This window comes from Eubalaena glacialis, chromosome 1 (assembly GCF_028564815.1).
Source record: "Eubalaena glacialis isolate mEubGla1 chromosome 1, mEubGla1.1.hap2.+ XY, whole genome shotgun sequence".
Taxonomy (NCBI): domain Eukaryota; kingdom Metazoa; phylum Chordata; class Mammalia; order Artiodactyla; family Balaenidae; genus Eubalaena; species Eubalaena glacialis.
Genome location: NC_083716.1, coordinates 120666690 through 120810868, shown reverse-complemented (window position 1 = coordinate 120810868; position 144179 = coordinate 120666690). Strand labels below are relative to the sequence as shown.

Genomic DNA, 144179 nt, shown 5'->3' with positions numbered 1-144179 from the left:
ATTTAATCACTGAACAGAAGTAAATACTGCCAGTATTTTGATACATAACCCTCCAATGTTTTGTATACATACTTTTTAATTTTTTTTATCAAAGGTGTAGTAAGTCATCCTTACCCACTATTTGTAACCATCTTGTTTCATAACATTATTTTCCTGTGTCATTAAATAATTACATCAACTTTGTATCTCATTTATTACTACGCTTTAACCTTGCCTGGTCTGCCTGGATTTGAGTTGGCTGGGAGTCCTATGTGAAATTGTGCTGGCAGGCTGGTCCAGCCTCAGGACATCCAGACAACCACACTTGACCAACCTGGCCAGGATTCACATGTGAGGGAGCAGTCACTAGAATCAGATACGAGGGCAGGGCAGCACCATCTGCAAGGCTCGTTTGCGCAGAGAGAAGGCCCCGTTAGGTTCCTGTGCTAAGAACACAGCTGCTGGTGGCATGTGTGCGGCCACTGACTTGACAAATGGGATTAAGTGGCGTCAGCCAGGAAGGCCAGGCAGCGTGGACTTGAAGCCAAGCAGATCACTGCCAGCAAGTAGAGACCTTTGGGTCCTCTGGGCTGCACGTGTGTCACTGCTATTTCTAAATTCATTTTGGTCTTAGCTGCCCAGGTTAAAGCTGAATTTGGGATATCCAAAAAAGGATCTTGTTTATTCAAAAATACACAGTGGTGGGACTTCCCTGCTGGCGCAGTGGTTAAGAGTCCGCCTGCCGATGCAGGGGACATGGGTTCGAGCCCTGGGCCGGGAAGATCCCACATGCCGCAGAGCAACTAAGCCCGTGCTCCACAACTACTGAGCCCGCGCGCCTAGAGCCCACGAGCCACAACTACTGAGCCCGAGTGCCATAAGTACTGAAACCCACACACCTAGAGCCCGTGCTCCACAACAAGAGAAGCCACCGCAGTGAGAAGCCCACGCACCACAAAGAAGAGTAGACCCCGCCTGCCGCAACTAGAGAAAGTCTGGGTGCAGCAACGAAGACCCAACGCAGCCAAAAATTTATATTAAGAAAAAAAAAAATCGTAGTGGTTAAAACTGAGTGCTCTGGAACCAGAATGCCTGGGTTCAAATTCCAGCTCTGCCTCTTTTCTGGGCCTGTTAAATGAGCAGAACAAAGAAAGTAATAAAACCTACTTTGTAAGGTGGTAAGAATTGAATGCACTAACATGTAAGATGCTAGGACAGTACGAAGTACCTGTTAGCGGTCTTTATGAATACCTAAATCCTACGCCAAAGGCCTGCTGCCCAGCGGAATCGGGCACAAGGACTCACTGAGAAGCCAGAGCTATCTTGGGCCTTCTGGAGAACAGGCCAAGGATTTCTGACAGCCCAGGTCCCCTGGAATTCTGATCAGACCCAGGTTTTGGGAAGTGCTCCAATCCTGGAGTACCTTAAGGCAACTGTCAAGGTGATTCACGCAGTTTTTAAGGCTGATTTGTATCAGGTGTTTGGTGGAGGGAACAATGACTTTGGATAATGCTAAATGTTCATGAATCAAGAGCCTGCCAGGTGCCAGGAATTGCAGAGGACACAGATGCATGTGGCTGAGCTCCTCTTAGGAGCCTGGTAGGTCTAGAGAATATAGATGTCGTAAGCAATTGTAATATTGTTTTCCAAGTCATGTGACATGCAGATATACAGAGAAATGTCCCAGCTATTTCTAAGCCTGGAAATTCTGCATCCTTGGGTTCGGGTGGACTTCAGCTGATAAAGAGCTGTTGGAACCTTCTCTACCTATGGAAGACAGGCTTCTGTTCTGGGAAGTGGGTTCCCAAATGCCACACAAGAAATGTGCCACACAAGAAACCCCGAGATTTTTTTTTTTTAAGATTTTTCTTGCCCCATGCCCAGGAGATTGTCCATATAGGCCTTTAGCAGGGCAGAGGAATCTGGATGATTCTCAGCACAGCTAGGTGTGGGAACATCCAGTCTAGAGTACAAACACAGTCTCTTGCTAAACCTTGTAATGTTCTCATCCTGTAAAGTAAAATTGCCAGACACAGGAAATGGCGTTAGTGTGTTTAGCCAACCACAAGGCAGGGTGGCCAGAGGAGACACCTAAGACTCAGGCTTTCCAGCAAGAAACAGCTGTGCCTTTGTCTGAATGCCTTACGTGGGAAAGCACAGTGCAGGACAACACAACAACCTTGGCCCCCATTCCTGCCCCAGCCAGCCAAAGCCCTGAGATCCCCCAACAGTGCTCCGTTCAACTGGGATCCAGTTGGTGTTAGCACAGGAGATGTCATTAAGAAAGCCATTCTCCCCTCTAGGACTCAGCAGCTCATCTGTAATTTAAGGCAGGGGGAGGGGAGGGGATGCAAACAAATTTTAACTAGATGACCTCTGTAGTGTACATTTTTGGTTTGTGGGGCTGCCCAGCATCTCATCTCCTTCCTGGGTTCAGAGACCGAGGCATGTTAAGTCCTGGTGTGTGGGCAGGATCACTTCTCACTGGAAAGCAGAAAGCCTCCCCTGTAGTCAGGAGGGCTGTGACCTAGGTGTAACCTGAAGGTATCAGAATGCTGAATCAGGTACTAAAAAAGGAGCAGACGCAAGCGGCGGGTTCCTCCTCCATCTTCCAGAGGCGGCTGCGTCAGGAGCAGAGGTGGCTCCAGCTGTGGCGTGCAGGCAGCAGCAGGACTTAACGCCAGATTGACTGTGGGACGTGACTTTGGCTGTGGTCCTGCCCATTATCGACCTGCCGCTATTTCTGCCTCTTCTCCAAGCCGGGGTCTCCAGCCATCCACTGTCATTTCAATTAATTCCTTTCAGTTTAAATCATTGAGTGGCTCTTCGTTGCTTATAAGAAAGAACCTAAAGAAATAACCTCTAAGGCCCCTCTAACACTCAAGTGACTCTCAGATTTGGTTTCTCTCTCTCCCTCTGTTGGGGGAGGGTAGAAAGTCCAGGTTGCTTCCCACCATCCAGGCTCTCCCCGCGCAGACTCCTGCCTCCTACACAGGGAATATGGCTGATGTGGAGCAAAGCCAGGACTTGAAACATGCAAACATCCTTGAGGCAAGGATGCATCAAAGGAGGAACAAGCGGCAAGTTCACCACCTCCAGGGAAAGATCATGGAGTACTGCTCTGGATCTGGAGGCCTGCGGGGCGGGAGAACGTGGGGCCTTCGCATTTCTCAGAGCCTCGTGTGGAGCATTGGCGCTGGGAACGGACGGGGCTGCCCTCATCGAACCTTCCAGGGCCGCAGCTTCTGGAGTCACAACCTGTGTGAATCCCGATCCCACCACTGACCGTGAGGCTTTGAACAGCGACTTCCCTCTCTGTGCCTCAGTTTCCTCATCCACAGAAAGGGAGGAAGTCACGGCATCCGCAGGATTAAACGCAGTAGAGCAAGGGAAAACTCGAGCAGCGAATGGAGCCGAGTCAGCCCTTGGAAATGACAGCTATTGAAGCTACTACCGAGAACATCAGAAAAGGGATAGGGTGGGTCAGAAACAAAACAATGCTTCCTCGGACTTACCTGCTTTCTCACACCCTCTCCCCACCATCAAAACGTCATGGTTTCGGACGTAGGCCAATAAAGCCCGGGAGGTGTCGTACGCTTTCTGTGATTCCGCATCTCGCCAGCAGGGGGCGCGGCAGCCGAGCGGGAGCGACCGGCGTCTGCGGCTGCGTCTGCGCCCCCGCGGCCCCTCTGCGCAGAATCCTCGGGTTGATTGGTCTTCCTTTTGTTGGCAGAGGAGGGCCCTAGGGGGCTCCTTCCCCCGGCCCCAGGCTAGAGGAAAGGGGGCGGGGCGAGTAGTGGGAGAGCAGGGGTGTCCGCTCGCCAGGCTCCATCCTGCTCAGGGCTGGCGCGGGTGTCCCCAGATGCAGACGGGACACAGAGCCGCTGAGCCCTGACAGAGCGGGCGATGCTGGCCGAGGGCTCAGGAGGCGTGCCCCGTAGCCCTGATGCTCCGGTCAATAGGGCTACCAGGGCGGCTGTGATAGAGGAAAAATTTTAAAGGTCAGAAACCACGTGAGCACTGGGCCTCAACTTTGTTCAGGTAACGTGTGTTTGAGCATCTACTAAGGGTAGAACCCCAGGAGTGTAGGGGCGGTTCTGATTCCATTGTAGAAGCTTACTGTGAGAGGGATATGACATAAATACAGGGACAATGTACTATACAGAGAGAATAACCGTCTCCAAGGGTTAAATGATAGAGAGCAGCTTTGGGAAGGTGTGACGTCAGAGCGGAGTCTTGCAGGAGGCTTTACCTGGAGCAAAGGGGGTGACGGAAGGGAGGAACCAGGTGTCCAGGCAACGATGCGAACAGCCTGAGCAAAGGCAAAAATGAAGCAGCTTGGGTAAAACAAGAACGGCACTGCCTACCTCACTGGCCTGCTGTAAGGCGTCTATGAACCAATACAAGCACTTCAGATATACTGGCTGCTCTTAGCCAAGCAGGACGTGTACTTTAGGAGGCAGTGAGAGATGGGACTAGGAACCGAGGTGGAACTCAGAGAAAGGAGGCTAGAAAGCCAAGCCATGAAGCTTGGACTTTAATTTGGTTCGCAGTGGAAAGAAAGCGGGTGCAATGTCAGGTTGTGCATTAGGATTCACGCTGGCTGATGTTTAGGGTGGAGAGGACCAGGGTGAAACTGGAGGTGGGGAAAGCTGGGAATTAGAGAAGGAAACAAGAGCAGATATGAGACACTGTGATGCTGCAGTCCTCCAGACACGACACTGATGGTTTCGGGGGTGACACTGGGGTGGCTCGAAGAAGACAGTGTGCTGACCACAAAGACGGGGGGGGGGGGTGCGGAGAGGAATGTGGTGCCATTAGCAAATACAAAGAAGCTGAGGTGTCGCCTTGAGCATGTAACCTTAACTCATTAACTCACTTTCCTCCTCTGACTAATGGAAAACCATCCCTGCCTCGCAGGATTGTCGTGAGAATGAAATGAATCAACAAATGCAAAGCAGCTTCTGCATAGCAAGGACTGAACAAGTTTTAACCCCCTCGTCTCCCATCATGAAAATGCTGTCTTGTGTTGCCTTTTAATTATTTCATGTGACAAAGCTTTAGATTCTTGGCCAGTTCATCAGTGTACATACAAGTATTTTCCAAGTCTCCAATTTAATTTTCTTACAGATCATTTTTGTGCTTTGTGCTTACATCTACCTCATTTGGAAATTTTTCTCTCTCTGTTTCTTGATGTCTCTGCATCTAGACCAGTGGTTCTCAACGGAGGTCAGTTTTGTCTCACAGGGGACATTTGACAATGTCTGCAGATGTTTTTGGTCATCATGATTGGGAGGCGGATGCTGCCAGCACTTACCGGGTAGAGGCCAGAGATGCTGCTAAACAATCTTCAGTGCACAGGACAGGCCCTCACAACAGAGAATGATCCAGCCCCAAATGTCAGTGGCATCAAGAATGGAAAACCCTGATCTAGACCCTCCTTGAGGGCATGGCTCTGGGTCTTATTTATCTTTGTACCCCTTGTGTCTAGCACACAGAGTTAAGAGTTTAATAAATAGGGATTGAACAGAAAAGAAATCAGGAAGAGGTGCTGATTTCTGGGGAAGAAGAGGGACTTTGGAGCAAGTCAATGTTGAGAATTCAGCAGGATCTCCAAGGGAAGAGGCAAGGAGGACCAGAAGTCATAAGAGAACTTGCAGCAGGACATGTGGAGTCATTCCGTCACCCATGAGAACTGTACTGAGTAACTACTTTGTATGAGGCGCTGTGCTAGACGCTGCAGCAGCAGAGGGAAGCAACTCCATCCCTACTCATTAGGAACTCGTGGTCCACGGGAGGAGGAGACACTCGGAAGTAAATCCATCATGAGCAGAGCCTCGTGTGAGCCCTGAGGATGGGCCGCTAATGCTGCCTGGGGATTTATGGATGACGCGAGCATTGACCAGAGACAGGAGGGCCCGGGAGAGATCTCTTGGGTAAAGAAGAAGAGCAAGGACTGGAAGATATTCCGGGTGGTGGGAACTGCTCGTGCCAAGCGAAAATGGTGGAAACGCCGGGGGCAGGGCTGTGTGAGAGGATGGTGAGGAGTGATGTGTGGTGGGGAATAGCAGGTGAGCCAGGGCTCTGTATTTGGAGAAGGGTAGGAAGCATTTGCAGGTGGACACAAAGACAGAGGGCGGCGAAGAGTCCTGTACAGCAGCTACACGGTGTCCTGTGTAATGAGCACTGATTTCCTGTTAAATAAAAGGGTTCTTGAACTGCCACCTTGCCTAGGTCAAGAGCCGCTGTAGTGTCCTGGGAAGGTAATGCTGTTTGCTTTTTTAGGATAGAAGAGACTTAAACATATCCTTGGGCAAAGGAGCGAGAAGTTGAAGATGGAAAAGAGAAAGTCACGGTAGTCGAAGAAGCAAAGCCTCAGAGAAGGCCGGCAGGTGAGTAATTGATTTAAATAGGATACTTTCCTGTTTGATGTCTTCCCCACTCTAAGTAAAACTTAAGAAGTGTCTGTTTCCTAATAGCATCCCTGAGCATCCTTGGCTTTGACATTCTAGCTCCCCTGGCACCAGAGCCTGGAGGTTTTCAGCTCAATAGGAACCCAGGTGAAAAGACCAGGTTCTGGTTAGAGCAGGAGTACCTCGGATATGTTGGGATCTGTGGCAGCCAAAATAATGCCCCCCCCAATAATGCCCATGTCCTAATCCCCAGAAACCATGAATACACTACCTTACGTGACAAAAGGGACTTTGTGGATGTGATTAAGTGATAATCTTGAGATGGAAGGATATCTTCGATTGCCCAAATGGGCTCACTGTTATCACAGGGGTCCTTATAAGAGAAAGGCAAGAGGGTCAGACTCAAAGAAGGTGATGTGACAACAGGAGCAGAGATCAGAGAGTCAGGGAGAGATTTGAAGATACTACCTGGCCAGCTTTGAAGACAGAGGAAGGGCTGTGAGTCAAGGAATGCAGGCAGATGCTAGAAGCTGGAAAAGCAAGGAAACATTCTCCTTGGAGCCTCCAAAGCCTCTGCTGACACTTTGACTTTAGTTCAGGGAGGCCCACTTTGGACTTCCGATTATTGTAAGATAATAAATTTGTGTTGCTTTACACCACTAAGTGTGTGGTAATTCATTACAGCAGCCGTAGGAAACTAATATAGCGCCTTTCCCCCATTTCGAGTTGAAAGACTTCTTTGTACCTGTGCACATTTCCCGGGATCCTTGGCAACCATTTGGAAGACACAGGCTGTAAAACACTGGACTTCTGCATTCAGCCTTGGAACAACTTTCACAGCTGTGGAAACTGGAGTTTAAATCTTAATAGAACTCCACAGGAATTTAAGACGCTTTAAAACAAGCTATCTTTTGACCCCAAATTAGACATCTGGCAGTCTCATTACAGACTCTTCTGCGAACCCCAGTGTGGCAAGGAATTAAATTCACCAACATTCTCTGCTTCAGAGAAGTGTCCCCTGCGAACGCCAGCTGGATTGAACCCTTCCGCATCTGTGATGGACAGAGTGCCACAATGTACTCAATACCTACATGTTTGTTTCCCTTAACTCTTTCAGGTGCCTTTGGGGAATAAGCGGTGCTGGAATGGTTGGAGTACTCAGTTTTTTAGTCCACCTTCATTTCCCTCAACTCTAAGTAACAGCTTTACATGCCGGAATAGGTTACCATAGCAATATTTTCTAAGCAATAGATGATGGGCTGAATTGCACTATTGAAGAAGCTCAAGAGAAAATATGAGTAACAACCTGGGGAAGTCCAGCGTGCTACAGAGCCTCGAGGCTGTTAAAACAAGGGGCTCAGTGGATTCCCTAGTGATCGATCAGAAAGGTGCGACCCCCAGGTCATATAGAATGCAGTGTTGGCAGCTATGGATCACCCTCAGAGCGCCCACCTCCTCATCTCCAAGTGACCCATCCATGAAGCTCAAATGACAAAAGACAAATTAAACAGGTTGGGGGGAGGAATCTTTGAAATTCATATCAAAAAGGGGTACTTGACAAAGCTCTCCTACAGGGCTCCTAGGAAGATGGTGGTCACCCTGACGGAATAAGTTTTTGATTTTTCTGAATCCCCACATAAAAACAGAGCAGCCAGAGAGCAAAACAAAAAAGCCACAGACAATAATTACAACAAAAAGTAGGTTACAGAGTGTCCCGTTGAATCCCAAAACACAGGTGGGTGGGACAAAGCAGCAAACAGCCACAGACCTGCTGGTTATTGGCAAAGTGCAGGAGGAAACAGTGGGAAATAATGCAGCAGCTGATGGATCTAAGAACAGGAGAAGCCCAAAAAGAACAAACAGGGGGCCAATTTGAGACCAGCAGCTGAAACTGGAGGTTTTCCCACTCTATCGTGAGTGAGGGCAAGGTTGGAACGGCTGGAGGAGTCCAATCCCTTTGAACCCTTTTTTGGTAGCTCTAATGAGATATATTATTATACCATTCATGTACCATACAATTCACCCACTGAAAGTTTTTTTCACATATTCAGGGAGTTGTGCAACCATCACCACAATCAATTTTAGAACATTTCCACCGCCTCGAAAAGAAAGCCTGTACCCATTAGCAGCCCCTACCCCCTGCCTCCAGCCACTGGCAGCCGCTAATCTACGCTCTGTTTTTATAAATATGCCTATTCTGTATCTTTCACATAAATGGAATCATACAATATGAAGCCTTTTGTGCCTGGCTTCTTTCACTTAGCATGTTTTCAAGATTTATCCATGCTGTCACGTGAACTAGTACTTCATCCCTTTTTATGGCCAAATAATAATCCATTGTATGAATATACCACATTTTATTTAAACATTTGTCCATTGACAGGCATTTGGATTATTTCTGTTTGGGGGTGTTATAAACAATGCTACTATGAACATTTGTGTACAAGTTTTTGTGCGGACACATATTTTCACTTCGCTTGGGAACATACCTAGGAGTGGAATTGTTGGGCCAAATAGTAACTCATGTTTAATTTTTTTGAGGAACTGCCAGGCTGTTTTCCAAAGTGTCTGCACCATTTACATTTTTAACAGCAGTGTATGAAGGTTCTAATTTCTCACATCCTCAGTGACACTGGTTATTGTCTGACTGTGGCTTGTAGCCATCCTAGTAAGTGTGAAGTGATATCTCACTGTGGTTTTGATTTTCATTTCTCTGATAACTAATGATGTCATGAAGACTTTCCTCCATGTTGTCTTCTAAGAATTTTACAGTTGCAGCTCTTACATTTTGGTCTTTGATCTATTTTAGTTAATTTCTGTATATGGTGTGAGGTAAGGGTCTAACATAATTTCTTTACGTGTGGATATCCAGTTGTCCCAGCACCATTTTTTAAAGAGGATTTTCTTTCCCACATTGAATGGTCCTGGCATCAATGTCAAAATCAACTGGCCATGAATATATGGGGTTATTTTTGGACTCTCTATTCCAGAGGTCTATTGTGTCTGTCTTTATGCCGGCACCACACTATTTTGATTACTGTGACTTTGTAGTAACTTTTGAATTTGGGAATTATGAGTCCTACAACTTTGCTCTTCTTTTACACAACTGTTTTGGCTATTGGGGGTCCCTTGAGACTCTGTATAAATTTTAGGATCAGGTTTTTTATTCTGCAAGAAGGCCATTGTGATTTTGATAGGGATTACATTGAATCTATAGATCACGTTGGGGAGTATTTCAGTCTTAACAATATTGTCTTCCAATGCATGAACATAGGATGTCTTCCTGTTTCTTGAAGTCTTTTAAAATTTCTTTCAGCAATATTTTGTAGTTTTAATTTACAAGTCCTGAACCTCTTTGGTTGATTTTATTCCTAAGTATTTTATTCTTTTTACTGATATTGTAAATGAAATTGTTTTTAATTGCCTTTTTGGGTTAGTCACTGCTTGTGTATGGAAATATTCATTTTTGCATTTTGATCTTATAGCCTGCAACTTTGATGAATTTGTTTATTAGCTCTAGCAGTTTTTTGTGGAATCTTTAGGGTTTTCTTCATATAACATCATGTCACCTGTGACATGTCTTAGTACCTTCTTTCCAATTTGGATGCCTTTTATTTCTTTTCTTGCCTAATTGCTGTGGCTATAAACATGGTGAACAGAAGTGATGAAAGTGGGTATCCTTGTCTTGTTCTTAATCTTAGCTTTCAGACTTTCACTACTGAACATGATATTAGCTATAGGTTTTTCATTTATATCCTTTATTATGTTGAGAAAGTTCCCTTCTACTCCGAGTTTATCTAGTGCTTTATCTTCAAAGGGTGAAAGATTCCGCAAATGCTTTTTCACATGCAGGCATAATTTTTAAAGATTTGGAAACAATACCCAAAGATTACCTTATACTTTTCCTCTATTTCATGTTCAAAACATATAAGGAAAAGAAAGAAAAGAGAGTTTTATTTTCCTTTGTGATTGACTGCCATTAGCCCTTCTCAAAGTCATTAATGAAAATAATGGCTAGTATTTGGCTGGGGAAGTTTTTAAAGAAAGACATTCTGAGGATTTCAGAATTTGTCATGAAGTCAATCATGGCAGGGTAAGGGGTGGGTCTGGTTGTAGCTACTTCCATAGTCCTGTATCATTTCACCCTCAATAAAGAACACTCTGATACTGGGAGTTTCATATCTTGCCAACAGAATATAAATGTTACTCAAAAGAGACAGCAAGGACTATCAGCTCTTTTGACTAGATGAGTTCAACTGTCAAATTGCTCAGGAAACAGAAGAATCTCCACTGGACCGTACAGGCATAACACTAGAGACTTGACAAAGAAAAACAGAGAAAGAAAATCCTCCAGGACAAGATCATCTAGGAAGTGAAAAGCAATTTGAATGGAGAGCTTTGTAACACAAAATGTGAGCTCTTTTAAGGCAGCTTAAGTCCAGTGTATCTATTTCTAAAAGGCTTACAATAAAAATCAATATAGAGCTAGGTTATTAAAATTGTTGCAAAGTAAGAAAAAAGAAATATGCAAAAATAATTTCTACAATTAAGAATGAAATATGAACCACAATGATATACCACTTCACATCTACTAGGATGTCTATAGTTTTAAAAATGGAAAATAACAAGTGTTGGTGAGGCCGTAGAGAAATTGTAACTCTCACACATTGCTGGTAGAATGTAAAATGGTGCAGCTGCTGTGGAAAACAGTGGGGTGGCTCCCCAGTAAGTTAAACATAGAGTTACCATGTGACCCAGCAATTCCACTCCTAGGTACATACCCAAAGGAATCAAAAACATGGACTCAGTTACTTGCATGCCTATGTTCGTCACAGCATTATTCACAATAGCCAAAAGGTAGAAACAACCCAAGTGCCCATCAACAGGTACATGGTTAAACAAAATGTGGTTTGTACACTTCAGTCCAATATTATTCAGCCATAAAAAGGAATGAGATGTTGATACATGCTACACATTGTTCCTGCCCAGATGCCAAGCTCCCTTCACACGCCACTTGCATCAGTGGAATTTTCACCCACCTGCTTTCCTTCCTCCAATTTAGTCTCAATGCTAACCCGTCATAAAAACTGCTGACAAAATATCAATAATACTCCTAAACACACAAACCCAGGAGGGGGAAATCGTGGCAGTACACGCCCTGGTACCTCTCTCAAACTCCCTACATTATGTGCCAACATCCCAGGAGGGGGAAAGTGTAATTGCAATGGAACAGTCAAAGGTTGATAAAACAGCTACACATGTAGTGAAATTTGGATCCAGGTTGTCATTTACAACCAAGTAAAAAATAGTGGATTTTTGTTAAAATAAGTAAAATTAGGAGTGATTTTCAATAACTGGCATCAAGTATTACTATGAAATCTCTGCCCACCTGGCCCTAACAATGAATCAGTGTCACCAATACCCAGATAAGCTTCCTCGTGTCCTCATCTGCTCCAATATGCCTAGTTGCTCCTCACCGCTGTGGGTATTGGATGTCACAGCCTGGCTGTCAAAGTTCTTCCAAATCTAATATTTAACCACAATCTAGCGTACCCTATATCTAGCTCCCTCCCACCCCCCAGCAAATAGCGTCTGCTTTGCCTTCCTAAAACTCCTGTTTCACAAACTAGGGATGTTCAGTCTCAAATTGCTTGAGTGATTCCCTCTGTCAAAAGCATCCTGTGTTGTTCTTTCTTCTTTTCAGATCCTACCCATCAAGAAGTCCCAACACTTACAACACCTCCTCCAGGAAGCCCCCCTCACTATTTTCACCCCATTGAAGTTTTCCTGTGAATGTGTTTTTTGAATGGTAACTTAACGACACTTCGTTAGGCATCATCTTGTATTGCTCTCAAACTATTTAATGTGCACTTCCTCATCCATCAAATTGTGTCTTCGGTATCCTACCTCATCACAGCTGTTGCAGGTGGAATTCCCTAGGACACAGATGCTGGGATGGAGATTAGTGTGCAGGAAGTTTATTGGGGTGTGGCTCAGGGGAAAACATCACCTTCAGGGGCTGAGGGAGAAGCTGAGCTGGGACACAGTCACCAAAAATTCACAGCTAAGCCCACTGGGGGCTCTGAAGCTGAGATGATCCTTCTGAGTCTCAAGTTCGAAAGGGGCGCTGAGACTTTATACTCTGTGTTGGTCATGGCTGAGCGGTCCTGGGAGGGGCTGCGACCTGGGCCAGGGACTCCCTTCAGCAGAGGCAATTCCAGAATAAGCCGGGGGTGGAGGGCTCTCTGTGGCAGCTCCCCCAGCTGCCAGGGGATCAAGTCCTTTGATCCTAAAGGGGGAGCTGGTTGTCAACTCTGAGGGCTTAAAAGGAAGTGAGGAAAGAAAGGGGGAGATGGAAAAGAGGGAAGAAGGGGAGGGGTCCATCATGTTACCCTGGGTCTTGTTTGGAGCGGGATGTGACAAGGTAGTCACTCCCTTATTAGGGCAACAAGCTGCAAGGAGACAAGGGGACGGCCATGCAGAGCAGTGGTGTCCTGACCAAGGGGCTCTGCTGACCGCTGGTTGAGCTGGGATTTGCACCCACGCGTGTCAGGCTCCAGGGTCCCCCTTCATTGACCTCTCAGTTGGCAAACTGAGCCTCTGGTCACGTCATTGTTTGGGAAGTATCTGGAGATGTTGAAGGAAAAGTGGGCTCAAAACCAAGGAAGAGAATTTTGAAAGTCCTCTGCTTTCTCTGTAATCCTTAGAGACTGAAAGAAAAATTTCATAGAAGGAAAATAATTCCGTGCACAATAAAGCTATTTTTTTTTTAAGGTAAAAGTTAAGTTTGCCTGAAGTAAAGAGTATCCAGAGACCAGACTTTCTGTAAAGCCCAAAAAGGAATTCAAACTTTTGGAGATAAAAGAGTGTGCCTGGAATGTGTTGGAATCTGAAATTATAACCGTCAAAGAAAGTCCACGGCACAGGCATGATAATGATTCCCTCTTACAACCCGCAGAAAATCAAATTCCAGGAAAGAGAAAGATCAAAACGACAGAGGCAGGGAGGAGAAGCGGAGGCAGAGGTGAGCCCAACTGGCATGACCTGGGCGACTTGAAGGTATTACTCCCGCTTCCAACTTCTGAAGCTCATTTAGCGGCCAGTTATCACAGCAGGGAAATAGGAACCACGGAGGCCTTTCCTGCAGCTCAAGAATCTGAATTCATCTCAGAACACCCTCCCTCCCCCCAGGAGGAATGAAAGTCCAAGGCTTCTAGAAATCATAATACCTTCTGCCCCCAAGGATCTTGGGCCAAACTGGGGTTTTCATCCAAGAGTGTGAGGCAGGACAGTGAGTGAGGAATTTTTCCTCGAATCCGTACTTAAATCCATGCCTTTTTCAAAATATTTAATGCTTTTCTCTAACACCTTATAGTTAAAATTCACCAACAAGCAACAGATTGGTAGGATATTTCTTTATGGCTCTCTGTATTCATCCTATAAATCTATACATTAAATATACCAAGTATCATCTGGTCTTGATCGATTTTTCTAATCTGTACTTCTCTCAGTGAGGTGTTTCCTAATTGACCTCTCCAAATTAAGAGACTTAGAGATCTTGGATTTATTCTGTTTTCTAAGCACTTCTCTCTTTTTCTCCTCTGGAGTTAGAAATTGCAACTATTGGTCATTCTAAGACTGATGTTTCAGTTACAGGATCTGGGGCTAAATCAACAGCTCAGATAGGGTTCAGGGTGCAAATTAGCCTGCAGGGGGAATGTGGATAATTCCAGATCTCATTACAGCCGTGCTTTCCAATTTTGCCTTCCTGTGAAGTGCTTAAAATGCGGAAAAAGTCCACTGAGACACCCCTTCTCTTCCATGCACCCCCTCGTCTTCTTTATTCTGTTTCTAACCCCTTCTGATGCTGGGAAGCAACATGTGGGAAGATGAGCCAGAGGTAATTAGACTGGCTAATTCCCTGACTGGTGGGAAGAGACCACTGAGCGTGGAAAACACTGAACTAGGCAGAGCCCTCAGTTCAATGGAGCTACCCTGGGATGTAACCTATTGATGCAGGGTCTTGGCGGCTCTTGGATAGGCTTTATTATCATCATTGACATTGGAGAACTTTCAGCTGTAGGCCAAGAGTCTTTGCTAGAGGTCTTTGCTTTAGTAAGAATGGAGGGATTTTCAAGGGTTGAGGTTTGAATGCATGGAAAAAAAATTACCTTTGGTCATGGAAAAGAAAGTAGCTGGGGAGAAAAATGGAACCCATCTGCTAATTCAAACTCCAAGAGTTGTAGGAGGAACAATTACTCTAAGGCACTATCTCTCCCACATTCCTGCAAACAAATTGGCCTCAACACCCACACCGTGGAAAACCAAACGCCAATCACGCCTGGATGTTTCCTTGAACGTGTTTTCTCTTCCCCGTCACCACCTGATCATTAACGTTACTTTGCTAGTGAGTTGCAGATGAGCTCGTTGCTTATCTGGAAAAATTATTTTTGCCCACTTTTATTCTAAAGCAAAGTCACAGGAGTGGGGAGGCTGGGACCAACACCACACCCAGATCAATTCCTTCCTGTGTGTGAGGTGAGAAAAAGACCACCTTCTTCCACTCCAGATAGAACACAAATCTCTGGGTGGCTGAGGACTAATTATAGTCATTCATAGCGTAGGAGAGGAATATGCTTTAATTGTTAAATTTCAATGTAAATCATAATTGAGGAAATGTGGCTAAAAATCGTTTTATAAAGGCAGATGACACTATGACATATGTTAATGTATAGAGGATGCGTTTCTAGATTTATTTCTAACTATAGATACAAAGGGGTACCTGCCTGAGGCTAGTCCTTGTGCTTTTTAAAACCTTGATAAAGACAAGCAGTGGGTGTGAGGAGGAGAGGTGGCTATTTTAAAGTCACAGGCAGCTATTGCTTTCTCTGGAGGTGGACACCTGAATTTCACCTTTGCCGGCAGGCAGTTCCTTTGAGCATTTTGGTTATGCCAAGGCAGGGGTGCAGTCCTTTCTGGAATAGAGATGCTCAGGAACCACAAGGAGGGAAACTGGTCCGCACAGCTCCATAAAAGGGCATGTTCACTGGGTGTGAAATACGGGTCACATTTCCTTTAGGGGAAAAAAATTCCTCCAAATGTGGATTTAGACCATACTGTCCTTAAAATTTCTTTGTTCTTGTGTGTGTGTGTGTGTGCGTGTGTGCACGTTCATGCAGAAGCATTCTTGTTCAGGAATTTAACCGTCTGTATTAGGAGCAAAAAGGAGCTGGGATGGTAGCCGGAAGGATGCAGTGACATGTCTTCATTTCACACTTGCTTTGTAAAGCTTCACACCAGGCGTCAATGCAGATTAAATAACTCTGCTGTCAGGGAAGGTACCTCTTTGGGTTTTGCTATTGTCTAGGTGAGGGGAGCGACTAAGGAAAGGCCTTAGGAGGAACATTTGTTTCTGATGGGACCTTCTAAGGGCCAGACACCCCAGAAATGGGCTGGGCTGTGAGGACTGAGGGGTTGAGGCTGGCACTCCAGACGAGTGAGAACTCCTCAGGGGCCCACCCTTGGAGGGACCTTATCACCTACAATATGGTGATTTGGAACAGCCATATCCAGCCCCCAGTGCTGTTGTCTGATTCCTGAGGAGCTAAGGCAGGGGCCATGCCAATGTGGAGGAACTTTCTCTGGGAAGCCGTAGGAAGGGAAACTAGTAGGACTAAGCCTTCTGCGGTCAAGCAGGACATTTGAGAGGGGAGAGGCCAGCCAGAGAGACATGTCTGAAATACCTAAGTCAGTGGTTCTCAACTTCAGGGGCTTTGACCCCCAGGAAACATCCAGCAGTTTCTGGAGACGTTTTTCGTTGTCACCCCTGGGGAGGTGCTGCTGGCATCTAGTGGGTGGAGTCAAAGATGCGGCTAAACATCCTACAGCAACAGACTTCTCCCACAGCAAGACTATCTAGCCCAAAATGTCAACAGTGCTTAGGTTGAGGAACTCTGACCTAGATGGACATAGTAAATGCGCTTAGATGTTCATATGCAAATATACTAAAAGTTCTGTCTCAAAGGTACTAGTAATGTTGGTTTTAAAAGAAAAGGTTGTCTGGCCAAAAACAAGACAACGAGATGTGTTTATTGAGGGTCTAGTGTGTGTTCGGTTTTGTTATGTGTTCTGGGGTCCCAGAAACCAACAGGACAAACATCTTGTCCTCATGGAATTTATATTCTAGTTGGGAGGGCAGGCCCCTAAGAATCGGATACACTTCAGATCATAATTATGCTATCAGCTCTTGTGAATTAACACATTGAATTCTCCCAACAACCCGTAGTGAAACATGTGCTACTATAATAACCTCATTTAAAAAGACACTGAGGCCTTAGACCGTAAGTACCTTGTCCAGGGTCCCACCACTGACAGCGAGTCCCAATCTTGACAGCATTTAAAATTGCTCTTACTGTCAAACAGACTTTAGAGCTTCACTAGCTATATGATTTTGGTACCATAATTTAATTTCTCTTGCTTCTTCCTTTATGTGTAGAATGGAGATAATAAAAGTATCACAGAAGGTTTTTGTGAAAATTAAGTGTGTCGAGTGATAGAAAGCGCTTGCACAGAGGGTTAATAAGTAGTGTAAGGAAAGTGGAAAGTAGAGAGAGAATAGCTGAAAACCTGCTTTAGACCAGTGGTCCTCAAAGTGTGGACCCAGAGCAGCTACATCTGGGAGCTCATTAGAAATGCAGACTCTTGGTCCCCAGCTCAGGCCTAACTCTGGGGCTGGGCCCCAGCCATCTGGGTTTAATACACTCTCTGGGTGACTCTGATGCACGTTGAGGTTTGAGAACTAATGCATGAGACCAGTCTGAGGCGGTGGTGTTTGGGCTGTGATACGGGGGTGCTTCTCCACTAGAGCCTAACTTCCTCCCCAACTACAAACTTTTTTTTTTTTCAGTTTTTTTTGAAACTCTGTATTTCCTCCCTTCTCTTTTGCTGTTTCTTTACTTTTGCTTGCCTTCGTGCTTAACCCATCCCTTCTCCTCACCTTCCACGACCAGATATCTTCCCTGATACCCTTCCACACCCTCAACTGCTCTCTACCTTCAGTTAGCTGGTTCTTGGCTCTCTTCATTCATTCATTCATTCACTCACTCACTCATTCATTCACTTATTCATTCACTCACTCATTCGCTCATTCATTCATTCACTCACTTATTTTTTCATTCATTCATTCATTCACTCATTCATTCATTCATGCATGCATGCTCGCTGAGCCACACCCGGCACTGTGTAGATGCTGGGAGGAAGGGCAGGGAGTGACCCAGCCATAACCTCAGGGATCCTGCTGCCTTCCATGGGAGAGGCAGAAACCTGCCCTGTCCCAGGACTGGCCTCAGGGCCCAGCCAGAGCAAGAGCACTGCTGAGGCTGGGGGTGGGGCAGAGGTGGGGACCAGGACCAGCTCCTCAAAGGAGGTGACACTTACACTTGGTCTGAGACGATGAACAAATAGGAAAAGAGCCCGATAAAATAACATTAAAAATCATCTGGGAGAACACAAGGGCAATAATATCAAAGAACAAATGCTTTTTCAATAACAGCAGAAGAAGGTAATAATGGGAGATGCATGGAAACACTAAAGAGAAATAGCGGGATCAGCTGACTAAAGATGATTGAAATGTTCTACCTCTGTTTTCTTTAAAAGCAAAACCTGACAAACCAGACGGCAATGAACTGCTGTTCAGTCAATGTCAGGCACTTCCTGATTATTCTCTGCCGGTGCCTTGGGTTTGTTGTTGTTTTTGTTCTTCTTTTGCCTCCAAACCTTTGCTCACCCTCTTCCCCCAGCCGGCTCTTCCTCCCTCCTCCTTCACCTCCGTCAGGGAAAGTCCTCCATCTTTTAATGTCCAGGTCAAAGGGCCTCCCCCTCTGCTCCTTCCCATGGGAGGTGACTCCTCTCCCCCAGCAAGATCAGACACCTTTGTTTCTACTTCTAATCAGCGGTTGGCACATTTTGCTGCATTCCGGTCACGCAACAGATGGATGAAAGGGCTTCGGGCCAGGACAGCATCTCACCTGCATCTGTACCACCTCAATGTCTTGCCCTCAACAGTCAGGGCTGGGCTTCGCTGCAGACGATCACACACGGCCTGGGGATGAGAAGGCCGATCACCATCTCCTGCTGCACCACACACAACGACTCCAGAGGAATCAAGGAGTTGAATTCCCAAATCCATCCATAAACTTGAGAAACAGAAATAAAGGGCAGCAAAGCAACTTACAATTGCAAAGTAAATTGCAGACATTGGTGGAGACAAGATCAATGAGTCCTATTATATAAAACAAATAAATTATTCAACAAAATGTAATACAATTATAAATGTGAACACAGGAATGGCACAAAAAAGTACGTGACAACAACACAGACGAAAATCTGCTCTATAATTACACTGAAATTGATCAATAGTCATAAGGTCGGTACCCAGATTCCTGTATAAAGTAGTTAAAAGGAGATGAACAGTTTCTACACAAGAATATATAGACAATAAATCACCATGTGGAAAAATCATGGCTTTTTTTAGCCATTGAAGAAATGCAAATTAAAACAATTAAAATAGGGCTTCCCTGGTGGCGCAGTGGTTGAGAATCTGCCTGCCGATGCAGGGGACATGGGTTCGAACCCTGGTCTGGGAAGATCCCACATGCCGCGGAGCAACTAGGCCCGTGAGCCACAATTACTGAGCCTGCGCGTCTGGAGCCTGTGTTCTGCAACAAGAGAGGCCGCGATAATGAGAGGCCCGCGCACCGCGATGAAGAGTGGCCCCCACTTGCCGCAACTAGAGAAAGCCCTCGCACAGAAACGAAGACCCAACACAGCCATAAAGAAAGAAAGAAAGAAAGAAATAAAATTAAAAAAAAAAAAAAACAATTAAAATAGATCATTATACACCAATTAAACTTTTTTTCTAATAAAAAAAATTGATTTTGTCAACGCTGTCAGTCTCTCTCTTGTTTCTCCAAAGCCAGGGCCAACACAACAGTGAATCCAATAAATCTCTCTAAGGTAAAGTTTGAAAATATGTAAAAAGAACAATCACACAGTTCCTACAATTCAACTCAGTTACTAGATTTGGGAGAAAATGTGTCAAGGAAATAATCTCAAAGGGGCGAAAGAATTTTGCTAATTGTAATTTAAAAATCAGCAAACCAAAAAGGCCTGGCAAGTACTGTGCAGGGCCTGGGAGTTTACCTGGCTTGCAAGCTAACAAGCTACCCTGTAACTGTTTCCTAGATGCTGTCAGAAGACAGGAGACCCCCAGGTCACAGACAGAGGACTTTATTCCTCTGGGGAAAAGCCGTAGCCAGAGCTCCAGGTTCATGTATGCCGGCTCCCCACGTTTCCCAAGTCCCATGGGGGTTACGGAAAGGGCCTGGGCTAGATCCTGCACAGGCAGGGGTCTCTATTACAGGAGAGGAACACTGAGTTTGGGAGGCTCACCACGGCTATAGTAATGGAAGCAAGCTTGCCTTTTGCCCAGGGGGAGAGGTTACTTCATCCTTTAAGGTGGCTTGCTGCACACACAACTCTGAGAAATGGCCTAGATAATGAGGAGTCAGGGCCTTGTAGCCTTGGCCTGCCCTACATGAATGTGCAGGGGGGGCTCGGGGCTCCTGGATCACCTCTCCCAATAGTGACTCATTTACTCATTCAACATATCCATTCAAATTTATTGTCACCTTCTATATGTCTTGCACTGAAATACAGTTGACCCTTGAACTGTGCAGGTCCACTTATACCCAGATTTTTTTCTTCTATAAATACCTACTACAGTACCGCGTGATCCGCAGTTGGTTGAATCAGCGGATGCGGAATCACAGATAGGAGGGGCTGACTGTAAAGTTATAGGTAGATTTTCCACAGCGCGGCACCCCTAATCCTCGGCATCGCTCGAGGGTCAACTGTAGAGGTTAAAGATACAGCGGTGAATAAATTTCCTGCCTGAGAAGAGCTTGTATAGTAGGGGAGGCAGGTATCCAAAAGGAATTAAATAACATGATGGCACTCTGTGAACTGTTGTGAAGACAAAGTGGAGGAGTGGGCTAGAGCTGTCTTTAGACAGAGCGATGGACTATAGATCCGATGGTCAGGGAAGGCCTGAGATGCTGACACTGGACCAGAGATCAGAAGGAAGTGAATAAGCCACACGCCTACCTGAGGGAAGAGCATCCCAGGCACACCCCAAAGCCCTGAGAATGGGACGTGCTTGTCACCTTCGAGGAACGGGAGGCCGCGCAGCTTAGGTGTGGTGAACAGGGGAGAGTGGTCTGAGATGAGAGTAGAAAAGCCCAAAACGACTTGTAATGGAGACAATATGATTTTCTAAAACGACAAACAGACTTTTTACATAAAACAATTTATACAGAAGAAGTCAATGAAAACCATCAGACTGAAGCCCCCGTCCAGTGAATGGAGGGCCACTTGGTGTCATGGACAAATGGCAGATGGGGGTCGGAAGAGCTAAGCCCCCCCCCCATCAGTCACCAGGCAACAAACCTCTCGTTGTTTCTCCATCTGCAAATAGGAAAAATGCCTAAAAAGCTTGCGGGTACGATCAAGTGAAATAAAATGTGTGAATGTATTTTGTAGTTACAAATATTTGAGAGAGTAAAACTGTAATAACTCGATCTGCATCAAACGTCACAAGAGAATGGAATCTAAGCTCTGAACTAGAAGTTAAAAATAGTAGCAATTGTCATCATTTATTGAACACTTAGTCAACTATGAAACCATACTTTTACAATAATCTCCTGACAGGTGTTAATTATCCTCATTTCTAAAATGAGGAAACTGAGTCTCAGAAAGCTTAAGTTGCTCAAAGTCTCTCACCTAATACATGGAACAATATAAAAAGTGTAACTATGAAGAGAGGATATAGCAACACGAAAAATGTTAAGAGAAATCTGGAAAATAAAAAATTGACTTTAGGCATGAAAAATGTATGTGGATAGAAGCAAAGACGGGAAAATACAAGCATGTCCTGCATCCGACTGGGGCAAGATGAATGCTTTTACATTTTTGATATTCTTTGCTCTCGTTACAATGTTTGCCCAATACAATAGGGAGAAAATTCTTGTGAAACTATTTCAAATGCTAGTCACCATTTCCTTCTAAAGGATGGTCTTTGTCATGTCAATTTTCATCCCAAATCCAGCTTTTTCCACCATCAAGTGCAAACCCTGCTCCTTGGCATTTGCACTCTGCATGTCCATCTCCTGGTGGCTCTGGCCCAGCCACTCACACTCTGGCCAGGTCCCACCCTCCATTCATCTCATCCAACATCTAAATGCCTTCCTGACAGTTCAGTAAACTAAGGGCTTCTCCGACCACAGCTCCCCCCATCTCTGTGATCCTTGAACAGCCCATCATTTCTGAGATTTTTTGTCAACCACTTGACACGCCTGCGAGTCCAAGTATTCTTATCTTGACTCCTTTGCCTGTTGCTCCTTATGCCCCAGGAGTGAGTCTGGGTGTGTAAGCAAGACCAGTCCCACACAGGATGCAGAAGGCAAGAGTCCCCACTCTGTGAATGGACGAGGAAGGGAGAGTAAGGAGGACATTCTCTGTGTCCCTCCTGCAGGGTCCAGATCCCCAAGGATTGCCCCAGATGCCAGGGGTGGGATGCTCAGAGGACCAGGGAAGAAACACTTCCCCCCGCTGCAGCCTAGGGAACCTTTCCAGAAAGAGCCTCTTCTGGGCGCCCTGCTCAGCCGGAGGCTGTTCCCGGGGTGTTAGTAAGAAGCCAGTGAATGACCGCCAGTCCGGCTGCCCTGACAAGAGAAGGGGCGGTTTGGGCTCTGTGTTCTTTAGGTTTCTAGTCTACTCCCAGGCACAGAAGTATTGCAGCTTTAGGCCGATTTAATTATGACTGAACTATTTTTTAAAGTGTAAGAGACTGAAAATGGGGGCTGGCCGGCGGGTTAGGGGAATTTCACTTCTCACTGGTTTCCACCTTTGCCCAGGGGTCCACAAAATATAAGCCGATCCTCACCCTGGATGTGAAAAACTGGAAAACATACACTCGGGTCAGGAACTTCCGCAAAGGGAGGGCGGGGTGGGAATGCGAGTAGGGATGTGATGGGACGGGTTAGCGATGGCGAGGAGGTGGCGAACCCTCCCGCGCAGAGCCGCTGCCAGACTGCCTAGAAGCCGCCTTCTTTCTGCACAGAGCCAGAGAGGGAACTTCTCAAGGCAGCCGGAAGCCTCGCCGGGCCGAGGTGCGGCAGGCAGGATGGAGCCGGGTTGAGGAGCTTCCCATTTGACATACCCAGCACCTGAGTCTCTTAGTTCACCTAGGATGGGGATCGAGGAAACCAGAATCTCTCGGTCCGGGAGAGGGCCGGTCCCTCTGTTTCCGGATGTCAAACTGTGCCCCAGGCTGGTCCCAGGGATCCGCGAAGGTGGCGGCCACGGGATTCCTCGGCGACTGTGAACCTTCTCCGCGGACTCCCGCGTTACGGTTCTCTCCGCGCGGCGGGGGCGGGGAGACTCGCGGGACGGCCTGAAGGCCCGGCTCCAGTCGGCGGGCTCTCCGGACCACCCGCCCCCGCGCACCCCGGGCGCAGTTCTGCTCCAGGGGCCGCCGGCTCGTGGGGGAGTCCACTCTCCAAGCCCGCCCTGCGCGCGGACACCGCGTGCTCTCGGATTCCCAGCCCTACGACAGCCCGCTGCCCCCGGGACGGCGAGGAGAGGCGGGAAGGACCGGCGCGCCCGGCGGAGCTGGACTCCTGAGGGGTCCCACTCTTTTTTTTTTTCCTCCACTGGAAAAGAGGTCCACGAGGGCTCCAAGCAGAGGCGCCAAAGGAGGGCTGCGGCACAATGAGGGACCGTGGTAGGACGAACTGGACCCCTCTCTGCCCTCCCGGGCACACGGGGCCCCCCTCCGACGCCCGCGCCCTCCCTGTCCACGCTGAGCGCCAGGGGCGCGTGCCTCCCCGCCGAGGAGCCGGGATCCCGCGCGCCGCGCGCCATGGAAGCAGCTAACCTCTTCGGTGGCCTCCACCGGGGTCGCCCTTCGCCTGGGACCCGAAGCCTAGAGCAGCAGCCCAAGCCCCGGCGGGGTCGTCCAGTTGACCCCAGGCGGCGCCGCCCTGCCTGGTCGAGAGCCGCCCTTCTCTGTCTTCACGGCGCTGGTGGTGACGCAGCTGGTGCTGCTGGTCGCGGCCACTTTCCTGTGGAACCTGCTGGTCTTGGTCACCATCCTGCGCGTCCGCGCCCTCCACCGTGTGCCGCATAACGTGGTGGCCTCGACGGCCGTGTCGGACGTGCTCGTGGCAGCGCTGGTGATGCCCCTGAGCCTAGTGAGCGAGCCGGGCCGGGCGACGGTGGCGGCTGGGCCGGAGCTTGTGCCACGTGTGGATCTCCTTCGACGTGCTGCGCTGCCCCGCCAGCATCTGGAACGTGGCGGCCATCGCCCTGGCCCGATACTGGACCATCACGCGCCACCTGCCGTACACGCCGCGCACCCGCCGCCGAGCCTCGGTGCTCCTGATCGCGCTCACCTGGGCCCTCTCCGCGCTCATCGCCCTCGCGCCGCTGCTCTTCGGCTGGGGCGAGGCGAACGACGCTCGGCTCCAGCGCTACTAGGTGAGCCAGGAACCCTCCTACGCCGTCTTCTCCACCTGTGGCGCCTTCTACCTGCCTCTGGGCGTGGTGCTATCTGTCTACTGGAAGATATACAAGGCGGCCAAGTTTCGCGTCGGTCGCCGCCGCAGGGCTGTGCTGCTGTTGCCCGCCACCGTGCAGGTGAGGCGCGGGTTGAGCAATGGAGATTTGGGGAAGCGGGTCGCTGCGGGAGGAGGAAGCTTGGCGAAAGGGAGAGCTGGCGGTGAAAGTTTGCGCACTTGGCGCACGCGCGGAAAGGTTGACCCCCAGCGCAGCCGGAGCGGCCGGGGAGTTTGCCATCTGCTCTCCTGCAGCGCACACCGAGGGGCGCATCACCTGCGCCTGGCGCGCACGCGAAGGGTCCGCCACCTGCGTAGCTGGTGCGCGCGGGAGAAGGGGTTCCAGCACGTGCACACTGGGGCTGGAGCTGGAGCCGGCACCGCTGCACCACGCGGCTGAAGGGGGCGACAGCGGCAGCGTTGCTCGGTAGCGGTGAGGGCACGTCTGATTTCGCTGCGCCCTCTGTTGCTTTTGCCCTGGAGCTATTGTGTCCGTGCGAGTCTTCCGCCGCCAACTTCCTAGTCCCGGCTAGACCAAGCGCGACTGCAGGGGGCTGGGAATACGTCCTGCAGATGAGCGAATTCCTGTGACCGTTCGCCCCTTATTTAATGTCTCCACTGCGCCCTCGTCCACACCCTGCTGTCCAGAGACGATTCCCCAACCCTATCGGCCAGCTCCCTGCCAAGGCGGAAGTGAGGATAAAAATGAATCCAAGTGTCACTTTGCTTTCACTGTCCCAACCTCAGCGCTATCTTTCAGTGACTTTGGAACGAGATAGAACCGTGGGTTGAAATCCCAGCTGGGGACATTGGGGCAGTTGCTTAGTCTCTGTGGGCTTTGTTTCCTCAACTTTGAATAAGTGAATTCCTACTTCATAGGGCTGTTGGTTTACGTGAGATGAAGCATGCGAGGCACCTAGCACAGTGCCTGGCAAACGGGGAATGGGGGGCAGAGCTGGCTGGAGGAAGGAGATCCACAGCGCGTTGCCTGGCAATCTACAATGGGCCCGCGCATAAGCCTGGAAAAGAATGAGATGGAGGAACCTGCATTTGGCAGAACTTCTCTCCATTGTATTTAGAGTCGAGGCTTTCTGCCTTTTGGCCAGACCCTAACAGATGACAGTTCCCTCGTCACCCTGGAAGCCCCAAACTCTCCTTTTGAGTGAATGGGGGTTTCAGGCTCTCAGTTCTAGAGAATAACAGGACTTATTGCCCCTTTCCTAATACAATATGTGGACCAGGGAAAGGGGGCATGAGGGGGGAAGGAAGGAGACGGGGTAAGTTCTTCTGTTGTTAGTTTTGTTCTACTTTTGAAAGTTAACTCCGATACTTAGGTTATTCAAACGTGTGTATTTTTAAAAGCAGGCGTCTCGCCAACCCGCACGCCCTTCATTAAATGGCAGAGGAGTTTTGTAGGATAAAATAGGAATGTCAACTGGAAAGTGTTGGTAGGGGAGAGCTTTATTCAGAATTAACGATGTCCTTTGAAAGGTCCCTTGGAAATCCTGGGGTGGTCATCGCTTTTCTCTCTGCTGGCCGAGGTAGGGCTGGCTTTTACTGGCTACATCAATCCAGTGCGCACCCAGAGAAATCATGGTGAAACGGATGCCAGAAAGGCTTGCCAAGCCTGAGTTGAGTGTTCATTTTTGACAGAACCCATTCAGGCAGGTGATACAAAGCAGATGTGCCTGGTCGGGAGCCTGGCCAATGGGGAGGCCACTGGCAGGGAGAAAGAGCTCTAGGAGGCGGGGCAGCATGGTGCCCTGATTTAGCCACCTGCTGGCGCCACCTGCTGGGGCGAGCCCCTTCCACACCTTGTGCTGCAGTCTCTGCTCTAGGACACAGCATTGGTCTAAGTCAGGCTAAGAGTCCTGACTCATATGATGCTGAGATACATCTACAGATGAGATGGGGTTCAAGAACACCCTGCTTCTTTAGGCTCCAGCAAGCTGTCACTCAAACTCCTGGGTAATGTTGCTGAGTCAGCATTTGCAAGCTTGCTGCCCACAGGACACCCAGACAGAAATTTAAAATAATGTGCCGGGAGTACTCTCTCCATGCGTTCCCCAACCTGCTTTTGTCTGCCCTCCGGGGAAATAAGTCAAGTTGCATTTAGGTCCTGCAAAGTGTCTTTACTGCTTTCTGTGGGTGATGGAAGCACTTAGGAAGGCAGAAGGCCTCTAGTCATGAGGCTATGCACACCCTTCATCTTTTTTCAGGATTCTGTGGCTAGGTCCCAACACTAAAATAGTATCAGAAAGGGATCTGCAACACTGCCTCGATTTTTTAAAGTAGAGAAGGAAAGCAATGCTGACTGAGTTCCCTCTTTCAGGCACTGTGCCACTTTACCTACATCCTCCTATTTAATCCTCAGGGTCCAGACAAATTGGCACTACAGTCTCTGTTCGTCAGGATAAGCTAAGATATGCTGCGTAACATAGAACCCTCAGACTAACGGTTTATCTCACTCTCACTCAAAGTTCAGTGTGGGTCTGCCGGCCCTCCTCCTGCTCAGCTCTCCTCCAGGCGGTAACTCATGGATCCAGGCCCCTTGTCATCCTTTAGCTATGCTGTCCTGAACACGTGGCTTCCAAGGTTGCTGTGGAAGGGGAAGCAAGACCTGGAGATACAGCAACTTTTACCTGCCTTACCCTGAAGTGGCCCTTCGGGTCACAGTCCGTTGGCCAGACACGGTGAAAACTTGGGGAGCCTCTGGCTATTTGGTGAACACTAACGGTCTTCGCCACACAGCTCTCATTTTACAGATGATCAAACTCAAGTGCCATAAAGTGAGTTCATCCACGACCACACAGTTATGGGGTGGAAAAGCTGAAGTTTGTCCCGGATCTAAAAGTCACTGTTCTTTTTCACCCCTTTTTCAGTATGCCATGCTCTCTCCAGGAACTTAACTTCTGAGCACTGTCACAAGCATCTCACAAGCATCTAGACCTGCATGGGAGAGAGGCAGTCATATCCCAGTCAAGGTGGGTCATGGGGATGTCAACTAAAAAAAAAAGCACAACCTAAAAGATGAGAATTATGTTTTATTCAGTGGACTTTCTGAGGACTTAAGCCCAAAGACAGCCTCTCAGGTCGCTCTGAGGGACGGCTCCGAAGAGGTAAGGAAGCAGCCAGGATATATAGAGAAAGCAAGTAGTCGGAACTTCAAAAGATTACTGTTAATTAAAGAAAACCTGATATCTTAAGTTTGTTTTTGTTTTTTTATAAATTTATTCATGTATGTATCCATCTTTGGCCATGTTGTGTCCTCGTTGCTGCGCACAGGCCTTCTCTAGTTGCGGCGAGCGGGGGCCACCTTTTGCCACGGTGCACAGGCTTCTCATTGTGGTGGCGGAGCACGGGCTCTAGGCGCATGGGCTTCAGCAGTTGTGGCACACAGGCTCAGTAGTTGTGGCTCGCGGGCTCTAGAGCGCAGGTCCTGCAGCTGTGGCGCATGGGCCTAGTTGCTCCGCGGCATGTGGGATCTTCCCGGACCAGGGTTCGAACCCGTGTCCCCTGCCTTGGCAGGCGATTCCTAACCACTGGGCCACCAGGGAAGCCCCAGATATCTTAAGTTAATGAATTTAGCGCTTGTCTATATATGGGAAGATGCAAGAGTCTGGGCTCATTGAAATCATCCCTTTGATTTGCACCTTAGCTATCTGGGGCCTGTATCCTGCTTTTCTTTATCCTGAATCCCCTCAGGGTGCACAGTTCCATGGCTGATGGCTTGAGGGCCGCAATATCCTCTGTTTACTGATATGGCAGGTGACATTTTTCATGCACAGGGAGCAGGATCTCAAAACTATGCCCGTGAATACCTTTCCAGGAGAGCTGAACACAGTTGAGCACAGAGGTACTGCCAGCTTCTCTTGGGAGACGGGATTAATTCCCACCTGCATCCTTTTTTTCAGCCTCATAGACTGCGCACGACACATAGAGTATATTCTGCCCTCACCACGCACCTCCCATGGGTTATGACTGTTTCCTTCTGCCCTGTGCCTTTTACTGCTTAGAAGAAGAAACAAACAAAGCCAATAGAGATGATTTGTTTGGCTTTTAAAATGCGACATCGAACATTTTGTTCTTTTTAATTATCTGATATCTGTGCACAAGTTGATACTGGGGCCATTTTATTCATTAGGCACGGTGAGTACACTACCGAGAGCCAGCATACTTATAGGGGCCTGTGGAAATAGTTTAATTTTAATTTCTTTTAGAGGAAAAAATGAATATAATTGTTAATGAATATGTAATAATGAGCCCAGGCTCGATTATATCAGTCTTTATAATAATATGGTCATAAAATATAATTTTTAATATTTTTTAATGGAGGAAGGACCCACAGAGGCAAGGATGCCTCGGGCTCGTGCAGGTTATAATGTGGCCCTGGTTGATACCCTTCACTCATTCACTCAATCAATAAACATGTGTTGGGAGACAGTGTACCCAGTGATTAAGAGCATGGGATTTAGAAGCAAGGAGACCTGGATTTCAATTCTTTTTGTGCCACTTATTAGCACTTCAGCCAAGTGAGTTCATCTCCATCTGCATTTCCCTGTAGGTAAAATGGAAATATTGCCATCTGCCTCTTAAAATTCTTGTGAAGAGTAGATGAGATAATAGTGTATATGGAGTAACTAAAATAGTAAACCCTAAATGATAGCTGCTGTACTATCTTCATTATTAGTTTTTGAAATTCTTCTTACAAATTATAAGTAATAAACTATTATTTTATACCTCTTACCATTATAGGTGGGTTTGTTATTTATTTCTTAACAATTAGTGCAAAGCTCAGTGTCTTAAGACAACAAACACATATGAACTCACAGTTTCCATGGGGCAGGCATTGGGAATGGCTTAGCTGGGCGGTTCTGGCACAAGGTCTCTTGTGGTTGTAGCTGTGGCTTGTTTGCATGTCTGTTAGCAGGACGTCTCCACAATGCTGCTTGAGTGTCATCACAACATGGCCGCTGGCTTCCCCTAGTCTGAGACAGTGAAGCAAGGAGGAGACTGCAGTCAGTGCCTTTTATGATCTGGTCTCAGAAGTTATATTCCATCACTTCCCTTATATTCTATTCCTTAGAAGTGAGTCACTAACTCCAGTCCATACTCAAAGGAGGGGGAATTAGGCTCCACCTTTGGGAAACGTGTCAATGAACCCGTGGACGTATTTTAAAACCCCTTCAAAAGGACACGCAGATGGGTTCAAGGTTACTTGGCTGACTTGTAGTGACCTATGCATCAGACAGTGTAGTAGCCTTTGAGGTTTCATAGAAGTGGTCTCTGCTCTCAAGGGATTAATTTTAGTAAGCCACAATTACAGAATTAATAATAAATTCTTATAGGTGCTTTTCTAGAAGTCTGTCCAGAGGGCAGTGATCCCAAAAGACTGATAGTGTACGGGAAAGCACTTTGGAACCTGTGAAGGTCAAAATAAATTTGTAGTATTGCGCTATAGCGTTTACGATGACTTGGATCTGAATTTTAGATAATGTTATATTACAAAATATTTGTCTCTCCAACCCAGCTCTCCACATTAGTAGATTTGTGTTGTGAGCATACAGTATATAAGCCCTAAGTGACCTGAAATCTGTACAGAGCCCTTGACGTTTTTCCCACTTTTCCAATGTTTAGTTGTCATCTGTTCCTCTCCAAAGACCAGCGGCTGCTGGGCTTGTGTACAGAACCACGTGTGGGACCTGGCTTCAGTCAGAGCTCAGATATGGGAAGAGGATGGTGGAAAATCATCACCCTTGTTCTGATTCCATCTATTAAAAGAAATATGACTGAAACACATTCCCATGCCAGACTGCAAGGTTATCTTAACTTTAGAAAAGTAAATGGTATTAATCAAATTGTATCAGTGGTAACAATACATCTGGCTTATGGTTTGATTCTTTTAAGATTGGCACTGAGAGTTTCCAGAACTACTTGGGTGGATGAAGGAGCGTTTTCTCTATAGTGTTAGAAACATCCCTGGCTTTCCCGTCTCTATAAACTTCTCCCTTGTTCTCTTACATCATTGTGCTCATTCTGTCTCTTTACATCTGCTTCCGTTTCTCTTTTCTCTGATTGGACTGTTGGGGAAGAGTGGAAAGGGCAGGGGAAACGAAGGGGGATGTAGATGGGCATGGTGCAGGGATCATGTGTTTTCACCAATGACCTTTAAATCCGTGTAGTTGTTGGAGAAGACTGAGCTTCTCAGTGGAAGAATGAGATCCAAGCTCCATGGTTATTAACCCTTTGGTAAGTCACAGAATTCGTTGAAGATTGAACAAACCTTTGGACTTGCTGTCCAGAAAGTCATGTAGGCACTTGCTTGCCCAGCGTGCCTAGGACACTCCCTGAAGCCCATCTCTGGCGAGTGACGCTCAGCCTTTCCTCCTACTGGCTCTCCCAAGGGATGGAACCCCCAGTGCAGCAGGAACTGGACCTCTGTGAGGCAGGGCCATGGTGGTCAGGGGAGCCATAGCCCCCTAAGAAGGCAGGTCAGAACACTGAGGCTGGACAATGCGTGGGCAAAAGGCAAAATCTCCCCTCTCTCCATTACACCCTCCTTCTGTGCAGAGACTCTCTGGTCTGGGAGTCTAGGCACCTCAGGGTAAGAGCTCTTGCCTCAACAGACAACCTTCCATTGGCCTCCACCCATAAAGGGGGGTGACTAGATCAGATGACATAAGAGCAGAAATAAATGTCATGTAACTTTAATTAACACACTTGATTACAATTTCCCCTTCTCAGCATTAACTCCAGTGGTGCCTTAGCCATTCCAGGGTGACTAACAGCCCCGCCAAATCCATGTTTTCCAAATATAAGAATGATAGTAATTGTACTTTATGTTATCATCATACCCAAAAGTTTAGCAAAACTGAACTCTGTGGTATATATAATTACACTCAAGGGAAAATTAATATTTTTCAAGCCCAGCAGTGCTCTGCTTTTATTTTTTTACAAGAAAATATCCTTAATTTATTTTCTGGCTTCTTTTGCACAAGAGAAGCAGCTGAGAAGATTTCCTGGTCTAGTTTGTCAGATAAGCTAGACAGCTCCTGTTTACTGTGAGGGGCTATTTTGGTTAGTTACCTCTTCAAGATGCCTTTAGAAATGCAGCTTGGAGCTTGGTTATCTCAGTACACCTTGGGCAGAGAGAATGGAGCTCTGGATATTCCAACTCCTGACCCTCAGAGCTCTGGTTAGAAATGGGGGATTCCAGTGACAATCCAGATTGCCTTCAACCAAAATCGGAAACGTCTCAGTGCCCTCTGCCTTCTGCCCTCTGCCCTCTCTCAGATGTTGCAGGGCTTGATTAGTCACTAGGGTTAGTGTGTCTCCTCACACCAGCCTTGTGAAGAGCCTCACTGTACTGGGTGCCTGACCATGCGTCACAATGCAAACTGGTTGGTCCCAGAAGTGATTAGTAACCTTCCTTCTTTCTGCTTTCCTTTTCTAGTTCTCATTAGGTTGTTCATCTGACAACATTAGAGGTTTACATATGTGGCAGCTGGAATTTTTGTTTTTTTAATTGGGGGGGAAGGGACAAGGGGACATGAAGCTGACATTTCTGAGGTCCTGCCATGTACTACTGTCTCACTGTCATCCTTCAGGAAGCCCACCATATAGATAAGGTTCTTCGTGGTTGGAGATGTGGAAATGGGGGCTCCGATTGGAGTCCTACCTAATCACTAACTTGCTCTGAGCCTTGGTTTCCTCATTCCTTCTTTACTGGCTGCTGTTATAACTGAGTAAAAGATGGTGTGTGGAACCACATGGCAAGTACTAAACGACTCTCAGGAACTGTGAAGGTCTGAGATTTTAGCCTGTTTGCAAGCAAACAAGTCGGCCTACCCTAGTTTACTGGACCCTGGCAGAAGGCAGGAGACCCCCAGATCAGAGTCAAAGGCCTTTATTACTCATGGTACACAGGGAGCACAGGCTTCATGTGTGCATCCGTTCCCCTTTCCTTCAAAGTTCCATGGGAGTCACATGGAGTGGCCCACTGGATTGGCATCACAAATAGTAGAGAAACTCCCAGATTAGGGAACTCAAGTCTGTATTGACCAGGGTTGGCCAATAAGTAAACCTGCCCTTTGCTCTTAGGAAACATGAATCTTTTATGATGGGTTGCAAGTAAACCTGCCTTCTTTTCTACTGGGAGACACTATCTCTATCTTCCAAGGCTGTTTGCTCTTCAAACATCCTTGACAAGCTAGTCCAAAACAAGGGCTGTCAGTGTCTTTGCTAGCAAAATGTGCAGAAATGCAAGAGACTTAGAGTTTTCTCCCCCAAATATCTATTTATTCAGTTAAGTGTTTATTGAGATTTTACTGTAGGGTATATATTACAAGGTGCTGGGGACTTTTCAGTGGACGGGACACACGAGGTCCCTGCCCTCCTGGAGTGTTGATCATGACACAATATTCAGAATGATGATTCAGAATCCATGCCCTGATATCAGAGTGCTTATGGGAATGGTGGGACAGAATATTTGAAATTGGGACTTGATGGGGAATTCCGGTATGTAGTCCCTATATCCACAGTAGGTGATTAATAAATCTCTGAGAATATATTGTCTGGCTGATTTGGTCCTTAATTAATTTTAGGTGGAAAAGCCTCAGACTCTATGGAGATGTTTAGGTGAACGCATCTTTTAGGTCATGTCCCCTTCCCCTCCCCTTCCCTTCCCTGGCAGAAAGAAACCATACAGGCCTGGAACCAAACAGACTGGGCAGGCACCTTGGTTCTGCTTTGCCCTGCTTGTGTGGCCTTGGCCATGACATCTGATGTCTCCAAATTTCTGTGTGTCCAGAGCACCTGTCCTTTTACAGCAGGACCAAAAAGTGTCAGGTGCTACTGGTTGTGTGCCTTCAGCAGTCCATATTTTTGCCTTCAGATTAGTGGATTCTAAGCCAGCGTCAGAGGCTTGTTAAACCTGAATGGTCAGTTTTCCCACAGGTGTACAGAGGAAAGTCAGGGCGAAGAGGCTGAGGAGACACCCAACCAAAGAGGAAAGACAGAGAAGCTCAGGGATGGCCCCAGAGCTGGTTGCTAGAGCCCCTAGACATTTCCTAGGAAGCCGTAGATGTCCATTCTGAAAGCATCCCAAGCACAAATGTGATCCTAAGATAGGGTCTGTGTTTTCTCAACTGTAAAATGGAGATAATCCCTCGAAGGATTGGTGTGAGGATGAATCAAAGTCATTCGTTACAAGTGTTTAGCATAGTCTCTGTTTTACAGTGGCTTTTCTGGGGTTGTTCTTAGTGTCTTTTGGTTTACTGTTGGATATTACATTTCAAATGAAAAAAGCCAACCTTGTCAGTCTCCTAGCAAACCAGGGGGACTGCCTGTTCTTCCTACTGCCTTTTCTGTTTCTCTTCCCCCAGGATCCCTTTGAACTGAACTGATCCCATGTCTTTACTTCTGTAGCATAACAAGGATTTGGAATTGCATTAACCCAGGGAGGAACTCAAGTGCCTCAGCGGAGAAATGACTGGGAAAGTGCCCATTGATGAGCTGAGTGGGAGAAAGACAAACATCACCTGACACTTCCTCTTGTGCTCTGATACTATTTTTCCCTCTGGAAAACGGACTGCTACGATTCACGGGGTGATTTCAGGGTGACACATTTTATCCCCCAGGCTTCCTTTGGTGGATGATGGTGGTCTACTATGAGGGAATTGGTCAGTGTTATCTCTTCTAAAGGGGAGAGGTGACCTGCAACTCCCACCTGTCTTGGGGGGACCGGAAACCTTGGGACGGCTCATTAAAGAAGGGGTGCCCGCTGGCCCCCAGAGGGTGTGTGTTTGCCAAGACAGGCCTTTGTAAGGGGCAGGGGGATGGAGAGGAGGGAAGTGCTGGTTGGTCTCCACCAGAGACCTTTTCCTTCTCTCTCTCCAAGTGGCGGCAGGAAGATGCTGGGTTTACACTAACAAAGGAAAGGACTCAACTTTGTCCATATTGCCATGATCTGTTTCAGGCTGACCTAGTGATTTTCTGAATAAATAGAGATGAGGGTGGGGGGAAGTAGCAGAGACCAAGAATTTGAAGGTAGAGCTGAGGATGAGGAGCCCCAGGTTTGCCAGGTCGGACCACGTGGTCGCCTTCTTGGCTCCCACCGTCCTGCCCCAGGCGAGAGGAGACAGGGCACTTCCCTCTGTGGACACTGTGAAGTGCCCCGTGGTTGGGTGGCTCTCCTGATGCCTGCTTCCAGTTGTGTCTGGGAGGGAAACTAGATGCAATCCTTGTCTGGGAGCCTCTTGCCTCTGAGTTTTCTCCAGCCTCATGACTGGCAGCATTCCGGGAAGGAAGAGAACTGCAGGTGCAGACCATGCTGTTGAAATGTCAACTTAGCAGCTGTTTCCTGGGCACCTGTCAGGTGCCAGGTGGTGTTGCCAGGCAGGTGCCATACAAGGAAGACCCAGGCCTGCCCTTGTTCAGCTTGGCCCAGAGGGGTGCCACATATAACACCCATGATCACACACATTGCTACAAAGGAGGGGAACATGATACCAAATCACAGGGAGATGTGATTGAGTTTAGAGGGGTGCTGACTGAAAAAAAAAAGCACAACATGGGAGTTGTGACTTAAGTTTTATTTGGGGCAAAATGAGGACTATAGCCCGGGAGACAGCATTTCAGATAGCTCTGAGAAACTGCTCCAAAGAGGCAGGGGGGAAGGGCAGTATATATGTGATTTTGGTGAAGGGGGAGTACATGCAATCAAGCACATATTTTTTTGCAGAAGGTTTCTGCTAGTCACGAGGAGCAGCTGTCACCATGAAGGATTTTGGTGCTTTTCTATAAATGAGGCAATGCAAGAATTGGGCTCATAAAATCCTCTCCTGAAAGTATCTAACTATCTGAAGACCTGTTCTGCCAGTTTTTCCCAGAGCAAAGAGGGCCTCATTCCTGCCCTCCACCCTGAACGCCTTTCAGGGGGTGTTGAAGGTCAGCCGCTGCAGCGGCTCATGATTTAATCCTTGTAGAGGTAGATGGCAAGTGCCAGTTTGTAGTTGATAGGGCCAGGCAGGCCGCTCTGAGAGGGCTGGTGGCCTTTAAGCTGAGACTCATCAAAGAATGGGGGTCCAATGGAATATTACTCAGCCATAAAAAGAAACGAAATTGAGTTATTTGTAGTGAGGTGGATGGACCTAGAGCCTGTCATACCGAGTGAAGTAAGTCAGAAAGAGAAAAACAAATACCGTATGCTAACACATATATATGGAATCTAAGAGAAAAAAAAAAAGGTCATGAAGAACCTAGGGGCAAGACGGGAATAAAGACACAGACCTACTAGAGAACGGACTTGAGGATATGGGGAGGGGGAAGGGTAAGCTGGGATGAAGTGAGAGAGTAGCATGGACATATATACACTACCAGATGTCAGATAGCTAGTGGGAAGCAGCCGCATAGCACAGGGAGATCAGCTCGGTGTTTTGTGACCACCTAGAAGGGTGGGATAGGGTGGGAGGGAGGGAGACACAAGAAGGAAGAGATATGGGGACATATGTATATGTATAACTGATTCACTTTGTTATGAAGCAGAAACTAACACACCATTGTAAAGCAATTATACTCCAATAAAGATGTTAAAAAAAAAAAAAAGAATGGGGGTGAGAGGGTGGAGAGTGTGCCTGAGGCTCCTTAAATGGTAGCTAATTATCACCACAAAGGCATTCACAGCTTGTTTATTTTAAGCTAAGCAATGCAAAATTATCTCCCAATTTAAAGTGAATCCCTTTAGCACAGGAGCATATAATTTCTTGCAGTACTGACGTTTACAGGCTGCCTCTCCCGGGAACTTTGTGAGGGAGGGACAGGCCTGGGTTTGTTCTCTCCGAGGCCCTAGTCCCAGCCCCGCCCGCCTCCACGAGTATTGAATGGTGAATGCTGTGCACCCAACGCGTTCCCAGTTCCCGACCATGGGGACTTGGTCGCCCAGCTTCCCAGGTCGGAGAATGCCTCGGCCAGCGGGGCTGGGGCTCAAGCCAGGGTGTGACACCAAGGCGCCAGCTCTTAACTGTCTCCCCGTCCCCTGCTTTTTAGATCATATTATTTGACATTGTAGGGACCACCACTCTCACTCCCTGAAGAGCCTTCAGAATTTATTTTAACCTATGGTTTCAAGGACTTTTTCGCCTAATATTTACTGATGGAGTATGGGATCAATGCATCTTGAGTGAGGCTGGAGGGGAGGGGTCGGCCAAGGTTGGAGTGGCCTCATGTCACTGTACCATCCAATGATACGTTTTATTTTTGAATTCCACGTTTCCTTTGTTCCCAGGTGAAGGAGGCCCCTCACGAGGCTGAGATGGTGTTCACGGGGGTGGCCTTTCAGATGAACAGAGCCTCGTGGCGGAAGCATGAGGAGAAGCGGGCAGCCGTGATGGTGGGCGTTCTCATCGGCGTGTTCGTGCTGTGCTGCAGCCCCTTCTTCCTGACGGAGTTCATCAGCCCCCTCTGTGCCTGCAGCCTGCCCCGCATCTGGAAAAGCGTATTCCTGTGGCTTGGCTACTCCAACTCTTTCTTCAATCCCCTGATTTACACGGCATTGAACAAGAACTACAACAATGCCTTCAGGAAACTTCTCACCAAGCAGAGATAAACCCAGGGCTTGGAGAGACACGCAGGTAGGGTCGTGGGGAGGGAACTGGGATCTCTCCCCTTCACCCGAGATCTGGGTGGGAGCCTTCCCCACAGCTGAGTATTAATGACGTTTGGGAACCACACCACTTGGGCCTGGACTATAGGAGCAGCAGTGCCAAAGGTTCTCCAGGAAAACAGCAAATGGGTGGCAAGCGTGCAGCTATGTCCTCTTGCCGTGTATGTGGCAGACATTGCTAATTGATCTCGGCACATCTCCCCACTGAGGAGGAACTTGGCCTCAGAATCCTCTTCAGACAGCACATCAGGCGGTTACTGCAAATTGGCTAGAATTCATACAAGAGTCAAAGCCGATTTGCCCTTCCTTTATCTAATTAGCATATTCCTCAGCACAGGGCCCCAGTGGCCTGTTTGGTGGCCCACTCAGGAGCCTGTCTTCTTTGTGAGACAGCCCTCCCCTCACCCTTATCCACCCAATTCAACTTATCTTTCCCAAATTCCAAGGCAGTGTATCCCAATTTGGGTGACAAGGATCATCTGAACTTTTGTTTTCTACAAAAATTGTCCAGTTCAACCCGTATCTACTGAATCAGACTTGTAAAGAAGAGGTCTGGTAATTTACATTTTATTAAGTTCTCTAGAGGATCTTTTTTTTTCATCAGTGAGAGACACTGCTGGATGCTTAGGCTGCTCTTTAGAGCAATTAAATTGGCATTTCTGGGGGGTAAGATCCAGGCAGTAGTGCTTTTTAAAGCTCCCTGGGTGATTCCACTGTGCAGCCAGCACTGGGAACCCCTGGTGAGGCCCTTCCTCTGCTTCTGTGCAAGGGAGAGCAGCTGTGAGAAATGTTTCCATTACTTCACCATTCTGACTTGTAGACGTAATAAAGTACTTCTGAAGCATTCATTTCTGGGTTCAGAATCATTCACATGTGATTGGTCACACACACAGATACATGTTCATATGTACATACACTCACGTGTACGTCACTGCGATGGGGAAAATGTCTGTTGTGAAACGAAAACTCAAACACCACCACCAACCCCTCCCCCCCAAAACTGCCACAGTGAATCTTGGCCTTCCTGAAAATATTAAATGTGGCCCAGGTATGGAGGAATCCAAGGGCCTTGATGAGGGGGGTGCCTGGACTAAGTCATCTTGGCCAGAGTCTACCTGATTTTGGAGGTGGCTGGCTGCCTATTGATTAGGTGTTTTAATTTACATGAAACAGTTCACCCCACCATTGGCTCACTTGATGTCTGAGGTATGCAGACCATCTTTCAACTTAGACTATAGAGTATCTGTACTTTGGAGTTTATCAGAATATAGGTCCACTGGGCCTTTTCCAAAATCTTTGGGATAGAATCTTTTTTTAAGTTTTAGAAATGCAATATGGTATGTAATCCATAGATTAATTAATACCCCTAGCTGGTCTGGGCCAGCAGCCTCTAATCAAACACATGGGTACTTCTGCAGTAAAATGCATGAATATTTACACTGTGAGAAAAGAACTAAAAATAACCTCACACTGGGTCAGATCAGATTTTATCATCAAATGAGTTAGAAACAGCCTTTGTTTCCTGAGCTTTCTGTGCTCTGCTATTGAGGACCCGTATAACCTCAAGCCATCTGAAGTCCCAAACTTGCTCAGCCCTGCTGAGAGGAGGGATTCTGCAGGGAGTCTGGGAAGAGTACGTGGTCCAACCATTCCTTTGTTGCTAGAGGACGGGACATCACACAGTGCTTAGCATGGCCCCTAGGACAGCCTTCTTGGAGTCGTGTTTTGGAAATATGTTCTTCTCTTTCATTGAAGGTGCTTCAAGAAGTAGTCTTATGAAACTTATCAATGCCTTTCACATAAAGCTGTAGTTGAAGTCATCTGATTACACTCTTTGTGAAGGCATGTTTTCTTATGATAATGGGAACTTTTAATTGACCATGTTTCCGTTTTTATTCTGATCAGGAGGCAGAACCAAATTTATGGCTTAACTTTGGAATCTATGTAGGAAGGGGTAACCTACTTGTGTTTGATGTTCCTAGCCAGTCTATAATCCCAATTCTTATTTAGGTTCTCCCTATTCTAGCGTTTTATGTCTTATTTATACTTTACCATCATATTCTGTGTATTTCCTACAGGCTGCCTCAAATCCTCTGTGAACTGAGACAGGGAAGAAAGGACCAGGAGATGACCGACAAGCTGGATGCAGTGGAAAAGGTGGGCACATCATTACTGATCAAATGGCGTCCTCAGACATCGTCACTGGTGGGTTTTAAGGGCTATAGCTCAAGCTTGGGGCTAGTGAGGATTTTCCCCTCTTGGGTGAAAGATGCTAGGTGGTGTTAATGGTCTTCTCCCCATCCCTCCCCTCATAAAACACACAACCAGGAATACATTTAACGGTACTCTTTATTGAGCACCCACCGCGTGCAGCTGCTATACTAGGTTTCATATACAAATACTCATTTAATCCTACGTCTATCCTACAAGGTAGGTACTGTCCTCATTTAATCATGTTCCAAGAGGGTGAGAAGCTTGCCTGTGGTCACACAGCACATGGTAGAACAGTACCCGGACTCAAGTCTGCCTGAATCCAAACACGGGAAAGTGAAGGGAACACAACAGAAATCTGACTGGACTCCATGTTTCAACGTTGGCTTGCATTTCGCAGCACGGGACCCACACCTGGTGTGGTGGCCCCGCTTGCATTGTTCTGGTTGGATTTCAGGCAGGAGCCTTAGAGGAAGAGTCTAGGTATGGTTGGGGGGTGGGGAGAGGAATGCATGTTTTTGGTTTACTCTCACTATTGGATAGGATGCTTTATCACTGTGTTCATTTGGCCTGGGCTTTGACTTAATGCAGGATCATTATGGAAGCATCCCAGGCAGAAGGAATCATTTATGTTGAGTTCTTCTTCAAAGGGAGTTGTTGGCCGGCTAACTTGATGGCAATTTCTGTTGGACCTTTCAGAGTTGAACTTTTTCTTCAGTTAGTGAGGCCTTCCCTGACTACTCGCTATAATTACAAAATGCTCAGTTTCTGAGACAGATCAGTTGATGATTAACTTTATGTAAGGATGTACTTGTAATTCCTTTCAATACAGAGTATCAGAAATAGAAATCTATAGACAAACTAATGGATTTACAATAAACATTGCAGGAACTCCCTTAAGCCTAATGTCTCTGTTCTGCCTCAAATCTCTCTGCCTGTAGGACATGAGGGAGAGAGGGTTGGGAGGCTGTTAAGAGGAATTAATCTCTTCCTTGCCAGAATTTATTTGCTGATTATCACTAAAGGGTCTTCATGTCCAAATCCAATTCCATAAAGTTCCAGGCCTGTAGGGTGGGTGTGGTTAACCTAATAGTTTCATTTTGTAAATTTAGTCCTGCATAAAGTATGCTACTTTTCTCCCCTTTATCGCAGCCTCCATGTTTCTTCAGGCGTACCTGAAGGGAATCTGGATTCTGCTCACGACCGCTGTCCTCTGTGAGCATCTCTTCCACATGTGGGTACCAGCCCCGGAAGCCCTCTCTTCTGGCCCCTGACCTTCTCCCTCCACACTGAAGCTGGATGATATAGAGAAGTGTCTTTTAAACTCCAGGTCACAACTTGTCATGAAATCAGTTGGTGATCGTCTCAGACAGCTACGTTCTCAGTGTCTGTACACCATCACTACAGAATCTGGGTGGCGCAGAACCACAAGCCCTCACTCCCTGCTAAGGTGTCTGTGAGTTGCTGGGATTTCACTGATCCAGGCTGGGCTCTTCTGGGCTCAGCTTCAAGCTGTGGGTTGGTCTCCATGTGTCTCTGCACCTTCTCGGGCCAGCAGGGTAAGTTCTTTTCCAGAGGGATGTGCGAGGGGACAAGCCCGGCGCACAGCACATGCTCAAACCTTTGCTCCTATCAAGGCTGCTAATAACCCACAGACCAGACCGAGCCCAAAGTCAAGGGTGGGGAAGCATATTCCATCTGCCAGGGTGCCATGACAAACGTGTCCGCTCTGGGGAGTGAAGAATGCAATCCAATAATTCAATGCTTAGCATTTTCCAAAAGTTACGTAGGACAGGAAAAACATCAGAGTGTAGTGTGGAAAGGGTAAGCACTGTCTCATAAAACCCCTTCCAGGCATGTTTCCGCTGGATTATCAGTCACTGCTTAGCCAGACTCCCCACTTCTGTCCTTGGCCCCCCTGCAGTCCATAGTCAGCACAGCCGCCAGAGGGGTCTCTACTGAAATCTCAAAACCCTCCAGTGGTTTCCCACGCAGGACCCCTTCCTGCTCCTCGGACTCACCTGCTGGGCCTGCTCCTACCTACACCTTGACACTTGCTACTCCCTCTGCCTGGAATTCTCTTCACACGGTATCTATCTACGTGATTCATCCCTTCACTAGTAGTGAGGTTTTGTTTATTAATATTTATTTAATGCTAAGAACACAGATATCCTAAAGAAGGGGCCGACAATTAAAGAACAGTCTTATTTTTTTTTCTAAATAGGATTTTCATAATTAAAACACTAGTGATTCAAACCTCTAAAACAGAAAAGCACACAAATCTAGAAAAATGCACAACATATTTTCCCTCTTACTGGAATTAATCTGACAACACCTAAATATTATCTTTAAGAAAGAGCAATATTAAAATTGTGCAAAGAGACAGTACCCATAGCTTTTAAACCATGAAACCAGTACCTGGCTTGTAATCAAATGAAAGCATGTAAAACAGTCTGCAGTTTATAGAATTCAAAGAAAATCAGGGTGACTAAAAAGTGAAAGAAAGGCAATTAGGCACAGGAGATACTCTGTACAGCAGGATGCTCCCATGAGCATCTACTTGTCTACTGCAAGCTTGGATGAAACCAGGAGGCTCTGAATGCCGAGAATCACTGGTCAGACGGATAAAATGTGGCATCTATGATAGGCAGCAAATTATCTGGCTGTCTGGTAAAATTTCCAGAATATAAACTGAGGTAGTTTTCAGTAAAGAATGCATAGTAGTATCCCCTGCCTACGCATTATAAAATTGCAGCCGTCACCACCAAACCACACACTTTGCTGGTTTGCTTAGTCAGCACACTGAAGCAAAATGCGATAGCGTACGTGTTACCTGTTTGTACACTTTCCCCTCAGGAGTGTACCTCTAGGAAAACAGGTTCCTTTGCCTGCTCGGGTCTATTTCCAGGGCCTGACCCAGAGCAGAAACTCAAATATTTGTTGGTTGAATGAATGAGTGAACAGGGATTTATCTTTTCTCATGGAATAAGAAATAAGGAGGCAAGCGGTCCCCACGTTGGTTCGGAAGCTCGTCGTGCCTTCAGGGAGCCAGGCTCTTTCCAGCCTTTCACTCAGGGTGCCGGCTGTCCTTTCTGATGGTCTGGAAATGGCGAAGGCTGCTCCAGCGCCCTGCTCTTCCCCAGCCACCTGCTGGAACAGAAGCTCTTCTCTGCATCTCGTGCTGATCAGCAGGAAGGAGGTCTCCTCCGTATTGGCCGTAACTGGGTTAGACACCCAATTATGTGCCTGTCTGTGGACCAATTCTTGGCAAACAGAAATAGAATTCTCATGACTCTTTTAGGACAGCTGTCGCGATTCCTCTCCTGGGGCTGGACACACTGCCGCCCAGAGCTGGACAAAATTGGTTCTGCTGGCCAGGAGAGGGATCACCCACACCAGGTTTCCACAGAGGACAGGCGCAACTCCCCCGGGCCATGACTCAGCGGTCCCATCTCCATCTTTTAAAGCCCGAAAGCCAGAGGAACACGGGTTGTGCTGTGATCCTCACGAGACGGAGGCAACCGTACAGCAGCCCTGGTCTGTTCCCGGGATGCAGCCACTTCACCGTCCCCCCGACCGCGTCCCCCTCACTGCCACCCAAACCCACTCACGTAATCAGAGCAGAGCCACTCTCACTGCTTCGTCTCCCCGGAGCTGTTCCTCCAGAAGAGGAGGGCGCCCGCTTCGCTTCTCTATTTCCCCCAAGACCCAAGACAAGGAGATTAACTACTTCGGGCTCAAGGACTTTCAATTCCTAAAGAAAGCAGATGTAGTGAACAAGAATCTGATGTCCTGTTTCTATTGTTTAGAATAGTAAACAAAGTTAAAATTTAAAAACTTTATTTTTTGAATAGATAATACATGTACATGGTACAAAATTCAAAAGGTACAAAAGGTACAGAGTGAAAAGTCCCCCCCCAGCCCTCTTCCCAGAGGCACCCAAGGCTGTCAGGTTCCCGTGGATCCCTTCAGAGGCACTCTATCTGTACACACACACGTACGGACATGCACAGTCACAGGCATTTTTCTCCATCCCCTTCCATTTTTTTTTTTTAGAAACAAACACTACTAAGCCAAGAGCCTCTTTTCCCCCACGTAACCATGCATTTTAGGGATCATTCCATGGCAGTATATACAGAGTGGCTTAATATTCCATTGTATGGATTTGCCACAATTTATTTAACCATTGCCCTATGTTGGTGGTAGTTTCCAACTTTTTACTATTACAAATAATGCTGCAATGAAAATCCTTGTATATAGGAAAAATCCTTAGAAGTAGCATAGCTGGCCCGAAAGATTTGTGCATTTGCACTTTTGATAGAAACTGTCAGACTACCCTCCATGGGGATGTACCGCTCATACTTCTGTATCCAGAATGCTGTATCCCGGGGCTGCTTCCCACTTCTTGGTTTCACGTGGCTCAGTCATTTCAACCAGACAAGTTACCTTTATGCATGGCTTACTTTGAGCCAAAACATACTCATGACCCTATCACTGACAGTAATGTGCTTCCTTTCTTCCCCCTTCCCCCCATCCACATGGGGAGAAGATACTTCTGTAAAACATAATTCCTTTGAAAGGCCTGAAACCTCTGACACCTTTCTCATCCCAACCATCAAGGTTAGAGTGTAACAAAGACTCTGGGATCCTCTAAAGCTGCTGAATAAAATTGCCTCCTTGTTCTCAAGCTAAGCATAAAATAGATGAAAGGTTCAATCTAAACTTTGCTAATACGGGGATGCATAGCTGCAATCTGGAGAAGCTGTTTTATCCAGCCAGAATTTCCTGATCATCCACTCTAGCCAGATGCCGAGGAGACCACGGGGAACAATACAGGCGAGGTGCCTGCATTTGCTGCTCTTAGACACCAGAGGGGAGGGCAGGCAACACACGTCACAAAAGACTACATAAGAGTCCAGCAGTGACGTGTGCCATCAAGACAGCACAGGGGAGAGGGCAGTGTGTGGTCAGGGCTGCAGGCTGACACTGAGGGGTCTGTATGAGCAGTGGGGGGTCTGGGAAAGCCCTTGCCCACGATCTGGGAGGGAGGGCGGTCCAGGCAGAGGCAAAGCAGGTGTGAGCCTGGCACTTTTGAGGAACTGACGTAAGGCTGACGCGGAGAACCCGTCGTGGTCCCCACGCTGTCAAAGAGGCTGCAGACCAGCCACCAAATCTCCCCTAATGTTTTTACACATTTATTGTGAGAACAGGGGAGACCATAACATTATTTTTTAGTAGCATTTTCAGCCTATCACCATGTGCTGTGAGAGGGAATGCTGTGGGCTGGCGGAAAAGGACCAAGAGAGGGCCTGGGGACTCTGAAGATGCATCACACAAGGCCCCTCTCCCGGCCAGTGCCCAGCCACCCGGACAGACAGCGGGCCCTCACCCTACGGGGGCTCTTCACCGTCCGGCTCTGCAGCAAGTCGTGCTTTCCTTGAGGCCAACGCTGGCCATGAGCGACTCATAAAGTACCTCCTTCCTCAGGGTGTGTTCTAAGCCAGGGATCCCCGACTCCTGGGGCGGTAGTGGCCCAAGGCCTGTTAGGAACAGGGCCGCACACAGGAGGTGAGCGGCGGGCGGGCGGGCGGAGCTTCCTCTACTGTTCCGCATCACTCCCCATAGCTCGCATCACAGCCTGAACCATCCTCCCGCCGCCTTCTGTGGAAAAACTGTCTTCCACGAAACCGGGCCCTGGTGCCAAAAAGGTTGGGGACCGCCCACTAACTGCAGCTCAGGCTCCGCCTAGTAACTGTCAGCACGTGCTGCTAAGAGGTCCACTTCCCTCTCACACTGGTCACCCGTCACCTGCAGAGAGGGCGACACAAGGCCGTGCCGAGGCGACAGAGATCAGGGTGGCACAGGTTTGCAGGCCACAGCTGACGACCCAAAGCGCCCTCAGGCAGGGCTGCTCTGGTCACTACAGACACGATCGGGGCTGTCAGCCTGACAGCCTGAGGCCTTCCCCATCCCCTGCGCCTGGTTTCAGGAGGCCCAGGAGCTGCGGGGTTCGTCAGGGAGCGGATCCTCAGCCTGGGAAAGGCCTCCTGTCTTCTGGCCCCGCTGCCGGCCCAGTGGACACTGGTAGGACCCGGCTCTCCACAGAACATGGGCAATGAACCCACACCCAATTAAAACTATACCCTGCAGACTCTAAGAGAGCTCAGGCCTGACGAGCTTGGGCTGTGCCCTCCCTGTTAAAAAGGGAGACAGGCCCCTGGCTTGTAATCTCAGCGCCTCCCTCGGGTGTGATTAGCTGAGCCCAGTGAGCCAGGAGCCGGAACCCAGGCCAAGGACAGCAACAAATACGTCCCCAGACGCCTCGTGATCGTCTGGCATGTCCTGCTCACAGCAGCTCTGATTTCCGTTTAAACCAAAGCAGCCCCGTGTACTCCCTGAGGTGCAAGTGGGATGGAGGGGAGCCCCAGCCCAGAGGCTCCCCGAGCATCCCAGGGCACCTGCCATCAGCAAGCTTACTGCTCTGAGCAGGGACAACGGACCGCTCCCTGGGGAATCCCTGTTCCTCCCGAAGCACAGGTTTCCTAAAAGTAACTTATTTTTTAGCTCGAGAAAAGCCTGTGGGCTTAGCAGAACAGCCAGCCATACTCTGCGGGCACACGGAAGGACACAATCCTGGGAGGGCCCCCGGAAGGGCTTCTGAAATGATAGGGCCTCGGGGCATCTCCTCAGCCTCTGAGGCCTAACTGTAAAGCACGTTTGATGTCCTCATTACTCACAAGGGCACCGTCCGCCCTGTGGCTTATCTGTGGCAAACAGAATTCTCAAGATGGGCTTCTGTAGTTTAATTCAAAATGTGCTCAAGGAACAGAAGTTGATTTATTATCTGTCTTAGGCCTTGTAGATTAAAAATGGGAAAAGATATCTAATGATACCTCCCTACACCAAAACCAAACCAAACGAAACTCTTTAGAAACAGCCCAAAGTAAACGCCCCTACTTTTAGAAGAATTACCGGTTGCTTTGGATTAGTCGTGCCCTACCTTCCCCGATCATCTAGAAGGAGGACCACCACAACCTCCGATATTACCTGTTCCTCCTCCCTACCACCTGTGGCTAATACACGAATAATCCAATTACTCAAAAGTTGTTAGTTAGGGAGTGGGCCTATGAGCTTCTCAACAAGATAACCAAGATGTTTCTCTGAACCCAAAACGGTTTCCAGTCAAACTGTCTCCTTCCCCTGCCCTCGGGGCACCACCTGCTCTTTGGCAGTCACTTGCTTCAACTTCATCGAGTCCTTTCAGAACCCACAAATGACCGGGCTCAGGGCACGTGAGAAGCGCACGGCCCAGGCACAGTGCCCTTATCACTGGGCACCGGGTGCAGCCTCCTCACGGGGTGGGCCTCGCTGCCAGGACACAGAAGCCAAGGGCTGCTAATCCAGCAAGAGGCTGTTTAAGTCTGTACGCATCAGCCCTGCTTAACGTATGCATCAGGGAACTAAAAATGAGCGCGGTGTCCCCGTGGCTGCACTGAGCGCCCTACTTGCATGTTTCAGCTTTTATGTTTTATGGCCCAAACCTGCTGACTGGGACGTGTGCAAGGCGCGTGTGGAATGACGTGCAAGCCTCGTGCTGGGTTCACTGACCCCAAGCTGCCAGATTCCCCAGGGCTGGGTCAGGAGGAGTTCTGTCTGGATGGACTGCTCCTTCCGGAGGAGAAACTTGAGCCCTCCACCTTCCCTTCAAGGCCCTGCAAAGGCGGGTCCCAGCCCACCTTTCCAGACTGGTCTCTAAAGCCTCCTGCAGAGACTGGCCGCTCACTCCTCTCCCCACAAGCATGGCTTGCACTCTCCCCACACCCTCTTCAGTTTTAATCACAGCCAAACTTTATCCAAAATGGCCTTCCCACCAATCTCTGCTATTACGTTGCCGTTTCCCCTTCAGATCCAGCCCAGCCCCAGCCGGCTCCATGAAGCCCTCGGGATCTCCGCCCACCTCGCTGCTCTTCCTGCTGGGACGCCCTCTGGCACCTGCTCACGGCTGGTCCCTCCACCACTTACACACTGGCCTGGACGGCAGTGCCTGGTGGGAGAGCCCATCTCCGGGCCCAGCCCTGACCTGTGCAAGCGGAGGGCATGTGATGTGCTCTTAGCGACAGGGAGGCACAGGACCATCCACAGGTAGGCTGGGACTCACAGGAGAAGAGGGCGAGGTGAGGTGTCATTCTTACTTACGTGTCCTCAAGCTGAGGCCCTTGTTTTCGATTTTTGGTGGGATGAACTTGAGCGGAGCGTGAGGGTGAAGCCAGGGCAGGTGCTGAGCTTTCTTTCTAGTTGCTACACCATTAAGCCTGCTGGCTGGCACCCGAGGGGACGGGAACAAAAGGCACCACGGGCAAGTGAATGGCCCAGGTGAGCAACACTCACCTGGGCTGGTCATTCAGCTAAAAGCCTTGTTTATTAGGGAAAAAAAATCCCGGAGGTCAAGCTCTGGGGCCACTCGCCGGGAGCCTGGCTGCAGGGTCTGTGCCACCCTGCTCTCTCCCTCAGTGCCTCCGTCTCAGCGGCTGCTCAATTAACAGTACTTTATTCAGAGTCCAGACAAACACGGTACCTTCATATGTGCAATGTCACTGGAGAAACAAGAGCTGGATCGACACAGAGAACAAATACTGCCCACACTTCCTCACCGGAGGACGGGCGTCATCCCGGCCACAACGGTTGCACCATCTAATTCCATCGACGACAATGGAAGCAAACAGGAGAAAGGAAATGTCCAGGGTGTCGAGATCATCACACCTGCATCTTTGCTGCAGCGTTCACAACCATTTCACCATCTTGTAGTTGACACACGGCATTTAGAAAAAGACATCAGTGACGTACGATGCCATCTGGGAATTTTCAGGAGGCCTTGGCTTTCACCTTGGACAGCAGCACCTCGTTCTTGCGGCCCTCCTGGAGGGGAAGCAGAGAGAGACAGAGCAGAGAGGTGGGGGCCGCGTCAGCACCCGCATGAGGCTCAGATGGCCTCGCCATCCTTTCCCATCCCGCAGGGAGCCCTGCGGACCATGGAGCGGCCTCCTTGCACGCTGCCACCGGCATGGCAGAGCTTCCTGGCCACACGCTGACCTTCAAGGCCCCAATGGCTACAAAGACGACTGGTTTCTGGCCTGTCAGACTGAGGATAGGAGAGGATTAGGCACCGTCGTTCCAAAAGACTTCAAGACGCCTCTAAGATCCCAAGGGACAGAAGCAGGAAGCAGACACTTAAGTGCCGATCTCGGACCCCTCCAGCGAGGAAGGGGGAAAGTCCTCGGAGACCACGGCCTAAGGAGGTATAAGAGGCAGCCCCAGTCCACACAGCAGGCAGAGCACGTAGAAAAGCTCCTACCCCAGCAAGAGTGAAGGTTAAGGATACCCTTGGCTTTACAAGAGAAACCCACAGAAGACAGAGGGAGAGAGACGCGTCAAGGGACACCTCCCCCTCAAAGTGAGCTGAAGGAAAGCCATCACTGTGTGTGCTGAGGGGTCACTGGGGCCCTCCCCCGCATGGGGAGTCTGGCGTCCAGGGTGCAAGGCCACCGCTGCATCGTTTTGTATCCCCTTCTTCCAAAGCTTATCACTGTGTGTCCTCCTTCCCCCTTGTTCGTGGTGGCCTTGACAGCTCAGGGTACCTCCATCTGCTAGCACACCATCTCCGCCCCTTCCCCCGGCCACGTCACAAGGAGCCCTGTTTAGAGTGAGAGGTGAATGCCGTAGGGGGAAGGGCCTGGAGGGGTCGAGCCCGAGGGTGCAGGCCTGGCCGTGTGGCTAGGCCTCCAGTTGCCATGTGATGGCCCCAAGTTAGCTCAGAGGATCTTGAAAAAAAAATTTAAGATTTGGGAATGCTAACCTGTGGTTGTTAATTTTAAATTTTTGCCAAGTAAAATGATAAAAAAAAAAAGGAATGCATACTGTCACTATCATTTTATAAGAGAGAACAATTTTAACATCAAAAAACAAGAGGACATGCAATTTTTTAAAAAGGTGAGTCCTTTAAGTGAAATACACTTAGCTATCTGAGGAACATATTACATTCCCCCTACCCCCTTTTTTCCAACTTGTTTTGGACTGAAGAACACTGAGGCCAGCACCTGGTCCAGTCTGGGGTCTTCTCGGGCTCTGAGGGCCCCACCCTCAGCCTCTGACTGAGAGTAACTGTGCCGAGGAGGCGGGAACGTGGAAACCTCAATCTTAACACATCTGAGGGAAACTTTCCTTCAGAGATCACCCCAAGCCTTCAGCCTGAGAGCCCGCAGTGCGACCATGAGCTTTTCTACTTCACTTGCATTTGCTCTGCTTCTGACGGCTTATACTTATCCTCCTCAACTCATCTGCTTTCTGCTCCTGCTGTCAAAGGGCAGTGCTGGCGTTCACGCAACACGTGAAATGTAATTCTCCTCTGGGCCTCTTCTCTTTGCGCGTTATTTGGGAAGAAAGAGCTCTGATGGGGAGCAGCGGGTCCCTATCTGTTCCCTGTCAGCTCCAACTCCTGCCGGCCACAGGGGCTCCCAGGCCCGGAGCACCTCGCCTGGCCACTCTGCCCAAGGCCAGGTCCTTCTCGTTGGAGAGAGGCCTTCCCTGACCACACCCTCTACATTAGTCCCCGCCAAGGCAATGGCTGGAAGTACTTCTTATTTGTTACTACTTGTTGATGAGGGTCTGTCTCCTAGCTTGCTATCTGTCTCCCCGACCACAACGCAAGCTCCCGGACACAGGGACCCAGTCTGTTTTACGACCTGATGTATCTATCCCAGGGCCGTGGCAGGAGCTGGAAGAACATTTGTTGAAAGGACGAGAGCACCTGAAATGCCTACGGTTGTGGTTCTCAAAAGTTAAGTTACAAAAAAGGGAAGGAGAAGTAGAGAAGAAAAAGACAAGGAAGGGAGAGGGAAGAGCCTTAAAACAGGTAAGGACCAAATTACTGGTATGGAAAGATTGTATTTTTTATTCCACTGACCACACCCCAGGATACAACTACCTTTAGCCGCCCCCTGTATTTTCAGCAATCTCTAAATTCACTAAAACCACATGCATTTACATTAGAAAGGGGGAAAAAATTCCTGAAAATAAAGCTGATGAGACAGATCTTGGCAAGCAACAGAATGAAGTGTCCTTTCTGGAAATTTTCTTAAGAAAAGGGCACGTTTCCTTCTGGAATGATGGAGAATAATCCTGCCCAAATGCAGGGAGAAAAGACAGGGGCAAACAAAATTCATCTGCGTGTGGGTGTGACAGGTGCCAGACACAGGCTAGATGCTTTCCTCTCTCGTCTGACCCAACAGGGATGAGGTCCCTCCCCACCTGCACAGCTGGCGAATGGCAGGATCTGAACGCAAGCCTGCCGCACTCAAATTCACTCTCCTCCCATGTGGCTTCTCAAGGTCCCTCCCCAGTCTAAGATTGGGAGGAGGGAAAATGCTAGACCTGAACCCATAACAAACACTGCTTCCAGGTGGGCTGATGATGCCATTTTACTTGTGAGTTTAATGTGGTTACTGAGTGTTAGGAAATTGAAGTGACGTTTCTTAGAATGTTCAGTTAGAGCCTCAAGATGGGCCACAGAACAACGCATTCGTGATGCACGCTTTACTGTCACATCCACTGCCAACTTGTTATCTCCCATTTCAGACCAGTGGAAAAACAAAGCAATGCTCTGGTTTGCAAAGGCTCATCTGGGGGTGAACACAAATCTCGCCCAGCCTTACATGCCAGCCCAGCCCTCCTCTTACCTCCTTGAACTCTTTCACAGTCTTAAAGTACAGCCTCTGTTTTTCTAACAGTTCCAAGTACTGGTCGTTCAACTGGTCTCTTCTCATTTTGTTCTCTTGCTTCTTCTTCTCCATCTGTTGAAACATTTTGGGAAACGGTGATAAAAGGCATGTTCTGACCAAGGGCGGCTGGCAACGTCCAAAAGGTAACGATTACTAACACTTTCATGGATTTCCTTCCAGTAGTTTCCTTCTATGCATCATTTTTGAGGTTGGTTTATTTATTTGCATAATATTGCACAGAGACTCTATAATTTTTCAGCAATTCTCCTATCACTGGGCATTAACTGTTTCACTTACAGTAAGTCCCCTATATACGAACCTTCAAGTTGTGAACTTTCAAAGATGAGAACGTGCATTTGCGTGTCCAATCACGTAAGTTAGTTCACGTGTCTGGCGTACGCTGTCATGTGTGTGCATCCTCTACAAGTGGTTGTGCTTTTGTGTACTTTACTGTACAGTACTGGATAGAGTACAGTAGTGCAGTATCTTTATTTCAAGTCCAGGATGTCCGGAAGCAAGTGTAAAAGCAGCGGAAATACAAACTTTTTTTGTGTTTGTTTTTTATATATTATTTGCGTGAAAAGCATTATAACCTACTACAGTACAGTACTGTATAACTGATTGTGTTAGTTGGGTACCTAGGCCAACTCTGTTGGACTTAAGAACAAATTGGACTTACGAATGCGCTCTCGGAACGGAATTCGTTTGTAGGGGACTTACTGTAATGAGTTTTTGTGTGTGTGAATGTAAACAATTTCACAAGAAACAGGCAGGCAGTTCCCTCTTTATTGAGTAACTCTTCCACGGACACCTAGTCTGTTACTCGCACTCACTGCTCGCCTGTTCCGTGTACACCCTGCACCTGACAGTTCCGGGGAAACCTGAGCTCTGGGGTACACACACCCCCCTGCCACCTCGATCTGAGCAGGACCCATCATGACACCCAGATACGGAGGGCTATGATTTTGTTTCTTTTAAATAAACACAACAAAAGACATCCATCCAAATGAGCACTGCTCTGCAGAGCAGACTTACTCCATTCAAGTGCCAGTCAATATTCAAACCCTACCTGGAACCCTTGTTGAGAACTGCTTTTGGAGTCAACAGAATGAACTCACTTAAAACAGACAGTTCTTGGGTGCCTGCTACAGGTCAGGTGCTGCTGTCAGCCACCAGCAGCACAGACACGAGAGGAGAGAGCCCTCCGTGCCCCAGGACCTGACCATCCTTCTGGTGCCCGGCCACCTCGCGGGCACACGGGCACAAGGGCTGCCTCCTTCGCTGGCCAGCACTGAGGTGCCTTCGCCATGAAGCCTGGGGGAGGACGGAGAGAATGAAGGGGTCGGGCCCATTTCTTTCCCCAGGAATGCATCAGATAGTAAACAAAGGGGAAAAACCCCCAGTAACTTCCGGTTGTTCTTTACTATGAACAAGAGCATCTCCCTGAGGACAAGCATGGCGGCTGGAAAGGCCCCCGCACTGAGGCTGGGTGGTTACAGGCCTGCGGTTGGCCAGGCTCTCTGCCCCCCACTTCCCTCGCACCCCAGATCACCAAGAAGGGACTCCACTCCCTCCTGCAAGAGAGCCTGTCCGCCCTGGGTAAGGGTCCACGCACGGGGACAGGTGCTGCCTCAACTTTGCCCTCATTTTTGACGTTGAATAGTCTTGTCACCAGTGACACATTTTTTCTTTTTTTTTTTTTTTTTTTGCTCTTTTGACATGATTTTATTGACGTCCTTAATAGGAAGATGAATATTTTGCTACAGGGAAAAGGATATGGCGAGCTTTTGCCCGCAGTTCATCTCTGGTGAGATGGGATTACAGGCAGCTTGAATGAGTGCATTTTTAGGACAGGTCCTACAGGCAATCCTTCATGTGTTTACACTCTGGTTGCCCTCATTGGACCACTTTGCCCCAGGATTGTGAGAGGAGATGCCCTAAGTCCCCAGAAGGTTTCACTGCCATGCCCGAGGACCAGGTGTGTGATACGTTTTAAAAACACGACCAAAAGCAAGAGACATTGGAAGCACTAGTTAGGATTTGTCTGGCTATGGTAGTGGGAGGCTGCGGCTGCGTGTCCAGCTTCCAGACCGTCAGCAAGTCTTCTTTCCTACTGACAGAGTGCGCCCGTGCAGAGCCACAGAGCGTGGAAATCCCCACGCTGCGCCCCGTCTGGATGATTCTCTGCAAAGCTATCTCTGGAGCACCCACACCCCTCTTCAGTTCCTCTTTTTTCTATTCTGACTTCTGAGGCTCAATATCCTCTCACTTTAGCAGAGTTCAGCAATTACTTGCACTTTTTACAGGGGGTTCCTGGAAACTAAAATGCTCTTAAGATGCTAAGGAATGAATCCCTAACGGTAGAATGTCAGGAACCAAAGATCCAGTGAGGATGTGATTCTGGGCAAGAGAGAAGGCCTGCTGGTGAAAGTCAGTTTCCTCATCTGTGCAATGGGGGGAACCCCACTCACTTAAGAGGGCTTTTAGGAGGATTAGCACTGTGCTTGGCACCTGGTAGGTGTTCAGTCCACAGAGCTGTTGCTAAGAGCAGCCCGTGAACAACCAGTGCAGGCAGCCCGTGGAGCTGGCCTGCCCACTGCAGGGTCAGAGGTCTGGTGGGACCCCTTGCAGAGACACTGAAGATGTGTCTTCAGAATTGAGAGCACGTTCCCAGGACAAACAGAAGAGGCCTGCTTTCCCCAGGGCCTTCTCCACCACCAGTGTGAAACCCTGGCTGCATTACAGAAAGGAAACCATCTGACCTTCATTCGATTTTGCTTAATTCCTTCTACGATCTGTTCCATCTGACGTAAAAACTGGTCCCGGGAAGCAGGGGAGGCCATGGCTCTGAAAGGAAGACCAGCAGAGGTATGACCAGCAAACAGGACTCTCAGAAAAGGGGAGGCGCCGAGGAGTCAGCCCTGTGCCCAGAAAATGCCCCAAGACGCAAGCAGGCCTTTGCAAGGCAGGATGGACCCGTGGGGCCCCCGAGATTCCAGGCAGCCAAAGATTCTAAGCTCCGAGGAAGGCATGAAAACTAGCCTGGTCTTGTAACTGAATAGTAATCTTCTTTTCCCACTCTCCCTATAGTTTTCTTACTAATACATATTTTCTTAAATAAAATAAAACGTGACTAAAATTAACAATTTTTTTTTTTAAATTTTGAATGATGGCAGGCTCTGCTTAAGAAATGAATTTCGCTTAGTTTTTAAAAATCTGCAGATTTAGAGGCACTGCTCAAGATTGAGAGACATCTTCTGAGGTTTTCCTAAAACCAGGCTGGGAAACCTGGTCCTGTTTCCAGGAATAGCAGCTAAAGCAGTGATGTCCTAAAACATGCCCCTTCACCTCCAGTTCTGCAGAGGAAATGACACCAGAAGGATCAGAGCACACAGATACAAGAATGAGAATTCTCCCAAAGGACAGGCTGAGAGGAAGCAGATTCGCCACAAAAACACTCAAACCTCAGCGTCTCTCAGTGATCAGGGGATAAAGACGCAGGCACCATTTTTAGAAAGGTCACAAGGTTGTTAAGTCGCTAACTGAATCTGAGTATTAAATGGGGCTGTGAGGATTTTTGTTTGTTTTTAGTTAGAAATGAAACTTAAAGTCTAGAGCTTGTTATCCATTAAGATCTTAGTTGCTGGTCACCTGCCAGGGGACAGCAGAGACCTGTGCTGGAAGGAGAGGAAGCCTGATGGACGGAGAGCCAGCCTGGGGCTGCCCGGATGGCGGGCAGGCCAATGGCCATGCTTGAGGGCTGGTATGATTTGGGTACAGAGGGGCCTTGCCATCCAACTTTTGGAGAACATATTTATACCTGAACAAAGTAGTTTAGAATATGCACATGACTTAAAAGCCAAAATCTACCACAAGATTTGAAAAGTATTTAAAAATATCATATAGATTATTTCATTATTTAAATTTTATTTTATCTTATTTTATTTTTTGGCTGCGCCACGCGGCTTGTGGGATCTTAGTTCCCCGACCAGGGACTGAAGCTGGGCCCTCGGCAGTGAAGGCGCAGAGTCCTAACCACTGGACCGCCAGGGAATTCCCTCGTTATCTAAATTTTAAAGCATCTCTATGTGCTCAAAAACAAATGTTATTAATCTAATCCTAGCAGGACAAAAGTAATCTATGAAGAAATCATAGTAGTTAGGCATACTCAAATTACTTGAAAGTTCACCTTTTCCCTAAGCTACTCCTTGGTGTTTTTAAAATTCACTGTATCATTAAGTTTTTGCAAGAACTCAAGCTCTGCGTAAACCAAGGCACATCCGCACGTAGCAGCAGGGGTGAAAGTGTAAGAATCCCACCCTGGGCACTGAGCCTTGCTCGATCAGGCAGAGGTGAGGCAACAAAAGCGCAGGGCACAGGAGCTACTGATGGGAGGAGGACCGAGAGCACTTACTGTGAGAAGTTCTCATGAACTGAGTTCAGCAGGCTAATCTGGGGAGGAAAGAAGAACAAAAACAACAAGCAAAGGCTGAAAGATGCCTGGGCTAACCCCAGCCACTGCAAGCTCGTCACGTGTCTCTGGAGGCTGATGCTGAGATGAACGCACCTTGTTCGCACAGATGAAAGTAACATGAAAAAAAAAGAGCAACGTGTTCTCACCTCCAGAGTTTCCCCGGAGCATCTAGCTTCCCACAGCCATGACCACAGGAATGACGGAACCCAAATCCCAGCTGGGAAGCCTAAGCCAACACTAGGGCTCTTAGGGCTGCACCACAGCCCTTTTAATCTCACCAAACACTGCCCTTTATTCTCAGGGCCATCAGCTTAGCAGAGGGTCAGTGGGCACGGAGGGTGACAACACTGTGCCCGTTCTACTCCTTCCCACAAAGTCTCTGCCAATGCGGCCAGCTGCCGGGCGGCTCTGGGAGCCTCCACGGGGGTGCGCCATTCAGGGCCCCTCTCCCCTGGAAATGCCATAGCCCGCACCTAGGACCCTCTATCTGTCCTGATCATCATCCAGGGCAGGCCTCTGAGTCTGGAGTCTAGAAACCTAGGTCCTCTTTCTGGCTCTGTCACTGACTCGGCTTGTGAGCTCAGGACTGGGCATTTACTATACTTGGACTCAGGTTCACACTCTGTAAAACGGAGATGATATTCTTGGCCTTGTGACTCCACAGGCATGTTGAAAGCTAAAATATCACAGGTATAAATAGACTTGAGATAAAACGTACAGTTTATCCAAATGCAAACTTCTAACTGCATTAGTATGGCCTGGAATTAAATAGCCCCACCCCCCTGCATATTCCTCGTTTTTACAAGAATGCAACAACTTTAAACACTGCTGATGAAGGAAGGTCAGTGGGGTTCGAGGTTTCCTCAGAAGGGGCTGCCCGTCTTCCCTCACCAGGCGGGAAGACCCCAAGGCTAGGGTGTGCAGCAGAGCTACCCCAGGGCTGACATAAATCCCCCCATCATCTATTCGAACGTTTATCAGATGCCTGTTCTGTGCCCATCACTGTGTACAGCCCTGGATACAGAGAAAACAGAACCCAACCCCCCCTCAAGGACTGCCTCTCAAAGGAGAGACATTGATCTGGTTTGACTGACAACAGGCAGTCAAAGACAGTACTCACTGATGCCTCCATTTAGGTCCAGGTAAAAGACACATCTGTAATATTGTTCTTAGTAAAGTGGTAATTAGTGCAGGTTGCAGGATGATGATAAAATAAAAATAGGTTCTGTCACCCTCAAGGGGAGGGGGAGGCAGGAGCTAATACGTATCACCACGTGCGAGGGACTTCACAGGCATTGCCTCGTTCTGTCTCCATCACTGCAGGAGTTCTCCCTGTTTTACAGGCGAGGAAGATAAGGCCGCACTAACACCCAAACCCGTGTGAGTCCAGAGTGCCTGCTGGAGCCACTACACTGCGCTGCCGCTGGGAAGACAGCGCTGCTTTTTCCTAGACACAGCTGCACACCTGCCCCAATCGTCTGCCTTCCATCGAGGGCCCTGACCACCAGCGGATCTGGCCTGAGTCACAGTAACATGGAGGGGCAGCCCCGGTCACCCCTTCCACTCCTGCTTTCGTTCTCACCATTCTTTTAGTTCACGCCTCTGTCTGCCGCTGATGATTCAACCGCCACCTCCCCCTGTCAACTCTGACAGCCCACCCTCCCCATTTCCTTTAGCTGGTTCTTTCCTTCCTCCAAAACTCAAACTACAGTTTCACCAACTCCAGGCCCTCCTCCGTATGCACCTCTCGAGCTTCCAGGATGTTTCTTTTTATGACGTCGTCCCTCACGAGGCACCATACAACTGCTGCCCACCCTGCGCAGTGGGAGCCCCGACGAACCCGCACTTTCTGACTCTGGACCCGGCACTGGGCACACGACAGGTGTTCCTCCCACTTCGGCCGAAGGCATCGCGACACCAGGTCCGTGTGAACTTCCCGGGCTGACAGCACGGGTAGCTGCTCATCTGATTATGCTGCTTCTTTCTATAAAGCCTCTTACCTCTTTTTCCAAGTAAACCTTTTTGTCATCCAGGGTATTATACAGAGTGAAGAACTGCTTGGTTTCTTTGTGCACTGCTGAAACTGCAAATGCAAAGAAATCAGCACGTGAGTGAGAAAACGTATCGAAACAATCCTGCGTACCCTCTCCCCGCGGAGGCACTGCAGGACTCGGACCTGCCAGCGCTGGCTCTCACTCGCCGCACACAGGCCGGTGTAGGGCTGCCGCAGGCTGACGGCACGCGCGTGGCAGCCACGACGGGCCCGCCAAGGCGAGGAGCCAGCGGAAGCTCCCTGTCAGCGTGCGGGGCGCGGGTTTCTCCGAAGCCCTCCCGGTGAGGGGTCCCGGGAGGAAGGCGGAGGGATGAAGCAGCCCCAAGCCAGCTCTTCCTGCCTGCGTGGCTCCCTCCCTTCCCAGGCTCCTCAGCAGCAGGAGCCACAGCCGGCTCACGTTCGTAAAGCCCGTGCTTAGGGAGAAAGATTTAACTTAAGGCAGGAACTATTTTCTGCTGAGAAACTGCCGTCGTTGACACCTGCCCCTGGTCATCTGAGTCAAATGTGAGGACCACATGAATCTTCAGGGTGCTGGGGTAAGACGCGAAAGGAAGCGTGCGTCTGGACGCATGTTCTGAGCAGGGACGGTGCTCCGGCTTGAAGCTGGAAGGATGGCTGAGACGCCAACATCTCAAGGGAAAATCTGGGGTATATTCTGAAAGAAGACTTGGAGTTTTCCAAGCGGGAACTGCAGGGCACTGGCCTCCTGGGCCTGGGACCAGCTCACAGGGGTGAGGGACACAGGGACTGGCAGGGGGGTCAGCTGGCCCAGACGAGGCAGGATTGAGGATTCTGAAGACTGTCCATCCAGTTATGGGGAGCTATTAAATATCAAGGCTTTTAAAGCAAGAGTGTAAAATGATCAAATTGTGTGTGAGAAAGATCCCTCAGGCAAGAGTGCAGACAAGGGGTTAGACTCTGGGCAGTGATGAGAAGGTGGCTACAGCAGAGAAGACAGGGGCTGTCTAAGTGGGCTTGACAGCGATCCCAGTGACCGAGGGGAAAGACGGGGAGGGAGGCAAATTCAGCCTTGTGTGTGTTGAGTTTGGGGTACCCGGGAGACAAGCAAGAGTGGGAGCCCAAGGAAGGGGTGATGGTCCAGGATCTGTTTACAGAGGATGTGAGCTGGGCCTCGAAGGATTTTGTCTAACAGAGTGAAGACGGGGTCCCAGGCGCAGGTTAACAGGAGTCAAGGCCTAGGATGTCAAAGTGCATGGTGTGTTCAGAGGCAGCGTGTGGACTGAGGAGGCCAGAGTGGGGACTGAGGGCAGGAATCGGGACCTTCAGGCAGGCCACTTAGACGGGGGAGGATCCTGGGCAGAATGAGGAGAGAGGCTTTCTTCAGCGGGTCTAGGAAGCGCCTGAGGATTTGCCACTGGAGAGAAGTGATGTGACTGGACGGGTGGATGACGGGCTCAGAAGGGGCTGCAGACCGGCTAATGCTCACTGGGCTGAGCTAGGATGCCAGGGAGGACAGATATGGCAGCAGCATGCGCTCACTGATTTAGGCCGAGGGAGACCCAGTCCTGCATCCCTGGATGAACATGATGCTGTTAAAGGCAAGGACCACACGAGCAAGAAGGTTTGCAGAGGAGAAGAACAATGAGAGATGCCGGGGTCACGAGGTTCCGTGTGACGTTGGAAAGTGGAGCCCGATGACTTGACAGGGATGAGGGTGGGCTAGAAGCATCGCTCTCAGAGCTCAATCAGCGTAAGTATCTGTCCAGGGAGAGGGCAGTCAGAGCTCCATGGTGTTTCTCCTGGGCTTCTGGGCTACATGAAATGAGTAGGCCTGACGATGAGCTGGGGGCCCTCCCAGGGGTGGCTTTCATGGACGGCACCACCACGCTGAAGTGGGACAGAGCCCCTCGCCTCCTGCCCCTCCCAGGGTCAGCCTCGGGAGCTTGTGTGTGGTCGATGCACCTACTCTGGCGGTAGAGTTCGATAAATCTCTTCTGATACTGTATTAGCTCGGCTCTGCTGGGCACTTCGTCAATCCTGCGATGCAAAATTGCTATTTCTCGGTTTCTTCGAGCCTAGATGCAAAAGGGAGGGGGAGACAACACTGTTTGGTGAAAGGCCTTACGTGCCCTCTGGGGAGCCAAAACACTGCCGCCACCCACCGTGTGCCCACACACCCGCCCTGGAATGCAGGCACCCGACGCGGCTGCGGCCTGAGGCGCGCGTCTCAGACCCTGACTCCCCCGGCAACACAGGGAGAAGGCGTCAAAATAATGGATCGGAGGGAGGATTCTGAACGGGAGGGCATGTGTGGATGGTGTGGCCAGCCAGCCCACCAGGCCCCCAAGGACTCCAGAGCAGCTGATTCCCAGTGTCAGGCAGGGACCAGGAAACAGAAGTGCTTCCCAGATGACAAGGGATGCTGCCCTGCTGCCTCCATGCAAATCCCAAATCCCTTAGCATGTTTGAAAAGCTCCTACAGTTTCCTCCTAAAGCAGCTTTCTGGCACTTTCCCCCTCCTGTGAAACGAACTGGGCTCTTCTAGCTGAACTGCCCCAGGTGCATCCGGGGAGGCAGGGCTCTGCGTGGCACAGGGGAGACCTCGGGCTCCGAGGCGGGCGGCTTCCCCGAGGGGCAGCGCTGAAGAGGGCCACCCAGCTCCCACCACAGGTTCACGGCCTCCCCGTCCTCCCCCTCTCCTGGCCCACTTTATCACAGTGGCAGACGGGGACCTCTAATTCATTAGGGTGCAAAAACCCCTCCAGGCGCAAAACCCACTATCAACTCTCGTGATCAAACCAAAATAGTGCCTGCTGCTCCGGCTAGAGTAGAGGGAAAGATGCACCTCTCCCCGTGGCCAAGGCTACACCTCCCACGGGTGCTCAGGCTCTGGCTCCTATACTTTCTCAGGAATCCAAAGATAAAATCATGCACTCTTTTCACTGTATCTTTAACCTCTCCTTTTCTACTGACTTCTTCTCATCGGCATTTAAACATGTTCAAGCCCCTCACCCTTAGAAAGGCTCTTCCTTAAACCCTGATCACCTTTCAGCTTCCATCTGTCTCCTCCCTTTAACAGCACAACTTCCCGAGAGCAACGTGCCCCACTGGCTCTGACCCCTCCACTCCCCTCGGTCACCCTTCAACCCACTGCCGCTGGCTGCTCCCAACACCCACTGCCACCGCTCTCGCCAAGGTCACCGCAGACCTTCTCTCTGCACCTATGGCAATTCTCAGCTTCCAGCTTTCCTGACTTCTGGCAACACTGACCCTTCTCTCCACTGGGCTCTCTGCTCAGCTGCCACGAGACCTCAGGCTCCCGTTTTCCCTGGGCCTCCGGCTGCCCGCTTGGTCTCAACCCTCATTGGTGGAGTCCTTCTTTCCCTCTTCTCAGCCTGTATTTTCACATCCTAGGTTATCACCTATACAGCGCTGACCCCCAGATCTCCAGCCCAGACTATTTCTACTTGGGTGAGTACCCCAACCTTTAAAAGCCCTAAACAGATCTCATTAACACTTCTATTCACACTCCCATCCCCTTCAGCCCTATCCTTTCTCCTTTAGGCTTTTTCTCAATGAATAACACAAGGATCCACGCTGGTGCCCAAGTCAGAAATTCCCCTACCATCCTCGACTCTACTTTTTCTCTAACCCATCCCAAGTTCCATGGATACAGCTGCTCAGCCTCTCACCTACCAGTTTATTTCTGTCCATTTTCACTGACCCAGCCCTGGCTCAGGCTTCAGCAGGCTTAGGTTCCTACTGCACCTTCCCTCTAGCCAGTATGTATGACTGACCCCCAGGTCTCCAGCCTGCAGTATGCAATTCGCATATAAATCCCCTTGTACTTTGATGTATATGGACATATCTTGGTTCTCAAACAGCTAGCCAGCTCCCAGAAGATAGAGCATCCCATTTACTATTCCTGGGATCTAATGCAACACTGAACACATAGTAAGCACACAGTCAAAAAGTTTCCAAGTATGCAGCTGTACTGTCCTGATTTTATTTAATTCTGTGTCTCTTTAAGATTGGTACAGTGTCTTTGTATCAGGACAAATTTGACTCCCCGGATTTTAGCCAAACAACTCAGCAAAATAAGCACGGGCCAGAGAAAGGAGAAAGAGGGTCCCATTGGCCCCTGCAGCCCCTTGGCCACTCCCCCCAGAACCTGGCCTTCCTTTCCCAGAGAACAGAGAGAAGGCCCGGGCCAAAGTGCAACACAAGTTAACTCCTGGCTTTTGAATGTGCATGAGCCAGACCCTGGCAATGTAAAAGATTCTATAATGTAATTTTGATCTATGTGAATTTAGAGCCAACTTTAAAACTCCCCATATTTGATGGCCTTCTCACAAACCCCTAAGGTTATCTATCAATTAAGACAGCTAAAGTGGGCACTTAATTTTAGGGGAAAGGTACTAGACAAGAACACAATATTTTTAAATCTACCTTATCCTCCCCCCGACTTTTTTTTAAACAGCTATGAGATATAATTCACAGGCCATACATTTCACCCAAAGTATACAATTCAATGGTTTTTAGTATACTCACAGAGTCGTACGACCATCACCGCTACCTAAAACTGCAGAACTTTTTCATCACCCCAAAAGAAACCCGTACCAATCAGCAGTCACTCCCATGTCTCCCGACCCCTTACCCCCACCATTAGGCAGCATTAATTTACTTTGTCTCTACAGATTTGCCTCTTCTGGACATTTAACAATTTTTTGTAGTTTGCAGAGTACAAGTTTTACAATTCTTTTGTTAAATATATTCCTAAGTGCTCTGTTCTACTGTAAATAAAATTTTCTTAATTAAAAAAAAAAAAGTACTGGACAAGAACATTAGACCTCTAATCTTGGCTCTGGCACCTTCCAGCTGCTTGTACTTCACAGATGTGAGTCAATTTCTTCATATAGAAAATGAGGCTAATAGCTACTTTCCACCCATCTCAAATCAAACGAGATGATGGTGAAATAACATACCAATGTGAGGTGTTACAACCAACATAATCCACTGAGCTGCACTCCAGATAGAAGAGCAAACAGCAGCTTTCCCGAGTCTCTCCAGCTCTTAGATGCTGAGACTTTCTACTTCTGCTATAGGCACACAAGCCTAGTTAAAGGCATTTATTGGCTCTTGTTTTCACTCACCTGTAGTAAACGGATCTTGTAAAGCTTCTCTTTCTCCATATTATACCGTCTGTCTAGGTCTTCCTGAAATTGGAAAAAAACACAATTGTCTGGGAATAGGAAATTTTCATTTTTTGATGAAATCTTTTGAAGTTGAACAGTTTTTATATATCTCCCTCATCCTGAGGCTCCAAATTTCTTTTTTCAAATGGCCAAGTTCAGGGTCGGGTCCTAAGTCCTGTGAGACCCTTGACACTCTTTCACATCACTTTATAACAACTCTTCCTTCTTCCGGGACCCAGGCTGCATCCAGGGTTCTTAAGTGAAGTATCCCCCAAGTCCACATGCCCTTTCCTCCCACACCAAAAAAAATCCATGAGGAGGAGGAGACAACCGTTATTTAAAAGCCTGTCGTTCTATGTCTCTGTGTTTGGAGATGATGATGGCTTGCTTCCTATGTTTGTTTAGACCTGCACCCTCCAATATGATAGCCACCAGCCACAAGCGGCTATTTAAATTTACATTAACTAAAACTTAAAAATATTCAGTTTCTCAACTTCCCTAGCCACGTTTCAAGTGCTCAGTAGCCACATGTAGCTAGTGGCTACCATATTGGACAGCATAGATAGAGAACATTTCCACCACTGCAGAAAGGCCCTTTGGACAGAGCTGAATTAAAAGAGAGAAACTAGCCCCTCACTGAACCCAATGGGGTAAAAGACATGGCTGGATGGTTTGCTGAACTGGGGAAAGCTACAATAGTGTCAGAGATGCCCCTTCCCCCCTGTGTGCGTGCACGCGCGCACACACACACACACACACACACACACACACCCCAGCTCCTCCATGGGGAGGAGCTGCAGGCAAACCTCAATAGCCTTCACCATGGGAGTCCCGAAGCTCACTCTCTAGGAGCCTCTGAGGGCACGAAGGGAAGAGAAACCCTAAAGGAGGAGAATGTGAGAGGCTTTCCTGTTTCTCTCTTCCTTCTCCTCTTCCTTTTCTATTCCTTTCTCCTAGAAGCACCTGTTTAACAGGGGTCCGCAAACTATAGCCCAGCAGCTAAATCCTACAGCCCTCGGGTCAAATTCGCCTCTGTGCCTAGTTTTGTAAATAAAGTTTTACTGGAATGTAGCCATGTCCTCTCTCTTATCTATAGACTACGACGACCACAGCGGAGCTGGCCCACAAAGCTGACAGTATTTACTACCCAGCCCTTTACAGGCTGCTGACCCTGGAACACAGTCCCCCCAGAGAGAGCTCTCTCCCTGTGCACTGCTCGCCCCTCGGAGCCTGGGCTGTGACGGGCACGTGTGGACCACACAGGCCTGTCCCCTTCCCGGCTCAGATGCCAGGGTGGGGACGGCATGCCTTGTGCCAGGTGCCCACCATCAGGGCCGTCCCCGGGAGGTCCTGCTCCACCCAAGGGGCGGATGCGTGAGATGGAGCCACGCCCCGAGAGCCGGAAGACAAGGAGGTGGCCGCAGACAGGATGAAAAGACGAGTGAGAAGCTGCCACACCTGCAGAGGACAGCGGTGGTCCTGAGAATGGGCAGGTACTTACGTTGTGCGTCATCGCAGGGGTTAGGGCACCATGCTGCTCTCCCCCGGAGAGGGTCTGCAATGAGGAAAAGTAAAAAAAAAAAAAAGAAAAAAAATGTTTCTGAGGAAAGGGATGGGACAGAAAAGCTGAGGGTCCAGATGTAGGAAGGGGGCGGGTGGGCAGACCACGTCTGAACAGGGCGCAGCCTGCACACGAGCCCCAGATTTTAAATTGTTCTTAAATGCCTCTCAGCCACACACTAACAAGCTAAACTCTGTCTTTGAATGTGAGTCAATCCCTCTAACAAGCTGTGACTGCTAAGAAGAGAAATGCCGTCCTGAAAGTCTGTGATTTGTGCAAACCCAGAGGCTGGCTGAGCTCATGTGAGCCTCCGAGCTCAAAGTCTTAGAAACAACTGGAAAGGCTGGATGTGGGTGGGTGGTCCCAGGACACCACCCACTGCACGGCCACACTCTGCTATCCCCGTGCCAGTCCTCACGGCTGTGGCTGGAGTGGCTCAACCCATCACGATAGGGAGGTGGCACCTCTGAGGCCCATTTCCCTGCTGAGCAGGGCAGAGTGCCACACAGCCCTGGTGGAAAGCATCTGGACTCATGCTGGCTGCTTGGACAAGTCCCCTCCCCTCTCTGAGCCCCAAATTCCCCATTTCCCCAAGAGAGAGGGCGCAGTCGATGGGGTCCAAAGCCACACCCAGCTCTCACATCTTAAGCACAGGGAGTCTCAGCAAATAAGCCTTGAAAGGAGTGTGAGAAGGGACAAACCACAGCGATCCCTACAATCTCATTTGGTGAGAGAAACAGACTTATTTTTCTGCCCTTGTCCACACTAGCTCCTTGGAAGATCAAGGCCTCTGTTCCGAGAGCCAGTGGGCCGTGTTCCTGAGCCCGGAATGCTCCCGTGCTGCCAGAGCCCTGACCTCACATCCCGTGCTGCTCTCTGCTGCCTTCCTGTGTCCCCGGGCAGGAGTGCAGGGTGAAATGAGCAAACTGGCACAGAATTTACAGGCAAATGGGACGAGTGGGAACAGAGCTCAGGGAGCTCCTGCAAACACCCTGTCCCTAACAGAGGGGGCAGCCGGGCTTGTGACCCGTTAATTCTTATCTGGAGTTGCTGCTGGCCACACCCATGGACGCTTTAACCCATAGAAGGAAGACAAAGGACAGGGACAAATATCTAAGAAAACTACTTGAGAAATGTGTGTTCAGAGGACCAGGCTGAGGAAAAGTCTGGTCTTTTTCCGCACCAGACTCTTCCCTGTTGAGTCCTCTAGAAATCCTTTCATGGTGGAAGTCACACAGTCCCCAGCAGACTGGAGCACTCCTCCACAGCCCGTACCTTTTCATCTCTTCCTGGAGCCCTCTCAGCCTTCAGGGTTTCAATTTCCTGCTGCAGCCGTGCCATCTCCTCCTTTAAAAGTAATATGAACATTTGTAAGATTTGGACAGGCTAGTAATCGGAGGTAATTATTTACCTTGATCTAGAGTCTTTTTTTCACATTTCGTGAGTTTATGTGGAGACAGGAAGTCCATTAGGCAGTAGCTCCCCAGACCCCTGATTTTCAGCCTGGGAAGGTTAACTCAGGAGGATACAGGCAGCTGTACCTCAGTCAGAAGGCACCTTTCTTCCTAAAGGGCAGGCGAGGCTCGCAGTAACCCCTGGGACACGGAATGAATGAGTGGCTTAGAGCCCGGTCCAAGCCTCCTTCTCGGTGCCAACCCTTCTCCACCTTTCCTGGGACCTTGCGGCCCGGAGCCCTGCCTCACCAAGGCACTCCTCCCCTGCCACCCGGCCCTGCGCAAGTCAGACCAGCTTCCGGATGCCTCTGGCGCCACGGCGGCCTCTCCCCCTGGACTCACACACGACTCAACTCCCTTTTCCTGCCTCCCACGTGGTCACCTGAGCACGTGCCCGCTACCGGACCACGAGGTCTCACGTGGCAGAACACGGAACACACAGACACGCCAGGTCTTCAGGGCGGCCCTGGTCTCCTAAGATGCTATGCCTTTCGCACTTTGTAAGACTTTTCTTTTCAGTACATTTGTAAATTAGGAAACATCGTTTGTTAGACTGTGCTCCCAGTCCGGGGGTTTGGCACACCTAAGTCATTTGCGGTGTCCTCGGAGGGCACCTACCGTAGTCCTCTACTCCTCTCACACACTGCCGCGTGCCCGCCTGGTGAGCCTGCTTTTCCGACCGCACCTGGACAGGACCCTCGGCAGCACAAGGGAGGGAAAGCAGGAGATTTTACAAGAATCTCGGTTAACGTCTGCCGACACCGAGCAACACTTACTCGACAATGTGCTTTAAACTCCTGTTCCTGACTTTTCAGATTTTCATTCATGGCTACAAGGGCTCTCAAGTTCTGCAGGATGCTGAAAAGAAAAGACCAAAAAATGACTGACTTGCAACAAACTATTATGATTTTATGAATCACAGGGAAAACCAAGACCCCAGATAAAAAGGGATTTCTTTCTTAATTTCCTTGTCTCTCCCAAGAGTGTCTAATGGGCTTCCCACAAATGGTTATGACTGCCCTTTAACTGACATTATTATTCATTTATAAGCCGAGCCCATCAGGCCACATCCAAACAAACACTAGAGAATTCAGCATTAAAATGTCAGCTGCAGAAACAACAAGGAGTTCCAAGATTACTGTATATTTTTAATGACACTAATTCCTTAACAGACTCAGAGCACAGACAGTATCGTAATTTTAATTCCCATTTTTCATTTCCCTTCTGAAAGGAAACGAGTTGCTTAAGGTCATTAAAAGCACTAATTTGAAATTTAAAATGTCAAGTATCTAATAGTACTTCGCTCCACATCATGAAAAGAGGGTTTCTAATCATAAAGCCAAGTAATCTGTAGGTATTTCATTGCTAAAAATATCCACCAAACCCAGAACTGCTCAATCTGTCCCTGAAGCATTTTATTATTTCATGATTTCACTCAAGTGAGTGACACTTGGGAGATTTCACCACCCAAACAGTTTGGTGCTAAAACGGTCAAATGTAAGTGATTATATTTAATTTAAATTGTCTAAATACAATTAATTGAAAAACAAAACAAAATACAAAAACCCAGCAGCTGTGTCTTGGTCAAAAAAGACTGTACCTTCACTCCGAAAGGACAGGGCTAAAATGTGTGCTGTTAAAACCTGGTAACAATGGTTGATTCTAAGGGAGGGGGGTAAGGGCGGGAGGAGACTTTTTGGCGCATGTCCTTTTGAACCTTGAATGTATTACTTAGTTTTTAAAACAGAAAAAACAAAGCAAAACGCAAAACGAGCTGCTCCTGACCCCAGGGGGAACTGGGGGTTAGAGGAGGCCAACTCAGCACCCCCTGGGCAACAGGCACGCCCCAGACCAGCGGAGAAGTAACTGAGCGGCACGGGGCCAGCAGCAGTGACCCCCGGCTCGTCAGCCCTGTGCTCAAACCACCAGATACCTTCACGGAGAAAATCAGCACATGCTGAAACCTCTTACCCTGGATCAGCTTTGGCTTCTACCTTCTCAAGGGCGGCCTGTTCTTTGTCCAGTTTCTCACCATAACTCTTGAGCTGCGAGAGACAAGGAGGCACGTTGGTGGGACAGGAGATGTCCCCTCCTTCCCGGCTCACACCTGCACCCCTTTCCTGACAGCCCACTGGATTTGGCTGTATGTTGAGAAAATAGGTGGACGAGAGGAAGAGGATGGGGGTGGAGGGACAGCATGGAGAGGTCAAAACCAGACCCTTCTTGACACATTCTGTTGGTAAATGAGACCTTAAAGGCAATACCTATAAATCACAGCAGCAAATGGGTGGAAAGCCAAAAGTAATGCTGACAGCAGGTGCCTTTCAGTAGGAAGAGGTAAATAATAACAGTGGCTGTGAGAGACAGACCTGGGTTTCAATTTCAGGATACCACTATCATGGCTGCTTGACAGGGGCAGGGTTAAATCTCCCATCTTGAAAAATTCCACTTTCTTTTTCTGAGTCAGACAGTTGGGGATTTTAAAAAAGAAATTTTAAAGAAACTCAGATTTTAATTTTTAAGGTGTGCAGATCTATCACACAATAGAATACTAAGCTGCTATTAAAAAAAGAAAGAATAAACAGCTCTTTTATGATGCTCTCTAACATCTACTGTTGGTTGAAGAAAACAACATATAAAACCATGATTCCAATGTGCTTGCAAAGTGTATAAAGGAATGTATACGTTGGATGTACACAGGTATAAAAGAACCTACATGTTATTTGTATATGCATGAAAATTTTCTGAAAAGAGTCACAAGAAACTGGTTATCCTCTGGAGAGAGTAGCTGAATGCTTGGGTTACAGGGGGACACCCTTCATACTTTTTGAATTTGGAACCATGTGAATGGGTTACCTATTAAAAAAAAACAAGTTAAAGAAGTTCTAAGAGCTCTAGCTGAAAATGGAAGACCAAACACAAGCTGCAGCAAGCTCCTCTTGCCTCAAGTCCTAAAAGTCCAGGCGATTCTGTTGGATACAGGAGTTGGGTACCTCGGGGACAAGGAAGATGGCAGCAGAGAGGAAGGGCCTGCGGAGGACTGCCGTGTGGGCCCAGAGGATGCAGGCAGGCCCGGGGTGCAGGGCTGGGGTCTGCATCACGACGAGCCAGCGGGCTACGCAGTGAAGCCTGGCTCCCTTAACCCAAGAGCTGGCGCATGGGTCCCAGAGGCAGGGCAGCCCCCAGAGAGCTGGCAACACTCGGCAGCAGAGACGGTGCCCCAGCCCCGAACATCAGGTACCACTGGCTGATCCCACCAAACAGTGGGACCCACCCTTCCAGAATAGTCACTGCATAAAATGGACACAGAACCCACACAATTGGTAACAGAAAATTTCAGAATCAACAGTAAGCACACCATGAAGAATTATCAAACATTTGAAGAAAGATATAATCATAAAAAATGTATCAATTCAACAAATGAATTCTGATCTGAAGGAATAGTTTATAGATCAAGAAAAACTTCAGACACAGTTACTGCCCTCAGAGAGGCAGGAGAGGATACTGCGTATTTAAAACAGAATGAACCTCTCACGTACAAAATCAAAGCTGTGATTGCTGAAATTGAAAGCGCACAGGCTAGAACCTGGGGGCCTCCGCTAACGCAGGGGCCTGCGGCAGCCCCCATCCCCCAGCCACACGTCAGGGCTCCCATCTGTCCTCTACCTTCCGTGCTCTGCTTCACTTTTCCTAAGTTTACTGGGAAGGCAGATCTTCCCTGTTTTCCAGTGCTACCAGGTTACCCTGCAAGGCAGGTTTTGCTGAAAAGGTAAAACCTGGGCACACTGGCAGGAAAGGGCTCAGCGTGCCCATTCCGCCCAGTCCTCGCCTTGAACAGATAAGAAGACTGAGGCCCAAAGGCAAAGTTCATTACTACTGATTCAGGTTCACAGTGTTCAGTATTCTGACCAAATCCGTCTTCTATATAAGTTGTTCAGCCCTAGGTTTTGGATAGCCTCCCATGTTTCTAGATGGGAATCAGTGTGACTGCCCTCCTAGACAGCAAGCTCGCTAAGAGGTCACTGGTGCCAGACTGTTAGCAGTGGAATCCGAACGGCCCCTCGGCTTTAGTTTCTCCAGCTGCAGAACAGGGATATCAACGGTGTGCTGCCAGGGCTGTTATGAAGATTCAATGACTAATACAAATGATGTGCCCAGAGCACACCCAGCACACTGTAATGTTAGCTGCTACTGGTATGTGAGGACAGGAAGACTATCTCCTATTATTGACTTAACTCATACCTTCCTCCTTTCTAGCACGTGTACGGGGCTCAAAAAATATTTGATTTAGTGTTTAATACCAAAAGTGACTTGATAGCCATTCTGGATTTATATCCTAAGACATGTAAGTGTTTTGGGAAATTGATATCAAGATGTTTTGCCTTTCATCTCTTCCAGATTGTTATAGAAAGATGGATCCACGACTTGGCAAACTTCAAGCTGGGGACTGTGTAGCATGAAAAGTAAGACAGCCGCAGGGATTCCACCCCAGGAGTCTGCCATCTAACCCAGAAGGAATGGAGTCACAGAATAGTGTAAAGAAAGCTGATGTGTCCAAATGCAACACAGGCATCTTTAGAAAGAATTTTTTGAAAAATTCCTCTAATTGTCATCCTTGCGTCTGCCCTTTTCAAACATTCTGACAATAATTGAAGCCACCAGTCCAGCTCAGAATTACAAAGCTTTGTCGGGTTTATAGCAAAGCAGTGAACTAAGTGCTGCATACTGCTAGAGAAGTGACAATTTTAAATGGGCAAATTTCATGTGAAATTAAAAAAAAAAAAATAGGGACTGCCTTGGCTTCAGAGATGCCTTTGAAGGCCAGTCCCGCTTCCACGTGGTCCAGAAGGCACTAGGTGGGGCCCTCGCGGCAAGGCCCTTGTGAAGTACAGCTGTAGCCCGAGCACCAAAATCACAGTGGGGAGCGCTCTTCAGACCTGGGTGAGGATTAGCTTTCCGTGGAAACAGGGACAGAAGTAAAAAGAACTAAACTCCTCGCGTGACAGAGCTGGTATCACCAGTTTGTTTTCCTCGCCTGGCTTCCGAGGCAGTCGCAAGCGGGAGGTAAGTATGCTGTGATGCTGACGGAGGACGGCACGGTTGCCATCTGGGTCAGGACACGGACCACGGGGTCAAACAGACCCACAGCCCCTCTTCCATTCCGCCTAGGAGATCACCGGCAATTGTGAACAACAAATTACACCCTCTGTAGTCGTGTCATCTCACAAAAAGAAACCTTCTCACTCTCAAGGAATCCAGTGTTCTGGAGCAGGGGCCCTTTACCGTGAATGACCCACCGTGTTCTTCAAAGAGGCCGCCCTGCCTGTCAGGCCCACTGTCCTCAGGAAGCTTCCCTGACCCTTGCAGCCCATGGCGATCTCTCCCGCCCAGACTCTGATGGCTTAGAACACGGCAGTGTGGATAAACTGATGGCTCGAGTCATGCACTACCGTGTGACTGTCCTTTGTCCCCAGATGGACCTGAGCCCTGAGGAGGGGATGGTGACCCCTCCACACGGAATGATGATGCAGGCATCCCATCAGCAGTGCAGGTCAAACGACTACCAGCAAGACCCATGGAGGAAGGAAACCTGCTCACCTCTGTCAGGGTTTTCTTTTTTTCCTCGTATCTGGCTTGTAGGTCGGAATGACTTGCCTGCAGCTGTAAATGAAAGATAAAAGACATCTGTTCTCATTTGATCTTCACAATGGCACAGATATGGGAGGTATCCGCATTTCACAGATGAGGAAAGGGAAGCCCAGAAAGATTTAAACTAAACAAATATGGACGTTTTTGACTCAATTAGCACCAACTACATGTCAGGTGATATACTAGGTTTTCTGCGTAAATCATAACAGTGAATCCTTACTAAATTCAATGGACGAAGACATTATCCTTATTTAACAGACGAGGAAATAAAGACTCAGAGGGGTTAAGTTACTTTACTAAAGTTTCGTAGCTGATAACTGATAAGGCCTGGGTTCAAATTCAGGTCTGACTTCTTTGTATGGCTACAATCACTTCAGTTAACAAACTTGCCCGTTCACAGGCTACAAACTGCATTGCTGCACTCGAGAATCTAGCATAGAATTTGACTGGATGGCAAACAATGCCAGATAGAAGAAAGGATTCAGGACTTCAACATGAAGAGAAACAAAATGAACTACCTTTACTGCTCCAAGTTATACAATTGTAAATTTATATCTCAAAAATGTCATTTCCCTTTTCCTTACAAAAAAGGTATATCTTTTTTTTTTTTTTAATTAATTAATTAATTAATTTAATTTTGGCTGTGTTGGGTCTTCGTTTCTGTGCGAGGCATTTCTCTAGTTGTGGCAAGCGGGGGCCACTCTTCATCGCGGTGCGCGGGCCTCTCACTATCGCGGCCTCTCTTGTTGCAGAGCACAGGCTCCAGACGCGCAGGCTCAGTAATTGTGGCTCACGGGCCTAGTTGCTCCGCGGCATGTGGGATCTTCCCGGACCAGGGCTCGAACCTGTGTCCCCTGCGTTGGCAGGCGGATTCTTAACCACTGTGCCACCAGGGAAGTCCCTGAATGAGTTAATTTTGAAAAGCACTTTGTAATTACTCTAAAAAAACCTCCTTAGTAGACATTACTATTACTGACAGAGAGATATCTGTGATAAAATAAGTGAAAAACAAACTCAATTTTTATAACCAGACAACCCCCTCTCCCCAGGTGAATGAGCATATATAAGAGCTTGCAAAGCCTAGGAAACAGTGGGTTGCTCTAGGGAACGGGACTGGGCGAGAGTACAAGGGGATTCCCATTTTTAACTTCACACAGTTCTATACTATTTTGTTTATTTACAGTGAGCTTGTATTATCCCTATAATTTAAATTTAATGAGCTGAAGCATTTAAATTTATAAAGACAGAAGAAAATGATGTATTTGTCTAGAGCATGTCTCCTCATCACTACCTTCAGACCCCTGAAAGCAGAGATCGTCACTTGTTCTTCTTTCACCACCACGGCCTCGTTCAGTGCCCAGCACAGCGGTGCTCAGCTAATCTTTGTGAATTGATAAACGCTCTTCTTGCCCTGTGATCTTCTTCTAGAACAGAGGTTGGCAAATATTCTCTGTAAAGGGCCAGACAGTCAATACTTTAGGCTCTGTAGGTCTCAGTTCCGCTACTGGAGCTTGAAAGCAGCCACAGAACATATGTAAACAAATGAGTGTGCATGTATTCCAATAAAACTATTTACAAAAACAGGTGGCGGCTGGACTGCCCGAGGGCCTGCGAGTGTCGACCCCTGTTCTGGAATCTCCTTTTGACCATTCTGACATGGAGATCTTAACTCCTTCCCCAGTTTCTCGCTTCTTGAAGAATGGTTTTATTTTACTTGAGCAAAATTATGAAAAGAAAACACTCACCTCTTCCAGTTGTTTGGTCTTCTGCAGAATCTGCTTGTTCAAGGAAATCACTTTATGACGATGTAGTTGGGAGGTTCCTAATTTTTCTGGACTTTCTTCAGCTGACAGCTCAGACTGCTGTGGGAAACAGACGGAAGCCCCAAAGGATTTAATGAGCCCGCCCCAGGGCATTGAGACAGCCCTGTCCCTGCTCAGTCCGGGCAGAACACTACCGGGCAGCCGGTCACAACCAAGCCAGCGGGGCCCCGGGGTCCAGTGCAAAACCCAATTCAGAGAAGAAGATTTTGACCCAGAGACCAAAAGCCCTATCAAGAGAGTCTACATTCCTGGCAGTGAACAGCATGTGCAGAAGCACAGGGATATATAACTGCGGTTAGGTTGATATCACATAAGCAATAGGTTCTCATCAAAGGGTCTCAAATAGAGGAATAACATGGTCATCTTAGTATCTTCATTAAGACCATTCTGCAGTTATCAAGAATGATGGGGGCTTCCCTGGTGGTGCAGTGGTTGAGAATCTGCCTGCCAATGCAGGGGACGCGGGTTCGAGCCCTGGTCTGGGAAGATCCCACATGCCGCGGAGCAACTAGGCCCGTGAGCCACAACTACTGAGCCTGTGCTCTGCAACAAGAGAGGCCGCGATAGTGAGAGGCCCGCGCACCGTGATGAAGAGTGGCCCCCGCTTGCCGCAACTAGAGAAAGCCCTCGCACAGAAACGAAGACCCAACACAGCCATAAATAAATAAATAAATAAATAAATTAAAAAAAAAAGAATGATGAATTGATTCACTTTCATCAAAGTATTATAAATATATGGTTAAAAAGTTTAACCATTTGGAAGCACTTACAATGAAAAGAAACAGTCTCTCTCTCACCTTATTCTCCCCATCCACGGGCCCATTTCTTATTTCTATTCCTCTGGTGTTCACAGAGGATAGATTTGAGAGGGGTGAGAGTTGCTGGGAGAGGCCAGGAGGAAGGTCCTGAAATTGTGTAAATGAGGAGGGGATGGAGAAGAAGGGCTGGACAGGACGTAGAGACTGTCAGGACGGGAGGTGAGGAAGGGAGAGATTTCTGGTTGGGGTGATGAGGTGAACGCAGCAACATTACCAACAAACCATGCAAAGAAGGGGGCAGCTCAGTGCAGATACTGAAAACAAACACTTGCCTCAAGACCCCAGAGAGGGAAGTCCCAGGAACAAGAAAAAAGAAGTTTGACCCTATTCCAATAGGCATCTTTAAAACACTTCTTGGGTGATCACAGAATAGACAGCTTCATTGACCAGCCAAGGAACACCCATTATACCCACATTGCCTTCTTTACTGGAAGTACCCCAATTCCAAGCTAATCACTGATTTTAAGCCCAAGCACAACGAAACTGTATGAATATCTGATTTTCCCTGCATGTTTTAACAGTGATCATGAGCTTCAAAGTTTTGGAAGATTTACCTCTGGTGGAAAGAAACAGAAAAGTGAGGAGAAGAAACTGGATGGTACAGTCACCACTTACCTTGGTTAAGGATTTCTCTGAATAAGTCAGAGGCACTATTAATAGAGGATAAGTTTTTTGCTGCTTAATGACTCTGGAGGTGGGAGTCAACCAGCAGGATATGGCTGCATAAAATGGCAGGAAACATCACTTTCTATCTTGTGAGCTGCTAGGCCATAAAGGAGAACTAGGCATTACAAAATAGCTAGGCTTGAGACCTGGGATCTTTGGAGAATGTCAACTAACACACTCCAGCTTATCTGAATTTCTTCAAATTGGAGTTAACTTTTAAAATGCAATTAACTTTGGGCACATCAAGATATTTACAACCTGTAGTCAAGGGAAGGAGAACTGTTCCTGAAAATTATTCGAGAGCATAAAAAAAGGGGGAAAAGGAAAGAGCACTCCCTCTTGATTTTCAAATCACTTGTCAGAAACATAATTATAATTAACTGATTATATCTCCTCCACTTTGACTACATCATCCTGAACTATGTTATCAATTTGGCCACTTTTGTCTGTTATATTTTAGTAGCTTTCTTCTTATAGTTCATTTCAGATTTGGGTTTTAACATCCAGCTTAGATTCCTTGATACTGATTTCCAAAATGTCACTGGCATATCCTCAGAGCGTTCTGCTTTACTAGCAGAATTACATAAACCTTCCATCTCATGATTTATTGATGTTTGAAATGGAATTAATTCCCCAATCATAGGAACTACCCCACGTGGTATGTCTCTATGTTTGATGTCAGGATTATCTTGAGTGCCCTGACCTCCTCTGGCTGTCTCTCTGGCTTTGGATCAGGTCAAGCTGTGGGCAAGCAGGCTCCAGGGGATCCACGTCTCGGTCACCTCCCGGTGAGACCTCCTCCGGTCTGTGGGGGTGAGGGGTAGGCACATACTCATTCAGTGCTGTCCTGCACCTTTGGCATGAGTTGGATGATGTCTCCAACTCTTGGCATGCCTTCCTGCTGAGAAACTGCTTTCACGGCCAAGGTCCCAAAAGAATGAAAACTGCATTTCCCACCCAGCTTCCACACCCTCTTATCAGTGTACCTGGCAACACGCACAGCTTTGTTTAAGACTATGACCTTTGACTTCACTTCCAAGAACCCTTCTTGCAGGAAAACCAGTAGCTAGCTTGCAACCTGGAAAGAGGACTTCCAGGCTAGCTGGCTATTCCTCCCCACTACCTCTGCCTCTCTCTCAATTTAAATTTTTAGCCACATGGTCCCTTAAGATCCTTTCAGGGGGTCTTTGAGGTCAAAATCTTTTTTGTAATGATACTAGGATATGATTTTCTTTCACTCATTCTCTCATGATTGTACGGTGAAATTTTCCAGCTGTTATATGACATGTGACGGTATCACTGCTCTGATGTTAATATGTAATGCATTTATCATTGTTATTTGTCAATGAACTAATATGTAAGTTTTTAGGACCTCCTCAGTAATTTTTAAGGGTTCTTATAGGGTCCTGAAACTAAAAATTTTAAGAACCATTACTTTAAGGGGCTGGCTCTCTTGGGAATCTACTCACTGACTGGGGCAGCCTCATTACCCTGACTCCAGCCAATGCAGTGGGCCCGCCCACGATACTGAGAGGGGAAGCGCTTTCTGATTCCACCCTCACTAGACAGCTGCTTCAACCAGCCAGAGAGAAAATACTTGTAGTGCACCGAAAGGATGCTCATGTCTCCATACAAACTTACTATTCCATCTCTGTTATGACAGTGTATGTCCCAAGCAAACATGGGGGCTTTCAAAATCCTTTCTCTTGCTGCTAGGTAGCAATTCTCATTGCTCTGTGCAGCCCCTTAAACTTGCATCTGCAAAGCACTAATGTACATGTCAGGCTATTAAGTGCCATTTCCACATCTGACATTTCTCCAGTGCAATTATAATGAATAATATGCACATGAACAGGCCCACAGTACATATAAATTTGTGAATTCCTCCATTTGCCTGAGTCTAGAGATGGTGCTATGCAAACTGCTTTATTTAATGGGAAGTTATTTTTGTAACAGAAAAAAATCATTTATTCCAGAGCTGAAACTGAAGAGAGTTCTTAACCTAGTCAACGGAAAACTGATTGCTCTATATTTCAAACACACTTTTTATTAAGTAACTGAAACTTTTCATTTCTTTCAAATACCCTCCTCAAAGCCAAAAGAACTAGACCGATGAAGGCAGAAACAGGTCTTTGAAACAGTATGGCTCATCTGACATTCTGTTCACTGACAGTCACAGTGGGAAGAAAACTAAAGATCACCAAGTTGGATCCTAAAGGATGAAACAAAGTTGGACAGATGGAGAAAGGAGAACGGGCTTTACAGTCAATCCTGGACAGAAAAAAATTAAGCCCCTGGGGTATATTAACTGATTTTTACTTGAAAAGCCCAACATCTCTCAAAGAATGCCAACCATCTATAAATATTCCTTTGTGTTTACATTAGAGCAGGGGCTAAAGTGCCAATCTAATTTTGTTCAACAATTTCAGATTAAGAACGTGCTTTCAAAACCACAGCGTGGATTAAGATGACTTCTAGTGCAGATTCAATGTTTTCTAATAACTGACAGATGTTTGCAATTTCTGTTCTTAGGGGAACCAGATATAAATGTCACTCGATAATATTAGTCCAGTTCAAAATAGTAAATTCCTAAGAGAAACAAAAAAATGATTACTTTAGCTAAAACTATATACTTTCATAATGAAAGAGACCCAAAAGGTTATCTACATATCAACCTTCCTAATACAGGAATCTCTCCTATGTCATCCCTCTCCCATTCCCCCACTAAAATATGGCTACTAAGCTGTCAATAATAAAAGATCCTTATCTCATGAGGGTGCCACAAGTTCTCCATACTGAATAGATGAACTTCAGTTTCTGGACCTTGACAAACCCTCCCACTGAAAACAAGTAAACAGACAATATAAAATATTTATTTTTTTAATCTTAAAGAAAAAAAATCTATGCACTAGCAAGAATGTAAGAAATCCTAAAAGGCCAAAAAGTTAGTAAAAGTGGGAATCCAAGAGGTAGGTGTACCCATGGAGGTTGGCTTTTTTCTTGAGAGTACTTGCCAAAACCAGTTGATCTCAGGCTTTGATTTTTACAATTCAACAACTGCTTTGCATAATCCTTGACACAGATGTAGGAGGAAAAAAAAATCTGCAATGAGATTCTGTGACAACAGATTTGCCCTCATGCAGTTCTATAATCTAAATTCACACACTACCTGGATGGTCCAAAAAACCTACAAGTCAAGACTATGTGTACAATGGGCCTGAGCTGGGGTGTGCCCAAATGCGTGTCAGAGCAAAAGAAAATCCTCTCTGGAAGAACAGAGCTTCAACTCTAGGTCTCAAAGAATTTCTACAGATAAATTTCCAAGCAGTATGAACTGACAGTCAAAAATCAAAAGCACACATGAAGTCAAAGCATCATGAGAAAAAGCTGGCAGAAACGAACAGCAGAAACGGACCTGCAAACTCACACACACATACCCATTCCTCCCAGAAGCCACAGAGATAAAGTGTAATCACTCTCGTGTAACAGTCCAACTTTTCTAACCAAGAAGCATCCACAGCTCTGTCTTCTCTCCTTTTCATAATAAGATGTCGGCTCCTTTCACCATCTTGGCTATCCCCTGGACATACCCTAGCTCATAATCCTTTACGAGCATTCCCAATGCAATCTGAGCACTGCAGACAGGAAGGGGTCATTCACTTTCCCTGATCTACACTCTGCTCCCATTAATGAAACCAGATACATAAATGTGCTTTTCAATATTCTTGACTCCCACTAACGAAGTCCCATGAATTTCAAAGACCCATATTCATGTAAACTTGCTGAGTCCAATGCACAGCTCTGGGTCCCAAGGTGAGCAATATAGTCTATCTGCCCAGAATGCAGCTAATATTTAGGAGGTGTGAACAAAATCCAAAACCTCCCACTTTTACCCCATGAACTAATGTCAGGTCGGACGGCATCCTCATCAAATCCTTAACTGGTATGACTGATTTTTCTGAAATAAAATAGTTCACTCTTACCTTCCTTAAAAAATGAATTTATTTGTTTGGGCTTAACATTTCAGTCTAAGATATTTTTGAATGTTGATTCTATTCTCCAATCTATTAGCCACCTTTTCTATTCTAGCTTTAAATGACGTTTAAATCTGACGAAGCTAATTCCTATGTCTTTATCCAAACTGATAAAGACCCTGAAAGGTATAGTTATGCTGTGTGACTTGAGACAATCCCCCCAGGTCAACAACTCATTAGCTAGTATCATTCTCTTTGCTGTTAGTTTCTGTGTTACATAACTCAGAATTTAGGAAATCTTGGAGCAGTTTGGAGACACAAACATATTAGCATATTCTCTCCAGATATACAGGGTTCCTTCATCTCCAAATTCTGATTGTTTTAAATCTCTCTCCCCACCTTCCTTTGTTTCATCAGCTAACCTTTACTGGGGCACAGTGATAGGCACTGGAAACGTGGGAAAAGACACAGCTCTCACGGTCTAGTCAGGTAACACCCGCTCATCCATAAAGGTGCTGTACCCGCCACATTCTCCCCAAGCCTCCATCGTGACAGAGCAAGAGAGAGTTCTGAAAGCTCTTCTCGTTCCTTCTTCTTCCTCCCTTCCTTTTTTCCTTCCTTCAGCAGATGTTTATGAAAACCCCATTACGTTAGGCACAGGGCATGTACAATGCACCCAGCCCTGGCTGACAGCACACATTCTAGTCCTGGGAGACAGGCAGAGACAAATGAAATAGTGCCTCGTGAGCAGTGCTACGAAGGAGACGACAAGGAGCTGACCCACACTTCAGAGAAAAGCCTTGGGAAGGAGAGGCACCCGTAACTACGGGCGAGTATTATTATGTGCCAGGCAACAGGAACACAGAGATGAAAGATGAAATCTTGGCCCTCCAGAAGTTTACAGATCTGGAATATGACCTGTCTAACATCTGTGACCTTAAGTGAAAAAATGAAGCCTAGAAGGAAGGGGCTTAAAAATCCTCCCCGACCTCGCGACCCCCCCCCGAATCCCAACCTGGGTTTTTCTATCTGCGGCCACAGTAGAAGGGCCCTGAGAGGGCACCTCCTCCCCTGTACCGCACTTCTTCCCCAACCCTATGTGCTAATGCTGCTAGAAGAAAAGTTTTTCGGGTGGAGTCAGGTGATGAGATTAGAATCATTCATACCTAAGCTTATTAGAAATCACACTGGTTCCAGCTCAGCTCAGGACAGATTCTCTAACGAAAGTCAGGGTCTCCTAGTTGCTAAGCACCCCCATGACCTTCTGATGCAGGCAAGGTCCCTGTGCTGGATAGGAAAGTTTCCAAAACCTATTGAGAAAACAGAATTTCCTCCACAAATAAGTCCCCTGATGACCCCAAATGCATCTCACCTTAAAATAAGATCAAGATGTTGACAGTCTTCTGGCTAGGATGTTACACTCTGGAGAGCTGGATGAGAATATTTTAATGTGGCATTTTCCAGTGATATGAAGAGCCACTCACATACCCCAAACAGAAAATCCCCCCGTTTTTAGTAGCTTAGGTGTGACTGTGTGTGAGTGCTTGGGCTGCGTCAGTTTCTTTTTTACTTATTTCTGTGGCCAGTTCCCAACAGGACCCGGCCTCTTCACTCCACTCAGCCCAAGTGGGCAGTCAGACAGTGGGAGAGTCTAAAGAGGCCTGGTCACTGCAAAGCCTGGGAGGCAGACACTAAAGATGGCCAAGGAGGCCGTCACTGCTGCCCCCCTGAGGACACTCCACCCTGCCACAGAGACAGGTTTCAAAGTCAGACAGTCCTGTATGCAAACCTGGAACTTATTAGCTACACGGTAGCAGACAAGCTACTTAACCCCTCTGATGATCATCCCATCTGCAAAACAGATATAATAGCACACGCTTACGTACTGAGCACCAACACTGCCAGGCGCTTGGTGAGGCTCCGAGGTTACAGAGGAGAGTAAAGTGTGGCCCACGTACACATAAACAGGTAGCTTCAATTGCATGTGAGTAAGTATCAACATAATGATGCAGGAAGGCAGAGGATTACAAGCAAGGAGGCAGCATGCTCTTCTGAAAATTAAATAAGATAGTGGTACAAAAAGTACCCGGAACGGAGCTCGATCAAGATGGTGGAGTAGAAGTGGAACTCACCTCTCCCATGAACACATCCAAAACACACCTACAGGCGGAACAGTTCTCACTGAAAACTAACTGGAAACTGGCAGAAAGACTCCTGTACAACCAAGGCTGTAAGAAAGATCCACACGGAATCGGGCAGGAAGGGAAGAAAAGCAATCAGGTCGGGTCCCCTGGGAAGGGACTCAGAGGAAAAGGGAGATTACATGGGCGGAGATCCACCCTGGGGAGTGAGCAGTTCAAGCTGTATGTTGGGCTCCCCGTTCCCGGGGTCCAGCACCGGGAAGACGAGCCCCTCGAGCTGACTGGAGCGCCAGTGGGACGGACAAACAGGAGGGCTGTGGGAAGCCTGCACTCCGCTCGTGAGAAGCATGTCTGCGGTGGCTTGCTCTCAGGGCAGGGTGGAGGGCGGACGGAGGGCTGCTCCAGTGGCTGCCTCGTTTCCCACCCCGGCATGTGCCCCAGCCTGAGACACATGAACACCCTAGCCCGGCTTACTTCACATCGCAGCTCCACAGTGGACTGAGGGCCGTCACGACGGGGGAGAGAGCTCGGCCACTGCTGGCACTCGCTCAGCCAGCACATCAGAAGCAGCCCTGCTCTCTGACGGCACCTGGACTCCACAGCCCCCACCCCGATAGAGACCGAGAGCCCACATGGGCCCCATCTGCCTGCGGCATGGCTCCACAACAGGGCGGGGGAGGCAGAGGCTGGGGGCAGGGGCTGGCTGTGAGGGACAGAGAAGACGTGGCCCCGAGGCTGCGTCGGAGCAGGGTGGGAGCAGCCACTGCGGTGCTTGCACAGGCGGCTCAGGGAAGCAGCCCTGACCTCTGTCTGTGGCTAGGTCGCCACAGCCCGCGCCCCATCATGAGCTGAGAGCCCACACAGGCCCCTCTCGCTCCAGCACTGCTCCCCCGTCTGGGGCAAGGGTCCCAGTGCTGAGAAACGGGAGAGCACACACTTAAAGGGAACAGAGCCGGCTTGGAGCCAACCCTCAGGGCTTCTGCTACAGCAACTGCGGATCTGACCCTGCCCCTGATAGGGCAGTAACGGCCACAGAGCAGAGGGGAAGCCTGAGCTCACAGCTGGCTCCAGCTTTAGCCCCTCCATCTATAGCTCCACCTTCTACCAAGGTGAGAGCTGCCAGCACACCCTGAGGAAAGATGTGACTTGCTTTGAGGTCAAATCCAGCTCTCCCACCAAAGGCAGAAGGCAAATGTAGTCTGTATAGGGACACTCCCACATAAGGACACCCTTCAGGACTGTAACAGATAACTACTGTTTCATGTAAGTTCATAGAGGCAGAGAAAGTTAAGCAAAATGAGAAGGCAGAGGAACTGGTCTCAACTGAAAGAGCAAGAGAAACCCCTGAAAAAATAAATAATGAAATAGAAGTAAACAAATTACCAGATAAAGAATTCAAAGCATTAGTAATAAGAATGCTAACTGAATTAGGGAAAAGAATAGATGAACACAGTGAGAATTTTAACAAGGAACTAGAAAATATAAAAAAGAACCAGTCAGAAGTGAAAAATACAATAACAAATGAAAAACACTATAAGGAATTAAGAGCAGACTAAGTGATACAGAAGGACGCATAAGTGATCTGGAAGATAGAATTATGGAAGTCACCCACTTAGAACAGCAAAAAGAAAAAACCAAATATGAAAAAATGAGGACAGTTTAAAAGATCTCTGAGATAACACCAGGCATTACCAACATTCACATTGTAGGGGTTCCAGTAGGAGAAGGGAGCCAAAAATATATTTGATGAAATTATGGTTGAATAATTCCCAAACCTGAAGAAGGAAACAGATATTAAGGTATAGGAAGCCACAGAGGGGCCCAACCAAGATGAACTCAATCAGACCCATGCCAAGACATATCATAATTAAAATGGCAAAAGTTAAAAATAAAGAGAATTCTAAAGGCAGCAAGAGAAAAACAGAGTCATATACAAGGCTATCAGCTGATTTTTCTGCAGAAACTTTGCAGGATAGAGGGAGTGGCATGATATACTCAAAATGCTGAGAGGGAAAAACCTGCAACCCAGGATACTCTACCCAACAAGTTTATCATTTAGAATTGAAGGAGAAACAAAGAACTCCTCAGATAAGCAAAAACTAAGAGAGTTCATCAATGCTAAACCTACCCTAAATGAAATGTTAAGGGGTCTTCTCTAAGTGGAAAAGAAAAGGCTATAACAAGAAGTAAGAATCTATAGAAAAGGAAAAATCCAACTAGGAAAACGCCCTGTGAGGGCTGAGGATCAACCACTTAAATAAGCTAGTATGAAGATTAAAGACAAAAAACTGGAAAAGCAACTATGACTACAATAAATGGTGAAGGGATAGACCTGAAGCTGTAAAATGTGACATCAAAACCACAAAACATGGGGGAGGGGAGTAAAAAACTGTAGAGCTTTTAAAATGTGTTTGGACTTAAATGACTATCAGTTTACAACAAGTATCAATAGATACAGTTATAAGCCAAGATATATGAACCCCATGGTAACCACAAATCAAAAACCGGCAATAGATACACAAAAACTAGAAGGAAACACAAGCATACTACTAAAGAACCACAAGGGAAGAAACAAGAAGAAGAAGAAATGAACAGAGAAGAACTATAAAAACAATAGGAAAACAAGTAATAAAACAGAAATAAGTATATACCTATCAATAATTTAAATGTCCATGGACTAAATGTTCCAATCAAAAGACATAGGGTAGGTGACTGGATTAAAAAAAAAAAAAAAGACCCATTTATATACTGCTTACAAGAGACTCACTTCAGAGCTAAAGACATATACAGACTGAAAATGAGGGGATGGAAAAAGATATTTTATGCAAATGGAAATGACAAGAAAGTAGGTGTAACAATACTCGTATCAGACAAAATAGACTTTAAAATAAAGTCTATAACAAAAGACAAAGAAGGGCACTATATAATGATAAAGGGATCAATACAAGGAGAGGATATATTACTTGTTACCATATATGCATGCACCCAATACAGGAGCACCAAAAAGTATAAAGCAAATATTAACAGACATAAATGAAGAAATTGACAATAATACAATAATAGTAGGGGACTTTAGCACCCCACTTACATCAATGGACAGATCACCCAGAGAGAAAATGAATAAGGCAACAGTGGTCTTAAATGATACAATCGACCAGTTGGATTTAATAGATACCTACAGGACACTCCATTTCAAAACAGCAGAATACACGTTCTTTTCAAGTACACATGGAAAGCTCTCCAGGACAGATCACATGCTAGGCCACAAAATAAGTCCCAACAACTTTAAGAGGACAGAAATTATATCAAGCATTTTTTCCCAACCACAACAGTATGAAACTAGAAATCAATTACAGTAAGAAAAATAGGAAAAGCACAAACACGTGGAGACTAAACAACATGCTACTAAAAAACCAATAATAAAATCAAAGAGAAAATCAGAAAATACCTCAAGACAAATGAAAATGGAAACACAACTTTAAAAAATCTATGGGACGCAGCAAAAGCAGCTCTAAAAGGGAAGCTTATAGTGATACAGGCCTTCTAGAAGAAACAAGAAAAACCTCAAATAAACAACCTAACCTAACATCTAGAGAAATTAGAGAAAGAAGAACAAAGTCTAAAGTCAGCAGAAGGAAGGAAATAATAAAGATAAGAGAGGAAATAAATAGAGACCAAAAGAACAATGGAAAAAAATTCATGAAACTAACAGCTGTCTTTTTTTTTGAAAAGATAAACAAAATTGATAAAGCTTTAGCCAGGTTCACCAAGAAGAAAAAAGAAAGAGGACCCAAATAAACAAAACAAGAAATGAAAGAGAAGAAATAACAGATGATGCCACAGATATACAAAAATCATAAGAGAATGCTATGAACAGTTCTATGCCAACAAATTGGACAACTTAGAAGAAACAGACGTCTAAGTTTCTAGAAACATACAGCCTGCCAAAACTGAGTCAAGAATAAACAGATAATTTGACAGATTACTAGATGTGAAACAGAATAAAAAAAACTCCCTGCAAAGAAAAGTCCAGGACCTGATGGCTTCACTGGGAAATTCTACCAAACATACAAAGAACTTATACCTATCCTTCCCAAACTATTCCGAAAAACTCCCAAATTCATTCTATGAGGCCATCATTACCCAGATACCAAAGCCAGACAAAGACACTACAAAAGAAGAAAATTACAAGCCAGTATCTTTGATAAATGTAGATGCAAAAATCCTCAATGAAACATTAGGAAACTGAATCCAACAACACATACAAAGAATCATACACCATGCTCAAGTGGGATTTATTCCAGGATTTCAAGGATGGTCCAACATTTGCAAATCAGTCAATGTTATATACCACATTAACAAAAGGAAAGATAAAAACCACATGATCATAGATGCAGAGAAAGCATTTGACAGAATTCAACATCCATTCATGATTAAAACTCTCAAAGTGGGTATAAAGGGAATATATCTCAACATAATAAAGGCCATTTATGATAAACCCACAGCTAACATCATACTCAATGAGAAAAAGCTGAAAGCCTTTCCCCTAAAATCAGGAACAAGAGAAGAATGTCCACTCTTACCAATTCTATTTAACATAGTATTGGAAGTCCTAACCACAGCAATCAGACAAGAAACGAAGGAAGAAAGAAAGAAAGGAAGAAGGAAGGAAGGAAGAAAAAAGAAAGAAAGCAAGACATCCAATTGGAAGGGAAGATGTAAAACCGTTACTATTTGCAGATGACATGGCACTATATAAAGAAAATCCTAAAGTCTCCACCAAAAAAACTATTAGAACTAATAAATGAATTCAGTAAGGTTGCAGGATACAAGATTAATATACAGAAATCTGTTGCATTTCTATATACTTATAATGAACTCTCAGAAAGAGAAAGTTAAAAAAAAAATCCCATTTAAAATTGTGTCAAAAAAAAAAATACCTAGGAATAAACTTAACCAAGGAGGTGAAAGAACTATATTCTGAAAATTATAAAACACTGATAAAGGAAATTGAAGATAATTCAAAGAAATGGAAAGATATCTTGTGCTCTTGGATTGGAAGAATTAATATTATTAAAATGGCCATACTACCCAAAGCAATCTACAGATTAATGCAATCCCTATCAAAATACCCATGACACTTTCCACAGAGCTAGAACAAATAATCCTAAAATTTATATGGAACCATAAAAGATTCCAAAGTGCTAAAACACTCTCGAGAAAAATGAACAAAGCTGGAGGTATCATGCTCCCTAACTTCAGACTATGCTACAAAGCTACAGAAATCAAAAACAGCATGGTTCTGGTACAAAAACAGACACGTAGATCAACGCGACAGAACAGAAAGCCCAGAAATAAATCCACACACCTATGATCAATTCATCTACGACAAAGGAGGCAAGAACATACAATGGAGAAAAGACAGTCTCTTCAACAAGTGATGCTGGGAAAACTGGACAGCTACATGTAAAAGAATAAGAATAGAACATTTCCCAACACCATATGCAAAAACAAACTCGAAATGAATTAAAGACCTAAATGTGAGACCTGAAACCGTGAAACTCCTGGAAGAGAAAATAGGCAGAACACTCTGTGACATAAATCGTAGCAATATTTTTTTGGATCTGTCTCCTAAGGCAAAAAAAATAAAAGCAAAAATAAACAAATGGGACCTAATTACACTTAAAAGCTTTTGCATAGCAAAGGAAACCACTGACAAAATGAAAAGACAACTGTTGGAATGGGAGAAAATATGTGCAAGTGATATTACCGATAAGGGGTTAGTATTCAAAATACGAAACAGCTCATACAACTCAATATCAAAAAACCAAACAACCCAATTAAAAAGTTGGCAGAAGATCTGAACAGACATTTTCCAAAGAAGACATACAGATGGCTAACAGGCAAACGAAAAGATGTTCAACATCGTTAATTATTAGAAAAATGCAAATCAAAACCACAATGAGCTATCACACATCTGTCAGAATGGCTATCATCAAAAAGTCTACAAATAACACATTTCGGTGAGGATGTGGAGAAAAGGGAACACTTGTACACTACTAATGGGAATGTAAATTGATACAGCCACTATGGAAAACAGTATGGAGGTTCCTCAAAAGCCTAAAAATAGAACTACCATATAACCAGTAATTCCACTCATAGGTATATATCCAAAAAAACCGAAAATGCTAATTCAAAAAGATATATGCACCCCAATGTTCACAGCAGCATTATTTATACAATAGCCAAGATGTGGAAGCAACCTGAGTGTCCATCAACAGATGAATGAAGAAGATGTGGTGTATATACACACACACACACCCCCCACACACACACAATGGAATATTACTCAGCCATAAAAAATGAAATTCTGCCACCTGCAAAAACGTGGATGGACCTAGAGAGTATTATGCTCAGTGAAATAAGACAGGAAGACAAATACTGTATGTTATCACTTATATATAGAATCTAAAAAAAAACAAATGCACAGATATGGAAAACAAACTAGTGGTTACCAGTAGGGAGAGGGGTTGGGGGAGGGACAAGATAGGGGTATGGGATTAAGAGATACAAAGTACTACGTATAAGATAAATAAGCAACAAGGACACATTGTACAGCACAGGGAAATACAGCCATTATTTTGTAATAACTTTAAACAGAGTATAGTCTATAAAATACTGAATCACTATGCTGTACACCCGAAAGTAATGTAATGTTGTAAATCAACTATACTTTAATAAAAAAAAATTTTTTTTAAGTACCTGGCACTGAGAAGGCACTCAGGGTAGATTCTTCTGATTCCCCAAGACAGATCTGTGCCTCTAGATGTACAAAATGTTTTCAGATCCTGTCTCAGGGAGATGTTGACCAAGAATGGTTTAGTTGCAGATGAGTCAAAATGGTGTACAGTTGATTAACATGTGGCATTGAGGAGACTCCCTTCCTGCCTTTCTAGGCACCCTGCACCTTCCCTGGCCCAGCCTTGCCTGGCTCAGCTTCCTTTCCTTCCTTCTGGGATAGTAGAGTGGAAGTATTTTGGGGACAGTCAAGCTTTTAGTTTTCTGCAAATCGCCGTACTAGATTCTTCTTCCCTGTAAAAATGAATGCTACGATGCAGTGAGCGTGTTGGATAGTAACACCACGAAGCACAGTGGCGCCTCACCAAGTACATTCTGGGAAGAGTGTCACCCTCTGGAAACAAAGGGAGATGGTGCTCCCCGGCTGGAGCCTGCTGACACTCATGAATTATATATCTGGAAGCTTATTCACATTCCTCTTCCCTGCTTTACAGGAACCATATTAAATTGAGTTATGTATCTCAGGGACTTGCTCTGAGAAACACTGATTACGTACCATGTTACACTGTTGTAAGAACCTGTGAACTTTACAAACGAAAGAGAAGCCTGCACATCTTTTTTACTTCATTTTTATCTCTCAATGCCTGTCGACTTTCCAACCACTCGCACCAGGCAGGCTGTTTGATTCATTCCCTAGTCACAAAATCACTTTCACACTTTCATCCTCCCGAAATTATCGTGTCCCTTTTCTTCACCAAGCAAAAATCCATCCTGATCTCAGCCTAATTTGGGTTTCTTTCAAGTGCCACCAAAGGCTTTCCTCCTGAGCATTCCTCAATCCCATCTCTACTTTCAAGGGTTTCATTACTGAGGCCAGGAAGGTAGGGGCATGGGTTTTTAGATGAATTGCCAGTGCCCTGTTTCAGCCCAATTTATGACAGTAAGATTAAAAACAAATACGCTGTGGTGGGCAACCCTAACGGAGCCCCACAGTCTCTGCAAACGCGGTGGGATGCATGTACATAATTATGTCACATAAAACTGTAATGTCTGTCTTGTGGGGAGGTGCTTCCTTTGCTGGCTTTGATGAAATAAGCGATGTTGGGGAGGCCCATCTGGCAAGGAACTGAGGGTAGCCTCCAGCTGACAGCCAGAACTGCTGACCTCAGCCAAAGGGTGTCAAGGAACTGAATGCTGCCAACAACCATGTGAACTTGGAAGTGGATCCTTCTCCAGTCAAGCCTCAGAGGAGACTGCAGGCCAGGTCAGCACCTTCACTGTAATCTTGTAAGAATCTGAAACAAAGGACCCTGCCACGCTGTGCCAACCACCGACCCACAGCAAGTGCAGTAATAAACTATGTTATTTTAGGCCACCGCATTTGTGTAATATTCCTGTGCAGCAATACATAACTAAATTCAGAGAAAGAGAAAAGCAGCCCCTGACATCTGAGAGCTAATCTGGTACTCTCAGCAAGGCCTTGATGTTGCTGGGAGCTGGCCTGCACGCATACGAGGCTTCGGTGTTGAATATAAATAATTCCAGAGAACAGCGACATCAGACCACCACAAGGACCGACCACTCTGTAATCATGTTTGTACACGGACAAAACCCTGAACATTGTTCAAATCCCCTCAATGATCAAACATCCCCCTGTACCAGCTAACACGGGCATACAGCTTTAACCTTGATTCACTTCCCTCGTCTCACAGATTTCTTTAGATTCCATTCACTGAATTGCCCCTCCTTAAGGCATACAACACAGAGCAAAGCTCTACTTTCTTGAACCTTCCCCCAAATCCCCTAAAACAAGTCTGAATCCCGTAAGTCTTTCCTAATGCCTCCTTATTGAGATGCTGTATGATTCCCCATTGGTGTGTGGTCTCCCTCACTGCAACCAGCAATAAACCCAACTTGTTCAACTATGGGTATGTTCCTAGTGGTCTCTGGCTGGAGAACATTGACAAGACTACAGCAAACAAATAAAGCAAATAACAAAAACAAAAAAAGCAAACATGATTTTACCATGGAACTTGCATAAAAATAGAAGTATAAACCAATACAGCAAGAAAATACATAGTTTAAATTAGATCTAAAATACAAAAATATAACAAAGTATCTCCAAATGAGTATAAAGAAATTATTTGATAAATGATATTAAGTGGATAGGAGCAGGAAAACTAGGCTGGATGTACATTTAGACTAAATAAAAATGAACTCTACATAGGTTAAAGGATTAAACATAATAAAAAATGAGCTGAAATGTAATGAATTATTTTATCAGATCCATGTAAAAACTATTTTGAAGACTAGAAACATGGAAAATGTTTAGAATTTGATGTGACCAAAAAAAAAAAAAAAAGCAGATTGTAAAAGTGCAAATAAAGCCTGGCTGTAACGTGCCAGGAACTGTTTTAGGCATTTTGTTCACATTTCATTTAATCTTCACAACGCCATGCCAGGAAAGCTGTATTATTCCCATTTTATAGATGGAGATACTAGAGCAAAGAAGTTAAATAAACTGCCCAAGGTCACAGAGCTGGGAAGTTGAGGAGACAGACATGAACCAAGAAAGGACTCCAATGCTGTGTTTGTAACTACACTGTTCTACCTCTTTTAGACACACAGGATGATTGCAACTAGGTGTTACCATGGTTAACTGGGGACAAACACTGGATTAAATATGCAAACGTGAAATAACTGTGATACAGGAACAGGATTAAAGGCAATTTAATTTTAAAAGCTCTCGTCTTTAATGCTATATATTTAATGCAAACAACACAGACAATCAAGCAATGAACTGGTGAACTCCAATTCTCCACGAGAAGTTTTAATTATATACGTCCTTGGAAACAGACCTGTCCAAAACTACTATTTCACTCTTTTCTGGAAGAACAGAACAGATGTGGAGAATCAAGAATACGGAATGCAGCCATCAGATCACTGTACAAGGGTGAGGTAGGGAACGCTCAGGGGACAGAGACCCAGCAGGAATTGCTGAGCTGATGGGGAAGACAGGTAAGCTTCAAGACTCGCGAGCAAGGACAGGTAAACTAAGGAGGGTCTGCCTACTTGCGTCCCCTCTTATAGTCTGAGCTCCTACCTGCTTGCAGTGGGCAAGTATGAAGATAAAAATCAGAGTCCCTGTAGGGACCGCAGTGAGTGCCCCATCCATTTGTCTTTTTGTAAAAACTGGATTCAGCAATGCTATGTGGCAACCTAAGGGCAGGCACAGACTCACCCTCTTGCCATCCAGGTGTGTGTGCTGACTGCACACCAAGATAACTTCTTCTTAGGGCAGTGAATTAATCACTCTTTCCACAACTATGTCTTCAAGTCTTTTGATTTTACTGGTACTTTTAGGATGACCTAAATCTTTTTCCGGTCAAATCTCAGATGACACTTTGACAACTGTCACCTCTTCTAGGTGGAAAATTAAAATACAGGATACTCTGGATTCTATGAAAGTTGGATTAGAAAACCCATGTTAAGAAGCATTGATTTGGAGGGTGGGGAAAACAACAGAACTCCATTCCCCAGACATTCTATGCCATTTTTAAAAAGCTGGTTCATAACATTACATGAATTTATGTGTACAACATTTTATTTTGACTTCTGAAAGTGTGTTCACCAACAAAAGTTGTTTCCATCCGTCACCGTACTGTTGACTCCCTTTACCCATTTCGCCCTCCCTCCGCCTTCCTCCCCTCTGGTAAGCACTACTCTGTACCGTTTTACTCAGTCTTGCTCAGAAGGCCCCTCACTTGGCGGGAGATGACCACCTGCTGTGTTTACAGCAGATTATAACTACCAGATTACAGGTGGCACCTGTTCCTCAACTACATCATCTGTGCAACTGCTTCAGAAGAATATTGCTCAGAGGGTCAGGGCAGAGCTAATTTGTCATCAAGGCTTTTGAGACAGGGAAGGCAAAGCTGGATGCTTCAACAGACATCAGCGTTTTAGTGGGGCAGCCTGAGTAGGGCTGGGGAAGGAAGGATGTGAAACAATGTCCTGTAAATCTGATTTTACCGATACTACATTTCAGCCAGACCAGAATCAGTTATGTGCAAAATGATTAATCACTGTCTCCCTGAAATATTCAAGGTCCTGCTGCCTATTCTTAGGATGGAAAAAAATCTAACGCTGAAATATGACTTTCAGGCTTTTGTTCATTCTATACCCTTTTAATAAAGCAGAACACAAAATTTTGCCTTGGGCTTGGCTGACTTATGGGGTTTATCTCCTAAGTGGCAAAGTTTCATCCCTCAGCCCCATCACCAAACTGAGCCCAAGTTATAAGAAGCCTGGTAGAGAAGGAAAAATGCAGGTGCTGTACCTAACACATCCATTTATCAGATGCAATAATTGCTCTGAGAGACAGGTTTTCTCTTTATATTTATAGAAAAATAGGCACTGCAGAAGAAAATGAATTCAGCTAACGGCAGTTGCGGATGGCTCTGCACGGTGTGTTTTGGACAAACGTGGCTGATGAATTACAACTTGCCTCCCTCACTGCTGGGAGGGGGGAGGGAAGCAGGAGAAGTCCCTGGGGCATCATCTGAGGCAAAGGCTCCAGCTGGGTCCCCACATACCTTCTCTGCATACTCAGACACAATCTGCTTGATCTCGGCAGAGCAGAGGCCCACGATCTGGCCCACGGAGCTGGCGGTCAGACGGCTCTGCAATCACAGGGGGGGTGTGTTCTCAAGGCCGTGCACTGTCTTTCACACCACTGGAAACCCTGAACACTATTAAAGTAAAACAGATAATATTCCCAGGGGAAAAAATAATTTGGCTTTTGCTCATGTGTTCGGAAACACGGAAGGGAGAAAACAAGCTTCAGGGCAAAGGTTAAGTCACCTCCCCCCTCCTGAGTCACTCAGCAGACTATGTTAGATTCTCCTCGGACTCTGGGTATCCTGGAAAATCATTCCAGGGTTTTTACTGCTGAGGATCACTAAAAAGAGCCTGAAGGGAACTTGGCAGGCATAGGACTCAGAGGAAAAAAGGACAAATGGGAGAGGAAAAGGGATCTCAGAATTCCTGAACTATCTCTTGACTGCCACAGGCCCCTCCTGCCCTAAAAAGGAATTCTCCTTTCAAGGCACTTGGTTAAACCTTTTACACAGGTCATGAGCTCTGGGAAGAGTGAATATAAATTTAGGACCCTATCATCTACCTAGATGGTGTAGGAGGGAAACAAGGGCTCCTTTGGCATGGGATGCCACATGCAGTTATGGAGAGGCAGGGCTGAACCACAGCTGTCCTGCAGAGGCCCTGTGATGCCATCCCAGCTGGGACATCCTGTCTTCACATGGGTCCTTCAAATCTCCCTCCTAGAGGTTCCCATGGACGGCAACACCGTGCATGTATAAATGGTTTCCAAAAGAAAGATCCCAAGGAAACGGGAAGCAGGGTGCTGAAACGAGAGGGCCCTGAAGGTGGACACTCGGAAGAGGCCCCCTCATAGCAGAGCCGGGGTGGTGCCAAGTCTCCACCTCCACACCACGCCCACTCACATGACCACGCTTGCCTCACCTCCTCACGTGCCATGGCAGTCATCTTGGTCATCAGGGACTGAATACGCTGCTAAAAGAAGAACGGGGAGAGGTAGCAGTGAGCAGGTCTGACCACACAAGACTTAAGCAGGGTGTCGAAACAGGTCTTCGCAGTGGAATCCAAGGGCTATTTCAGCCGGTCTCGTTTTATGGTGAGCCTCATGAGAGGTGATGAAAGGAAGCTGAAAAGGGCGCGAAAGGCCAGCCAGCAGCAGCTGGCTGTGGGAGGCAGCTGGCCATCCTGGAAAGCTGCGGATGAAAGCGAGATTTCCCCCAAAGACTTAGGCGGAAACCTCAGGGGCTACATGGACCACTCACCTCTTCAGCAGCCTGAAGCTCGTCTTCCTCGTGGGCGTCGGCTTTCTCTGCAGCTGACAGCCCTGCGGGAAGTGCCATTTTCTTGTCCTCGGCCTGGAAGGGAAGATGGGAAAACAGCTGAGCACTGCAGTTGGAGATTCAGTAGAGAAAGGACAACACTGCAAAGGAGCATGAGTCTGTGAAAGAAAACACACAGATCTGGACAAGTCACCCAGTCCCTGGGAAAGAAAGCGAGATCCAGAGACCGGGGCTTCCACTACAACCACAGACCGAGCAGCTGCAGCCTCGGGTCTCGCCCAGTGCCCACCTCCATTTCTGAACTGCTCGCCGGCGCAATTCCTATCGGGTCATACACCTTTGCCAGACTTATCCTTACACTTTGCTTGGGTCTTCCCCTACTTTAATTCCTGCCAAGAGCAGATCACTGCCTTAAGATCACTGCCTGTTTTTCAGCAGAGACCCATTAGTGGGATATGAAAGTAATTTAGCAGGTACGATTGGCACCTAAATAAACTAAATAAAAATAACAGAACACAACACATCCAAGTGCGTGGTAGTACAGGTAGTAAAGGGTTATGTACCGCTTTGTGAAACTTTTGTTTTTGGGGTTGTATCTGCAGGTGTGTGTAGTGTGAGTGTGTGTGTGTGTGTGTATACTGAACCATGATGAAAAACAGAATTCTTACTGCCAAGAGTGGTCAGCAAAGTTTGAAAACCACTGGTCTGAAGGACAAGACTCTAAACTGCTTGCCCTGGTGCTCAAGCTCCAGGCCGTGGATGCAGCTCAAGCTCTAAAGGTACCGCACCACACTCAGGACACCTGGAGTAACGGCTGCTCCCCAAACCTGGGCTGCAAGTCTAGGGTTCTTGGTTTTAGCTCCATCTTTGCCATTCACCAGCTGGCAACCTCAGGCTTGCCTTCTCTGGATACTGGGGTCTTCTAGGGTTGAACGAGAGGACTGCCCTCAGACACCCTTCTGGGACCATCCCAGTTCTGAGATGCATTTCTATAACAAGGCTATGACTGACCCTGGGGCATGGCCTGAGCACCTGCATATATCTACAGGGGATAAGACTTCCAGTTCAAATGTGCCATCTCACATGAGAATGATAAGGCAAGGCCAATGCGAATAATATTTCATGGGTGTCTCATGATTTTTCCAATCATAACCAAATTTCCTTATTTCAGAATATAGTCATATACATAGACATTTTTTTCAGACTTAAAATTACATATTACACATACACATCAAGTTCTTATACACTAGATGCCACATGACACTCAGAACCAGAAAAAAAACCTTGCTTTGGAGGAAATGGCTGTTTGGTTGAGTGAAAACACAAATGTGGAAGAAATAATAAGAAAACCAAAAAAGAAGATGTCATAATGAATGCATAAATGATTGTTAATGATAATAATAATAATGATGATAGTTAATGCTTAGTAGATGTGCACTATGGGTTGGATTATTCTACATCCTTTATATTTTAATCTTCACAACAATGCTGTGAGGTAGTGCAGTTTCTGCCATTTTACAGATGCTGTGAACTAAGGCACAACAAAGTATACTGACCAAAGTCACACAGTGAAGGGGAGGAGCTAGGATTTGAAACCAGCCAGTCTGGCTTTAGAACATATGCTCCAAGTCACCGTCAGTGCCCTCCAAGGACCGAGACAATGACTGCAGAAAGAAGAGGGAGCCCGGGGTCAGGGAAGGCTTCCCGGAAGGACTGAGGAATGGGGGATCTGGACAGAGGAGGGGTGGCAGGAGAACAGCAGGGGGAGTGGTGTCTCATTCAAGAAAATCTGGGGGTCAGGAGGGGAATGAGGAAAGAGGTTTTACTAGATCTCAAGCTGTGGACTCTACTTTTTAAGAGGCCACTGGCCACTTTAGTTAGCATGTTATTATTGAAAAGGCAGTGGATAAGAGGACAGGTTTTGATGTCACACAGATCTGGGTTCAGATTCTTATTATGGCACGTTAGGAGCTGTGTGATCTTAGACCAATCACTGAGCCTCTCTGAACCTCAGCTTTCTGCCCTGAAAAACAGAAATAAGTATCCTCCTCATAGAGTTGTTCAGAGGAATAAGTGAAAAAATACATGTAGAGCCCTGAACAAAGGGCCTGAACACAGGAACGGTCTGGCACTATAAGATTTATATGCCTGCCTTGCTGCTGACAATTAAGAATCATGAATGAATACTGATACATACAAAAAAAATACATGAATGAAGAGAAATCCTTGAGACTCTTTCATGAACTTATAAAACCCCATCTTGACTTTCCGTTTTTTCCACACCAGGCTGTCTTAGTACAGGGCCAGCCTGTAACACATGCTGTGCTCTCTCTCACTGCCAGCAGCCTGCTCACACCTGTGTCGGGCCTCTCTCATCAGATGAGGAGTGCTCAGGGCTCTGGGAGTGGACTTCATCTCTACAGTTGTAGAGTTATTGCAGGCCATCTGTTTGACCCTGGTGTCATGACTTCCAATCACCCTTCACTTCCAGCCCCACGATGAGGTGCTGCCTCAGCTCCCCGGCCTGCAGGGGCAACAGACCAGGGATGCCACGAGGCAGATTCAGGGGCCAAAGGCAGCTGGCACATCCCCGCTGCCCGGGGTTGCCCAGGGACCAGAGCCCTGCTGTCCCACCCCTGCCGGGAGCCTGTCCGTGTCAGACGGAGGCAAAGGGGAGGAGCACTTGCATCTCTCAAACATTCTTTCCCATTAGACAAGCTTTTCTTACCTTTTCTGCTTTGCTCTGGCGGCTAAATCCATACCTCCTGCAAGCCACAAAAGAGGGGAGTTCAATTACTATTAAAAAAATAAATTTGATCACATGCATTTTAGTTGGATTTTTATATGAAAAGCACCAAAGAGAATTTAGGCTATTTGGTGACTGGAGAACATGTTTCAAGTGCCTAAACCAAAAACATATTCCACTGTTTTCGAATAAAGGGCCCGCCATTCTATTTGCCATATAAATACTATAAATGGGAACTCCTCCTGCAGAGTGCAACGTTCTCTTTAAGTGCGATTATTACTCTTTGAATCGGGAACTGGATTTCAGATCCACGGTTTACACTAAAAGCCTTAAAAATATCTGTATGATATGTGAATGTGTTTGCTCAAGCTAAACATGCTCTCTAATGACTACTTTCATAACCTCATGTCCAGCCCATTTTTTATTCTCAAACATAATCCAAGCATGACGCCAATAATGTTGTGTGCTCACTTCACGCAAGTTTAAATTCAAAGACGCTCACAAATGCACTTTAGTTTAAATTAGCTTTTCAGGTTCTAATTAATATCTATTTTTTAAAGCAATGCAAAAACCATTCGACCTAGAACAAAACACCCAAACTCACTTACCTTTAAATAGTTTTTAATGAAATAAAATCACATGCAACCATTTAAAAAAAACAAATTAAGGGCTCCTGCTCTTCCCTCACTCACACCTCACCCTGCTTGCTGGGTCATGTGCTGGCCTCTGACCTGGTCTCGGGCCTCCATGCCCCCTCTTCCCTCCCCATCCCTTATTCAACCTCCCGCTGGCCTGGTCCACATCTGTCACTGGCAGGGAACACATGCCCTTGTGGGCACTGTCACTAGGGCCTCCCTTCCACAGCCCCGCCTAACAACCGCTGAGCCTCACCGCCAGCAGGTCACTTTCCCCACTCCTGGGCATCGGCCCCTGAGCAGAGCTCTGCACACACTGTGCTATTCTCCTGGCTCCTCCTACTTTCCTATTCACTCCTCACACCTCAGCTCTAAAGCCACCTCTTCTTTGAAGCATTCCCAGACTTTGCTTTGGATGGTTTTAGTCATTTCCAAAAGTCAGTTCCACTTTCAATCTGAAAATCTCAATCTGGGACCAGTGCTTTGCCTGCCATGTGATGAGCGTGAAGGGAAACACACACTTGGGCACAGGATTTCTTAGAACTTTGCTGACAAATCACAGGCTTAGTTTACAGTTGAGTCTGGTATACAAGGTGGGCTGGGAAGTAGAAAGTCAGGACAACGGGTTTAGCTAGAGTCTTCACTCTGGTGCCAGCAAACTGTGTGACATGGGGGAAATTGCTTCACCTCTCTGAGCTTTGTACCACTGATATGGGATTGCAAACATGATCCCAAGCCCTGTTTAAACAGCGTCCATAGGATTTCTATAAATTACCACTGACGGTACGGGAGGGCCGGAAGGAGATACAAACTACAGGCTGGGTAGTTTGGGTTGGAAACTTTTCAATTGCTCAAACATTCTGCCCTGGCTGATCCATCCCTGTGCCTGTACGTGTTCCCCCTACTTCCTGGACAGAAATCATGTCCAACTGCCTGTTTGCCTGTCTGCATCCTTCTCCAAGAAAATGGAGAAATCAAGAAGCCAAAAGTATCACCCGACCTTGCAATAGGTTGTCTTATAACTGGAGAGACCAAAAGTCACTGCTGGTTACACTGTGTCCATCCTCTAGGCACAGATCTACAGGCCCAAAGTGCAGCAGACCAAAGTTATGTTTTGAGTATCCACCCATATCCTGTACAGGACCTTATGGCAGATTCTGTGAACTGGCTTAGTCAACATCTAGCATCTTTCTATACTGTGGAGGCAGGAGAAAAAACAACTCTATTTTCCACACTCTCTTGCACCTGGGGTTCTGAATACTACTTAGGTTCCATCAATGAGATGCATTTGCTGGAGTTTTCAATGTGTAGCAGTTAGAGAAGGAGACAGCAAAAGCACAAAGGATTCACTGCACTGGTGCGGATCACAGTAGAAGTAACCTGGTTCTGGGGCCAGAAGCTGTCACGGTGGTTTTCTGATTTTGGCAAAGTGGGTGGTTTCTTTGTCAGCAGCTGCAGTACCAGCTTCCCAACTCCACAGGCTGTTCACTAGCTTCCTGATGATGGAGGCGGAAGCAGCATCCTAGGCAGCCCAGATCTAATGTGACACTTGGGAAGTGACCCTGCTCAGCCTACGTCACATCTCTTAACTCCTCCCATCCACCCCTGCAATCAATCCTTTCTGCTGAAACTAGTGGGAAGGTTTTGTGTCCTGAACCAGGGAGCACTGACCAACAGAGGGTCTCTCTGAAGTTTCCCACTCCTAGAAGTGTCCTTGCACCCTGGGTATTCTTTTGTTTCCCAGGCCTTCAGTCTGTGGAGACCTTCAGGGCAGAAGACATACCCTCAGGCAGACGGGCCTTATCTAAGGCCCAGGAACTTTACAGATTTCCAAATAAAGCAGTAAACAGCTAAATCTGAGTAATTCAATTCCCAGGTCCCAGCTACTTCTCCTTAAAGACAGAGGCTCTGGGAAGACTTTTCTGACCACCCAAAACTAGGTTAGGCCCACACAGATATGCACTTCTGTGTTGACACCCACGGGGTACGATAATTATGTGTTATGTGCAATCTGTCTGTTGAGCCCTGGAGGGGAGGAAATTTGCTTCATTCACTTTTTTTTCTTTACATTTTTTAAGTTGAGGTATAATTCATGTAACATAAAATTCACCATTTTAAAATGTATACTTCAGTGGTTTTTAGTGTATTCACTATTTTGTGCAACCACCACTACTGTCTAATTCTAGAATAGTTCCATCACCCAAAGAGCTCCACAACCTAATATATATAAATAGCAGTTAGTCCAATTTTCCCCTATCCCCTTCCCCTGGCAACCACTAATCTACTTTCTGTCTCTGTGGATTTGCCTATTCTGAACATTTCATATAAATGGAATCATACAACACGTGGCCTTTTGTGCCTGGATTCTTTCACTTAGCATGCTTTCAAAGTTCATCAATATTATAGCATGAATCAGTACTTAATGCCTTTTCATGACTAAATAGTATCCCATTGTATGAAAAAACCACATTTTGTCTGTCCATTCAGCAGCTGATGGACATCTGGTTTGTTTCCACTTTTTGGTGACTGTGAATAGTGCTGCTATGAATATTCACTTTTGTATCCCCAGCGTCTAGTGCAGTGACTGGCACATAGTACGTAGTTAATGAACGTTTGCTGAATGAAGAGTCCCGCTGACTCTAGAAGGTTTCCTTCTCCATGTGACATAGTGGCAATGCTTCCATGACGAAAAAGAGCTGTCCTCAGCTGCCTATCAACGCCTGCCTCATTTGCTCACTGGTCCCACATCTCTGGGAGACTCTTCCGTGCTGTTTGAGTCTCATCAGGAGAACATGATACCCTTTTGCGGCCTTTCATCCTCACAAAGAGCAGGGAGATGCTTCAACTTATTTCTACTACAAACACATTTACTTCTCTTTCATCCTTCCTAGAGCATCCTTTCATGCTCTATCCTACAACCTACCTTTCCTCTTGCCCTGTCAGCTGGGCCCTTTCCTCTCAAGCGCCAGCCTGATATGCAGTGCCACGTGCTTCAATGTGCTCCTGGATTTCCCGTTGTTAGCTCTGACCCGCCAACCCGGCTGACGTCTACACCGTCAACACCAACAGAGCTCCAGCCCTCTCACCACCCAGTCACTTCCTCACACTCCAGACCCAGGACTTGGTCTTTATCATCAAGGATGTACATCTTCTAGAACTTTAAATTAGTGTTCACATACCCAAGTTATTCCGGACATACTTAAACATATTCCAATAACTAAAGCATGCATTAAAAAAATTTAAATTTAACTTAATTATTAAAATTCTGTTCCTGAGCCATACTCGTCACATTGTAAGTGCTCAACAGTCACACGTGGCTACTGGCTACCATACTGCACGTCACAGTTCTAGAAAACTAACTACCTTTCTGCCCTAGGGCAAAGTAAGACAGATATCAAATCATCTGGAATCCAGAACAAATCAGGGGCATAAAAAAGCCCTAAATACTAAGGACAGTGGATTCTGTTCTTTGTTCATTCAACAAGCATTTACTAAACACCTCTATGAGCATGTCATGGGCCTTCAGAGGGGACACAGGTTGGGAGAGACACGTCATATGCACTTAAAATGCATTTCCCCACAGTGACAGTTTCATAGTGTACTTAGTTGTTTAAGTTAGCTCCTAAAAGTTGATTGGACCCATAATATAACTGAAATACTGTAAAGATACAATTGTGTTTAAGTCTAAAATCGAAACTATGAGTCTTGTTTTTCCAACAACATAACATTTAAACAAATATACCCAACATGTTTTTAACAAGACACACAGTCCGTAAGGTCCTCAGCATAGTTGGCCAGGCTCAAAGTCTAGCCTTATTTGAGCAACTGAAAGTCAAAAAAGGGAGAAGAAACTGGGATGCTGGCCTCAAAGCCAGATGCTCTGTGGGCTTAGGCTGATGACTGACCTCTAACCCCAAAGAAGAAACACTGTTTTCCGACCTTCTTATTCTAGGAGTCAAAGTATTTTCCCTCTTGTCAAGAGGCGAGATGAAGAGGAAAACAGAAGCACTGACAACAGATAAGGGATTAGGATTCCTAGGTGGGGATGAGCAATTAAGGGACGCCCCAACAGTGAGGGGGAGGCAGGAGGAGTGCAGTGAGTCCCAGAGGCAGCAGGGGCCCAGCCCTGCCTGATTAGGAAGGAAAGGGAAGAGGGTAAGGCTTCTCACAAAGGGGCTGGAGGGAGGGCTAGAGCTGGGGGTAATGAGAACATAGGGACAGGAGAACTGAAAGGAGAGGCTGAGGTTAGGCTCCTCATTTGAATCTAAAGGTCACATTTAAGGGCATTTGAGAACTGAAAACTGCCGCTGCTCAGGATGATGGTGATGAAGATGATGGTGGTGATGGTGATGGTGATGAAGATGAAGATGAAGGTGATGGTGATGATGAAGATGAGGATGACAGTGATGGTGGTGATGATGATGATGGTGATGGTGATGGTGATGGTGATGAAGATGATGGTGGTGATGGTGATGATGAAGATGAGGATGATAGTGATGGTGGTGATGATGATGATGATGGTGATGGTGACGGTGATGGTGATGGTGATGGTGATGAAGAGGAAGATGAAGGTGATGGTGATGATGAAGATGAAGATGAAGATGATAGTGATGGTGGTGATGATAATGGTGATGGTGATGGTGAGGAAGATGAAGATAAAGATGATGGTGATGATGATGATGGTGATGATAGTGATGGTGATGATGATGGTGTTGGTGGTGACAGCACCTAACTGTTGACATTTACTGTTTTCTACATGAGACAAACTGTTCAAAGTCCTTCATAAAGACATTGTTATGTAATACTCATCGAATGGGAGAGATATCAAGCAGTGGAGAGTATTGACTTAAAACCCTAAGGGAAGAGTAAGAGAGACAGAAAGGAGGGGAGCAGCCTTCCCAAGGAAGGGGAATAAAAGAACACTTCTTGGGGCTATAAGTTTTATCCCATTTGCTCTGTCAGTTGTAATAACCACTCTCTGGTTGTTCAGTCTCAGATCAAACAACCAAGGCTGGGCCTGTCTTCCTAAAATCAAGAACCAAACTCTCACCAGAGGCTCAAACAACATTTGTAGATAATAACGATGACATGTTTTTGGAGTCCAGCAAACCTGAGTTCAAGTCCCAGTTTGAGGCTCTTACTAGTTCTTAATAGTTAGCAGTTGACCTTGGGCAGGTTATTTTTTAACCTTTCTGAATGCTGTCTTCATCATTCTCAAAAAGGGGAATGAGCTGAATAAACCATCAGAATTCTCCACCTTCATAAACTCACCCTCTCCTTACCAGAAAAGCTTGAAAAAAAAAAAAAAAAAAAAGGCAAAATAACCCCATCTCCTAAAAAACAAACAAAAAAAGGCTTCATCAAACACCCACCCCAGGCTCAGAAATCAGGAGTCAGCATGATCCCACCAATAAGAGCTAAGGCTAGTTCTGAGACACGTACTGGATATTGGAAAAAATGGAGGTATGAACAATACAAAGTACTAAAAACCACACTTCCCTAAGTCTTCTCTGGCTCCGGAACGTGACACTCACAGAGGCTGCCTCTCCAGCTCTGGCTCGCCCGGACCAGCGCAGTCTCGTGTGCCCGCTTGCAGCTGAGGGGTGGCTAGAGAGCCCCCCTCACAGTGTCCAAGGCGTGCAACCCGTCCAGTGGCACGGGACCTCACACCCGAAGGGCCCCGCATTTGGCTGTTGCCGCTGTCGTGAAATCCTTAATGATTAATCATTAGTCATGATTCTCAGCGGCCTAAGGTGCCCTGCATTTTCATTTTACACTGCTTGGGCCCTGCAAATTATGTCGCTGGTCTGGAGGTGCCTGACTCAGAAGCAGCTCAATTCGTAGCATCAGCTGGTGAGCTGTGGGGCAGCCCTCACGCTCAGGTCGGGGCCAGAACTCACAACTTCCTTTGAATGAAACGGACTAGCTTTCATTCTCAGGAAGAAAGGATCTGAGCCCGCATTACTCTCTCAAAAACAAACAAACGAACATACAAACAAAAAGTGGCAACTGCAATTCCATCTGAGAGATGGAAGAAGTGAGGCAATTAAGCCTTAATTTCCTTCTGGCTGTCTCCAGTACCCTAGAGCGAGCAGCCATCAGATGCTCACTTGGAGATGCTGGTGGCACTGCTGTTACTCCCAGCCCCCCAGTGAGGGCTGGGTTATGAGCAGGGCAGCACACCGCAATCACTCAGAGCAGAGGGGAAAGAAGCACAGGAGACGTACTCACATCAAGGAATCAGTGACCCTAAGTAGAAAATTCAGGACACAAAGGAAGGTTAATACCCAGAGTCAAGCAAAAAATTCAACGAGGAGAAGCATTCCCGTGTGTGTGTGTGTGTGTGTGTGTGTGTGTGTGTGTGTATGTAACTGAAAACTGAGGCTATAAGAACTGTATCTTTAAAAATTAGAGATGTTTTTAAGAAGTGACAAAACTACTTCTAAATTCTTTATTTTCCTGGTCAGGACAATTCTTCACAGGGAACCAAAACTATTAGACTCTGACACAAAGTAAAACTGCGGTAATTGCTTTCAATTCTTAGTTTACCTGAAGATGTTAACAAGTGGCAGGGGCATGAAGGGCAGGCCACCTGAGCCTCTGCGAATGCCCCAGGCTTCCCAGCTCCCTGAGAAGGGCAGAGCCGGGGATGGGGGCTTGGTGAGGAACTTCAAAGATCAGGCCTCTACCACCATCAGAGAAGCTACCCACAGAAACTGAGCTAATTCAACACCAGGGAGAAAAGTCCCCGGTGTTGGCAATCACAGGCTCAAACCCGTAAACTCAGTCAGGTGAAAACCAACCAAGTTCATTCCAATGAAGCAATTTAAGTTAGCTTTCCTTTTCAATGGTTTTATCAAATAGACACTTCAGACTGGGCCGCCTTCGTTACCTGCCATATTCCAAAAGCGTAGTGTGGATCCGTGATTCTTCATCCAGCAGCTCCTCTGCTGCCCGCTGGCGTTTGTACTTCCGACGGGGCTTGTAAGCATCCTAAGAGGTGGATGAGGCAGAGAGTTACTAAGCGTGAGGAGGCTGGTCCAGCCTGTCAGGGGCGGGAGTCCTTTCCCATGGCAGTGGGTATACAGCTCCCCTTCAGGAGAACAGCCGGCACATGGCGACTGCCTTCAAGGAGTCTGCCCCTTTGATTTTTATACTGTAGCAAATATTTCCACCCAATCTATGGCTTGTCAACTTTGTTTCATCTTGTTGGGTTTTTTTGTCCTACGACATTTTAATATTTCATGCAATCAAACTTATCAATCATCTTACTTCCTAACCCAGGGACTGTAAAAAAAAAAAAAAAAAAAAGCTCTTGTATGTTATTTTTATAGATTATATTTAACCTTTTAATCTATTCAGAATTTTTTGGGGGGTATAGTGAAAAGTAGGTATCTACAGATATATGTTTTTCTCTGAATGGAAAATTAAGAATCCCAACATCATCAATTTAATAGTCTATCCTTTCCTTGATTTAAAATGACAACTATATACATATATATAAAACATGTACCAATATTATCCTCTTCAATTCCTCTTGCTTTATGAGTCTTTATCCTGTCTCCACTGTTCTTTTTCAAATTTCCTGGCTATTCTTACACATTTTCTCTTCCAAATGAATTCTAGCATCAGCTTGTCAAGTTCATTATGAAAAACTGTTGAGCTTTGACTAGAATCACACCAAATTTATACATTACTTTGGGAAGAACTGACATCTCTATAATACTGAATCTTGCCTTGAAAAGCAAGATTTATCTCTCTATTCAAATCCTTCTTATTCCTTAATAAAATTTTCCATAAAAAAAATACAAATTTTCCAGTCACTACATATCCAGACCTTTCTACCACCCAGAGACATAAACCGTGCAACAATCACAGATATACATGCTAACCTAGAATGTTTAAAAAAAAAATTCTCTCATGGCATAGAAATCTCCATTTCTTGAACTCCAATACCAGAAAAGGAAAGTAGATACAAACCCTTCAGAGATATATATCTCTTTACAAAAGTGTTTTGAGGTTTATCCTTAAAAAACTTATAAAAACACAAAATGCACTTTAAACTTTCAATGACTTTTTAAATTATTAGAGTATTATTTACTTATAAATGTAGAAACACAGACCTCTTTTGTGTAGGACACATTCTGAAACTGAATATATATATATATATATATATATATATATACACATATATATTTCCTAAACAAAGTACACGGCACGTAGTAGGTGCTCAATTAACGTAGGTCTTCACCCCCCAGATGCCCTGGTTTGTCATTCTACCCCAAATGAATGTCCTTCTTGACTGCCAAACTGGCATCAAACAATACCTTAATAATATTTGCTCAGGGCTCTGGGTGCAAACAGGCAGCTGTTTGTGCAAGGTATTCCAGTTTGTCCCTGGATTTTTTCTTCTCCACTAGCGGAGTTCACCACACCTAATCTCTACCTGGACATCACCATGACAAGCATACTATCAGGTTTCTGCAGACAGTGGTATTTTTATGCTAATTAGAATTGTTCCCCTCTTGATAATTCTTGTTAACTTTATTATTATCTCACTTTTTGTTATGAAAAGTTTCAAACACACAGAAAAACATCCTTTCTGTAACATATACAATCTCAACAATTTTGTGGAAAAGGAATGAAACAGGTGCTGGGATGACCCTGGAGGGCTGTTTTTGTAACTCACTGCCGCAAATACTCCTAGGTTGCTGCTGGTGCCTATGTGAATAGGAAGCTATAAATAACACAAAACAGATTTATGGAGAAATGAAAAACATAATAGACCCATATGACGTCAGTTACTGTGTATGATTTAATTTCCACGGAGCTCTACCATTACAGCAGCACTATATGACTGAGCTTACCTGCTACTTTCCTTAGTTACCATTCGCTACTTTCCTTAGTTACCATTCGCTACTTTCCTTAGTTACCATTCGCTACTTTCCTTAGTTACCATTCGCTACTTTCCTTGGTTACCATTCATGGAGTCAACGACTCCAGACAGGAAACTGGAGTCTAAAGAAGGACTGACTCCAAAACAAAAGCATACTGAAACCGACAGCCACAAGGACCTTTTATTCTGCCTAACAATGACAAATGTTGGCCTTTGTGTAATTATCCTTATACTTTAAGGCACGGCACATACATCTCACCTTTCACATTTTATAACTACACCATGAGGTAGGAGCAGGGCAGATGCCATTACCTCCACCTTGCTACTAAAGAAGCAGCGATTAAATAATTCGCCTCTCAGTTACGGTGGGCAACCCCTTCAGGAAATACCCAGGGGGCAGCAAGACAGCCACGGGCAGCCACTGCCCTCCAGAGCTCCAGGGGGCCAGACCACACCCAACTCAGCAGGAAGCACATATCATTCTCCCAGGGCTCACCTGGCAGCCCAAATCCAAACCCTACTCTCACAGACACACCTCCGCCCACCAGCCCCTGAACAAACGCTGCCTTCCACCCAGAGGGGCTCCGCTGATGTTCGCATCAGCAAGTGCAGGGCCCTGAAACACCCCATAAGAGAGTCATTATAACTGAGACAAATCAGGTTGTTTTCTTCATTCTCACATGAATAAAACCACCACCAGCACAGAAATGAAGCCCTGGGAACTGAGTGAGGGAATGCTCATGTCTATGGGTAGGAAAGTTAGCTGGGGAGGTAGGGTTTTCTCCAGACGCCCCTAAACTTTGTTCTTCCTCTATTCTCTTTCACATGAGCTCCGCCGTGCAGGCCTGTCTTCTGTTCTTTGAGGTCCGGCACAAGTCCCACCTCAGGTCCCCTTGGGTTTGTACCAAACAGTGTAACTCGGTGGGTGAGAAGGAGGTCACTGCTTTGTATACACGAGCCAAGATGGCTTCTGTATATTGACTCCTAGGTTTACTTCTTCACAGCAGGCTGAGACCCACAGCTCAAAACCCTCCAGCACCAACCTCAAACTTTCCACAGACCCAGCTGTTTAAAAGACGGCCCCACTAAGCAGAGTTTAGCGGTTTACAGCCTGTCCACATTGCATGCTCTGCAAAACTGCACCTGACATTTGCGAACCATACACAGGATAAGCCCCGTGGCTATAAAGACCCCAGGCTGCAGCTGCCCTTCAGATTTCTCTAACCTGCCCCGGCCGAGGCTCCCTCGTTTCCTCGCCTCCCCTTCTGAATGGCGGCCCCGGCACCTAGGCCTCGGGATGGCCTGCACACTGAGAGTCTCCCCACCCTTCAGGCAAACCTGTCAAAGCACCGCCCAGAGACCCTGTGTGTGCTACTGCTAGCCCCCGTCACGTCTCTTCCCTTGATGAGGCCCGAAATCCCTTCAATCCCTTACAGCTGCAATGCTCCTGCTTTCACCTCATACCCTAGAATGCGGTCTGGCACACAGTGAGTGCTCAATCACTATTATGGAATGAATATATGGAGGCAGACAGACAGGATTTTAACCCGTGCCCCATTACTACCTCTCTGATTTGGGGCAAATTACTTTAACCTCTGAGGTTTTCCATCTGTAAAATAGGTATATGGAGAGAGTCGTAAGGATTAGTCAATCTATTTAACGTTATCTGATAACACATTAAGGGCTAAGATATACATACATGTGTATATTTGCTATTATTATTATTATTTTTTTAAGTTTTTATTTATTTATTTATTTATTTATGGCTCTGTTGGGTCTTCGTTTCTGTGCGAGGGCTTCCTCTAGTTGAGGCAAGTGGGGGCCACTCTTCATCGCGGTGCGCGGGCCTCTCACTATCGCGGCCTCTCTTGTTGCGGAGCACAGGCTCCAGATGCGCAGGCTCAGTAGTTGTGGCTCACGGGCCCAGCTGCTCCGCGGCACGTGGGATCTTCCCAGACCAGGGCTCGAACCCGTGTCCCCTGCATTGGCAGGCAGATTCTCAACCACTGCGCCACCAGGGAAGCCCATATTTGCTCTTATTGATAAAATGTACTAATATATATTTTTTTACTTGTGTTGCCACATTTACATTTCATGTCCTGGATAGAAAGGCCCTCCTCACAGCGTTTCCTATGGAAGAACACAGTGGAGTCGTAGTTTTAAATGACCTGGTCTCTTAGGGGACCAATAAGAAGTCTTTTTTTTTTTTCCCTCTGTCCCCTCTGTTCTCATACAAAATTCTAAACATTACCAAGAAATGCTCAACAAATAGTAAGCAAATGTATCTTTGGGGGCTTTGGGTAAAATTTCACAGCTACTCTTTACTCAAGGTTGAGAGAGACTGAAAGACCTCACTGCACAGGTCAGATACTTCATGAATATGGAAGGCTGACAGTTCAGAAAAGGAGGAAGTAGGCTGTATAACAGCACATTAGGTGAGACAACTGAGCGATTATGATTATGATGCGAAAGTGGAAGGGTAAGGGGACGCCTGTCCTGGGCAATAGTTTCATTTTCTTATGTCCTTTGAAAATACCACCTCCCATCAAGCAGGCCTTCTACAAAGCGGCCACCTATTCTGTGAAAACGAGATATGGAGAAGTCAAGAAAAGAACACATTTCAAAGGAGAGGCAGAGGTACTGGGAATAATCCCCAGGAGGAAGAAAAATGAGGCCAAGGCAGAAAGAGAGAACACTGGAAGGTGATGAGCTCAGAAGTTAAAAGTTCACACAACAGCCTTTCTGCCAGGCAATCTGGCAAGAGGTACTAACAGATTGAGGCATAACCTCTGAACCAACTCCACTTCATGGAATGCAACCCAAGTAAATCATTAAAGATAAAAGAAAAAATTTAGCTGTGGGGATGTCCTACATAATAGCCAAAACAAAACAAAACAAAACCAAAAAAACCCCAAAAAAACAAACTAAGCTAGTTAAATGAGTACCACACAATGCATAATGTACAGCCACTAAAAATGCTACGGAGGTATATTTATTGGCATGGAAATATATCCTTGATTATACTGTGGAGCAAAATAACCACACAACAAAACAGAATATGTAGTATCATGTCATTTTTTGTGATCTCTAATTTTCTATATTGATATCCATAACTATATATTTCCTACCTGGAATAACAGTGGTTATCCCTAGCTGGTGGTATCATGGGTGATCTAGTCTTTGTACTTTTTCTCCATTTCCTAATTTTTCATTATTACTACAGTAGTAGTATGAAAGAAAAATAACCTTTCGTAAAACAAAAAATCATGCATCAAAAAAATAGATGAGCTACATAACCAAGGATGAATGCAAAAAATTGGAATAGTCCTACAAAGATGGCTAAAGACAAGACAAGCTTATATTCTTATAAGCTAAAACTTTTTGAAAAATATTAAAATGTTTAATATTTATTTTTAAAAAGATATGTAAACAAGAGTAAGTAAAGTTTGCTTGCTGAGGCACAATGATAACTTGTTAATAGATGGAAAAAAAGACAACGGGACAATCTCCACTTGGCACCCATTCTCCAGCTGGACAAATGGTCTTCAAAAGGGCAAAGGCAGAGTAGATGCCCTCACAAGGGCAGAGCACCCAACCACTCTGCATGCATCTGAGTCTCTGGGACCCTGACAAATAATACCCCAGGGTCCTGAAATCAGTCAGAAACATTATGGCCAAATCAGTGTCAGGGATACGTAGGAAATGAGAGACCAGGTGAAGAGTGAGAAAACTAGAGAAGCACCAAAACCTGCTGTGTTTGAGGAGCCAGATGTAAAATGAAAACCTGGCTGCCTCTTCTCAGCTCCGCAACTGTGTAGGGAACTTATTAACCTTTCTGAGTTTCAACTTCCTGATTTATAAAACGGAAATATAACGCGTAAGTCCTTGAGTGTTGATGAGGAGTACATGAGATAATGTTTGTAAAATGCCTCATTAGATGTCAAGCACATAGAAGGCAGTCAGTACCCGGCAGCTACATGCATATTTTATAAAAGGCTGGCTCTAGAAACCTGGCGCTGTATGTAAGACCGAATTTTAATCCTTAATTTACCATTCAGAGTTTAAATTTGGGATTCTACATTTGTCAGTAAGGGGCAGTAAGAAACAGTGATGAGACATCTGAAGGGCAGAACTGGGGAGAGGCTGGAAGGAGAAGAAAACATTCTTGAGAAACTAAGACTTGCAAAGAGCCACACCCTGGTCACCTAGGAAAGACTTTATTCCCTTTACGAGGGGACGGACTCTGCTTGGAGAGAGTGACAGCAAACAAAACCCAGCAAGCTGTTCCATGTCTTACACTGACTCACAAGAAGAAGACAGGGACATGGAGCCCGGAGTCTCTGACAAGCTCCTGGGACCCTCACTCCAAGGCCGCAAGCAAGCGTGTGCAGAAGTGGTGGGTGGGAAGGATGGAAGTTAATGGCAGCAGAGCTCAGCTCAGAAACCTAAGAAGACAGCATCTAGAAATGGGGGAGTATTTTCAGTAGATGGAGAAAGAAGAAAACAAACAAACAAAACCCAAAGGCCAGCTCTGGCCATCCGTAAAAAATTTTTTATCATTCCTGTTGCAAATGTATTGACAGTCAACCAAGGAGTAAGTTCACACATAAGAAAAGGAAATAAACTAAGCAATTTGAACTATTATCAGAGACCTACAATTTTTTTTCCATTTTCCTTTATCTTGATATTATTTTCTAATGAGCTGCAAATGGCATTTTATCTAGCATTTTATTGCATTCTGGCTCCATCATCACCAATGTGACCTAGGGCAACCTACATAACTGATCTGTGCCTTAAGTTTCCTCACCTGTCAAAAAAAAAAATACTATTACTTCATAGGGTTGTGGTGAGCACTAGGTAAGTTATATATAAATGCTTAGAACAATGTTTGGGCACTATATATTTGTCACTGTCATTATCTCCTTAAATTCCATTAAGAATTTAAGTCATATTGCCAAGCAGAAGACGATTATCTTTAAAAACCCCGTTACAAACGAGAAGAAGAAATAATGGGTCTCTAGAGGCCTGAAATGTTTAATAGGTAAAGAGACATCAGGCCCAGTTTGATCAACAGCTACACTGGCCTTTTATTCTTGGTGATACAGCCAAAAAATGTAATGTTTCTCACTCTCTACCCAGGGCTCCAAGTGAGATTTGCACATGAAGATATTCAATTAAACATTAAATATTTTTTACACTATTGATAGTATGTATAAAATAGATAACTAATGAGAACCTACTGTACAGCACAGGGAACTCTACTCAGTGCTCTGTGGTGACCTAAATGGGAAGGAAATCCAAAAAAGAGGGGATATATGTATACGTATAGCTGATTCACTCTGCTGCACAGCAGAAACTAACACAAAGTTGTAAAGCAACTATACGCCAATAAAATAAAATAAAATAAAATAAAACAACATGCTGAAAATATCAAAAAAAAAAAGAATTGGATTTTATAAGATTTGATACAGTAATATATGCCTGTAGTTGTAATTTGGAAAAATAAACTTCCTACAGCTTCTTAATTAAAACAAATTAAATAGTTTTTACATTATTGTTTTTGAATAGGTAATACACAGACTTAGTATAAAAATCCAAATAGTACAGAGTTTATAGGGAAAAGAGAATTTCCCTTCCTCTCCTGCCACTGGCTCCCCAGCTCCCTGTATCAGAGGTAATGCTGTGACCTAATTCTCAGGTCTTTCCGGAAATGAAGCATCATTTAAAACAAGGGAAAGCAACAGCACATACAACCAATTGGTTATTATTTGTCATGAAAATGCGATCAGGAGGAATCTTTAACAGCACACAAGACTCTATATTGGTAAGTGGAAAAAAACCTACAAAATTACATTCAAAGTATAATTCTAATTCACTATAAAAATACACATTAAAAACATAGAAGAAATATGTCCAAGCATCACAAGTGGCTGCTTCTGTGTTGTTAGATTAAGGTTGATTTTCTTCCTCTCATCTATCAATCTTTTTAAAGAAAACTTTAAAGATGTTCTAAACTGAACATCTACCTCACAACCAGGAAAAAAATTACTTGCTGTTCTATCATGTCCTCTTAGTATTATTATTTAATACTGCCACCAAATCTGAAAACAGCATCTGGCTTCAGAGTGTAGCTATGTTAAAGGTTTTCCATTTCTCCCATTTCCAAAATGGAATTGTGGAAAAGATACAAATTACAACCATAAACTGACAAAGGCTTTTTTGTTTTAAATGAGCATTTCATGTCTTTCATCATCAAACTACTGTTATTTTTTTCACAGTAATCACCTGGGGAGACCACACATTTATTCTTAAAAGTAAAAAAAAAAAAAAAATGCAGAATAACTCTAGACGTTATTTTCTAAAGAAAGTGAATTTACACCCAGGCATTGAGGCTCCATTCCCATCAGCTCAAGTAGGAAGGCTGGGGGGTGAGGAGAGGGTAGCACTGACAAGGTTCTGCTGGGCTCTGGCCCAGAGTGTTTTGAAAAGGCCCAAAGCTCTCCTCTGGCCCTTGCACTGGGGAAGTGGGCACATGAGTGCAGACCCTGTGGTTAAGATACACTGTGCTTGGGGACAAAGGCCATCCCAGAGTTTCCCACACAAAGCTCAGAAGCTACTCTGCCTCTCCGAAGCCGTCATGGCGGTGGTCACCTCAATGCATCAGCTCTAGTTCGTCGTCTGCTCTTTGGAGCTACGTGAAGTTTACAGCTGCCACTGGCACAAATGAGGAAGGGCTTCGGGTCTGGAAAACTGGAACTAAGGGAAACACAGGGCAGTGGTTGTGGCACGTGCTACCCTGAACGCTGGCTTCGGACACCGGGGACGCACAGCAGGCAGGGCCTCCCTCACGTGTGCACCTGAGGTCAGCTCTTGGGCAACCCAGCAGATAGAAACCTCGGGGGGTAGGGGCTTCTGTGATTTAACTCAAAGGGCTACTTGGAGGCTATGACCCTATGTTCTTCCCTTACAGAAGAACTCGGGCAGGGAACTCACCGAGAGGTCAACAACTGTCTTGATGGCCTTTTCTTTTCTCTTGATGAAGTCATCATCCTGCAAGACAAGAAGACACAGGGATGAAACAAATCTTCCTGAGTAAAGACTGAAACTCAGCTGGACTGCTCAGCAGTCCGTCTTATAAACTGACTTCTCATCACAACTTTGCCTGAAGAAGTCTCAGTTTTCTAACAAATTGGAATATATCCTGCATGGGAAAAAGCTAGGGCCTCTGCCGAGGGCTGCAAAACAGATCCCTATAGCCGGTGAGAAAAAGGGGGACCACAGAGTGTAGTGGTGAAGACAAGCGTTCTCACTTCAGATCCTTATGAGCTCTGAAACCTCAGCAAGTTACCGAACCTCTAAGGCTTAGCGTTTCCACCTGCAAAACGGGGATGACACCGCCTATCTCAGGGAGCAGCCATGAGGATGAAAAAGCAGAAGGCGTGAGATGTGCCGTGACTGGAAGGTAGCGTCCGACAGTGGTCAGCCAGTATTGCTGTTGTGACGACTATTCAACTGTGACTCTAGGTGCGTCCCAAGCAGGGGGGTCTCTCGAAAACCTTCATGTGACTCTACAAAGATATACTCACGCTCTTGTAATTTCACAAAAGGTCCAGATCAAGTACCACAATTGAGAGACAAGGACAAAACTGTAGGGCTGGAAACTCAGTGCCCATTTAAACAGGCACTTCTAATGAGGCAGGAGGCCCAGTCTCAGGGCTGATCCGGGGGGGGCCGGCGGGAGTGCAGGGGAGCCTGAGTGCACTCTGCGCCCTCCCGGGGTCCCTCACGGTGCACTCAGCTTCTCAGCTGGACGAGGAAAGAGCACGGACCTCAGGGAGACTGTAGGTTCTCTGGAACTGGGATACGGAGTAGCAGCGGATGTAGTCACCCATCTCTTCTTTTGTTTCTATGGCTCGTTTCACCAGCCACTGGGGAAGAAAGTGAGGAAACATTGAGCTGATAGGGATGAGACACACCGCGGTAAAGGCCGACGCAGAGACGGCACCGGTCCTGCGCCCGAATCACAGAACGTGAACTGCCCAGGCGACGAATAACCATCAACACACACTGCCCTGCAGGAAAAGCAGCCGCTGGGTGTCTGGAGGCTGAGATCTGGGGGCACCTGAGCGGACAGCCATGCAGGAGCCTTCGAGCCTTGCTTCAGGTGCCCAGGCCTCAGTTTCCCTCTCTGCTAAAGAGGAGGTGAGAGTATCAGTTCCCTTCACGTCACAGAGCAACTGTGGGAGCAAACGAAACACAAGTGCTAGACAGCTCTGTGAACACCTGGAGCCCGACACAGACAGAGCTGTCTCCCAAACCTTGCTGCGCCCAGTGGCGGATCTCACTGGAGCTCTCTCCTTCCCGTGCTGCTCGCACCACAGACCAGAGGAAGGGAAGGGAACCAGTGAGAATGCCTAGTGTAACCCTCGTTTGATAGGTGGAAAAAAATCCCCCCAACATTCAGACTTGAAACCAGGTGTGCTGAGTACAAGCCCTAGGCTTCAGGGTAGCTCGGCACTCACAGCATAGCTCTCGAATCCACCCAACACTATAAGGGAATTGGCACTGGCCGCGTTTTACAGAATCAGAAGCTCAGAGAGACTACACGATCCGCCCACCGATCCACAGCCAGCAAGCCACACAGCTGCCGGCCACATCAGGACACTGCACGTCTGGGCTTCACGCCATGTTTCCTAGGTGTACGGGGTTGATACGCACAAGGAGCCTCTCCTCGTGTCCGCTGACTTACAACTCCAGGGAACTGAAACACACACGTGCACACACCCACACCCCACAACCTGTGGAAGGCCCAGGCGCTCTGAGGGTGAGAATGCGAAGTACAAAAAGAACCTTTGCTTCTCCTCCTGACTCTTCATTCATTCCCGTTATTACTAAAGAACTTTATGGAGGGATGCCATCCTCTCTCCAGAGAGAGCTACTACATCTCAGGAGCAGTTTCCGGACAGTCGCTGTGCTTCCCCAGGGCATGGCCACACGTGGCAAGGTTCAGACACATGCACATGGCGCAGGGCTCCTGCGGGGACGGCAGGAATGCGCGCTCAGGGAGGGCGGCCAGCTCAAGTAAAGGACACACTTAGGAAGCAGCTGCCCAGGAGACCAGTGGCTGCAAATAATTCCATGAGGAGTATTCTTTTGTTGCTAGTATCTTCCATTTGTTTCCATCACTCCACTCCACCCCACCTCCAAACAGTGACCTCAGGCACTGACTAAAATCCAGAAGGGCAGGGGCAGAAAATCAGACGGCATTTGGGGCTACTCCAGCCCCTCACCTGTACCCCAGCACCGGCCCCAGACATCTAAGGAGGCTGAGTCACTGTTCAGCTCAGTTTCACTCTGCTTTGCTTTGCCATTGGGAGATCCAGTTTCTGGCCTTTCATTGCTGTTGGCTTTTCAGATCTGCCTCTGTTAATTAGATCGACACTGAGTTGTAACTTGGCTGGATCCTGGAGAACATGCTCAGATGAGGAAGGCAAAGCCCGTTGATTCACAGGATTCCTTAGAGACTCGACCGCTGTGTTTTGGAGTTCCCAGCATGAAGGGCTGCGGAGGGAACCTCTAGGACAGCTGAGCTCTGCCACAAGCCCCTAGCATTTGAGAAAAATACCTACCCTCACAGGATTCACGTGCCCCACATGGGAGAAAAAGATGTGACCTGGAACTACCAGTAGCCGGAAGTTAGCTCTTCTTTCCTCCTGGTTGCATTCAGAGAGTGTCACCACAGCTGTGCTGAACAGCGCGAACAAGGGTGGTGGACCTCTAGTCCCACACAAGACAACCAGTTCAGTGGTTCCCAGTGGCTGGTCCACGACTGCTCTTTCACTGGTGTCTGGCAAAACAGAAAACTACAGGCATGTGGCGAGTTTTTCATAGGGCTACATGTATTCCATTTGAAGGACTGTCCTTTATTCTGAGAGTGAGAGTTAAATGGCCTTTCTTTTAGGAAATGGTAAAGAAAGCAAAATAATTGTTGCCTTTAAAAACGTCCCTTCCTGCCAAAATACAGGTTGCAACCACAGGTCAGCCTCTATTTGCGCTTTAAAATTTTACAGATCCACGAAATTAAGATATGGGGTAACCATTAGCGAGGCTCTCACATCCAGACAGGGAGCCCTCCGACATTCCGCTCACAACACAAACATTAGATACTCAAAATGCCCAAACCAACTGTAGACAATCACTTCCCTTTCACCCCCTTCTCATATATGGACTAGGGTTTTGGTCCTCAAAGTTCTAGCATAGTTTTGAGTAAGGTCTAGTCACTAGAGACCCAGGCTTCAGGGGAAAAGGCAACGACTTCACAGTATGATGGGGTTGGAGGTTTCTGTAAGAATCTACACAGACTCCTTATTTTTTACTTTCACAAGATGATTGGGTACCATCCCCTAACAAACAAACAAGTCAAATCCTGAGTTAAAGTCCTAGCCTCAAATTTACAAATTTCAGTTATAAATTTCAACATATTTGATTTGAAGTCTAGTGCAGGGGAAGATTCCCAATAGCAGTAACAACAACAGAAACAAATATATAACACTTACAAAGCACTTACTGAAAGGTGCCAGCCCTTCAATCAAGTGCTTTACACATACTAACTTGCTCAGCTTTCATCCCATCAGGTAGGTACTATTATTATTTCTACTTATCAGGTAAGAAGTTAAGTCATTTGCCCAAGATCACACAGCTAGAAAGTGGCAGAGCCAAGATGTGAACCCAGGAAGTCTCCAGAGTCCAGGCTCTTAACTGCTACACTACATAATCTTAACAGAATCACAAAACCTCTCTAGCAGGGGCTGTGCGGCTTTCCTCTGGGTGGCTGCGTGGTGGTGGAGGGGAAAGTACAGGCTTAAAGACAAGGAGTTTAGAGGAATCTGCCTCTCCACTCACTAGTTCTCTGCCCTTAAGCAAATGGATTATCCTCTCCGAGTCTCACTTTCCTCAGATGTAAGACTGGGATTACAATAGATGCTTCAAAGAACTCTATTAGGATCCGAGGCAAAGTACTGTCCACACAGCAGGCAACAAAGGTAAGTCCTTTTGCTCCTCCTCTTTCTGTGGTGCCTGGAGGAGGGGCTGAGACACAAGAACCGCACAGAATACAGGGACTTGTACAGCACGGCCACTTAATCACAGGGCCTTGGGGAAAAGCCGGGGTGGAGATAAGTCTCCTGTTAGAAATTTAGTCCTTTGTAGGACTGAATGCCTACAAAGTGCCAGACATTCCAAGAGGTGCCGGAGACACAAGAGCAAGCAGGACAGCCATGGTACCTGCCCTCAGGAAGCTTACAGTCTGATGGGAGAGACGTACAAATAACCAAACACTGAATGGACACAGTCACAAACTGCAGTGAGGAAGATTCCTGTGAGGGTAGGGAATATGCCGTATTAGAGGATATAGCAAAGGAACCTGCTCTAGATCTGGCAGTCAAGGGAAGCTTTCTTGAGAAGGCTTGGTGGAACTGAGATCTGGAAGATAAAGGTAAGGAGAGAAGGGAAGACCTTCCCACCCTGGAAGGCCCCGTGACAGGAGGAAGCACAGTGTGTATGAGGAAATTTGAAAGAAAGTCAGAGGGGCTAGAATAGAAAGAACAAAGAAAAGCAAAGAATAAACTGAGGCTGGAGAGGTCAAAGGGAACCAGCGCATGGGGTGCGATGGGGGGCTATGGGCTTCCATCTTTACCAGAAGGGCAATGAAAAGCTACTAATGGAAACATTCAAAGATCAGAACAGGTGATGGTGTGAAACTAGGGTAGACTGAGTACCGGCAACGTTTTGAGGGGCGTCCTCATGTTCTGCTGCCACCAAATCCATACCACACCCATCAGATCCAGGATCTAGGCCAGACGGCCCAAGAGCCAGACCCGTTACAGGAATTCCAGTGTTCAGAGGACAAGAAACCCCACAGATGCTCTTACCTGGACAACGGGAAATATGTGAATAAAATCCATCCCCTGGATCTGGTGGGGCTCCAGCTGGTGTGGACACTTCATTCTTGGCAGGACGGAGACAATTTTTTCTGATAGAGCTCTGCTCAGAGAAAAACAACAAGCCAAGAGTGAGAACACACCAAGTGGCTCTTAAGACATCTCTCAAGTCTGGCTGCAACCCAGAGGGATCTGAGGTTTCTCCATACCAGACCATGACCACATTTCTCCTGGCTGATGGCAAATTGAGAAAAAAAAGCACAACTTAGGCGCGTGTGTGTGTAAGGACACAAAACTACCTTCATCCTTAATTCTAAGATCGTGTTCGTCCTACTTTTTATATTAAAATATTTTGTTTCTTGAAGTTATGGTGATGTTTGAGGTAGTAGCTATTTTTTTTTAACATCCTTACATGGTAAAATAAAAAGTTATTAGTGCTGCATATTCTTTTACATGTCACTTTACTGCCCTACTTTTTCCAAGTCTGGAAACCATTAGGTTAAACATTAAAAAAATTGTCCTAAATATCATTCAAGCAACAAATAATTACCAGACTCTGTGCCAGGTGCCAAGAATATTAAGACAAAACATGAGGCCTCATGCTCAAAAAGAAAAAAAAAAAAAATGAAGTTCTCTACTCCAATACAAAATATTTTTGAAATAAAGAATAGCCTTTAATTTGTTTGATACTCTAAAATTAATCCTAGGTTTGGAGGAACCATACGCCCTCACTCTTCCTTCCAGAGAGAAGGTGCTTTCCACTTCTCACAAGGGACACTTGATCTCTCTCCTATACCTTGCTCAGCCTTCTCTTGTAGTGACTGGAGGAAGAGAGCAAGAGTCAGGCTCCTTGAGGCCCAGAGCATCGCCTGCCTCCGTCAGGAGCTGAGCACCCGCCCCGCTGGATGCACAGCTGAGTCCTGGCCTGGGAGGGGCAGTTTTATGGCAGGAGTGATAGAGGGACTTGTGTGCAAGTCCACTTCACCACAGATTTAAATCTTCTCTAACCAGCTGCTATTTGATCTCCAACTGTCTGGTTCCTATTTCTTATACCTTAATCGGATCACATTCAAAAGGAGAGAATAGAGGTTATTTAATGGGTCCGCTAACCCCCAAAGCCATGGTACATAGCCTAGGAAGCCTGAGAAACAAGTCACAAGCTGTGGCCTTGTGAGGCCATGTGGAGAAATGGGAGCTCTGGCTCAGCCTACATGGATAGTTTAGGTTATACCCCATCTAAGACACTAAAAAAAAAAAAAATCGTAGCTAGTTACAGCAGCTACTGTGGCCTCATCTACAAGTGTCAGACTTTTTTCTAATAGATGAAGGCCCTGCTGAACAAGGTCACCAGGTTCTTATTAGATGCTTCAAATGCAGTAAGTTTTGGGTCTATCTACCAAAAGTATTTCTTGTTCAAAGAAATCTTGTATACTTTTGTCTTTCTGCAGTTCCATAATCCTTCTCAGGGGACAGACACCCTTAAGACCGACATCTAACTCAGGCCTGGATGAGAGTACTTACCTTACCTATATTCCCTTTAGTATGTTTCATGCCCTCACTCTTGGTAGGAACCAAGGTAGCAATCTAGGGACAGAAGCCAAACAGCTCCCAGAGAATGATCCCTGGAGAACATGCTACAAAACCATGTTTATACCTACAGTAGCTTTACCAGGTGGGACCAAGGTTAACACTGCTGAGTGGAAACAGCACAGCCCCAGCTCCACTGATCACAATATCAAGTCCAATAGGTTAAGAGAAAAAATTTGGAGAGGGAAGACTGATCCCTGCTGCACATGTTCACAGAAGGAAGGACTACCCACCTCTCAGGAGAAAAGTACACCGGAGGACATTTTCACTGCAAACAGAAGCGGGGTGTGTGTAATTTATCCAAAAGGTCCGAGACGGGGAAGGAAAGTGTCATCTGACTCCCAGCAGCCCCTGCAGGCCCTCCTTTCTGAGCAGCCCGTCCTTAGGACACATGCATCTTCTCTGCCACGAGGTACATGTCCTGCCCCAGTGGGGAAGCCTCTGGTCGTCCAACTCTTCCTGGGGCCCGAATGGGGCAGTTTAGTAGGAAGGATTGGCAAACCCATTTGGCAACATAGCTAAGGCTCTCTCTCTGATAAGCTTTACTTTTTAATGTGATTTCCATAAGACTCCCATTCCTTGTTCCTTAATTTCTTTGAAATCTGTGAGGGGAAGAGATGGATGCTTAATTGGCCCTGCTCCCCAGACTCCAAGCTTAGCAAATGAAGATGGTCCCCGGCTCCGGCTTTGCGTCCTTGCTCAGGGCAGGTCTTCACTAGTCATTCACATCTTGGTTCGGCAGGAGGAGAGCGCCCTCTAGTGGCTACAGATCTGTGGGTCTGTGCAGGGTCACTGATTGCCTGCAACGGTTCAGCAGCTTACAAATCACCATCCAGCCAACCCTCTACCTTCAGACAAGGTTCTCCCTGGCCACTCCTCAGAGACGGCCCACTCTCCCAGTTCATACGGGCCCTGAGGGAAGGACGCCCAGGGTCATCTCAGGGTTTACAACCCTCTTAAACCGCTTCCCAGAAATGACTGCCAAGTCTGCAGCGTCAGCAACGTGTAGAAGCGGCTGAAGGCACTAACACTGCTGGTGGGGGTGGGGACCGGAGGGAACACAGGCCGGCTGAGGGGGCAGAAGTCAGGAAGGCTTCTTGCGGAAACCTACCAGCCCCCATTCGGCTTCTCCCTGGAGCTCAGAGGAGATCCTCTGACTTTCCGAAAATCAGGGAACATGACAGTCTCAGAGGTCACCAGATGGGTTGCCTAATCTAAGATTCCTCATCTAACAAGCCCACGTTTCATTACAGGTGACTGGTTTGATTCCTTTAGTTTTCTAAGGGTTCAGTGCACTGTTTCCTCCTCCACTGCAAACAGTGTGAAAGAGAGTGAACTAAACCAGGGTCTAAATTCCAAGTTGCATCACCTACCACGGAACTTCTGGCAAGCCACCCGGTCCCACTGGTCCAATAATCCCATCACAAAACAAGGGGTAATCCCTGTCCTGCCTGTTCAAGGGTTGCTGTGAAGGTAAAATAATAAAATGCATGTGTAAGTGCTCTGCACACAGGTGGCCGGTAAATATGTGCTGTAGAAATGAACCCAGTTATAAGCCTAAAATCTCATTTATGGACCTCAGAACATAGTACTCTGTGGTAATGGGGTTTTAGGACAGGCTGGGGATAGAGGGTCGAAGCTCATGGAACCCACAAGAAAGAAGGATCAAGAAGGAGGACAAGGTCCCGACGGAGCCTGGAAGAAAACTGTGCCCTGTACAGGCAAGTGTGCTCCTCAGAGGTGCTGCTGCCCCCCCCCCCCAACCGCAGCAGCTGGGGTGTGCGGAGGCACTGCAAACACATGGCAGTATTAGTCTGATCTGCAAGTAACCAGAAACTTTGTGGGGAGGAGCCCAGACACAGAACATATTCCAAAACCAAACAGAAAAGATTTCTGGATAATTCAGTGCCCTACGGCTATGCCATTTCTCCTGCAGATAATAAAAGACCCAACTGTCTGAGGCACTGCTAGGAGTCTGCTGGGTCTTTACAAGTTAACCCTCGTCAACAGCTTTGCCTTCAATTGTAGTTCACGGCTCTGCACTTAAAAGCTACACATCAAATACTTACCAGGGGACGTAATACACCCTCAACCCCTTATCCAACCCCTTATCCAAACCCTTTAGGAGCAGACGTGTTTCAGAAGTCAGAATTCTTTACATGTTTGTACCTTAGTATACCTGAGGGGCATATACTGTGTATTAGGTAAGAGCCAGTGAAATCTAGAGCAGTACCCTATAATCAAAGAAATGAATATTTCTGCAGTAAAACATATGAATATTCATATAAATGGGATCAATAAAGACTATAAATAACCTTAAGTCAGTTCAGGTCATGTTATGCTTCCAAATAAGTTTTGTATTGGCACTTGAAAGAAAAAAAAACCCATTTTCAGTGTTTTTTAGATATCAGAAACACAGATAAGGGATTGAGAATCATAGCCCAGAAGGAATGCAATGGAAAGAAATCCCAGAACATTAGGGGTGCCACAGGTGTAAGAAGCAATCAGCTCAAATTGGAACAGAAAGAGGCTTCAACCAAGAGTGTACTCAAGAAGACAGTGAATTCATGTTAGTCGATGGACTGATTAAGAAGCTGGCTGATCTTCATTACAGGTGAAACTACATGCTTCTTTGTCATCAAGAAAAAAAAAAGGCAATCAGACATGCAAGGGAAAAAAGCCGTATAAACATGAAGCAAATTGCAGTGTGCTTGATTCCCAATGACTTGCACAGACCATCTCCACTTGCTTGGGCCAAATACGTCAGAATCACCCTCAGCTCCTCTCTTACACTCCAAATCCAATGTCATGAAATCCTGTTGGTTCTACCTTCAAAACAGATCCAGAATGCCACCACTGCCAGCCCACCGTTCAGGGCACCATCATCTCCTGGGAGGATTACTATAATACGCTAAAGAATCTCCCTGATTCCCCTTAATTCAGTAATCAGACCAGGGTTCCTTCTTAAACACAGAACAGATTATGTTCCTCCTCTGCTCAAAACCCTCCAAGGATTTCCCATCTCACACAGAGTAAACCCCAAGTCCCTACTCTGACCTACAAGGCACTGCAGCTGATCTGCCCCCATGACCTCTCTGCACTGACGTCCTCTGCTCCCCACTCCGCACTCCACTGCAGGCAAGCTTCTGCTTGGGGCCTTCACGGTGGCAGTTCCCTTCGCCTGGAACCCTCGTCCCTCAAGTCTTAGCTCTGATATCACCCTCTCAATGAGGCCTACACTAACTTAAAACAACTGCCTCCTGCCCTACGTCCCTCCTTGTACCCCTTCCCAGCTTTAATTTTTTTCATAGCACACATTATTTCTATATATAATTTAGTTATTTATTAAATTAGTTTTTGGTCTGTCTCCCGCAATAGACTATAAGCTCCATGAGGGCAGGACATTTTTCATTAATGTATCCAGAACAATGCCTGATTGTTCAGTAAATGTAGGAGTTTGATATTTACTGAGTCTATGAATAAATGAAGAGAGATTGCTTTTGACTATGATACATTGCATATTCTCCTTTAAACAGCACCATTATGGTCCAGAAGATTACAGTTCCTTCTTTCTGACCCCATCACAATTCTCAGTTCTTATTGTAAATACTGTTTATAGATTTGCTTTTAGAATTTACCTGTAGATAAAGCACGGAAAATTTAACTGCTACTACAGAAGAGACTATAGATATTATACGCTACACATTATAAAAGTGATGTCATGATGGTACATGGAGGCTGAAGGATAGAAGGAAAGATAGAGATACTAAAATGTTTACTCAGTTAGGACCTAGGAGAAACCACCTTATGTTAATGGGTCAAGAAATAGAAGCTTAAGTAGATTAAAATTATGCAAGTGATCACAGAAAAACCAGAAAACAATTAAAACAGTGGAAGATGGGAGACAAAGGGGATGTAGTGAGTGGTACAGGTGAGCCAATTTCCTCCTCTCATTAGACTTGAATGAAACAGACTGTATACATAGTTGGAGATGTATTAGTGACCACTCCAAAGAATCTAAAACCTGTACAGCCAAAGATGACTGTTTCCAGGGAATAAAACTGGGGTGTAAAATGGGAAGGAGGAGAGATATCAGCTGTATGTTTTGCTCCCTTTGGTAGTATCTGAGTTTTTTTTTTAACCTTCAAGTATGTAACACCTAAATAAAAACAAACAAACAAGAATACCAATCTACCTCTGGATTCAGCTGGACCGGCAGGGAGCAGAGCCACACGCTTGGACTCCATCGTACCCTCCCAGTGGAGGACTTTTCACTGCGGGCCGCTGGACATGATGCCACAGCCCCACACAGATGTCAGGACACAGAGCCCACTACTCATGGCCGGGCACTGATGACAGTATCTCTGTGTCAAACAGCATGTCCTCCTTAACAAGGAGCCAAGAGATGCCTTTTGGTCTTAGTGGTAAGAATTTTGGTGATTCACAGGGACCTATTTTTCTTCTACTGTATGGAAACTGTAAATTGGGTAATTTAGCATGTTTTTTTCTTCTTTTCACAGTCAAATCTGTGTCCCACCCTTGGAAAAACAGGGCCTTTATGGCCCCTCACAGGTGTGTCCCTTATCCCTAACTCCGTCTTTCGTTTCCTTTTTTTTTCCTCTTGCTTTGCTTCACTTTTCCAGTATTACTGCTCCCCATGCATGTTTGTAAACTATCTTTAATCCATTTAGGGGAGGATAAGGCTTCAGAAAAATGAGTGAGTCAGTCACAGAATCACACAGATCTGAGATCACAAACCCTCGTTCTTACAGAAAAGGGAACTAAGGTTTGCCCGAGGTCACACAGCTGCCCAGGGCAGGGCTGAGCAGAACTGGGGCCCCCAATGGTCTCACGAAATCACCAAGCCCCTGCTGAGCTACGGATGACCAGCCAGGGCACCCTCCCGTGACACCTCTAGCGAGGAGCCCAGGCTGCCTTCTCTCGATGGCAGGCAAAGTGAGGCTCTGCCTTACCCAGAGGCAGCGGGGAGGGAAAGATTCCCCTTCTCTCACCTATTCAACTTCCATCCAAATTCACTGCCTTTGGAAAGAGATACATGAGCAGTCGACAGAAACTGTGATCAAGGAAAAGCACCAGAAACAGCCTCTATAACATGAGGATAACATTAGGTGACTCTCATATGCTAGCTGTGTGACCTTGGCTTCTTTCAGCCTATAGGTAAACCGTCTAACACAACTTCTGGCACACAGCACACGCTTAAGAGTTAGCTCTTTTCTCCCCCTTTTCTTCCCCCTATCTGGAAAGCCGGATAACTTACATTTTCTGACCTATTGTAGAGTTCTCCTGAAAGAGCAAATCAACATCCACATCAAAGCTGCAAGTGGTGATGCACCAGGTCATTCCTCCTACCACCTGAAAGACACAAAAAAAATTCCTCTTTCCTCTTCCTAGTTTGGGAAGAGGGGAAGAAGTGGAAGGTAGATAAAAATAGAAATAGTTTTTATATACAAAATTGGGTACCCTCAGAGAGATAATACGTGTCCTGATCCCATCCACTACAATTCACCTAAACAGCGCTGCTGAATACTGTAAAGCTTTCTGCAAAGACGGGAACAGTCTGTATCTGCACTGTTTAGTACAGCGCTGCTAGCCACGCGCAGTTACTGAGCACTTGACTCATGGCCAGTGGACCGAGAAGCTGACTTCTATTACTAAATGGATCTATGATGCATAGATCCTCTTTATACTGATGGGACAGACGTTAACTCTCAGCTGGGTGAAGTCTTAATCCAATTATAGGCAAGTGCCAGATTGCAGAGAAATTACATATTTTATGGACCAGATAGGTGGGTAACAAGGGTGACATTCTGTGACTCATTACTTAATTTCCATACATCTCATTTTTTTCTACTACCTAAAGGAGATGAGAAACCTTGCTCTAGTTTTGTCATGGGATTTCTCTCTGAGATGCAAATGAGACAGGCTAAAAATCCATTCTGAAACAAAACATTTTTAGACACAGCTTGATGTTAGAAAAGAACAACAGTGAATCTTATCCCTGGCTATACTGTAGACTGACGTGAGATGCATAATAAAAATACAGATTCCAGTGCCCAGACCAGACCTAACAAACCAGAATGTCAATGGCTGAGGCCTAGATATCTGTATTACAAAAGAATCTGTTATGTGCAGCCAGGGCTGTGGCCCACTGGAGGACTCAACGCTTTCTTCCGCCAGGAAGCTTTCCCGGCCTGCCCCAACTGATCTGAATGCTTCATTTCTGTGCATGGTTCACTGTGGCACTTAACCAAATTGTGCCATTTAGTCTAGGCACGATGTTTTACTTGCCTCTCTTCCCTACTCTTTAGAAGTCAGGCTCTTTGGGTATAAGGCCTTTGTTCTTATCCTTGTGCCCTCAACACCTACTACTATGCCTTGTGCATAAGAACTGTTCAAGGTTCTGCTGAATTAAATGACTTCATCCCATAGTGACTTCTTCCTGCTCTAAACCCAGCGTTTACCACCCACAGAATACCTGGCAATTGTCTGTGAGCGCCCCGACTTGGGATAGCTCCCTATTAGCTCAAATTATTTTATCTTACATAAACTTTATCTCCCCACCCAAGCTTTAAGTTCCTTGAAAGAAGGAACTATTTATTTTGCTTATTTGTATATCTCAAAGCTTCGTGCACAGAAAGGATGTATTTACTGATACATGATTATTTTCTTTTAATAGGGAATTTGAACACTTCCATAATGAATCTGAATCCAGGAGAAATGGCAACAAGGACGTAGAGAAAGTAACAACACAATCTCTTCCTCCTTTCCACAGTAAACCATGCCGTCCTAACCAAAAATACCCTAATGCCATAGTAAACCATGCCGTCCTGACAAAAACTAGCCTAATGCTTAGAAAGACTTCGTCTTACCTTGTCAAAAGGTGACAAGCCTTTAATTCTTGCCCTGAAATACCCAGCTGCAACCAAGAGCTCCAGAATCTCAGTCAACTTGACATTTTGTTCTTCATCTTCTCTTGTTTCTACCTAAAACAAAAGCAAAAGGCTGGTAAAAGCTACCTTGAATAAAGGAACACCAGGTATATTTCCGATGCCACAATCTCATTGCCAAGGAGCAGATGACATTGGCTGTATCACTGCATTCATGCAGGAGCGTGGGGACACAGTGCTGCCAGAGTCGCACAGAACAGGGTCCCGGGTCCTCAACCAGCTGTTAATCGTCATAGGTGGGGCGAGAAGACGTGCACAGGTAGTATGGACTGTTCATCAGATGCTGAAGGAATCCAGGGAAAGGAAGATTCCAGCACATTACCGCCCTGTTCTCTAACACGTGACTTGTATGGCAGCCTTCTCGACTGGATTATAAACTCCTTTCAGACGGAACAGGTAGTTTGGTTTGTTTAAGTTTATACTCATCTTGGTCCTAGAAGTTACTGACAAGAGGGGCAAGAACAAAGAGTTCAAACATGTGTCTCCACCTGCACTTTGATCTCTACAGCAAATATAAGGAAGGCTTTCAACCCAGATATATTACAGCGAGATTACTACCATATAACAGGATTGCCTTAAAAATAAAAAATTCACTTAATATATTTAAATAAGGATTTTATTTAAATGTTTTTAATTAATATCCTACCTTCACTCTCAGGTTGTTTATCTACAAGTTCAATATATCTAAATATTCCAGTACTTTTGCCTCCATTTACTTTCCTGAACTGTGCCTTTCCTGGCTACCATTATTGCAGAAAACAAAAAACTACCTCTCTACAGAAAACAACGCCAAGGTTCCCTGGTTTAAATCCTCATACCCACCTCTGACTACTCCCTTACCCAACAATGCCTGCTAAATCTTCCTTAACTACGCAGCTCACATTTATCCTCCCTTCCCTTTTCTTTGCACATCATGCCAGGACTATGGCAACTGCCTCTCAATCTTTCTTCCCTGTTAATTGTCTTGCTCATTCCTTCCTAAATCACAGCTTTCTCATCATCCCTCTTCAGCTCAGCCCCCAGCCCTCATCATTAAGGCATCATTCACTGTCTATCAGATAAATTCCAAACGCCTTGGTTTGGCATTCAGATCTTGGGCTGCAACCTATCTTTGCAGCTTCATCCTTTACCTCCTGCCAAAACAATACAGACATGGCTGTGGCCAACCTAAACAAGCCCTGCTCACTCTCATCCCTTCACGGCTCTCCTGATATTCTCTAACCACCCAGACACCATCTTCAAACTCTAGCTCCTATTCAACGTCAACCCTACGGCTTAAAGTGGTCACTCCTCTGCATTTCTATTTTATTTATAGTCTGTCATTCATACAATTATCAACCTCTTCTGAGTGAGATGTCTGGTGTTAATGTACACGCCAGTCTTTCCAAATAGACTATTAGCTGGTTCAGGGGAGGACCCATATATTCCATGTATTATCCACTCATGTTTACTCCTCTGTTCTGAACAGCATTAGGCTCCAAGAACACACTTGTTAAATATGGAATGACATGCTCAAACATTACATAAAGTGAATGACCTAAGCCAGTCATGTATTAACAAAATGTTTTCATAGTCATGACACTGATAATGGAAATTCAAGTTTATTTCAAAGTACAAACTGCCAGGAGAAGGAGCACACATGTTAACACATAGCTGAACATGGAACTATTAAAGTGACTGTTAATCTCTTGCAATGGGCGGTGATGGAAGAGACAGCCTTGCGACACTGCTCATTTTACTTCCTTCTCAAATGACCCTGGTCTGGCCTATCAAAGATTCTGAAGGTTAGTGCTCACTAATTCCTAGGAGACATGCAAAAGTAAATATTAATTATTCACACATTCTCTTCCTTGGCAAAAGATCTGTGGTGGTTGAGAACCATCTACAAGTCAAGAGACACAAAGAGAAGGGAAAATAAAGAATAGTTATGGTTCATAAAAATAGAATAGAAAAGGAAAATGGGATGATATAAGTATTTTCTTAAAACTCCCGGGATATAAAACAGGAACCCTTCATTCGTTCAATCATTTATCATGAAAACACTTCCAAGAAGAGGACAAGACATCTGGGGAGGGGCATCCCTGCCTCAGCTTGCACCTAATGAGCACCCACTGCCCACACCATGGCAGGTGCCTGGCCCATGCTTCCCATCCACTTATCCCACGAATGGAGAAGTGTACTTTTGCAATGCACCCCGCGAAGTAACTTTTTAGCACGAGATAATGAATGGAGAATGTTAATAGGACTCCAAATTCAATTCACAGATTAACACTAAAACAAAATGCAAAAGGGTCACTGGCTAATATGCAGGGAATGAAAGAATATCCTCTCTTTAAGCCATAAAAAGTCACCAGGCTGGGTAATACATCCCATTGTTAAAACTAAAATTCTGATAAAGATGAATGCTGTGAGCTCTTAAACCAGGCACACTAAATTATCAGTTGTCTTATACTGTAGTTCACGTAAGCTGGAAGGCAGGACCACGTCTAACTATATACCTCTATCCTTCACATACATACAATAAAGGGCTTACAAAATTGAATTTAATGAATTAACCGGACTAGTGACAGCTTAATGACGTATTCATATGCACTGGTCTTTGAACGAAGTGATAATAATTGGATTATTATGTTCACCCTGTTTGCCTCCTAATTGCCGGGAACGTGGAAAAGTGACAAATTAGACCCAGTCTCCTGACAGTGAAAGGTTAAGCAAAGGACCAACAGGAGCAAATTGCTTTTTATTTTAGAAAGACCCTACTGGTAGTACAGTGGGACAATGAAAACGTCAGAAAACTTGCTAGGTTTTCTGGAGATAACAAAATGGATTTGCATTCTGGGAACACACATTGACAGCTTAAGTCTGTCCTTCCATTACTACGCCTCCAGCTTTTATGCACAGAACAGTGATCCCTCATTTAGTGGTACTAGTGGGATTTAAGAACTCAGGATGCGGGGAGAGGGGCAAAGAAGCAAGACTGGCCACAGGCAGCTAAGTGTGAAGGGACCACGCACCATGTCAAGGAATCAGTCCCTCTGACAAATGCCTGCTTCAGAACCCTAGAAAGGGGACAGAGGTGCAACGTGGATTCCATTTCTTTCAAGAACCTAGTAAACTAGACTAGCTTTTGAGTAAATCAACTGGAATAGAGGACAGATGCAAACCACCTAGCTAAGTGATATTTGCAGCCAAAAGGAAATGCACTTTTCCTCTCCTCCCAGGTAATGTGCTTGTAAATCCAGAAACCGTTGATCCCTCAGGACCAAGTGAGTACTTAATAACAAACACCTCCCTTCTGGAGATACAGCGACCGTTTCCGCCCGGCCACTCTGCACGGCTCCCAAACTTCCTCCCGCCGGCCCGGCGGGGCGTGGGGACAAACGCAGGGCGGCATTCCCTCCCGATACCAAGGCGGCGGGCGCCGGCCGCCAGGACCCCGTGGGCCCGGGGAGGCCGGCGCCACAAGGTCACCGCCCTTTGCACAACCCGAGCCCGGACCGTCCCAGCGCGCGTCTCGTGACTACTGGGCGCAGCACCCCCTGTCCTCGCGGCGAGCCGAACGGCGCCGGGGATCGCGGGGGACTGCCGGGGGAAGCCGGAGAGGTGGGACCCCGGGCCCCGCGGGGCCTGGGGCTGCGTCGGCGCAGGTATTGGGCTGGGAAGGCTCCCTCCGTCCCGGGAGACCCGGCACCGGCTGAAGTTTGTCCCCGCCCACGCCCACACTTGCTCGGCCCCCAGCGGACAGGGCCGGTGCTCCCGGCGGTGGACACACCTGAGAGAGGGGGCGGGGCGCCCTAACCGCAGCCGGCCCCGTGGGCTCTGCCCTCTTTCGGAAACCCGGACGTGTCAGGGAGGGAGGGGGGATTCCTTACCTCCGGGAGACCCTGGCCTTCCGGCCCCTTGGGCAACCCCATGATCCCGTCGGACCGCCGTGCGGCGGCAGCGAAGCCCGCGGAGAGTCCGGAGGAAGCTGTCCCCGGCCCCGAAGCTGCTACCGGGGTGGAGTGCAAAGCGGTAACTTCCTCCCACCGCCGCCGCGGCCGCCGCCGCCCCCGCCGCCAGCCGGGAGCGCCCCGGCCCGGCGGAGCATGCGCGTTGGGGCGGGAGCGCTGCGCGACTACGCATGCGCGAAAGCAGCCCCGGGAGAGGTCCGGACTCGATCTCGCGCGCGAGCTGCAGTCCAGGCCGCCTGCCGAGGTCCAGGTTCTGCGGAGCTTCGCGCCGGGGCTCTGCATTTTCCTCGAGGTGCTTTATAAAAGGGATTATTCCTCTATCTTGGGGAAATTTTGCATCCTGGTTCCCGTCTCTGCTTCTCACGGGCATCCGATGCCCCAAGTGGGTTCGGTCCTCTCCGCGAGCTGGACTTCGGAAGCCCGCTTGCTTCCGGGTCAAGGCTTGAGCACCGATGAGCTTGGCGATTCACACCCGGCTGGTTGTGGCTCAGAATCGGGGTGTCCCCTGATTAACGCGCACTTGGGCAGACTTCTTGATATACGGTCCAGGGAACCGAGTACCCGAAGAAGGATTCTTCACCTCGCTGCCTCCCCAGTGTCCGAGCCGGGAACTCACCCCCACCATCCCCAGTTTCACGTTCTTCCTGAGGAGAAGGTCATCTTTGAGAACGCGACTCCGGTATTGACGTCATTTTAGCTACATTTACCTGAAGCACCCCTTGTCTGTCCCAGAGGATGGCAGCTGTATAAAGGAGTTGTGTCCCTAGCCACGAGCCCCTCGCACCCGCTCCATAATGGGCTTCTCCAGCCTTTTTTTTTTTTAAGCGATGAAGAAAGAGGTGACATGTGAAAACTTTTCAGTAGAAAAGATCCTTCCCTCTGTGAGTGTGTAGGGTGGGACGGGAGGGGGCAGAGCGAGGAGTGTGAGGCTATGAGCCCCTTGAGATCAAAGAGGTTGTGTGTGTGTTCCTCTCTGCATCCCCAGCATCTTAAAAAGTAGGTACTCAGTTAATGTTTGTCCTTGAAGAAATTCTTTGTGCCTTTTGTACTCCTCCTGGAGTTTATCCTGACAGAACAGAAATTTCTCTGGAACCAGAGTATACAAATTGTTGGAAGCATCCTAAAAATGACCATTTCCTTTTAAAATGTAGTTGGTAAATATTGCTAACAGTATTTAGCAGTAATTTGAGAAATTTGAATATGCAAATTAAGGTGCTATGAGAACTCTCTTGACTGTGTTGTGTGATATTTTGCTCTCACCCATTGTGAAGCCAGTGAAACTCAGTGTCTAAGGTGCCCACTCTCATAACTTCCCAGATGTGTTATCTTTGGAATCTTAAAATTGTCCTTCCCTGAGATGGTATAGGATGAGGGGGGCTAAAGGTGGATAATTTGTAGCCATTGTTGAATGACCAGACAGGTGTTGATGCCTAGGGAACGGGTAGCACAATCTCACATAGCAGCAAGCCTAAATAGCTGCATTTAAAGTAGCTTGGGGAATAGGACCTGGAGAATAATAGGACTCAGGTAGGCCACACTGGACTTCCCTGTTGTAAATGACTTTGCAATGTTTTAAATAAACACGAGCAACTATCTTTCCCAGTAAGAAACCATCCTGTCTGTGTAGGGTGACAGGAGCAGAGTCAGGGTGGCAGCATGCCTTTTTTTTTTTTTAAAGATCCAGCAAGGGGTCTTCCCTGGTGGTGCAGTGGTTAAGAATCCTCCTGCCAATGTAGGGGACACGTGTTCGAGCCCTGGTCTGGGAAGATCCCACATGCCACAGAGCAACTAAGCCTGTGCACCAGAACTACTGAGCCGATGCTCTAGAGCCTGCGCACCACAACTACTGAGCCTGCGCACCACAACTACTGAAGTCCGTGCACCTAGAGCCTGTGCTCCGCAACAAGAGAAGCCACCGCAATGAAAAGCCTGCACACTGCAACGAAGAGTAGCCCCTGCTCGCCACAACTAGAGAAAGCCCGTGCGCAGCAATGAAGACACAACACAGCCAAAAATAAAAAAATAAATAAATAAGTAAATTTATATTAAAAAAAAAAGAATCCAGCAAAATAGCCATGGGAACAATCAAAAAAGCTTGAGTAGGACCCCAATGTTCATTGCAGCACTATTTACAGTAGCCAGGACATGGAAGCAACCTTAATGTCCATCAACAGAGGAATGGATAAAGAAGATGTGGTACATATATACAATGGAATATTACTCGGCTATAAAAAGGAATGAAATCGTGCAATTTGCAGACATGTGGATGGACCTAGAGACTGTCATACAGAGTGAAGTAAGTCAGAAAGAGAAAAATATAGTATAATATCACTTATATGTGGAATCTAGAAAAATGATACAGATGAACTTATTTGTGAAGCAGAAATAGAGACACAGAGGTAAGGAACAGACGTATGGATACCAGGGGAGGTGGGATGAATTGGGAGATTGGAAGTGACATATATACACTACTATGTATAAAATAGATAACTAATGAGAACCTACTCTGTAGCACACAGAACTCTACTCAGTGCTCTGTGGTAACCTGAATGGGAAGGAAATCCAAAAAAGAGCGGATATATGTATACGTATGGCTGATTCACTTTGCTGTACAGCAGAAACTAACACAACATTGTAAAGCAACTATACCCCAATAAAAAATAATAAAAAAAGAAAAGAAAAAAAAAAAGAAAGCTTGAGTAGGGACTTCCCTGGTGGTCCAGTGGTTAAGAATGCACCTCCCAATGCAGGGGACGCAGGTTCGATCCCTGGTCAGGGGACTAAGATCCCACATGCCACGGGGCAACTAAGCCCCTGCGCTGAAACTACTGAGCCCACGCGCCACTACGGAGCCCGCGCGCTCTGGAGCCCACGCACCACAACTAGAGAGAAGCCTGTGCACTGCAACAAAGAGCCCGTGCATCGCAACAAAGATCCCGCGTGCCACAACTAAGACCCAATACAGCCAAAAATAAATAAATAAATAAAATAAACATTAAAAAAAAAAAGAAGAAAAAGAGCATCTTATCACAAGAAAAACAATTAAAAAAAAAAAGAAAGAAAGTTTGAGTAGCCCAGGTTTGCCTTAGAGAAGACCTCAAACATAATATCAGAAGAGGAGGCTTGTGAGGACTCAGATAAATGCATCTCTCCCCTTCTTCTGGCTCAGGGTACCCATACACACATTTTATCTCCCTAGTGGGGTATTTGGGGATTAAGGATCAGTCTGTCCCTCCTCTGCACATCCAGTACAGAGATGTGTGATGTTCTTCTAAGAGCAATATTCTCGGGAACTCCACAGATACTTTCCTTTTCCAGGTAGAAGGTTGCTATAGTAAAGAGCTTCCTGTTAGGATCACCTTTATCCTGGGTGACAGTTTTACAAAGCCTCAATCATTCTGTCCTCATGTTTCTCCCAGCTCTTCCACTCCAGGGCTCTTAGTGTAACCAAGAAGGGGAATTGTGAAGTCTTGAAGCAGGAATTTAGACGGCAACTATGGGTGTTTAGAAAAGTAGAGTGACACAATTTAGGGCACATAGCATGTTATTGGCAGTGCTGGGACTAGAGCCCCAAATTTCTGATTCACATTGTCCTTTTATCCTTCCATCATCCATCCATCCATCCAACAGATACTCCTGAGTTCCTTTTATGTCAGTGGCTCTCAAACTTGGCTGCACCTTGGAATCACCAAGGGAGTTTTAAAAGGTACCAGTGCCTTGAGTTCTACCCCCAGAGATTCTGGTTTAATTGATCTGGGAAGAAGCATGAATACTGAATTTTTTTCCCTTGGAATATATTGTTTATATATAAAACAATACAGGTATATGTACCTGGGCAACACAGTAATAACTACAGTGACTACATTATTATTATGTTTCTTTATAGATTACAGTGGCATACGAAATTTAAGATTCATAAACAAACTAAGAGTCTTTAAGTTAAATGAGTTCTTCCTGAAAATTCTTAGTTGTATGCTGATCTATTCTCATGCAGTAAAATTTTACAACACACTACCCTGTATTTAGCATGTCACATTTCTATAGTAAAAATAGAGGCACAGACGATACAAGCAAACCTAACCCTCCTCTGCTTCTGGACACAACCCAGCACACACACACACACACACACACACACACACACACAGGGAAACACACACACTTGGATGAGTTCTTCTAGTGCATTTTCCCAAACGTGGTAGTTTTATTAAAGAATTCCAACGATTTCCATAATTTTCACAACCACACTCTATTCACTACATTAGAAAGGACTTGACGAGGATCCAGCTACACAGCAATGAATAAATGCTTGAGAACATCTCTTACATTCTGTATCTCCTGCAGAAAATGATATCTAACATTTTCTTGGTAAAACGATTGGGGAGGCAAGTGGATTTTTAAAGCTTCACAGGTGATTTCGATGAGCGGCCAATTTGACAACCACTCTCTCTGTGCCAAAGACTCGTTCCTGGTGCTGGAGATACTGCAGTTAGCAAACCAGACAAGATGATGACAGAAATTAAACATGTAAATTAATAAGAGTATTGGATACAAATAAGTGTTCTTCATGAAAAAGAAACAGTGTAATGTGATAGGGAATATTTGGAGTCAGAGGCTCTTTTAGATCTGTCATCATGTACATCTTTTAGATGAAGGGGTCCGTATAGGGCTTTCAGGTGCCATTTGAAGGGAGACACAAATCTTAAGAAGGTGCCATGGGAAGATCTCCTTCCAGGCAGAAGGAGCATCTAGGGTGTTCTGGACAACCTCTCTTTGCCCGTCCAGACCCACTCTTACCCCTCTCGCCTTGCTTGCCGCTATACAAAGCTGGCCAGTAAGGGTCCATCAGCAGGACCTGGGGTACGGGTGCCTAGGGTGTGAGGATCTGGAGTGTCGATCCTGGCGTGGCAAGTTCTGGGGTGTGGGACCTGGAAAGTAGGGTATCAATGGTAATTTGGCAAACTGTATCAAGAGCTTACAACATATCCTTGGACATGATACTTCCATTTTTAGGACTTATGTACAAAGATCTTCATCATGATGTCATTTATGAGAGAAAAACCTGGAAACTATGTAAATAGCCCATGAAAAGGGAATGGGTAAATACATTAGAGTATGTCCTTTTGGTGCAACATCATGTTGACTGTAAAAACGTTCACTGCAGCAGGCCAGGAAAGAAAAGGGTAAGAGATGAGGCTATATAAATATTAGCAATGTCTGCCTGTCAAAAACTCATTAAAACATTTAAAAGGCAAACTGGAAAAATATTCATTACCAGTGACAAGAGTTCTTGCAAATGAGGAAGAAAAGTTTAATAGAAAAATGAGCCAAAGACTTGAATAGAGAATTACTCAAAGAAATTGTCACTGTATATATGAAAAAAATTCTTAGCCTCACGTTAGTTATAACTTTGCACGGAAGAAATAATTAATGTTTTGAGGACATTAATGCCATAACACTCGCTCATCATTAAGGTTTTGCAAGGGTTTTGGAGGGCAATTTGGCAAAGTTAATTTGTTACCAAATATCCATTGAGTGCCTACTGTGTGCCAGGCACTGAGAAGGGTTCTCAGTGGGGGTGGAAGGTGTGATTCAGCACCCAAGGGGCATTTGCAGTTTTCACAGTGACTGAGAGTCATTACCAACAATCTGGCACCCAGCCATTGTGGATGTCAAGTGTCCTGTATTGAACTTGAGTCATAAGAATTGCTTTGGCTGGAGGAATGAGGGAAGATATGAGACTGTGCCAGTTCTGGGTGGGGATGCTAAGAGCCCTTCTGTTCATTCCAACAGTTACGAGAACGTACCCAGGCAGCCACGGCTCCCTCTGCCTGGGTCCTTCAGTGAGAAACAGAGAAGGCAGCAGACCTGAGACCCCGCCCAGCCAAACCCAGCCCAGCCAGCCCCATGAGTGGGATATCAGTGCGAGCACTGAGATTTGGCGGTTGTTTGCTAGCATCATCATCACAGAGTAGTCTGACTAATGCACCACACAAGGAAGAATTGTCTCTCCAGATGCCACAAGCACCCCCAAACCTCTGACGGAAAAACACTGGATACAGTAAGTGAACAAAATGGAGCTGTGAGATGAACGTGCACAGTCAAAAAATAATCACATCAAAACTACATGATTGCAGGTGAAATAAGTGCCATTCATGGCAGGCTGAAAGGTGGGATGAGAAGGAGGACCAGGAAGAATGGTCTTGAGTGGGAAGTCAGTGAGATTTTCTCCAAGGATATCCATTTAAGACCTGGGGTGGAGTAAGAGACACCGTAGGGGAGAGCGTCTGGGGCTGAGGGATGTGCGCGAGGGCAGAGCAGGGAGGAGCTGGGGGAGCCTGAGGGGCTGGAGTTCAGAGAGCGAGAGGTGGAGGGGCCCCGCCTACGCGGGACCTTGCGGGCCACCCCCAAGGTGCTCGGATTTCACCTAAGCGCAAGGACAGCCATCAGAGAGCTTGAAGAAAAAGAATTTCATAAGCATGGTCATCGTATCCCTGGAGTCAGTTCAGCCCTTGGTTTTCAGAAATGGACTTTGGGTTTCAAATGTCCCCCAGTGACAAGATTGCTCATGTAAATCTCCTACTACTGTCCATGTTACGGGGACTCAGTAAACAGCAACAGCCTAAACCCAGCCCTTACACCATCTGGAAATGGTAGGGGAGGAAACAATTGACTCAGGAAATGTATTTCTAAATAAAGTGCATTTATGTAACGTTATCCAAGGAACCACAGTTCCATCAAGTTTCTGTGTGAAGCTAAATGAAAAAAATCCAAAATTACTTTAGAAGAGAGACCAAAAAATGATGTTTTCCTGGATCAGTATGAGAGACTTCTTAAATAGTCTTAAATAAAGACATATTATTATTTCGTTATCTTGAAATGAAATAAAATGGAAATAATTTACTAGTAAGATTTACAATTATGTTGTAGATTTCTGAAATGTTCTCCTAAGACCCTTCACATCTCTTGGCAAAGACAAATGATTGCTGCAGTGTTTCTGGATTATTTGATTGGATTTGTTAAAACAACAAAACTGCTCTATTTACTCTACCTGCAAACAGAATGACATGGAAGTCGTCAGCTTATAAGATTGGCATTTAAATAATCTAAAATCAGAAAACATCATCCTAAAAATTTTAATTCTAACAGGCTTCTTTTTTGAACCATTACTTAATAGCAATAAAAGTAAGAGAAAAAGAAATCAGAATTAAATTAGTAGAGAGAGAAAAAAATCATCTTGTTGCAGTTCTGGATCCTCAAAATTGGACTCATCACAAGGTGGGATCAACTTGGAAGGTAAGTCACTTCTGTTCTCAGGCTGTGTGGATAGAGGACTGAATCCAGTGCTTGGAGTAGTGACATTTCTTGTTGAGAGTAGAGGATGTGATGGACCGGCAAAGACCCTCAATAGAGAAAACGCCTGGGGAGTTTCCTCCTCACTTTCCAGAACAGGGCAGGGAGTTTCCTCCTCACTTTCCAGTTGCAGGACAGAGGGTCCTCTCTTCAAGAACTACACGTGTGGACAAGGAGGTGTGCATGAGATTGTTCATGGCAAGCATTGTTTGAGATAGAAAAATACAATGACCTAAATATTCATCAAACGAAGAATGGATATATATAATTTGGGATATCTTCATACAATGGTTTAATATCCAGTGGTGAAAATGAACTAGAGTTATGTGTTTGAAGATGGATAATTGTGAAACATACAAAGTTGAATATTTAAGAAAAGCAACATTCATAAGGATTTGCTAAGTTTACAAATATTCAAAATAATATTAGTCAATGCTTATGGATACATAAATATGTAGTAAAAGTGTGAAAGCCTGCCTGGGAATTATGCTCATGGCTGTGATTCTCTCGGGGTGGGGGGAGATGGAGCAGGGAAAGGAGTGGGAAGGAGGGTCAGAGATCATCTATTCTATCTGTAATGTTTTGTTTCCTGGGGAAAGAAGATCTGAGGCAAATATGATATAATGTCAATATTTGATAAAGGTGGGTGATAAATACATGGGCAATTTTATTATTCTTATTTTCTGCACATTTTAATTATTTATAGTAAAATATATTAAAAATGAAATAAAGAAAAACTTTAAAGTGAATTAGCAGCAAGAAAGAGGGGACAGAGGTTGTAGATTCCTCTGTGGAGAAGCTTGGTTATGAATTGAAGGAAAGAAATAAGATGATTAGGGGTACGTGATTGATGGAGAGTTTGTTTCTTTGGCTTTTTTAAAAGACAGCAGGGACTGGAATATCTTTTATTAAATTGCAGGGAAGAAGCCAGTTGAGAAAAAAAAAAAAAGTTGAAAACACAGACTTGAACCTTAGTGCCTTAGCTCTTACAAATCTCCCTAAGAAATGCATGTTTTTCTCCCCGTTAGATTGTCAGCTCCTCAAGGAAGGAAAAGGGCTGTGTGTTTTCTGTTTACCTTCATGCCCAGAGCCTGCCTCGAACAAGTGCACCATGGATGTATGGACGGATGATGGATGGATGGGTGGATGGATGAAAAGGTGTGGGCCAGGTGTGGAATATTAGCATAATGTGTGCATCAGAATGGCCACCAGGTGGCAGATGTGACAGTGATTATCCTTTCAGAGAAAAGAGTTCGGACGGACCACAGTTATAACTGTTCTCTTGAGTAAGCTTACGTAAGTGAAATACACCCAATATTTACATGGGAATTTGGGACTGTCCTATCATCTGTTGATTTCTCATTTCAAATATCAGTAGGTCAACTTAGTCATTCTTGGAAAAAGAGCTCTTGGTGTAAAAAAATGCAGTTGCATTGATTTGTGGTTAAAAAAGGGACTAGCCTGGACACATGTGTCCATCTTCTTTCTGTCCTGATATCCAGATAGTATGATAGCGAAAGTATGATTCCACGAGGACAAAAAGAATGGAAGAAAATGGAAGAGGAAACCAAAAAAAGCTATTATAACCAGGTCAGTAAACGGGTTCTACTCGATAAGCTGCAAACAGGAAGAAACCTGGTTTTCCTCCCACCCATCTTCTTTAAAGTTGCTCTGTTAGAGTTCCTTTCCCCCCCATCTGGATCAGATCTTGTGCAGATTCTAAGGCTCTTATGGGCTCTTTGGGAGGTTAAAATCGTCTCCTTGTCAGGTATTAAAAAGTCCAGTCTAATCTAATCTTCAGTCTTTCATCCAGTTCATACCTTCTCCCCCTTCCTAGCTTGAATCTGACCTGGAATTCTGCAAAATGGAAGCAGGGGTTCATGGACTGTTCTTTTATCACTCTCACCCCACTTCTTCCCACATCCACTAACTGATGCTTCTGCCCCTCCCAGTGTCATGCCCAAGGGGAACCGGAATGAGAAGAGGAAAATTGTATTTGATTGGGCTGTTGTGCCTGTCATTGATGCCTCTGTGTGACAGGTGCCCCAAGCTGATCCTTTCTGATGAGCATGCTGTTGTAGTAATTTTTTTGCCAACTGTCTCGTGGGACTTTTGAACTTGCTCTGTTCTCCCCACACTTCACTGGGGGAAGCGCCATGCTGCTGACATCTCATGCAGTTCCCCCTGTTCTCCTTCCATGTGCTCCTGAAGAAAGCTCATCCTGCTAGTGCATAACTGTTAGGTGGGGGGGGTCCTTTCAAGCTCACTCTTACCTTCCTGGTTTTCCACTTAGTTCCTGGAACTCGTGAATCCCCATCCAATCCAACTATGAAAGTTCATAGACTGTTCCCACTCTAGTCTCTTCTTTGTTCTACACAGGTATTACCAGGTAGCCTCAGGTGATTAGAAGGCACTAATCTCTCCACCCGCCCCCCCACCCATCAGACCCCTTAAGTCCAGAGGACATGGGTCTAGTTCTCCCCCAAATCACTCTCTTCCCACACTTTGCCCGACTGCCCAGGTTGCAGCATAGAGCAGACCTACAGGTGTCTGCAGCTCAGCAGAAGCTGGCTGGGGCCCAAGATGTTAGTCTCTACCCATGGCAGAGAATCCCAGGGTCTTGAGTGTGTGTTGAGAAGCCTCCCTTTGCTGGGCCTGAGGGGTAGAGAGAAACATCCACTTTAAATGTTCCCACTCCCACGTATAATTCTTTAAAAAAATCTTGACTCACTTTGAAGAGTCTCCAGCCTTTCTTTTTCCCTCCCTCCCTCCTTCCCTCCTTCCTTCCTTCCTTCTTTCTCTCTCTCTCTCTCTCTGTCTCTCTCCCTCCCTCCCTCCTTTCCTCTTTCTTGCTTTCTCTTCATATACACATAGAGGTGGAAGGTAGGCTAAGGGCACAGGACCTGTTTCATGATCTCATAGTGAGTCTTATATGAATGGTCTAGCATCTTTCTTTGGAATATGGGGGTACATTATATTCTAGGTTTTAAGCCTCAGCCAAAACTCCAAATTTTTTTTAAAAACCTCACTTCACAGCCTTGTATGCTGTACTTATATAATTACAATTATAGATATTTACTAATTATAATTAATAATAATTCACATATGAAAGGGAGGCCTTGGAAATTAAAAAAAGATAGCTGATTAAAAATCAATAGAAGAGTTGGAAGATAGAGCAAAGGAAATGTCCAGGAGGTCAGACATCATAATAGAAGACAGTAGGGGAGGCGATTTTCAAAGATATAATAAAGGAGTGTCCAGATTAGAAAGACCCTCCAAATGCCATGCATAATGAATGGAAAAGTGATTCACACCAAAGCACAGTATAATGACATTTCACAACACTAGTGATGAAGAGAAGATGCCAAGATTTTACAGAGAGAAAGACCAGGTCACAGAGAAATGAGAATTAGAATGGCAAGATTTTGCAACAGTAGCACTGGAAGCTAGAACAAAATGGAGAAACACATTCAAAATTCTAATGAAAAATTATTTTTAACCTAGAATTCTGTACTCCAGTAAGATTTTAATCAACCAGGGGAATAGAATAAAAATATACATAAACATGCAAAATGTACTTGCTAGTCACCTATGACGCCCATTCTTCCTTGCTTCCTTTGTAGTAGAACCTGTTGGGTGTAAAAATATGCTCAGTTAAATTTCTGTTAACTAACCTTGAAACCTTCCTCTGCCTGAAGACAATAAGTTTCCTCTTTGATCAAAGCTGGTGACTTAATGTGTTTTGTTGGTGTCTGTATTCCCAATGCCCAGTGGAGTAGGTTTTTTAAATGAATAAATGAGCCAAACAGTGAAGAAATGTCATCCTCCTCTATCACCTTCCAAGATATGCCCACCCTCCTTTAAGACTTCAGCATTTAATTCATAGTTTATTTTCCTCACCATCTTTGGCTCACAGCCTCCATGACTTCAACGCCCACAAGATCCTTCCAACCTCAGACCTCACTGTGCCTCGACTTCTAAGGGGATGAACTAGATTATTCCCAGATTCTGTTCCTTGCATCTGTATTTTCGTCTCCCACATTTTTTTATTGCCTCTCGGCAGAACAATTACAATACCTTCCAGTACTCTTTCATCCCATGACACCGCCACCCGATTTATCATGTGAACAATGCAGCCCCCTGATATGAAAACCCATTTATTAGAAATAGTCTGAGGATTTTGTTTCCCCTTCACAATCTCGTCCCAGCATGTCCTCCTCTCCTAACCTCACGCAGCCACTCTAGATTTCTCACCTCTTCGCAGAACCCGCCTGGAATCGTCCTAGTTCTTTGCAATTGTTTATACTGTTCCCTCTGCCTGGAACTGAACTTGCATTCCCTCCAGCCCACAGTGCTTCATCTCAGCCAATTAAAAATGTACCCATTGTCCTAGGACCTGTTCCAATGCCACTGTCTCCCATGAAGCATCCCCCAATGATTCAAGCAGAATTAACCCCTGAAGCCTCTATGACTGCAAAACACTTTGCTCTTATGTCTATTACAACATTTATTAGGACAGTTAATAGTACACTTATTGAGGATGCTCCATTTCTGTGATACTCCAAGACTTAGCTGTATGCATTGTATGTGCCTAGCACATAGTACATACCAAAAGTTGTTAGATGAACTGAATTGAGGTTCAAGGAGCTATCTCTGACTGTGATTTAAGTCTAGTGACTTGTGGAAATAAGCAAGAGAGCAATGCATATCTGCTCCCTTAGGGACACTGCCTCATAATTATTTTAAAAGTTTTCTATTTTATCAGAGCCTTAGAAACTGCTCCTTTTCAAATCTCCACCAAAGTATTATTTTCCGAATTAATTATTGCAGAAGGATAACTATTGCATAAATCAATTCTCAACTTAGTTTGATCGTGACCACTAATGAACTAGATTGGAGATCTGGAGCCCCAAAGAGAATGTTTTCAGATGAATAATATATTTTATTTGTCAGCAGTCCTCAGCCTCAATTTATGGTGAAATTAACTGAAAGTGGATTGCATGTAATTGTCAGCTCGTTGTCAGTCTGCGTTTCCAAGGCCGGGAGAAGATAGAATGATGAAAGTTAATTTCGTTTTTCTTCATAATTGCTTCTGGATGATACCAGAGCCTTTGAAAGAGAGCGTGAGGCTCTGCATTTTGAAAATTGCAAAGGAAATGCAAAGCTTGGGTTGAATACCAAAAATTCTGAATATGTCAGCTAGAGCAGAATTAACATTTCTATATATATATACTTTTGCAATCTGTTCCACTAAAACTGTCTACAACAGGTAACATGATTTTGGACTTGAGATATGAAAAACACTATTTTATGTGTCATCCGTGATAGGATGGGGATTAGAGTCCAGTTAGCTTTATGGTAATTTCTAAAAAGGGTTAAAGAGCAATAAACTTTCTTTCAAATGATACAAAGAGTTGGTGGAAGTTTTTTAGGTACTTAAAATTACCAGGAAAGAGAATAATCTACAGCCGACACAGATGAATGAGCATCCAAAGAACAAATGCAGAAGATGCGCAGATGATGTTGAAGGAGGAATTAGAACTTGATGAAAGACAAAACTAAAATAGCAACTTCAGTTTTCTGTCATTTATTTATATTTATTCTAAAAACGAATTAAGATAAAGGAGGCTATTGCTTGTTGTAATGAATAAATCACTAATTAGTCAGTAGTGCCAAAGCACTGTGCTGTCAGACTTCAGATCACCATTTCCCACAGTGTGTTTCATTGAGTAATACCTTGACTTGCTCACCTCGTTCACCCCACAAAAGGGCTCCATGGGTCAAATAAGTTTAGAAATGTTGTGTATTGTTTCCCACCACCCGCCCCTTAGAAAGTCCTAATGCATATTCGTATAGGAAACAGCTGGAGAAATCCTGCAATAGAAAAACTGTGTGCTTTGTGTATTTCACAAATGTATTTGACTACAGATACCAACTGACGCCTCGTGGAGCACTGATGTTCCCATGGAAGCCTGCCTGGGCAATGGTGCACTCGAGGACCGTGCCGGCTGGTGAGGCAAGAGGGTCTTGATCCGTACATTTAGGTGTAATCCACCCTAAAGTTTCTATCTGGGAGAGGCGTGCATGCACGGTCCTGTATGTATGTCAGAGACTTACTCAGCGGGACTGTTGTCTTGTACAGAATGGGCAGGAAAAGTGGGAGAGAAGTTATACTAAATGAGGGGGGGTCTCTATGAAATGAGGGGATCCCCCTAAATGCAAACTGAACAATAAAGTATTGCTATAGAGAGATCCTCAGTTGTCAACTCAGCCAGTAGAAAAAGTACCTGAATTGAACATCCAATGTTTTCTACGTCATCTATGATGTGTCTGTCTCTCCTTGCAAGCCCCTCCATAGGTCCCAGAGCTGAGTGCAACACCTTAACACGGGCTGCAAGTAGCTGCCGGCTCTGGCCCGAGCCCGCCTCCTCATGCTTGCCTCACACACTCCCTCTTGTGGCTCTAGCCTCCCTGGCGCCCTTTCGCATCTTCCAGAGGTCAAGCTGTTCTCCCCTCAGCACCTCCTGCAGGTTCACCTCTGTGAACCCCTCTTTTCTACTTCTGACTTCCTTGGGAAAGCCATCCTGGACCCCACCCCCCCAGATCAGATCAGGTGCTCTTGTAGGACACTAGTTTTTCTTGGTAGCGCTTATTGCAAATGATTAACTCTATATGGGGACATTTGTTAACATTGTATTGGTGTATAACATACACCCAACGAAGCGGCCAATCTTGAAGAATTTTTACATATGTCTAAATCCAAGGAGCCACCCCCCAGGTTAAGCATAAAACATTTCTAACATCCCAGAAGGCTGTGCTCTCCTCTCCTATAAATGATTCTCTTTTTTAGCTTTTATCGCCGTAGGCTAGTTTTCCTATTCTTGAACTTCTTACAGATGCTCCCCATTGTGGCTGTAAGATGCACCCAGAT

At 46.1% G+C, this 144179-nt stretch overlaps 3 protein-coding genes across 4 annotated transcripts in view; 2 read left to right on the top strand and 1 right to left on the bottom strand.

Annotated features, from left to right (window-relative positions):
- The window catches only part of DDX18 (DEAD-box helicase 18), a 16439-nt gene extending 16290 nt beyond the window's left edge, over nt 1-149 (top strand). Inside the window, exon 14 of the mRNA XM_061199236.1 lies at nt 1-149. This exon is cut by the window's left edge and continues 1509 nt beyond it. The gene's annotated coding sequence lies outside the window, so the exon portion shown is untranslated.
- A 23070-nt stretch (nt 150-23219) lies between these two features.
- On the top strand, nt 23220-36668 carry LOC133091412 (5-hydroxytryptamine receptor 5B-like). The gene is given in 4 exon segments (XM_061190686.1): nt 23220-23232; nt 23322-23709; nt 23711-24146; nt 36348-36668. Coding segments are annotated over 4 exon segments (1158 nt in total).
- A 6091-nt stretch (nt 36669-42759) lies between these two features.
- CCDC93 (coiled-coil domain containing 93) lies at nt 42760-130018 on the bottom strand. Of its 2 annotated transcripts, XM_061183230.1 has the most exons (24): nt 129818-130018; nt 125868-125981; nt 124256-124350; nt 117382-117493; nt 113281-113379; nt 112445-112501; nt 103448-103548; nt 95903-95939; nt 93157-93249; nt 92819-92869; nt 91873-91959; nt 72803-72919; nt 71007-71069; nt 67380-67453; nt 66185-66266; nt 65230-65301; nt 63895-63948; nt 62352-62414; nt 59165-59273; nt 57185-57267; nt 55125-55162; nt 53473-53557; nt 50669-50782; nt 42760-47852 (listed from the first exon to the last, which is right to left on the bottom strand). In XM_061183230.1, the coding sequence occupies exons 1-24, from the start codon at nt 129857-129859 to the stop codon at nt 47799-47801; spliced, it is 1896 nt and encodes a 631-aa protein (XP_061039213.1). In that variant the 5' UTR covers nt 129860-130018; the 3' UTR covers nt 42760-47798. The 2 variants fall into 2 exon arrangements, with proteins under 2 accessions (XP_061039213.1, XP_061039221.1); XM_061183238.1 differs by lacking the exon at nt 92819-92869.
- Between the last annotated feature and the right edge of the window lie 14161 nt (nt 130019-144179).

Coding starts and splice junctions, on each gene's coding strand:
- CCDC93 (XM_061183230.1), bottom strand. CDS start 129,859: ATGGGGTTGCCCAAGGGGCCGGAAGGCCAGGGTCTCCCGGAG. Junction 124,351..125,867: donor GCTTGTCACCTTTTGACAAG/GTAAGACGAAGT, acceptor TGTGTCTTTCAG/GTGGTAGGAGGAATGACCTG. Junction 92,870..93,156: donor AGCTTCAGGCTGCTGAAGAG/GTGAGTGGTCCA, acceptor TTCTTCTTTTAG/CAGCGTATTCAGTCCCTGAT.